Source organism: Paroedura picta, chromosome 7, assembly GCF_049243985.1.
Source record: "Paroedura picta isolate Pp20150507F chromosome 7, Ppicta_v3.0, whole genome shotgun sequence".
NCBI classification, from domain to species: Eukaryota; Metazoa; Chordata; class Lepidosauria; order Squamata; family Gekkonidae; genus Paroedura; species Paroedura picta.
In genome coordinates this window covers 121461017-121582912 of record NC_135375.1, presented here as the reverse complement: position 1 = coordinate 121582912, position 121896 = coordinate 121461017, and the positions used below count along the sequence as shown (strand labels likewise).

General features: G+C 48.0%; 1 protein-coding gene across 5 annotated transcripts; it reads left to right on the top strand.

Moving 5' to 3' along the window:
* The first annotated feature begins 995 nt into the window (after window positions 1–995).
* Window positions 996–57967, top strand: POSTN (periostin). Of its 5 annotated transcripts, XM_077346245.1 has the most exons (23): window positions 998–1238; window positions 4954–5052; window positions 12132–12196; window positions 12679–12836; window positions 14258–14422; window positions 15488–15634; window positions 17672–17813; window positions 21687–21899; window positions 22054–22188; window positions 24612–24760; window positions 28638–28774; window positions 31941–32071; window positions 34200–34330; window positions 35259–35361; window positions 36689–36756; window positions 38637–38682; window positions 41516–41611; window positions 42969–43058; window positions 43631–43711; window positions 45532–45612; window positions 50820–50906; window positions 53732–53773; window positions 55762–57967. In XM_077346245.1, exons 1-23 carry the CDS (start codon window positions 1117–1119, stop codon window positions 55830–55832), a joined length of 2559 nt encoding a protein of 852 aa, XP_077202360.1. In that variant the 5' UTR covers window positions 998–1116; the 3' UTR covers window positions 55833–57967. The 5 variants fall into 5 exon arrangements, with proteins under 5 accessions (XP_077202363.1, XP_077202362.1, XP_077202365.1 ...); XM_077346248.1 differs by lacking the exon at window positions 42969–43058 and having other exon boundaries at window positions 996–1238; XM_077346247.1 differs by lacking the exon at window positions 50820–50906 and having other exon boundaries at window positions 997–1238.
* The last annotated feature ends 63929 nt before the right edge of the window (window positions 57968–121896 follow it).

The window sequence follows — 121896 nt, the reverse complement described above, 5'->3', positions numbered from 1 at the left end:
TTTCCATTGTGGAGAGAGAGATGAGGCCTGTAGAGCAACAGGAGAAGTGGGCTCCAGTGATGTCTAGTGATGCCAGTGGCTAGCCAAACTTCTGGGGAAGGGCACGCAACTCGTGTGGAGCTCTTGTGTAACCCCAGGGTTCTGCGGAACCCCTGTTGGGAATCCCCAAGGGAATCAATGCATGTGATAGAATCATAGAACCATAGAGTTGGAAGGGGCCATACAGGCCATCTAGTCCAACCCCCTGCTCAACGCAGGATCAGTCCAAAGCATCCTAAAGCATGTACATAGTAGGTGGACTGCATCAACGGCTTCAAGGGCAGCCCAACACGGAACCCATTGCAGTAGTCCAGACTACAGGTTACCAAAGCAGGGATGAGTACTGCTCTATCAGGAGTATTGGTCACTGCTTACAAACCAAGGCCATGTGTATCTGGAGAGGCTCTGCAACAAAGAAGGCCTTCTTCCCACAAGCCACCAAGGTAGGAGTGATTCTTTTTGTTCACTGTAGCCAGCCACTGGCAGATGCTCCTCCAGGCCTAAACATTCGCTGCATCTTGTAGAACCACCACCTCTTGGAGGAAAAGGGCCACGACAGCCACTTTCCTGCATGCTGAGAATGTTATCACAGGAAGAAATGTACTGTTTTGTGTAACCCCTCCTCACATTTATTCCAGAAACAGCCTGACACCCCATTGTCACCTGTGCGAAGCAGGGCCGGATTTTCCTGTGAGGAGAACAACCAGAACCTTACTTCACAAACGGTGCCCCCATTCTGGCCGTGAGATAAAGAATCCCCTGCAACCCTCGCTGCCTCATCAAACCGGTCTTTGAAGAAAAACCAAAGTGAGGAGCTTCTGGACTGGAAGGGGAAACCGGGGGTGGGGGGAGGCGGGACAGAGCCCACCCCCACGGAGTGTCCTCATGTCTCACTTGCAGGCCAAGCTGATTAAAACCGGCTGAAGGAGGCTGTTTCTGGAGGGAGGCTCCCAGTCTCAGGTTGAGCTGTTCTCCCCTCCCACTGTGCTGTAGCATGTATATAAACTTTGAACTCTCAGGAGCCTCCAGCTAGTTCTCTTCTCAGCCGAGTGAGGAGCAGCAGAGAGGGAAGCGAGGATGGCACTCTGTTTGCTCACCGTCCTGGCCGTGGGGCTCCTGTCCGTCTCCCATCCTGCGGATTCTGCAGCACACTACGACAAGATCTTGTCCCACAGCCGGATCCGGGCACGCAATCAGGGGTGAGTCTGGGTTTTCTGTCCCCTCCTCTCCAAAATCCTGTACCATTCCTAAGTTCTGTTCCCCCCAGAGCGATTGTTTCGGGTTAAGGAGAATGTTCCAAGGAGAAGGACGGTAACGTCTCCAGCGCAAAAAAAGACCCTCTGTGAGTGAGATGAAGTTTTTCAGTTAGACAAAGGAGCTGATTTATGAGAAGCACCATAAAGCGCATGTAAGAAGCATGTGCACTTTTCAGACCCTTGAGGGCTTCAATTGGGGTTCATGTTGGTCATCTGTTTTCAGTGCCAGGACTAAGCCCTGGAACAAGTGATTCCAGAAGTTGCACTAAGTGCTCTGACAGACGCCAGGGCATTTCCCTCAACGGAGGAAGGAAGGTTCCCCACACATCTGGCACCAGCAAGATTAGCTGGATGCAGATGTGAGCCATACGAACGAAGCTCAGAGATTGTTCCGATTTGCAGTACCTTACTCCAGTGTTTCAACTGCCTTACTTTTTGTTTCAAATAAAACATCAACTCGCTTTGAAACTTGGAGCACTAAATCGGGAGGTTGGAGAAAGCTAACAGATTAATTTGTATTCAGACCAGACAGTTCAAGATGACATGTTTGAACGATCCGGGTTCAGTGTAAGTCTCTTATACACCAGTTTTTAAGAAATATTATAATTAAGAAAGGTCAAAGTACGGTTGAACGTTTTACATGCGTAAATCATGTCTTAAAAATTAAAAAATGCATTTTGTTGAGCAAAATGTGTAATAACTTTAACAGATATAACGTGGCTAGCTTTAAGAATTAGGAAAGAATGGGTCACTCATGTATAGCCATGACAGGTCCACAGAACTTCTTATGTTTTTTGGTTAGCGGATGTATTGCACGCCTCTTAATCTAGTCTCTTGTTTTATATTTTAACAGTTTTATTCGTTTTATAGCTTTTATGGCTCATTTTATCCGTGTAAAATAGTCAACGGCTTCTAAATGTTGGCTTTTTAAGTTTTATTGTTGATGCATTTTTAACCTTTTAATGTATTACCTTCCCTTTACAAACTGCTATTGTATAGTAGTGCTTCAAAAATTTTGGTCTAAATGACCGTAAATAAATAAAGAGCTGTGTAACAGATATAACATTATAATCTCCCCGCCTCTTTCTGAAATGATGTAACAGATTATTGCGTTTCCTGCGTTGAGCAGGGGGTTGGACTAGATGGCCTGTATGGCCCCTTCTAACTCCATGATTCTATGATTCTATGATTGTTTGAGTGCACAGAGAAACATCACCACAATATATAACATAAAGTTTGCCTGTGTGGACCCCTCGATCCCAAGGGGACATCTGCTGGAGAACTCCTTGTGGTCCGACGTCCAGATTTTGAACGGATGTCATCTCTGCGGAAACATCTTTCCCTCAAAATCAAAACGAAGATGGCTTTCTTCCAAATATACCTCCCTTCCTCTTTTCTTGTCATATACTTATTAGGATGTTTCTTCTTGCAGTCTTCCAGACAGTGGCCATCAAAATAGTGCCTTGAATTGCAGGAGATGAGAGTTTTTCTTTTGGAGGGAGAGGAAACATGTTTTTCACCCTGCCCCGATAGTGCACAGCTCGCAGCCCCAAAGCTCTGCTGATGAAACCCCACAGCCGTGAGGAAGGTGACTCCGGAGAGCCTGGTAGTTGGATGTTCTTCACACGGCTTCATCCCTGATTGAGAATCTCTTCCTGCCAAGAAGAGAACTTTCATGAGGCCTCATAAAACTTGGAGGGACTTCATGAGGAAGGAGCCACAGGCTCTTAATGGCACCTGGAAACCTGAACAGATCCAAGAGCTCTCCCATTGCCACGTGCTCCTGGACAGTTGGCAAGGAAGAGGAGCCAGCTTAGTGAAGTGGTTAGGAGTGCAGACTTCTAATCTGGCATGCCGGGTTCGATTCTGCACTCCCCCAAATGCAGCCAGCTGGGTGACCTTGGGCTCTCCACGGTGCTGATAAAGCTGTTCTGACTGAGCAGGAATATCAGGGCTCTCTCAGCCTCACCCACCCCACAGAGTGTCTGATGTGAGGAGAGGAAAGGGAAGGCAATTGGAAGCCGCTTTGAGACTTCTTTGGGTAGAGAAAAGTGGCAAATAAGAACTTCTTCTTCATTAATCTCAGGGCTCTCCCAGCCTCTCCTCCCTCACAGGGTATCTGCTGTTGGGAGAGGAAGGGAAGGCGACTGTAAGCCGCTTTAACTCTCCTCTGGTCGAGAAAACTGGCATCTAAGAACCAACTCTTCTTCTTCTTGCTGTTCTTCTTCTTCCTGCCCAAGAGAGCAGGACTATCTCAAGAGCAGAGCTTGGCTTGCAGTCACTGTCCAGAGCTTCTAGAGGCAGGGGATCCTAGGATGACAATGGCTGCATTTGAAATTCCAATAATATGAAAGAGAGAGGGACTTTAGATGGCCCTGCTGATAAAGCGGCCACCCACCACCCACCGCATCCCTCCTGGCGACACCCACATGTTGCTCGTGTGCGGGAGCCTCCTAGCAGTGAGTGGCAACTTCCCCAAAGCATCTGGTATCCTTTAGGACTTATGCACTATCCATGCGGTGTTGAGGTGAAGGGCAGTGGACTCTGATCTGGAGAACCAGGGTTGATTTCCCACTCCTCCACTTGCAGCCAGCAGGCTGAACTTGGGCCAGGCCCAGTTATCTGAAAGGTCTCTCAGCCCCACCCACCTCACAGGGTTTCTGTTGTGGGGAGAGGAAAGGGAAGGTGACTGGAAGCCACTTTGGGACTCCTTCGGGTAGTAAAAAAGCAGGATACCAAAACCCAGCTCTTCTTCTTGTTCTTCTACTTTTTCATGAAGGTTGTATAAATTGAGAAGCCACTTCTGTGACTAGGGGACAGAGCATTCTGGGCTGGAACTCCCAGGTATAGCTACACTCAAGTGTAAAAACTGTTTGCCTGTTTTATAGCAAGAACAAATTGAGCCATTACACGTTCTACTAGCAAGCAGTTCTGTGAATATTGGTGTGAGTGGAATGTACCCTCTAGTTGCCGCTGGCTAATGGAGGCCCTGTGGCAGGGGCTCATGGTTACTGTAGTCCATGGACATCTGGAGAGCCCATTTGGCCACCCCTGTTTAAGGGTTTCTAGGCAAGAGATGAACAGGGGCAGATTGCTGGGACCCGCCTCTGTGCAGCACCCCTGGGTTGCCTTGGAATTCTCCCATCCAGACCAGGGCTGATCCTGCTTAGCTTTTCAGATCTTGTAAATCAAGGCCAACCTTATGAGGAATTGTCAAATAACAGTCCAGTGACTGAAACTGCCATCAAGTCACAGCTAACTTATGGCGAGCCCATGGAGTTTTCAAGGCATCCTGACTCAGGCACTGACCAACCAGTTCCTCCGGACGGCCAACAGCAGGGCATGCAGGTCAAGGCCTTCCTAAGAACATCAGAAGGGCCCTGCTGGGTCAACCAGTGCCCGCCCCAGTCCAGCATCCCATCTCACAGAGTGGCCGACCAGTTCCTCTGGACAGCCATCAGTAATGGCCAACTAGTTCCTCTGAATGGCCAAGATCTGACAGCATTAGACTAGCAGGGCCCATGAACCTTTAATGTAATGAAATTACTCCCGTTGAAATGGCTCCCGTTGTAGCCTTGATTTGTTCCTTATGGATGCGTCTACCAAGCAGCCTTTTACAAATTAGAACCGCAAATGACTGTGTCTTCTTTGCCCCCAGCCCAAATGTCTGTGCTCTCCAGCAAGTTATGGGAACCAGCAAGAAATACTTCAGTACCTGCAGGAACTGGTACCAAGGAGCCATCTGCGGGAAGAAAGCGTAAGTCCTGACTCCGCCATCAACGCTGTGAGGTGGGGGGCCGAGGTTGGACGTGGGGGACGCAAGTGATGAGCTGCTGAGTGATGGGTTAGGGGGAGGCTGGGGCTGGCATCTTGGCTCCAGCACTGGACACAGGCTCTCTTCGACTTCTTCCATGTTTCACTTGCTCTGCGTGTCCTGTGGTTTGGAAGGAAAGGGCCAGATCAGGAAGCGTGCTTGCCCAGCCAGGATGGAGTGCCAGGAATTTGGGTGTGATTCTTGATGTCTCCCTCACAGTGGAGACTCAGGTCACTAGAGTAGCCTAGGTAACATTTTTCCACCTATGCCAGGCAAGGCTAGAATTCTGTAACTCACTCTTCATGGGTCTTTCTTGGTCTTGACAAGGAAACTGCAGCCGGTCAGAATGCGGCTGCATGAGTCCTCACGAGAACACCTTGGCCAGGGCCCATATCTAGCCAGTGCTGAGGTAGCTGCATTGGTTGCCAGTTGAGTACAAGATCATGTTCAAGGTGCTGTTATTAACCTTTAAGGTCATATGCAGTCTGGACCCAGTGAGACCGTCTCTCACCCCATCTCACCTGCAAGGCACTTTGCCCACAAGCCCACAAGAAATTCAGCAGGCCTCAACCAGGGCCAGGGCCTTTTTGGTCCTGCCCCTGCCTGGTGGAATGAGCTCCTGGAAGAAGAAAGGGCCCTGTGGGAACTGACTCAGTTCCGCAGGGCCTGGAAAACAGAGTTTTTCCATCAGGCTTTTGGTTTAGATCAGGCTGGCAGAAGATCTTGCTCCTCCTCTGGAATTTGGACTCTCACCTGTAACATAATTCCTGGGGAACTGGGGGATCTAGCAGAATGGGGGTCGGGGTAGGATGTGGGGTTTGGGATTTTGGGGGGGAGTGTATTTGTATTTACCATTGTATTTGTATGGTTTCCTTTTACCGTACATTTTTATTGTAAGCACCCCCAGGGGTAGTGGTATACAAATATAATAAATAAACAAATAAATAAACAAACAAACATTACCCCATGGGATCACACACAGGGCCAGTTTGGTGTAGCGGTTAGGAGTACAGACTTCCAATCTGGCATGCCGGGTTTGATTCTGCGCTCCCCCACATGCAGCCAGCTGGGTGACCTTGGGCTCCCCAGGGCACTGATAAAACTGTTCTGACCGAGCAGGAATAGCAGGGCTCTCTCAGCCTCACCCACCCCACAGGGTGTCAGTTGTGGGGAGAGGAAAGGGAAGGTGACTGTAAGCTGCTCTGAGACTCCTTCGGGTAGGGAAAAGCAGCATCTAAGAACCAACTCTTCTTCTTCTTCTGAGTTGGCACCAAAGACAAGTAGCAGCCATGCCAGTCTGCCGTAGAACAGCTAGACTTGAGCCCTGTATCTTGTGGATACTAAACTTTTGATTTATTCTCCTGAAAGACTCCCCTTTGATGTTAAGGGCCCTGGAAACCTATTTCCAAAGACCCTGGATAGGAGATAAGCTGGGGAAGTTGAGGTTTGGGGAAGAGAGGGACATCAGTGGGGTAAAATGCCATTGACTCCCTCCCCTTTAAAAAAACCCTGCCATTTTCTCCAAGGGGACAGATTTTCTTCACCTACCAGGGATAGTCAAATTGCGGCCCTCCAGATGTCCATAGACTACAGTTCCCATGAGCCCCTGCCAGCAAAATGGACATCTGGAGGGCCGCAGTTTGACTACGCTAACACACTGGAGGTTTCCTGCCAGGCTGCAGGCTGGCAGGTTGGCCCACCTCTTCCTGCACCCGGTGTGCCTCATCTGCCTCCGATTTGTGGTCCTGCAGGGGAGCTGGGGCAGTGAAATTCCCAGTGCATGAACGGTCCTAGAGATTAATTGTAATTTTGGGAGATCTCCAGGCCCTGCCTGGGGGCTGGCAACCCTAGCTCCTGAGCTAAGGCAAAATGAAATGAGCAAAACATGCTGTCTTCTTTCCTGAGAACTAAAGCTTATCCCTCTGCGAGGGGAGGTGGGCAGATGACAGAGACCCCATTACTGTCCCCCCCCCACCTCTGTACTCAAGGAATTCTCATTAAGTCACATTTTCCAGCCAGGCTTCCTCTTGGCCGCTTTCCCAGACCTTTTAGCATGTCCGGATCAGGCCTTCCTTCTCCCTAAAGCCTTTCCATGCTGAATCCAGTCTTGTTCCGTCTTCTGGTCCCACCCAGTGTTTCCCCTCAGCTTACCCAACCCCCGTCCCCCTCCATCCTCCCCGACAGAACATTGCCAGCCTCTCTCCAGAAAATTTCGGAGCTGATCCCTCAGGAGATCCCATGGTCCTGGGAAGCCATGGTCCCTGCATCCACTTGTTTCCATTCCTGATATCTGGCAGGCCATCTATTAAGAGTGGGCAGGAGCTGTAGGGCAGGGCAGGCAGAAGGCCCCAGGGTCAGTCCTCGGCGAGTGGGGTGTCCTGGTTAAGAGCAGCAGTCTCTAATTGGAAGGACCGGGTTTGATTCCTCACTCCTCCTCAACATGAAGCCAACTGGGTGACTTTTGGCCAGTCGCAGTTCTCTCAGAGCTCTTGGGTGACCTTGGGTCAGTTGCCGTTCTCTCAGAGCTCTCTCAACCCACCAACCTCATAAGGTGCCTGTGGTGGGGAAAGGAAGGGAAAGTGATTGTGAGCCGCTTTGAGGCACATGAGGCCTGTTGGGTGACCTTGGGCCAGTCACAGTTCTCTCAGCCTCATCTACCTCACAGGGCATCAGTGGGTGGGGAGAGGAAGGGGAAGTGATTGTGAGATGCTTTGAGGCACATGCAACCAGCTGGATGACCTTGGGCTCATCACAGTCCTGATAGTGCCGTTCTGACGAAGCAGCTCTCCTGTGTTTATGAGTGTCCTTTCATGGGCACAGTTTTGATGTGACAGATCCCATAAACAACATGTATATTGTGGATTATCTGCCTAACCTCCATGCCCTGTCCATGGGTGGGAGCCCATGAAGTGAAGAGGCAGCATAGAGCTGCCATCCTCCAGGTGGGGCCTGGAGATCTCCTGGAATTAACATCTGGTCTTCAAATAGGGCTGCCAGCTGTGGGTTGGGAAATTCCTGGAGATTTTGGGGGTGAAGCCTGGGGAGGACGGAGTTTAGGGAGGGAAGGGACTTCAGTGAGGTATAATGCCAGAGAGTCCACTTTTTCCGGGGGAACTGATTTCTATCCAGTTGTAATTCCAGGAGATGGCCAGCCACTGCCTGTACGTTGGCGCCCCTCCACAAGAGCCCCTCCCCTCCTCAAACCCTGCCTCTCCCAGACTCCAGCCCCTGGTCACCCGGAGTTGGCATCTTTATGTCACGAGCCTTGGTGTTCTTCCTCAGGGGCAATGTTTTTTGTGGGGGAACAGGCCGGGAATCGGGGGGGGGGGGGGGCTGCCTGCTGTGGATCAACAGGACGTCCTCTGGTGCCTCTCTCCAAGGGGAGAGATCTGAAGTGAGAGGCAGGACGCCTGGTACCCAGCTCTGACTCACCGCCGTCTTCCTTTCGTGTTGGAAAAAACTCCCCGTTTAATGTGAAACTGGGGCTTGTGTTTGTGTGTCAGAGAGAGAGAGAGAGAAAGCAGGCCGGATCCTGACAGAAAGATATCGAGGGAAGGGTTCTGACCCTCCTCAGAGGCAGCCCTTCGCCCCAGCATCCCCCGCACTTCACATATATGTGGTGCGTTGTTTCCCAGCCGCATTGAATTGCGAGGGGAACAGATGGCTCTGCAGATTCAAAGCCAAAGGCTGGCTAGACATGAGTCCCTGGAGTGTCCCAGAGGAAGCTGCTGTGCGTTTAAAGGAACACGATAAGCTAAAATACTCCAGAAGAACATTTTAGTTGCGTCTTTACCCACGGGCATTCCCCCCCCCCCCCCGGCTCATCTGCATTAAATTTGTGTCAACCTTTTCTTCTCCCTACTGGCTAGAATCCTGCCTTGTTGCCAGTTGTACAAGGTCTCTCAGCCCTCTCCCACCTTTGTCCGGAGACAAAAGTCCAGGGCGCACCCAAGTGGCAAATGCATATTAAGTTCTCTGCCATACCCTAAAGAGGGCATTTGATTCTGCCAGCGGTTCTGCGTTTAGCTGATGGGGCAGAAGCGAATGAGTTCCCCTCACTCTGTATCAGGGATTCCCAGCCAGGATTCTGGGGAAAGCTGGGGTTCTGTGAGAGCTCCCCAGAGTTTCCCAGACATTCGGATGGCCGCTGGCATCACGAGACGTCACTAGATCCCCCTTCCCCTGTTGCTCTGCAGGCCTCGTCCCTTCCTCCACAATGGGAGTGGTCAGTGATCAATTGGGCCCCGCTTCTTCCTTCCATGCCCACTTCTCTGAAGGGGTACGTCACCCCTTCCGGGGTTCCCCGAAGCCTGAAAAATATTTCCGCGCTCAAATGGTTGGAAAAGGCTGCTCTATATCCACATGGGCATCTTAGAAAAGAGAAACGTCCCAACAGGCCTGCCTTCAGGGCTACTCTGCCGGGCATTTATGACCCCACCGGAACCTGTCCTGCCCTTGTAAAGGACTGACACCAGCAAGCAGGTCTTTGTTCCGTGTCTCCACCAAGCACTTGCCCTGTTCTGTGCATCTGCAGATGTTTCCAGGATTATAACTGAGCTCCAGTCCATAGACCAGTTTTCCTGGAGGAAACATCAGGAGTGGAGGTAGTCTTTGTGTCATTATACTCCCCTGGAGCCCCTCCCTTCCCCAAACCCCACCCTCCCCAGGCTCCACCCTCAAATCACCAAGAATTTCCTAACTAGGGTTGCCAACCTCTTGGTGTTGGCTGGAGATCCCCTGGGATTAGAGCTGATCTCCAGGCAACAGAGACCAATTCCTCTGGAGGAAGCGGCTGCCTTAGAAGGTGGACTCCCCGGCTTTCTATAACAATGAGGCCCCACCCCTCTCCAGACCCCGCCCTCTTCAGGCTCCACCCCCAAAACCGCCAGGTATTTCAAAGCCAATAGCTGACGACCCAGTTCCTGGCCCCCATGGGGCCTTCGGCAGTTCTGCGGGGCTTGCAAGACGGAGGTGTCCCGCCAGACCTACGGTTGAGGCCAGAAGGAACCTCGGAAGCTGCCGGCCTCCGTCTGAATCTTCCAGGCTGAAACTTCACTTACAACTTCTCTATATGGCCCCCCTCCTCCCACGTCCCATATGAGAGATAACTACAAAACTCTGAAAAATGGGAGAGTCACATGATCTCGTAATATGGGGACGCACGTTGAGTGTACAGAATGTGTGTCAGAACTCACTGACATGGCCATTGCAAACTGTGACCATTGGCAACATGTCTGTGTGTGTGCGGGTGTGTGCATGCATGCTTGCCTGTGCAAATTTGGCTGCAACTCCACTGTGTTTTGCACAGGGCTACAGTTTGTGTGGGAGAGAGTCCTCTGGCAGAAGCTCTGGAAAGCTTTTTTAGTTTTTTACCATTAATTTGGGGGGGAAATTGAAGGTTTATTTTCACCAGTGCCCAAGCACAGCCACATAGTGATGCTAATTTCCTGCCTTTCCTTGCTAACTTGCATTTCTCTTTGTGACTTAATTGAATCCTGCACACTGGCCATGATCTTGGAAGTCTTAGAAAGCCTGTCCTGTGTGGATTGCACTCTGTCCCCCAAATGGATCGACACCAAGCATTTCTTCACTTTGGCAGTTTGCAGAAGGTCCATGAGGCTCAGCTGCTATTTTAATGTTAGGCTTCCAAAGACTGCCAAAGTGTCCCCCCCCCCCTCCCAAACTCTATTCACTAAAGTATTATGGGGGAGAAAGTTTTCAGAACTTTATGCTTCCCATACCAGAGTCTCTCTCTCTCTCTCTCTCTCTCTCTCTCTCTCTCTCCATCTCATGTCAATTTAATTCCAGACTGAATTAAATGTATTTATTTTGCTTGCATGCAGCACTGAAATCCCTTTTTGTTTTGTTTTTTGTTTGCACTGGGGGCAGCGTCCATTGCCTCCTTGTCAAAACCCCTTTCAAGTTAATACCAGCAGGGAACAAAACCTTGTGCAGCTCCTCTGAATTATTTATTATGTATTTATGTGCAGGTTTTTAGGCCACCCTTCTTCAAGGGCTCAGGGTGGCTTACAACATGTTAAAACAATAAAACGAGTTTTAAACCTTAACGTTAAAATCCAGTATACATTAAAATTCAAAAAGCTCCCCTCTTCTCTCCACTTGGAGTGGGGAGGAGTGAAGTGTTAGGATGGCTGCACAGGAAGGCCAGTTTGCTGGTGGCATTAACTCTACCCCCCCCCCCAATCCTTTTGATTTTGTAATTTACTGTCTGAGACTACTGATAATCTCGTATCACTAGACTCAGGACATTTGTAAAAAATAAAATTAAAATTAAAAACAGGGCGGACTGGAGCTTGCATACCGATGAAGGGGGAAGGATGGGGGACAGTGCAAATGCCCTCGGTGTGGGAGGGGAGTGACCTTTGGGGGGTGGCAAAAGGGTGGGAGAATTGATGTGCTTTTGAATTACCTTCAGCTTCCACGTGAAAGGTGGAAACCAGCACAAATGCACTCTCAGAAAGCCTGGGGAGACGGGGGTGGGGTGGGTGGAAATCAGTTCAGAAGGACAAAGAAAACACAATGGACATGCACAGTGAAAGTGAGGAAAACACCCATCCATCCATCCATCCATAATAGGCCATTGTCCCCTTTGGATGGCCGTATTAATCAAGAGAGATTTTTCTCAGATTGGTTCGTTACCTGCGATTTCAGTGACTGAAGCCACGGAGCTTTTGCTGTTTGCTTTTCATTGTGTATGTGAACTTACCATGTCCAGAATATCAGAGAGTATTGTTTCTAGAGAGCAAGGTTGATTGATGGGGTGGCCAACCTCCAGGTGGGGCCTGGAGATCTCCTGGAATCAAACTGATATCCAACCTAGGGAGATTGGTTCCTTTGGAGAACATGGCTGCCTTGGAAGGTGGACCATGTGGCATGAGACCCCACTGAGGCCCCCCCTTCTTCCCTCCCGGGGTGAGTAACGTGCTCAGCCCGGATTGTTAAGTGAGAGCAAGACGGCATTGAGCTAAGGAATAAAGCAAACTTGTTTCTCTGCTCTGCAGGACGGTCTTATATGAATGCTGCCCGGGCTACATGAAGATGGACGGGGAGCGCGGATGCCCTGCAGGTACCCTTTCCTTGCCAATGAGTGCCAGGGGGTGGCTTTGGGCAAAGGAGAGAGGAACCAGCTCTAGAGGGGGGAGAAGCACTTCTGAAGGAAGAGCCACACTCAGCTATGATTGACTTGTTTCCTCCTCCTTCAACTCCCTGTCAGCTGAAGCCAGGTTAGCCTCTCAAGTGTCAATAGCTCTCTCAGCCTCCCCTCCCTCACAGGGTGTCTATTGTGGGGAGAGGAAAGGGAAGGCGACTGGAAGCCGCCTTGAGACTCTTTCTGGTAGAGAAAAGTGACCCTAAGACCCCTCGTGTGGGCATGCAGCTGTGTACGACTTTTCCTTTGACACCTTTCTAGAGATTCACTTTTGCACAAAGTTTGGCACATTCTAAATTTGGGGCTGCAGCGCTTTGTTCAGGGAAGGCGGAGCCACTGGTGCGAACAAAACAGCAACAGGAGACTTCAGGGCAGCGCCGTCTGTTTCTTGTCCGTTGCAGTTGCGCCTATAGATCACGTGTACGGCACTTTGGGGATCGTGGGGGCCACCTCGACACAACAGTACTCTGACATGTCAAAGCTGCGAGAAGAGATCGAAGGGCCCGGATCTTATACGTTCTTTGCACCCAGTAACGAAGCCTGGGACCTCTTGGATCGGGTAAATATTTGACGTCTGAGTCCAGCGGCACCTTTAAGACTAAAAAGGTTTTATTCTTGGCGTAAGCCAGGGCTATCCCGACCAGGGGTCCGTGGAAGGGCTAATGGGAGTTGACGCAGAAGTAACTGAATGATAAGCACAGTTAAGACCGAATTAAAGCAGTTGGGAAGACCTTTGAATAGCTGCAAATTAACACACAGATGATAAAAGAGTTAACAAACAGACATGCGAATTGAGTCCAGCAGCACCTCTAAGACCAAGCAACTTGTATGTGCTGATGACATGGTTATATTAAGAAGGAAGGCTTCAGCGGCGGAAGACAGTGCTTAGAGCCACCCTCAAGTAGCAGTGGACTTTGGTAACTCGTGGGCAGGGCTTCGGCTGAAACCTTATATTCGGGTGGCCAAAATGTGGCTCTTCAGGTGCCAGCCCTCTCCCTCAAATTGTTTAGAGCCTGGGGCACCTTTGGAACTCTGACACAGCCTGAGGGGCACAGCCCCAAAATGGCTGCCCCAAAAGGGCTACCGCAGGAGGTGAAACCAGTCACGAGATGACTCCTTGTGCTGCGGTGGCAGCTGCTGCCCAAGGATTTTTTAAAAATCTGCACAGCTCATCAACTCTCCTGTGGCACTCAAAAGCCCTGCTGGGCAAAAATCCCATCTGGCTCTGCCCATTTTCCCAAAACTCTTGGCGGGCACCAAGTGTTCTTATTTATGAACCCCAGAAGAGCCCTGCTGGACCAATCCAGAGCTCCATCTAGTCCAGCCTCCCGTCTCACACAATAAGCAACCATGTACACCAGGGGGTCAACAACGGGGCACAGAGGCCGAGGCATTTCCCTGGTACTGCCTCCTGGCTCTGGGATTCAGAGGTTTACTTCCTCTGAGATATAATAGATATAAATATTCATAACTTTTTGTTCATTCATACCGCCCTGAGATATCACCGTCAGGGTTGGTATGTAAATTGCATGAATGAATGAACGAGCGAACAAACGAATGAATGAATGAATGTATGAATGAATGAATGAATGAATGCCTCTGAACATGGAGGTTCCCTTTAGTCAACATGGCTAGTAGCCACCAACAGGCCTGTCCTTCATGAATCTGTCTAATTCCCCTTCAAAGCTGTTTATTCCTGTGTCCATCACGACATCCTCTAGCAGTGTATTCCACTTAAAACTGAGTAAAAAAGTATTTCAGTAAATAAGTATTTAATCACTTAAAGTTTAGTTAACAAGAATTTCCTTTTGTCCATCTTGAATCTAATGTTCATTGGCTTGTGAATACACCAATTCCCTCTGAGAAGCATAAATGACTCATTCTGGCTCCTCGAACAGCCATAAATACCAGGATCTTTGTGCCAGAAAAAACTGACCAATAGAAAAGATGGAAGAAACTAACTGAATACTTTCTCCCCAGGAAATCCACAGTGGCCTGATAGAAAATGTAAACATTGAATTGTACAACGCCCTCCACAACCACATGGTGAACAAGCGTCTGCTGACGAAGGACCTCAGGAACGGCCTGACGGTGGTGTCCATGTATAACGACCAAAACCTGCACATTAATCACTATCCCAACGGTGTAAGTTTTTAAAAATGTATTTTCCCACCTATAACATGGGCTAGAACACTGGAGCATCCGTTATAAACTATTCGCATAATAAAGAAAGGATCCAGGGCTTCACACTGCCAGGCAGAATTTCGGTCTTATGAACTCTGGAATCCACAGTTGCTTATAAGGATCCGAGATGCGCAAAATCTTTATTGTCCTTCCGCCAAATGAACAACCCAGCCATGGCTGTCATGTCATCAGAAAAGGAAGTTTAAGCCTATTTAATGTGACTGACAATTTAAGAAGATCTGTGAGAAATGGGACCCAGTTGGAATGCTTATGAAAATCTGCACCAGGACAATTCGCATGGCTGACCTAGATATGTACTAATCTATCACATCCATCTGCGACTAACCGGCCCAAGCAAATGAAGTTGTTGAGAGTTTTATAATGGCTTTGAAGAAGTATTGTGGATTGGTTTGGCTAGGTGGGAGTTTCAGATCAATTTCAGCTCGATTTATTTCCACGGCTCCTTCAAAATCTTTGAGTACAGCGCTGGAAGAAGAGGTTGTGCATTGAGTCAGGAAGATGGCTATGCTATTATCGTTTGGAAAAAATTGTTATTTCTACCTCGATTTCGTTCTCTTGTGTATTTTAAACAATTCTCATATAAAAATGTATGAGTGTGTGTGTGCGAGAGAGAGAGAGGGACAGACAAACAAAGAGAGAGACAAACAGAGAGAGTATAAGTCAGTGGTAGTCAAACTGCGGCCCGCCAGATGTCCGTGGACTACAATTCCCATGAGCCCCTGCCAGAATTTGCTGGCAGGGGCTCATGGAGATTGTAGTCCATGGACATCTGGAGGGCCGCAGTTTGACTACCCCTGGTATAAGTGGTGCATTTTGGCATTTTCAATTCCATGAACGAGTAGATCTTATGCCAGACAGCTCATAAACAAGTTGTAAGAAGACGACAAATGGAGAAACGTGTGGAACATTCTAGATAATCGTCTGTGGCCAGCAGTAAAAGATACAGAGCTCAGTTTATCACAAGCATTGTGCTTAATATTTCCTGGCACATTTCTTTAAACACAGGTTGTTACTGTTAACTGCGCCAGAATCATCCATGGCAACCAGATCGCCACCAATGGGGTCGTTCACGTTATCGACCGTGTGCTGACCCCGGTTGGAAATACCATCCAAGATGTCATCGATGTAGAAGACGACCTCTCCTCTCTCAGAGTAAGGATGCTCTTTTATTTGGCGTTTCTGTTGGTTTTGTAAATACACATACGCTACGTCCTCATGTGTAAGAAGGGGTAATTACCGTGTGAACATTGCGACAAACTGAGAACAAATTGGCTACAAGATGGGATGGGAAGAGACAGCCATCCTGGTTTTCTGATGTCACTGCAGAGCCAGATTTGATCGGTGGCTTTCCGTGGCATCCCAGTGAAGCCAAACCTGAGCGAGGGCCGTGTGTCCTGCCCTTATGCTGCGTTTGATGGGTGAAGCGAAATCGGTGATGCTGAGCAGTCATGTATTGTGTGGTTTTGACTTCCAGCGAGACTGAATCAGGTTCCCACCCTTAGGAATCACCGATAGAAGACGGGCCTCATCATAGCCTATGCAAAGGGTAGTAAAATGGGGTGGGGGGCTCTTTCTGCACAGCTCTAGCGAATGTCACAACGCATACATTGATTCCAGTTGGTTTAGAGCAGGGTGGCCAAACTGCGACTCTCCAGATGTCCGTGGAGTCCTTGCCAGCAGCATGGATTTAGGCTCCGGCATGCTGCTGTCAGGGGCTGGTGGGAATTGTTGTCCATGGACATCTGGGCTGAATCTGCACCGAGCTTTTATTCCAATCCCAGGTTGATTAAATCACTGCCGTCTACACTGAATGTAATTTCCATTTTGATTATGGGTGATTTAAATTAAAAACCTGCTCTCCCCACTCACTTACCTGCTTGTGACCTCATGAGGATGGGTTTCTGTTCCAAGTCGCGGGAGGGGGGAGCACAAATTGGCAGTGAGCTGAGGAACAAGATCTGTCCTCCCACATCATGCATCCTCTCCCCTCTACTGTGTCACTGGATGATTCAACGGACATAGAAACAGTGCCCCGAGGGGTGTGGGAAGGCAAGGTGGGAATGAGGACAAAGCTACAGATCCTGCTTTGGGGTGGGCTGGATTGGGGCTCCTGGACCTGACTCCCTTTCCTGGCAGCCCTGCATCAGCTGCAAGGAATGTCAGTTTAAAAGCTTGCGGAAGATCAATGAAATGGCCATGGGGGTCAGCAGCCTTCCGGGGGGACGTTTGGAGATCTCCCAGAGTAACAACTGGTCTGCACACCACATACTTCGGTTACCCAGGAGAAAGTGTCAGCTCCGGAAGGGGGATTCTATGGCACTGGAGCCCACCGAGGTCCCTCCCCAGGCTCCACCTCCAAATCCTTGGGAACTTCCCAACCCGGAGGGGTGCCTGCCTTCTCCTCCCGGCCGTTCTCCCTAAAAGAATTGGCCTGGGCAGGAGTCATTTTCATCACTTTGGAGGTGCCTAAGTGCAGAACGAGCCAAGTGCTTATTTGGGCTGGGGAAGATGGTGAGGAGGAAAAGGTGAGAGCCAGCATGGCACCATGGGTAAGAGCGGCAGCCTCTCATCTGGAGAACGGGGTTTCATTTCCCATTCCTCCTCCATATGCAGCCAGCTGGAGGACCCTGGGTTAGTCAGAGTTCTCTTAGAGTGATTCTCACAGAGCAGATCTCTTCGAGCTCTCTCAGCCCCACCTCCCTCACAGGGTGTCTGTTATGGGGAGAGGGAGGGAAAGGTGTTTGGAAGCTGTTTTGGGGCTGCATCAGGTAGTGAAAAGCAGGGTATATATAAAAAAAACACCTCTTGTCTTCTTCAGTGGCTGATCAAAAGACTCTGGCTGGCCCTGAACATGCTACACTAAGGTGACCAGATTGCCCCACTTTTGGAGGGATGTCTGGGAGCACCTGGCAAATTGTACTTATGTTGAAATTTAAAAACATATATTACAATAGTTTTTTTGCGTTCTATGCGTTCTATGAAAATTTGTTGCTCCATATAGACCAAATTTTTAATCAAGAACCCCCCCCCCCCCGTCAATGGTGTCCCACTTTACCAATGTTAAAATCTGGTCACCTTATGCTACACCTGTCATGAGGCCCCAGGGGTGGGGGGGGGGCTTTTCTGTGCCTGAAAGGTTGTGTAAAGGTTTGTCTGACCCCTCCCCCTCCCCCTCCCCTTCTGTCTTAGGCCGCTGCCATTGCATCCGGCGTGATGGATACTCTTGGGAAGCCTGGACATTACACCCTCTTCGCCCCCACCAACGAAGCTTTTGCCAAACTTCCTCGTGGCGTGCTAGAAAGGATCATGAGCGACAAGGTGGCTTCTGAAGGTAATTCTGAGAGCTTCAGGTCAGAGAAAAAGCACGGCTGCTGGGACGCCTGCAGAACAGGGGCCTAACCGGGGAGCTTTCCTTCTTTGCAATGTCCACTGTGTGTCCAGTTCCCAAACAGCGTTTGGAGTTGTTTTGCATCTCAGCATGACTAGAGCCAGCATGGTGTTGGACTACTCTAGGATCTGGGCCCTACTCTACTGGAGAAGCTTGTGGAGTGACCTTGGACCAGCCACAGACTCTCAGCCTCGCCTACCTTGCAGGGAGGGTGTGAAGAGAATTGCCGAATAAGAGCTGGTTTTCATAACCCAGTTTTCACTACCCCAAGGTAGTGCCCAAAGCAGCTCGCATACACCTTTCCCTTCTTCTCCCTGCAACAGACACCCTGTGAGGGAGGTGGAGCTGAGAGAGCCCTGTGAGGTCCCACGCTACTGAAAACCAGCCATGTCCTCAGGACTGTCCTTGAACAGAGACAAAAGCCACAGTTTCCCCTCCTTTCTCCAAACAGGATTTAAGCACAGTCGTTGTTGTTGTTGTTGTTGTTGTTGTTGTTGTTGTTGTTGTTGTTGTTGTTGTTGTTGTTGTTGTTGTTATTTTGGTTGGTCAGTCGTGCTGCTTGCCACCCACAAGCAAATGGTGATCTGAAAAGGGGGTGGGCAGTTGAGCATCCCTGAGGGGAGAAAAGCCAAATCAGCTGTTTCAAAGTGTGATCATTCAGAATGCTGCACAGGTGCAATGACAGCCACCAGGGGCGGGGGGGGGGGTCACCAAAACAGGGCGGAACGTGCTTGCTGCTTAACGTTTCTAATTACTTCTTTCTCAGGAAATAAATGATTCTCCTCAGCGGCAGTTCTGTCTTCTGCTTGGTTGAGGGTGGGTGGAGTGGTAGCCCTCCCCTCCCCAAATGCTGAGCCGGAGACTTTATTTCAGAGATTCTGCCTCAAAATATTGACAAAGACCGTCCAGGATCTAGACCAGGGGTGGTCAAACTGCGGCCCTCCAGATGTCCATGGACTACAATTCCCAGGAACCCCTGCCAGCGAATGCTGGCAGGGGCTCCTGGGAATTGTAGTCCATGGACATCTGGAGGGCCGCAGTTTGACTACCCCTGATCTAGACCCAGAATCCCTCCGATCCTTTCCCTCTGTCAAATCCTGGCCTCTCCTGCTCCTCCTGGATTTCCTTATTATTGTTTGTTTGTGTGTTTATATACTGCCCTCCCCGAAGGCTCAGGGCAGTTGACAGGAACAGTACGAATAACTCGGTTTATAATAATACAATAAGAACAATAGCAACATTATGGAACAATAGAATACCGGGGAGAATAACAGGTTAATGTTTACTGATGGCTCAGTGGGATAGGCGACTCTGCAGCAATGGTTGCAGGAGGGAGGCTGGGGGGGGGGATGGGAAACGGTGGTTCTGGTCGACCTCAGCCGAATGCCTGGCGGAAGAGCTTCCGTCAGGGCCCTGATCTCCTCTGGGAGCTCCTTCCACCAGGTGGGAAGCCCTGGTTAAGGTCAAGCAGGCTTCCTTGGGGCCAGGGATCACATCCCGATCTTGAGGCTTTGCTCATGGCCCACAGGAGGTACTGATACAGACAGCCCGGCTTGGTTCAGTTGGTCATTTCCCAGTAGAGAAGGGTCAAGCTACACAATAGGCCCAAACTGTGCCGGGTCACTGGAATGCCAGCCCACAGGTGTACATTGGTTGGTTTATTTGCTTCATTTGGTTCCCAGTGGGGAAGAAAAGCGGCTTAGGTTGTCTACTTTTCCTCCGTTATCCTCACAACAACAACCTTGTAAGATATATTAGGTTGACTGTGACAAGAGGCTGATTCTGTGAAGGCTCAAGGGGGTGGCAGGTGACAGTAGATGAGCGATAGGGTTGTGAGTGTCCTGCATAGTGCAGGGGGTTGGACTAGATGACCCATGAGGTCCCTTCCAACTCTGTGATTCTATGATTCTGCGTTGACCTGGCAAGCTTCCATGGCAGAGTGGTAATTAGAACCCGGGTCTCCCCATCCTAGTCCGACACTCTAACCCAGCCTTTCTCAACGTTGTTACTGTTGAGAAACCCCTGAAACCTTCCTCTAGGCTTCAAGAGGTCCCAGAAATGGCGTGATCATGCAGAATATTGTTGGGAAGCACAGCTGGGGACACACCCACCTGGGAACTCCCCTTCCCACCACCCCCCAGGCCCATCACTGGCCATTTTGGGAGGGCGGAATGAGTCAAAATGACCATATACAGTCATATCACCTGATAAACTATTTAAAATCTATTAATTCCCACCCATTCAGGAAAATCTTCCAGGACCATCAAGAAACCCCAAGGTTTCGTAAAACCCTGGTTGAGAAAATCTGCTCTAACCACTCATAGCATAAGGAAGAAGAGCAGGGTTTTTGTATCCCAATTTTTAATACTCAAAGTGGCTTACAATCGCCTGCCCTTCCTCTCCTTATAACAGACACCCTGAGAGGTAGGTGAAGCTGAGAAAGATCTGAGAGAACTGTGTCAGGCCCAAGGTCACCCCGTTGGCTGCCTGGAGAGGAGTGGGGAATCAAACTGGGTTCTCCACATTAGAGGCTGCTGCTCCTGACCCAGACACCACACTGGCTTGACATACATCAGTGGAACTCACCAGCACTGCATGGGGGAGTCGTCAGATCCTTGTTGGGGAGCTTGGGACGGACGGGGACGTCAGTACAATGCCAGAGAGTCCTTCCTCCAAAGTATCCATTTTCCCCAGGGAAACTGATCTCTGCAGTCTGAAGAGGAGCCATATTTCTGGGGGAACTGGAAGTTGGCATCTCTATTCTGAGCTGACGTGATTACCACGAAGTTAGAAACACAGCAGCCTCTTGAAGACAAAGCTACTGACAAGAACCTCTTATGGGTCTCCCTCGTAGTGATTCACAAAAGGCAGTGTGGGGTGTCTTTTTCCCACACCAGGCCTGGGAGTAGGCTGTTCCACTGCTCTTGCTGAATATGTATAGTTTTTGCTGAGTTTTTCTACTATAGTTTTTGGTTTGATGGCAGATGGTTGAATGGTTGCTAAGGTTAGATATGAGCCACACTGAGGACACGTTAGGGTTGAAAGGCACCTCCTGCATGTAAGGAAACAGATCAAGTCCTGCAGGATCCTTGCCGGGCCAAGGCAACGATCCATAGGCGTCTATTCCTTGTGAGGCGGTTGCTCAACAGTAGGCATTGTAGTTGGATACAGATATAAAAATATAAATAAATAAATCTCAACATTTGGGTCTGTTTTTAAGCCACAAACATCTCAATGTTTGGTTCTCCTTTTGAAAACGTAGACATGTTCTATGCTCTCTGCATTAAAACTCCTATCCGGTTTATCTTTTTTACTTGAGGCCTTAGATTGCTCAGATCTGGCCAGAAGAAGAAAGAAAATTTAATTCGATACATCTACCCAAAAAAGTATACCCTTCTTGATATTTAATACATAACTAGTTGGCGAATGAGTTAGATTTTCAATTGTTCTGTCTGTCTGTCTGTCTGTCTGTCTGTCTGTCTGTCTGTCTATCCATCCATCCATCTTTCCATCCATCCATCCCCCCTCTCAGACTCGCCACCTAGGGGCAATTAACAGCAAAATTCAAAACCATATTCTATTATAAATTAGGCAATAAAATAATACATGATTTTGAAATTTAATATATTTTATGAATTGGTGAGCCTCAGGTTAGAGCAGGTTGGAAAATTACAGATGTATTTATTATTGTTATTGAGATGAGTTGCAGTTAATGGCATCACGTTTTCTAAATGTCTTATGTCGCCCGCAATGCCGTACACTTCTCTGATGGGCTTCAGTGTCCTCACGAGGCCCTTTGTTCTCATCCTCCTTCAGCTCTGATGAAGTTCCACGTCTTGAACACCCTTCAGTGCTCAGAAGCGATCATGGGCGGGTCCGTCTTGGAGACCCTGGAAGGGAACACGATTGAAGTCGGCTGCGACGGAGAAAGCCTGACTGTGAACGGCGTGAAGATGGTCAACCGAAAAGACATTGTGACCACAAACGGTGTCATTCATCTCATAGATCAAGTGCTGATTCCCGACTCGGGTGAGTGGACAGTGGGGCGGCTTTCAATTCTCAGAACGTTTCCTCTCAACCATCATCGGGGGTCTGGCCAGGTGTCCCTCCTGTGAAGAAAACAGTGAGTTTCGCTTTGGAGTTATCGCCTCACAAACAATTGTTTCGTTTTCTTCAATTTTAGCAAAGCAGGTTTTGGAGCTCGGTGGGCCTCAGCAGGCCACCTTCACCGATCTGGTGGGTCAGCTGGGCCTTGCTGCGGCTCTCAAGCCGGAAGAAGAATACACTCTGCTCGCTCCAGTGAATGGGGCCTTTTCCGGTAAGGAGCCTGTGCAGAATTTATGGCGCTGCAGTACGGCCTTGGGAAGGCTCACACGGAGGCTTAAAGGTGCCACAAGTTGCTAAACAGCCTCTATCGCAGTGTTCTCAACCTTCCTAATGCCGTGACCCTTTAATCCAGTTCCTCATGTTGTGGTGACCCCCAACCATAAAAGTATGCAAGTGTTCTTTCACAGAAATTAAACCGAGACTGACCAATGGTGTGAAGATCCATTGTTCAGGATCGTAGATAAATTATTTTTTTTCCGGAGTTTGTCAATTCAGTTCTGCCTCTTGTCCCACCATGCCGATCTCGCTCTTTTCTGCTGCCCCAGACAGACGAATGCTCTATCTTGATCTACCCCAGCCAAGCTGCTCGCCCTGCTGCGACCCCTGTGAACGGGTCATTGGACCCCCAAAGGGGTTCCGACCCCCAGGTTGAGAACCACTGCTCTGTAGCATGGATTACCTGGAGCCTTGGGTGTCTGCGGATGTAACTTGGCGCCACTGGGGCCCACCTCCCCTGTTGCTCGACAGAGCAGTCCTATAGCTCCCATTTTCCTTTTACTCTATTGGCCCTTCCTAACACTGGTTATATCTGGTGGGGGTTTATGGACGAAGTTACTTTCAGTGACATGCCCCTCCCAGGGGGTGTGGCCAGTGGGTGTGGCCAGTTGACCTCATTCCCAGTGTTCCTCAAAGCCTGAAAAATATTTCAGGGGTTCCTTCGTGGTCGAAAGGTTGAAGCATGCTACTCTATAGATCAGCCTTTCTCAACTTTGTTTATCACTGAGAAACCGTAAAACATTTTTCAGCTTTCAAGACACTCCAGCAGCACCACAATTGTGCAGAATATGCCTGGGAAACATAGCTGTGTCCATGCTCACCCAGGGCCCCTCCCCTTCCCATGCCCTCCAGGCCCATCATTGGTCATTTCGACAGGGTGGGGCAGATCAACATGACCTAATAGGGTCATTTCACCTGATAAATGTACACCAAGATGTATTTACAAATTAATGAACTCCCACCCACTCAGGAAACCCTTCCAGGGGCATCAAAAGACCCCAGAGTTTCACGAAACCTTGGTTGAGAAACCCTGCCATAGACAGACTGCCATAGACAGACTGGCCTTCTTTGGTAGAGAGGCTCAAACTCTGTATGTTTCTGTGTGCCAGTTATGGTCATCAGGCAGCCATCTTGGGACTCTTCTACCACTTAGGGTGGCCCATCGTACATTGGCCAGAGCCTGGGCCTCTTGCATTCAAGCTCTGGCTGGGTGGAATAGGCTCCCTGAAGAGGGGATTCCCTTCCTGGAGATCTTCCAGAAGGGCTGTGAGGCTTTCAGGAGGGTTTGGATTGGAAGGAATCTTTCAAGAGGGAGGAGGGATTGGAGGTTTGCTATTTTATCTTTAGTTTAAGCCAGGGATGTCTTAACTATTATTGTAAGGGCCAAGGAGGGATGCCAATGTTTCCATGAATAAACCAATGTACCAAGAGAAACCCAAAGAGCCAGTAAATGGATTGCATAGAAAAGGAACCTCGCCACAGCTGCCTCTTGGTCACACATCACTTCCAGTGTGACTCAGGGATGCTGGAGTCCAACTGCCTCCTCTCATTAATTCAGAATTAGGGCAGAAGCACAGAGATTGTTTTGGTCAGGCTGGCTCTCTCTCTCTCATTCCTTCCTCTCTCTCATTCCCACCTCTCTTGCCTGCAAGGAATTGCTGCCAATTTCCTCAAAACCCCAAAAATGGCCATTAGGATGAAGAACTGCCTGGTGGAACAATCTCCCAGGAGAGATCAGGGCCCTGTCAGATCTCTCCGAGTTCAACAGGGCCTGCAAGATGGAACTCTTCCACCAGGCCTATGGTTGAGGCCAGCCAGTTAACAACAACAATCCAATGGGATCTCAGGCCTCCCTCCTCTCCCTCCTGTCCTTCTGTTGCCCCTCTGATTCCTCCCTAATTCAACATCAGGTGGGCCAGAGGGGTTATAAATCAGTAATGGCTGGTCGAACAGTGATTAATAGCAGTTTTACAATGTTAATTTGTTTTGTATAGCCATTAACATTAATGATTTTATTGTGTTTTTAGATTGTATAAAGTGCCCCAAGACGATATTCCGAGATAGGCAGTGTATAAATCCTTAAATAAAAGAAAAAGAAAAGAAAAAGAAAGGACTGATCAGGCTGGGCATGTTGTAGGACAGGGGTAGTCAACTTGCGGCCCTCCAGATGTTCATGGACTACAATTCCCACAAGCCCCTGCCAGAAAATGCTGGCAGGGGCTCATGGGAATTGTAGTCCATGGATATCTGGAGGGCCGCAGTTTGACTACCCCTGACTAAGAATGTGAATGGGGGGACCCATATGCATGGCACAGAAAGGAACCTAAGGTAGACCTTCTGCTCTGCCTCTCTTCCTAGAGGACACCTTAACCATGGACCAGAGAATTCTCAAACTGATCCTTCAGAACCACATTTTGAAAGTGAAAATCGGACTGAACGAGCTCTACAATGGACAGTTCTTGGAGACCCTTGGAGGAAAGAAACTTCGAGTGTTTGTGTATCGCACAGTAAGTGAAGTTAATGAAAACGGGGGTTGCCCCCCCTCCAGGCTTTCTGAATATGTAAACAATACTAAGAACCCATTAAAATGGCTTCAGCAATCAACATACAGTACGATGCAGTTACAATGATCAGTGCAATTGTTCCAGTAATGCAAGTTGGAATACGTTGGCCATTTTCCTTGTTTATTTTTAAATGGCTGAATGTTTTTCAAACAGCTGAGTTTCCTACACCAGGAGTGCTTTTGGGCAGGATATCCAGAGAAGTCGCTGCATAAGTTTGACTTCTTGTGACGTTATCATCTGAACAGTAGTCGAGAATGTCTCTGGAGTACAACCACTAACCTCTTACTCTTTTCTTAAGGGTAAAACAATAAAGCAAATGAGGTACAAAACAACCCAAACAATCTACTGATTTTGACTTTGGCTGTATTGATTCAGGAGCACCGCAACATCTTGATAGTTTGATGGCCACAGAAGGATATTTTCCTAGAGCAGCTGAAGAAATAATAATATTTTACCGTATATACTCACATATAAGCCGAGTTTTCCATCACTGTTTTTTAGCACTTAAAAGACCTCCTCGGCTTATACGCAGGTTACTGATTAACAGCCTGTCCGCAGCCAGCCAATCGAAAGGGAAGGCAATTGCAAGCCGCTTTGAGACTCCTTTGGTTAGTGAAAAGTGGGGTACAAAACCCAACAGCTATTCATCCTCTTGACTTTTCTGTATTTGTTGGGAGGGAGGCTGGATGGGAGAGCCTGTGATGATGGAGCATGGATTAAGCATTTAGGCCACCCTGTAAATTTACCAGTAGCTGCTGCATTTTCTACCCTTGGCTTATATGCAAGTCAATAAGTTTGCCCAGATTTTGTGGTAAAATTAAGCGCCTCGGCTTATATTCAGGTCGGCTTATATGCGAGTATATACGGTAATTATTATTTTTATAGCCCGCCCTTCCCAGTTGGTTCAGGGCAGGTAACAATGGGTACCCCAGTGGAAGATGGGTTCTCCCGCATCTGAAAGTATGTTTTGGCCAGGGGGGGCAGGTATTTTAAAACAATATCTTCTGTTGTCAAGAAACCTTGAAATTTGGATTAGAGTATGAAGATACTCCAAGAGCCTCTTGTGGCGCAGAGTGGTAAGGCAGCAGACATGCAGTCTGAAAGCTCTGCCCATGAGGCTGGGAGTTCAATCCCAGCAGCCGGCTCAAGGTTGACTCAGCCTTCCATCCTTCCGAGGTCGGTAAAATGAGTACCCAGCTTGCTGTTGGGGGGTAAACGGTAATGACTGGGGAAGGCACTGTCAAACCACTCCGTATTGAGTCTGCCATGAAAACCCTGGAGGGCGTCACCCCAAGGGTCAGACATGACTCGGTGCTTGCACAGGGGATACCTTTCCCTTTACCTATGAAGATACTTCAGAATACAGATTGATGAAGGGTTTTTTTTGGGGGGGGGTTGTTAGTATGTTAGTGGTATTAAGTTCATCGTTCCAGTTAGCAATAAATTAAATCCATCTGCTTGCTGACTAAAGTTCTATCTTTTAAAATACATCGGATTTAACACTGCAAATTGGCCAGATCCTTCTGGACGGGAATGCACACTTTTCCAAAAGAAAGAGATATTCAGCTGCAGGAAGCAGTTTCATACTAGTTTAAAAACTGGTAATTATGCTATCTTTTAAGCAATTGAACAAAATTACTTTGGGATTAGCAGACGGCATATAGTCAATTATCTCTCTAGTTGTATTCATAATTTCCTCCCCCACATCCTCCCGCATAGCAAATCTACAGTACAAATGGATATTGCAAATACTGGGATGAGCACCCTGGATTCTGATTTTGATCATGATCACAATAGCTACTTCTGAACATAGCTAAAACTGAGGATAAAAAGATCCAGTTACAGAGAATGGATATAGTTTCTTCAGACCTGGAGAACCGTTCCTTGGTTTATAGAAAAATTAAAAAAGATTAAAAGGCCCAATGCCAACTGAGACCTTGAAAAAATCTTATGAGATCAACTGAGGTTGCATAGAGACTAAGGTACTAGAACCTTGACCTAGGCCAGGGGTGGCCAAACTTTGGCTCTCCAAATGTCCCTGGACATCTGGAGGGCCACAGTTTGGACTCTGTGGGCTACAATTACCATGAGACCCCGCTGGCAAACTATGGATGTCCAAAATGTGACTCTCCAGATGTCCAGGGACACCCCTGACCTAAGCAATCCTGGCAGCAGTGGCTGGAACAGCAACACAAAGTGAAGAGTGGGGAAGAGTAGACCAAAGGCAGTGGAGACAGAACCTGGGTGGGGAGTCGGTAAAATGAGGGAAATAAATGGCTGCAGAGAGATAGAGAGAGATTTGGGAAATGGCTGGAGCCCTAAAAAAGGGTGAGGGAAGGAAATGGAGGGTGGAAAGAAGGAGAAAAAAGCCTGAGGAGAAAGAGAGACAGGCAGGGGGAAGTAAATAGGTTGTAGTGAGGAGAAAAGACTGCAAAGAAAGAAAGAGTGTGAAAATGGAGGGTGGGCTGGTGGGGGGGGAGAGAATAAGAGAGGAACAGGGGGAAGACAGAGATGGCAATGGAGGGAGCTGAAAAGTGGCAGAAGCTGGGGGCCAATGTGAAGAGACAGGAAAACAATCCAGAGTGCCCAACAGGAAAAGCCATTCAACATGGTCAAAGGCCTTTTCACCATCTGAATTGCCCATTCATGATGTGGACATATAAACCTCTAGCAATCACCAGATTTCCCTGATCTTTTTTTTTTTTTTAAGTTTGATCCAGGCTGACATAATTAAAATTACTTTATCCAATCTAGTAACAATTAGTCCCAGTTTTAAAATCTTGATTAGGTAGGGAAATGGGTCTTAATGGCTCTGCCTTAGTTATATATTTAACTGGTTAAGAATTAAAAATTGTAGCTTCATACTAGCATATAAAGGATATGCTTTACGAACAAGGATATGCTTGGGAGAACCAAATTTTTCTTTAAACTATATTATTAATACTATATGAAAAGCAGTCATTTATGTAACTTCCCATACTAAATCTCAGATTGTTTCACTAGCTCTTTAGGAACAACTCCTTTCTAGTCACAACCTGTATATGTGAGATTATCCTTTGTTGTTTTGTTTTGTGTTATTAATTTATGTTTTGCATCAGCTGCTTTTGGGGGGTGTTTACATATTCAATTTTTGTTTTAAAAAATTCAAAAGCCATGTTCTGTACTCTCAAACAGATCCAATTGTTTCCTTTACATTTCTAGTATGGGTTCCTCTCACTTCCTTTTACTTTCATCTCCTTCATCTTATAGTTGGGGAAAATGTGCAGGGCTTGGTAATCAACATCTGTTTTTTCACCATAAAGAGTTGATGCAAATTGTTACCTAGGGATGGGCATGAACTGGAAAAATGTGGTTTGGGTCAGTTTATGGTTCATGGTTTGACCAAAAACAGGAGGTTCATTTGCGAACTGAACCAGTTAATGGCTCCATAGACCCCACTGAAAGGGACTGCAGTTCCTTTAAACAGGGTTTGCAGAAAGCCCCCAAAACAGCTGAGCATTGGGGAGCAGTCCACTCCCCTCTGCTCCCTGTTTCCTTTTCTTCTGCAGTCCCTTTAGATTTGTCGTGAACTTTGTTTTGCAAATCATGAACAGATCAAACTCCATGACGAATTTTACTTCACTGTTTGGTTCATGCCCATCCCTAGTTATACCCTTTAAAATCCATTGTAAAACGCTGGGCTTAAGAGCGTGTGCCTATGTTTACGGTCTCACTGCCAGTTAGTTACACTTGTTTCAGAAATATGATCAATTAAAACACGCTTGAACTGTTTCATCCCAGGACTGTATGTTATGTTTCATTTTAATTTTTTAATTACTAGGCCGTGTGCATTGAAAATTCATGCATGATCCGAGGAAGCAAAGAGGGAAGGAACGGATTCATTCATGTTTTCAGGGAGATTATCCAACCAGCAGATAAAACTCTTTATGAAGTGCTACGATCTGATAAACGATTCAGGTATGGCAGATGTTTGTAAATTGTGTCAAAACTGGTCTCATTCTGAAATCTGAAGGTCTGGAATGAATTTCGGCACTGTATCTTGCGGTGCAATTCATGTTAAAATAATAGACATTTCCTGACAACCCTTTTTAGGATGATCTTGTTAGCTGGGCTCGGAAACTATTTTTAATGGGAAACCAGTAATTTATGGTTGTGTCACAACCCATTGTGTCACAACCCATTTATGGTGACCCCATAGGGGTGGCCAAACTGTGGCTCTCAAGATATCCATGGACTACAATTCCCATGAGCCCCTGCCAGCATGTGCTTGGCCACCGCTGAGTTTTCAAGGCAAGAGATAAACAGGTGGTTTACCATTGCCTGGATCTGTGTAGCAGCCCTGGACACCCTCCGTGGTCTCCATCCAAGTGCTAATCAGGCCAACCCTACTTAGCAGCCAACAATGAGCTAATCTGGACACCCAGGTATGAAGTAAAATACCAGGCCCAAATACCAGAAAAATCTGGAAGGCCATCATAAGAACATTAGAAGAGCCCTGCTGGATCAGACGAATGGTCCATTTAATCCAGCATCCTGTCTCAAACAGTGGTCAATCAGTTCTACCGGGGGACGAAAAACAGGGCAAAGAAGTCAGGCCTTCCCCTGATGTTGCTTCCTAACGCTGGGATTCAGAGGTTTAGTGCCTCTGAACATGGAGATTCTCCTCAGTCATTGTGGTCATTAATCACCAAAGGACCTATCCTGCATGAATCGACCCCCCTTTGCATAGATGGAAGGACCAAGAGGTAATTATAAATAAAACGAAACATGTAATTATAAATAAATGAATTCAGAAAGCAAGAAGAGCCCTGCTGGATCAGTGAAACCCAGAGGCACAGTGCCCTGAAAGCAGATTGAAAGGATGTCCCTCAGCATGTGTGGAAGCGCCCTCAATGCACACTGCCTCAAGTCTCACAATTGGCCCCTACGTAGGCCTGGAAAATGCAGCTCACGTTCAGTCATAATTAGGCAAATGGGGTAATTTCTCCCTTTCCAGTTTCCAGCCACAAACATTAGCCAGTATTTCTTGGCTCTGTCTCCAAGTCCAATTAAGACAAAGTTCTTGGCTACAGTCTCGGAACGTCTTTCCAAGTCATTGACTTAAGTCCAGGAATGCCAGCCCTGGCGATCCGGACATTTGGGGAAGTCACGGTCCATGTTCTCTTTTGGCAGAATTCAATGCCACCCCTTCTGGCAGCAGCACAGACCCGGCCTGCCAGGGCATAGGAGCACCACACGGCCTCTGCTGGCAACAGAAAGGCAAGGAGTCAGGGAACAATACTAACCAAAGCCTTGGGCGTTTTGGTTCCCCACGGCGGCAAAAGCAGCAAGAGTGAGCACCGACAAAGTCACCCAAATCCATTTCCAGGGATGTGGCTCAGGGGTAGTCAACCTGTGGTCCTCCAGATGTTCATGGACTACAATTCCCATGAGCCCCTGGGAATTGTAGTCCATGAACATCTGGACGGCCACAGGTTGACTACCCCTGAAAGACCGATTGTTCATCTCCAGGCTTCCTATTGGCCATTCGATGTCTTCTTCAGAGCCAGCAGCTTGATGTGTTCAGAATAACAAGAATTAGGGGGTGGGGGGATGGTAGGGGCATATACGGACTCTTCTTTCTCTGGCACTGGGATAAAAAGATTGAAGGGCTCAATTCTTTTTTCTGTTGTTATGGACCAAGAAATCCACCCATGTTCTGAAGATGGTTAACAGCAACGGCTCTAAGTGTCAGTAGCTGTTTTGAGTGACCCTCTTGACAACTACCACTAAGATTAAAAAGCTGTAGGACAAACCTGGTTTATGAGGCATTTTTTTATTCATTTGATGCCCCCATCCCAGGGAACTCTGGGCCTGGGGACTCTAATTCTAAGACCGGAGCTCAACTGCTAACAATCCAAAATTAACAGCTGCTTCAAGGCCGCAGTGCGCAAGGCACGCGATGGTAGTTACTGACCTGAAAGTGAGACACGTGGGTAGGTCCGTCTTCCCTAACAGTGAGGTTGACTTCATGTTGGGGTCTTTTCTTTTAGAAACAACCTGTGTTAAAGAATGGGAGGAGTGAGGGATCAAGTATAACTAGCTCACGTTTGTCTGCATAGGAATGTTAGCTTGGTGTCGTGGTTAAGAGCGGCAGCTTCTAATCTGGCGAGCCGGGTTTGATTCCCTGTTCCCCCACATGCAGCCGGCTGGGTGACCTTGGGCCAGTCACAGCAGGGGATGTGGGGGGGGGGCACTTTCTGGGAGTAATGGAACATCCTGACATTTTTATTACTATTGTTATTCCTCACCCACCAGCTTGTTGTAGTGAGAGCCAGTGCTGGTTGAGAGCAATGACCTCTAATCTGTCAAATCAGGTTTGATTCCCCGCTCCCCCACACACAGCCAGCTGGGTGAACTAGTCACAGCCCTGATAGAGCTGTTCTGACTGAGCAGGCCTATCGGAGCTCTCCCAGCCCCACCTACCTCACAGGGTGCTTGTTGTGGGAAAAGGAAAGGGAAGGCGCTTTGAGGCTCCTTTGGGTAGAGAAAAGCGGCATATAAGAACCAACTCTTCTTCTTCTCCTACAGCAAAATGAAACAGAAGTCCATGGCCATCTTAAAGACTCATTTTAAATAAACGTTTTTAGTCTTTGGACTCGTGTTTTATTGAATCAAATTTTAGCCAGTTAATGGTGCCCTCTAATTATTAGTCATTAATATGGTAATTGGATATATGGAGGGTGCTTGTTGCTATGAAGTTTAATTGTCCTGATCCTATTTGCCTGACATTGACCTTAATTTGGGTACTCAAGACATTATCTTCCATGAGAAAAGAACAGCATTTTGGTCAATTAAAATACCTGTATGTGATCCCTACATAGCTCTGTATTTGCTGCTAAAAACTTCCTTCATTGGATTACTTTTTTGATGTATCGCTGTTTTGGCTCTGGATTGGCAAGACATTTCCTTATCAGACATAAAACTGAGGGGGGCAGCCTCTCCTGCTGTTATCAGCCTCATTATGTGAGGAAGGTGTTTGTAACGAGGGCCTGTCTTTGCTGTTAAGTGATGCCAGGAGAGTGGTGTGATATCTCAGTGCTGGGCGGCCTGTTTATCCTGCTGTGTTCTTCCCCTTTCCCAGCACGTTCTTGAGCCTAGTGGAAGCTGCAGATTTGGAAGAGCTTCTGTCGCAGGAAGGAGCCTGGACTCTGTTTGTCCCGACCAATGATGCCTTTAAAGGCTTGACTGAACAAGAGAAACGGACCCTGATGAGTAAGTCAAGGTCGCATGAAGGGGGAGAGAAAAGCAAAACGGGGACAAAAGGCTTTCTGTGCCAATCTCAGCTGGTGCTGGCAAAACTTGCAGCCTCTGTGGGGTGGGATCACTGGGCATGGTACTTCCCAGCCATCTTGGCATCTAGGTTTGCAGTCTTTAGGACCGCATGGAGAAGAACTTTCCTCTGAACTTCTCTTGCCTTGAAAATCCTATGGAGTCCTCTAACATGGCTGTGAGTGGATGATATTTCCCTCCACCGCCAAGGGAATATGGCAGAAGCTTTCATGGATGAGAGCCCAGAACAACAACAACAAAAATTGAGTCCAATGAGGGACCTTGAAGACTAACACAGATTTATTCAAGGCATGAGCTTTCAACTGCAGGCACTCTTCCTCAGACTAAATGGAACAAGGATCAGAAGTGTAGAGATGTAAGGCAAAAGTAAATTGTGGCAAATTAGTAAACTGTGTCATAATAGCCAAATTAAGCCATATGAATAATTCTTGAATCAGCGTAGAACAAAGTTCATCATAAATGGGGGGGGGGTCAACTAAGAGAATTGTTCTATATGGTCTAAAGCAGGGATAGTTCTATATGGTCTAAAGCAGGGATAGTCAAACTGCACCCCTCCAGATGTCCATGGACTACAATTCCCATGAGTCCCTGTCAGCATTCGCTGACAGGGGCCCATGGGAATTGTAGTCCATGGACATCTGGAGGGGTGCAGTTTGACTACCCCTGGTCTAAAAAAATAACGGGGAAACAAGATTCCTGAACACATAGAGAACGTTTTCTGCCATTCTTCATTCTCAGTTCAGGTAATCCCTTCACAGGTTAGAGTGAGTTGTGGCCCATGGAAGGTTTTGCCAGAACAAACTAGCTAATTTGCCTGCAGTGCCTTTTATTGTGAGAGTACTACAGGTTCTGGGGAGAAGACCACAATCATCTCACCATAGAGTTTCTTTTGATTCCTAGAGCTACTCCTGTTGCTTCTGGATAGCTCTAGGGATCACCAGGAACAATGTGGTCAGAATTCCTGTAAGTAGACAAAGGCTTATTTTTCTTTAAAATATTTCTCCCTGGGACAATTCCTCCCCCCCTCTATCCCTCTCTCCATTTTCTCCAGCCAATTAGCTCAGCATCAGAAAAGCCAAAATTACCTGGAGTATCTTTCACCATAAGTGGGCAAATGAGAACCTGAAGTTATACACAGACCAGATTCACATAGTACTCTGCTCTCAATAGATAAGAAGATGTCCCAGTACTTTCCCAAGGTTAAAAAGCTGTTCTTGACCTCCACCTCTCCGTCAGAACTTCTCAAGAAACCAGTGCTTGAATTTAGAAGTTTCTTAAGAAGAAGAGATGGTTCTTATATGCCGTTTTTCTCTACCGGAAGGAGTCTCAAAACGGCCTACAATCGCCTTCCCTTTCCTCTCCCCACAACAGACACCCTATGAGGTGGGTGAGGCTGAGAGAGCCCTGATATTCTTGCTTGGTCAGAACAGCTTTATCTGGGCTGTGGCAAGCCCAAGGTCACCCAGGTGGCTGCATGTGGGGGAGTGCTCCTAACCACTACACCAAGCTGGCTCTCTTATCTTAGGATAATAGCATTTTAGAAGATCAGTTTCAGAATACAGCCAGGAAGTCAGACTATTGAGCCAAAACTGCCTAGGAATCAGAAATATTGAGAAATCTAAAAATCATTATAAAATATATTAAATGCATGTTATATTGCACAGTGTTAAACAAGGTGAATTAAAACAATGAAAACCACAGTACCAAAAAATATGCCACAGGTACCAAAACAACCTGATGTCTTTTGATCCAATAGGTTCTTCTTCAGAGGTCAATGATCAACCCACACGTACATAAATAGAAAATCCATATACAAGAGCAAAACCCTTTTTTACAGCCCAGGATATTAAACGTAGATCTGTCCTATAATGAGGTGCTAATAAATATCCCAGGATCTATATTATGGATGTAAAAAATTCACGATTACCACGTTGAACGCCGTTCTGTAAACGGAAGAGAAAACAACTGTGTGTGTGTGGGGGGGTGCGTGTCAAAGGAGTGAGTTCTTTTCCCTGCTGTGACCGTGCTCGTGCTTTGTCCCCTCTTGTAGGTGACGCCAATGCGCTCAAGAATATCTTGCTGTACCATTTGACCCATGGCGTTTTCATTGGGAGCGGATTTGAACCTGGTGTGACCAACATTCTCAGGAGTATCCAGGGAGGAAAACTCTACTTGAAAGTGGTGAGAAGTGAGGCTGGTCCCCTGCGGTTTAATATCCTGTACAAACAAGGCCCGGTTGCCCTAGACCAGGGGTAGTCAAACTGCGTCCCTCCAGATGTCCATGGACTACAATTCCCATGAGCCCCTGCCAGCGAATGCTGGCAGGGGCTCATGGGGATTGTAGTCCATGGACATCTGGATGGCCGCAGTTTGACTACCCCTGGTCAAGATGGACCAGTCTATGCTGCTCTGATCAGTCGAGCAGGGTTGACCCCACTTAGCGATTGAATGAGAGACCTCCAAAGAATTCCAAGGTCGCTACACAGAGGAAGGCAATAGCTAACCATCTCCGAACGTCTCTTGCTTTGACCTGGATGGCCCACTCTACCAGAGAGCCAATATGGTGTCAAGGTCAAGAGCAGCAGCCTCTAATCTGGAGATTCCCCACTCCTCCTCCCCATGCAGCCAGCTGGGAGACCTTGGGCCAGTCATGGTTCTCTCAGAGTTCCCTCAGCCCCACCTGCCTCACAGGATGTCTGTTAGGAGGAGAGGAAGGATAGGCAATTGTAATTTGCTTTGAGACTCCTGGGTATAAAACAAACTCTTCTTCTTCTACCCCAGTCTCATCAGCTCTTGGAATTAAGCAGGGAAGATATGCTCCCACGCTGGTCCATTGGTGTGGTCAGTTTGTCACACCCCTCTCCTAGCCACCCCGGCTTTTGTGGGGGCTGTCTAGAGAGAGTATCATTATTTCCGCTGTATGGTTTTTGGATTTTTCTGCTATTTTACAGGGTTTTAATGGGGAGTTTAATTGGGGATCGTTTTATTGTTCTGAATGTCTGTTCATAACCTGTCACAAGCCAGCCAGTCTGGGAGTGGTGGGCAATAAATCTAACAACAACAACAATAATAATAGAAACAATTTTTCCCGTTATTATCAAATGCTTAGGTAAATGATACCCTTTTGGTGAATGAACTGAAGTCGAAAGAATCTGATCTCATGGCAACCAATGGAGTCATTCACATTATAGACAAGCTCCTCTACCCGGCAGGTCAGTAGCAATTTATTCGGACATATGAGCCAGTGCTACTTAGGATGCAAACCTGTGGTTAGTTAGAGCAGGGTTAGTCAACCTGTGGTCCTCCGGATGTTCATGGACTACAATTCCATGTAGTTGTACCATGGGTCAAATGGTACAATTCCAGAGGATCACAGGTTGACTACCCCTGAGTTAGAGTAATGGTGTGAGTAGTTCAGACTCACATATCCAAATCAGCCATGAAGCTCACTGGGCCAGTCATCCTCTCAGAGAGGTTCTTGTTGTGTGGATAAAATGGGAAAGAGAGAACGGTATACGTAGGGTCGCCTGGTCCAGGCAATGATCGCCTAGTTTCCGGAAGTGCCTCCCCCTCCCCCCCAAACTCACCCCTACTCAGAAGAAGATCACTTTTTAAAGCAACATGCTGTCATCACCCAGACGTACTGTTGTCATGCTGGGGTCATTGGAGGGGTATTGGCGCTCAGGATTTGGGTCATGCTGGGGTATTGGCGCTCAGGATTTGGGCAAAACTCTATGGTTTGAAGCAAATTCTGCCATAGAGTTTTTTCCCAAAAGGCAGAGTGCCATCCCTGATTTCTCCAACATACCGACATCACTTCCAGATGACATCAGAATGTTGGAAAATGTCACACCATGGTGTTTTCCACACAAGGACAGGCCTGTGTAGTTTCTTTGTTGTTGTTGCAGTTGCTAGCACAGCACACCTATGACAGGGATTATACTAAAATATGCATCAGGTTCTTTGCTCTCTCAGCTTTCATTTGAACAAGAAAGGTCTGTAGCCCTGGAAGGAAGGAAGGAAGGAAGGAAGGAAGGAAGGAAGGAAGGAAGGAAGGAAGGAAGGAAGGAAGGAAGGAAGGAAGGGAGGGAGGGAGGGAGGGAGGGAGGGAGGGAGGGAGGGAGGGAGGGAGGGAGGAAGGAAGGAAGGAAGGAAGGAAGGAAGGAAGGAAGGAAGGAAGGAAGGAAGGAAGGAAGGAAGGAAGGAAGGAAGGAAGCTGGGAATTCAGAGAACTAGATGCATATTTTGCTATAACCATAAGTGAATAATAACATCGGTAAAACCCTGATTAAGAAAATGAGAGACCTTGGAGAGCAGCTGTCAATCTGAGAAGACAATACTAACTTGGAGAGACCAATGGTTTGACTCAGTTTACGGCAGCTTCCTGTGCATTCAAGTATCTACAGGCCTCAACTCTAGCTGTTCTATTGCAGACCAGCACGGCTGCCCTCAGGGAAGCTTCAATAAATAGGCCTTACGAGTTGTCAGCATTTGTGTTAACGGGAACCCTCGTTCTCTTTGTTTTAACTTTTATTGCAGATTTGCCCGTTGGAAACGATGAACTCCTAACCATTTTGAAAAAACTGATAAAGTACATTCAGATCAAGGTATAATTACTTTGTGGCTGGATACTGTCTTCCATTTGCATTCATTTCCTAGAAGGCCAAAAAACAAAAAAAAAATGTTTGTCCTACATTTGGGATAATGAATGAAGGGGCCTAATTTGGAGCAGTGGAATGATTAACAACAATCTCAGTTCCATGGCGAGTTTCCATCCCACATCTAATTTAATCTGCCCTAATCAAGGTGGCCCCCAACGTTCCTTCTGATCTTCCTTGAGTGGAGTAATCCACACCCTGATAGGGATGCCAATTCCCAGGCGGGACCATGGGAACCCCTGGAATTATGGCTCATCTCTGCAAGGTCTCCTGACTTGAGCCACAAACGGGAACTCTCTTCACTAAACTCTCACCTTCCGATCTCACTGACCTGTTCCTAGAGGGTCATTTCCTGTTTCGTGAGTCCTTCCCTCTCCTCTCCTCCATGATAGAGCTATTTAGATTAGAACAGGAACTTCCCTTTACCTCTAAGTGTGTAGAATTAAGTTCTCTAATAAATAGTTACAATATTAGTTTAGTGCCACCTTTGTGAACGTTCTTCAATCTCTAGGTGACTGAGATCGGTTCACCTGGAGAAAACAGCTGTTTTGGAGGGTGGAGTCCATAGCATTGTATTTCACTGAGGCCCCTCCCTATCCCAAATCCCACCTACTCCTGGCTCCACCCCCAAAGTCTCCAGGTATTTGTCAAACCTACACCCTGAGTTGCCCCCCTATTCCCTGAGCAGAATATAACTGCTGTGATCTTCAAATTGACCACAGGCAGCAGAAGCCCCTAGACAGCTCCAGACGGCTGCTGACTGAGGCTTCCTGTGTCAATGAGCAGCCACTCACGTGCTCAGCTTAGAGGGAATACTGGTTGCCACCCTCTAGGTGGTACCTGGAGATCTCCTGGAATTACAGCTGATCTCCAAGCTACAGAGATCAGCTACCCCAGGGGGAAAAAATGCATTGGAGGGTAGACTCTGCAGCATGACATCCTGCTGAGGCCCTCCTAAAACTCCACCCCCCCAAAAAAAAAATTCCAGGTATCGCCTAACCAAGACTTGGCAGCCCAGTCTTAAGGACATAACATTTCGCCTATAGCATACTGTCACAATGGTATTCTTCCGCCGAATGGGGGACTGCCATGTGGATGGGTAAGCATCAGACTTTGCCAGTTCACCAGCAGAACCAGTAGATGAACTGGGAAATTATTAGTGACTGCTCTACTCGCCATCTTCCCTTCAACTTCTGTGTCAGCCTTGCTCAATCTTTTTACCATTGAGAAACCCCTGAAACCTTCTTCAGGCGTCGAGAAACCCCAGAAGTGGCACAATCATGCAGAAGATGGTTGGGAGCTGTGGACACGCCCATCCGGGGCCCCTCCCCTCCCCACCCCCTCCAGGCCCATCATTGGCCAGTTTTTTTTGGGGGGGGGAGTTGTTGACATGACCATATATGGTCCTATCACCCGATAAATGTTTAACAAATTTTAAAACTAAATAAAAAATCTAGTAACTTCCTCCCATTTGGGAAACTTTTCCAGGGCCGTCAAGAAACCCTGGCCGATGATGTTGCCTCTTAAGCTCCCTGTCCCACGTGTGTCACGGCCGTTGCGTTTCCATTTTTATCATAAAACGTGAACGTTTGTCTCCCGCTTTCATTGGGCAGATCCCTACTAATGATTATTGGCCCTCTTCCATGGTTTTGCCGTTGTTTGTATGTTTTTATTGTGAGTGTGTGTGTGTGTGTGGAATGAAATGTTCCTTTTAATGTTTCAGAAGTTTTAATGTTTCTACTTGGGTCACCTAGACCAGCGTGAAAACGTTTTTAATGAACAAAGTAAGTAAATGAACACCAGCCTTAACAGCTCTCCCTTTCCCCCAGTATATCAGAGGCTACCGATTCGAAGAAATCCCACGGACCTTCTACAGTAAGTATCGCTGCGTTGTTGTTTTTTTACTTAACGTGGCAAATCTATTGCTTTTGTTTTGGTATAGAACAGGGATGGCCAAACTGTGGCTCTCCAGATGTCCATGGACTACAATTCCCATGAGCCCCTGCCTGCTGGCAGGGGCTCATGGGAATTGTGGTCCATGGACATCTGGAGAGCTACAGTTTGGCCATCCCTGGTATAGAACTACAAAGGGACCTTGTGGTGATTATGTGGACTGTTAGGGAGCATTGAACAATGGCCAGAACAACCCTTCTCCCCATCTTCCCTTCCCCAAACTGTGCCCTACAAAACCTTTTCTTACCAATCCCATCCAGAGACAGCCGAGCACCCCTACATCTTTTCAAAGGCCCCTTCGGATGCATTACTTCTGCCTCCCTTCATCTGCTTTCTGTTCGTTTCCGCAAGCAGCATTATTATTAAGGTTGTGGACCGCAAAATATTTGAAAGCAGCTAAGAGAAAGAAGGTAAAAATAAATGTTTGATTGTGCTCGTGACTGATGGCAGAGTTGCCTGAATGTTCATGGAACGCCTCCAAAACAGCTGCAGGGTGCTAGAACAACAGATGTATTCCAGCGAGGGCTAAAATATAGACAAGAATCAGAGTGGCCACAAATGTTGCATCTGACCTGGGATTTAGTGAAAGCAAGAACACTGTAAACAGATCAACCTGAAGAAGCCAAGTGGACCTTCAAGAGGAATACCTTTGAATTTCAGACGCCTTCCAAACTGAAAGCCCATGAGGGTTGCCACCCTCCAGGCGGTGCCTGGGAATCCCCTGGAATTAACTCATCTCCAGGCAACAGAGATCGGTTCCCCTGGAGAAAATGGCTGCTTTGGAGGGTGGACTTCATAGCGTTATACTCCACTGAGGCTGTCTCCTCCAGAAACCTTGCCCTCCCCTAGCTCCACTCTTAAAATCTCTTGGAACATCCCATACCACAGTTGGCAACTCGCTGTCTTTCTAGGGGAAGCATAAGACAAGGTCTCCAGGCTCCCGCAGGGCCAGCTGCTAACTGCAGGGCCTCTCCTCCGCCTTCTGGAGAGCCAGTTTGGTGTAATGGTTAGGAGTGCGGACTTCTAATCTGGCATGCCGGGTTCGATTCTGCACTCCCCCACATGCAACCAGCTGGGTGACCTTGGGCTCACCACGGCACTGATAAAACTGTTCTGACCGGGCAGTGATATCAGGGCTCTCTCAGCCTCACCTACCCCATAGGGTGTCTGTTGTGGGGAGAGGAATGGGAAGGCGACTGTAAGCCGCTTTGAGCCTCCTTCAGGTAGGGAAAAGCGGCATATAAGAACCAACTCTTCTTCTTCTTCTTCTTCTTCTTCTTCTTCTTCCTGCCTCCTCCACATTTATTGAGGTGGGACGGTCCACCTGGATAGCTCAGGATACCTGTTGGCCTCAGGGCCAGATGTTGTGGGGAGCATGCCCAGAACTATCCAGCTGACCTGAGAAACAAGCAAAATGCCGCTCCCACCCGTTCTGGTGTCCCCGGATCCTTCCCAGGGAAATGTCGCTGTGGCATTTCTTGGCTCACTTGCCGGCTGCTATTCGTGTTTCCTGCAGAGTTCATTGAGGGGAGGGAAGAACTCAAAGAGGCCAAGAAACAAGCAGAAGGCCAACTCCTTCTGAGTTCAACATTTCAAGTCCCACCGAGTTCAGTGGAAGAACGGCTACATCTGCACTTGGCTCAGAACTCATTATGTTTAGGGATACTGCCCTTAGCTTCTCTCCTCGATTTCTTAATGTTTCTATCAGGACATTACAACTTGTTTTTTTTTTAATTGAGACAGGCTAATTCTATTTAAATCTGTTCCTCTAATTGTTTAATGCACAAATATTATGTTTAACACATAACAAGATCCTTTCAGTTCAAAAAGGTCAGGAAAGATGAATTACAGCTGCCTGCCCTTCTGTACAGTCTCTTTGTGATCAAAGCCAGGAAGCCACGATGTAATATGAAGATTCTCTTTCACAGTTCTTTTATCTATTATTTTAAAATGTCCAATCCAAATGGTAGAAGGGGAAATCCCACATCCCAGGGAGACAAGTCCCATCAATTTCCCTCAAAACCACTCTGGAGAGCTCTTTTATTTGGTCCCAGACCAGGGAAGTCTCCTTCTCCTCATAGGCAGTGGATCACGAGCTGCCATTTTGAATGGAGTCCACCATCATGTTTCATATCTGTTGGATCCACAACGGCAGCCCAGTGGTGGTAATGGGGTACATCCTACCTCTATTCTAACACTCCTCTGAGCAAAGCTTGTTCATCTATTTATTTGACTATTTACACCTCAGTTTTCCTTTCGCCTCAAGTTGGATTGCTTCCTCCCTTCTAAGGAACCTTCCTCCGATGTAAAAGTCTCTTCTGTTGGAGGAAGAGCTAGTTAAGTTGGAGGAGCAAGAGGGATGGGAGGGCAGGCAGAAGGACCGTGACAATCTGAACTGGCCCTTTCCGGTCTCATGAGCAGACCTCCCTTTGCAGGACTCTTCTGCAGTGTTACAGAACATCAGATGTATCCGACTCCATAGTGATCCTGATGTGTACCAATGCACACGTACAACCAATGACACTTCTTGCTATTTGTCTGGAACCCCAACTCAAAAGCTTCTGCACTGGTCCCTGCAGCCACCTCGTAGCATCAAGGACTCTGAACATTTTGTCCCAAGTCCCAGAAGCCTTAGGCATTGTTACATTCCAGTAGCATTTGACTTACAAACACACACACACACACACAGACACACACACTGATATATCTAAATATTTATAACATACTTTCTTCTTTCAAAATGATGCTTTTGCAGTGCCAACCATTACGAAAATCACCAAAGTGATTGAAGGAGAACCAGAATTCAAAGTGGTCAGGGAAGGCGAGACGGTAACGAAAGTGATTCATGGAGGTGAATATGCCACCCGCTGCTAACTAGAACGGCCCGGAGGAGGCAAGGCATGGCTCCAATTCCTTTGCAAGGCAGAGGAGAGTTCTCATAGCGGCTGGCTCTGCTCTGAGCATGTGTTGTTGGGAAGTGTTGCACCACAATATTTCTCTGTTAAACCCTCGGCTTCTTTTTGTCGTCGCTGTCGCCATCTTGTTCTTCTTGTCGCATGCTGCCTGCCTGCCTGCCTGCCTGCCTGCCTGCCTGCCTCTTGGTTCTGCTCGCACATGTGGAGGCATGAGATGAAGTGTGGAAAAGTCCTTTTGCCAACTCTTTCCATCCCTTCCCAAGCTCAAACAGGTCTATTGAGCTGCAGTTCGCAGCTGCTGGAGTTTGAGTCTCTGGCCTCCTGGACCAAAGCCGAAGCCCCCCTTTCTAGCAACTCAGTTGTGACAAGCTCTTTACTGTTTTTTTAAAGAAACAAATCTTATACATTTTATTCCCATTTTTAAAAGTCAGAATGGTCCCAGGTTAACATTGTAAATTCTTGGTCTTGGCAAAATTGGTACACTGAAATTAAACCATCCCTGTTCTCTCAGTCCCTGATGTGTACATGTTCCTGTTGGCAACAGAGGAGAGGACCCGCAGTAATGGGTTTGAACTACATATAGAACAATGCTAGCTAGATACCAGTGGGGAAATTTCACAGGCATTAGAGTAATCGGCTGCCTAAGGAGGTGGGGAGCTCCCCCTCACTGGCCGTCTTCAAGCAGCGGCTGGACAGATCCTTCTCCTGGATGCTGGAGGCTGATCCTGCCTTGAGCAGGGGGTGGGACTAGATGGCCTGCATGGCTCCTTCCCACTCTAGGATCCTATGAGTCTAGTTCAGCAGGGGAATGGTCTGCCTAAGGAGATGGGGAGCTCCCCATCCCTGGCTGTCTTCAAGCAGTGGCTGGACAGATCCTTCTCCTGGAGGCTGATCCTGCCTTGACTAGGGGTTGGACTAGATGGCCTGGATGTCCCCTTCCAACTCTAGGATTCTGTGAGTCTAGTTCAGCAGTGGAATGGGCTTCCTAAGGAGGTGGGGAGCTTCCCCTCCCTGGCTGCCTTCAAGCAGTGGCTGGACAGATCCTTCTCCTGGAGGCTGATCCTGCCTTGAGCAGGGGGTGGGACTAGATGGCCTGGATGGCCCCTTCCAACTCTAGGATTCTATGTTTCTATTAATGATCTGAACAAAAAATCCTTGACTCACCATTTCTAACACTGTCTTGGCCCATGTGCTAGAGATAAACTCCCTTGCCTGACTGACTTACAAGGGAGGGAGAGGTCAAAATTGTCCATTCTTTTGTCTCTAACTTTAAACAAAAACCCATCTTTATAGAGCCTATCATTAAAAAATATACGAAAATAATCGATGGCCGTCCTGTGGAAGTGACTGAAAAACAAGTGACCGAAGAAAGGATTATTCAAGGTAAACCACGTCAAGAATACCCAGAGTTTTCATCTTCCCTCCAATCCTGACCAACTTTCATGCTTAGTTGCTGGCCAGAGCATCCAAACCATTCCTGAGGCCTCAAGTGTCACATGGAAACAGCAGAGAGAGCCCAGTTCCTTCCTAGGTCATACTGCTCTTGAGTCTGGACATCTCATGTGCTTGTTTTGTGTGCTCATAGTTGACGTTCCCAACCCCACAACCAAATCCTGCTGAAACAATGGAAAAAGTAGGCTTTGGAGGAAAGTGGCCGTGTTTGGGTCAACTATAGCAAGTCATGTATTGTGTGACACATATCCCCTTGCTTTCACAAGCCTGTGTTGTCTGTTGGAATCTCTTCCCCATCCGCCATGCGCAACACTTTTCACGAGGTGTCATTTCAAGGCTTTCCTTGGGACCTCCTTCCCTGACGGTTTGGGAATCTCCAGATCCCATAATTCAAACAGCATCGTCCTATTACGTTTAACGCCCAAGCAAAAAGCACATACGGGAAATTCTCAGGGCTGACCCTAGGACTCGTTTGCAGCCTACTGACATTTTTTACGCTTTAGGTCCCGAAGTGAAATATACGCGAATCACGGCAACTGGAGGCGCAAATACGGAGGAAACCCTTAAGAAACTGCTGGAAGAAGGTTAGTACCACCTGGGGTGACGTATGAATTCCACGGCGGTGTAATCATGGATATGTCGTTGTTGTTTTAGCTACTAGCATTTTGTAAAACAATTACTGGCATGAGCAGCAAAATACAAAAACCAAAGTCTGGACAGAACCAGATCTTAGCCCTTGGCCCTGCTTATAATACGGGGAGAAGTTTAACGAGGTTTAGCTCGTTAAACAAGCTGTTCAGAATGCATAGACTTGTATGTTACAATGAACATCTGAAATGAACTTGTTTACTCCCTTCATTTGGGGGGTGAGTGTCGTCAGCAAACAAATACTGACAGTCCCAGATCCATGTTCTAGATATTTAAAAATACCAAGATGGAAATGTTGATTGTGGTGGTCATCTTTTACTTATATTTATTTATTATTAAAATTTCTGTACCACCCTCCTGGTATCTACCTGTTTACATCAAAAACCAATAATAATTTAAATGCCTAAAACAGTTAAAATTACATCCAACCCGCATCAGCTAGGAATCTGAGTTTCTTTATCCCCCTCCCGTCCAACGGGGTGGGTGGTTCTTAGGGAGAGCCCATTTAAGTGATGCCATTTTAGTGATATACATCCGGAAATGAGGAGGGGTATCAACAAGAAAAATGTAGGAGTGGCTTAGCTGCACCGTGCCCTGACTTCATGCAGGGCAGCTGATCAGAGACCAGTCTGAGCCAGCTGATGGAGAAGATGCCAGGAATCAAAAACCGTCTTCTCGAGTCATCCCCTCCCAACTAGCCTACAATGACCTGGGTCAAGGGGTGGGTTCATATTGGACAAGAATTCTCTGCTTCTGACTCACAACCAAAGCTCCTTTCAGAGAGGCAATGGGTAAACCTGCCGAAATCTCTCCTGCCCCCCTCAGATCCAACCACTGCCTTGAATAGTGTGCAAGACCCGGATAGATGTGTCTGTCAGGACTTCTTGGGAGTCCGAGCTTGTCTCCTCAAGAGCAGACTGCAAACCTTACAGTGGAGAAGAGAGGCAGATGATGGACTCTTTCAGCTTGTTCCTTTCCTGTTACCGTTCATTACTATTCTAGGGAACGCACAGGAATTTTGGTGCCTTATGGGGAACAGGAGCATTCTGTGGATGGACAGCCTCCCGAACCAGCATTTACGGGATGGGATGTGACTCAACCCATTAGACATTCTCAAAATATCTGGGGTTGTCAGTAATCGTATATGAACCTGACATTCATCAAGCATGGAACATGCCCAAAATGTAGAGCTAGTTGGCAATAAGAAAATGCTGGCAGAGCTACATGAATCTATCTGGCAATTACAGTATATGAAATGAAGCAGCTATGGCCGGTGAATGCTGATAATGACCATATTTGGTGACTGTCGCCGTTCTAGCTGTGGTTTCTTTTGGACAGTCACCAGATGCATGGCTGGCTGCATCCACCTTGTGGAAATTCATTGTAGCATGTGTCACATGGGATTAAGCATCCTACCATTTCCACACATGTCACGTTTTGATCTCAGGTTTCGTGGAAGGTCTATTTAGGATCCTTTAGGTCTATTTAGGATCCACAGCTAATCTGTGATCTGTCTCAGGCTCCATAATACTTTAATTCTTGTCTGAGTGAAACTGCTGGTGCATATTGTACATCAGGAACATAAGGAAACAATCGCTTTCTTTTAATGAAAACCATCAGATGTTTGGCACAAGGCTTATTCCTCTGATGGATGGGTTGTGTACTTACAAAGCATGCTTGTTAAATGAACTGTGACTGCCGTTTTTTCATTGTCTCGCGTCAATCAACTTCATGCCATAAACCTGTATCCTATCAGAGGTTACCAAGGTGACCAAAATGATGGAAGGTGATGGTCATTTACTGGACGATGAAGAGCTCAAAAGACTCCTCCAGGGAGGTTAGTGGGTGCTAGACAACTAACCTCATCGTAACAAGCTCTGAGGAATGACGCATGGAACGTTTTAAAGACTGATTTCCCATTGAGCAAAACACCCTCAAAGAAAAACCAAGCAGGAGGTTTGAAATGTTGACCTCTGAACGTTCTGCTGGACCTCCGTAGGTCCATTCTGGAGACGAAACACCATCTTTGTGTGCCTATCTCATCAGTCTTTAAAGGGTTTCTTTTTATTCGACTGAGCAATGAAGATTTATTTGCCTCACAAATATCATTTCTGGCCATCTTTAAACTTTAAGAGAGACTCGCAAGGCAGAAGGAGTTGGAGAGATCCAAATTTGCTGACCTCGGCATTCCTCGTACTAAAATGAATATTCATTGCTCACAAGTTAACCCCCCAAGGCATGTTCTGCTCCCTCCTTTGGACCTGAGTGCAAGGTCTGTATGTTCAGCTTCAATTCTTCTTCTCCTCTGCAAGGGTACAGCGCACTCCTCGCTATACTAAGCACACTGACGCAAACGTGTTTTAGTCAATACTGCCGATCGAGCGCTGAGACATAGTCCCCTGAAGTTAAAGGGTTACTGAAATACGTTCAGTGGAGTGGGCATGATGGGCTATGCGCTGAAAGCCCCCAAGACTGTGCTCAGTGCTGCTACCACAGGCACTGTGACTAGATGTGGGATGGCAGGAATCGACCACACAATGGAGCATGGAGGTTGACCGCAGAAGGGAGAGGAGCGTCGAAGTACGGGGAATGATTCATCTCTGTGGCACTTAGTACCTTTGGAGCACCACAGAGCTGGCCTTTTTGGCACGGCGAGAGGCCCATGTGGTTGGGAGATGGCAGGCAGGCCTGCCTCTCCACAAGTTTTCAATTAGGGCCAGGCTCAGAGAATGAAGCTCCTGAACTAGCCTTTCATTGGACGCTGCTGCAGCTGCGGCAGCTCATGGCGCTCCATACAGATCCCAGCCGTGCACACTTGCGCAGTGAGGAAATGTCACCCACATGTGCCAAACCATTTTCCCCGCCTGTAGCAATTGGTCGCAATGAACCACCATATGGTATATATGTACTGACAGGACTGGGGCTCTGCATCTTTTCATGCTAACTGTCGAGAAATAACCAGAAGAAGGGAAATGCAGCCAGAAAGCTGAGCAGCAGCGCAGTTCACCTCTCACTCCTCAGTCTGCAATGTTTTCTGCTGGCTGTGTAGATTTGAACAGCCCCTAAAGAGTGAAGGGGAGAAATTATTCATGCTTTTGGGAAATCTGAATATCTCCCCCCCCCTCACTCCCGGATGTGGCAGAGAGCCCTTGAACGGAGTCCGTGCCCCTTTGGTTGGGCCTGCCAGTGGTTGAGTCAGGTCTGGATACCAGTGAAGCCGTTAGGAGCCAGCAAGCCAGGCTTCATTTGGACCCAGTCCTGACACCCCTCAGGGCAAAATACAATTAGGGGTTGCCTTAACAATATCCCAGAACTCTGAACAAGATGATCGTGTACGTTTAGGGCAGGGGTAGTCAAACTGCGGCCCTCCAGATGTCCATGGACTACAATTCCCATGAGCCCCCTGCCAGCATTTGCTGGCAGGGGGCTCCTGGGAATTGTAGTCCATGGACATCTGGAGGGCCGCAGTTTGACTACCCCTGGTTTAGGGAGATGCTTCCACACAACAGAGCCCCCCCCCCCTCCCTTTGGCAACGCGTTCGTTTCCAGAAACATCATCCTTCTTCGTTGTTTCGGCTTCTCCTGGCCTTCGCATTATGTTCCACCACCGATCGCACTAATTTCAGTGGGAAACACGTTTCTGCTTGGGATTCCTCCCCCGTCTAATTAGCAGGAGAGTGTAGCCCTCCCACAAAGGGTGGGCGCTGCCAGGTTTGAGGAAGAAAGCAAAGAGCCAGCTTAACATTACGACTTGCAGAGCGGGCACAGAGAAGCCCTTGGCAAGCCAAGCATGACGGGATGGGCACAAATGATTTGCAAGAATAAACAGGGAGACCCCCACGTATTTACACGGACCTGCTCATTCATATGAAGGGCCAGGGCTCATTAGGACAGTCTCTGCTTGGCATGCAGAAGGTTCCCGGTTCAATCCCCGGCATCTCCGGCTAAAAGGACCAGGGAGGAGATGACGGGAGAATCTGGAGAGCACCTGTCAGTCAGAATAGACAACCCTGACCTTGATGGACCAAGCGTCTGATACTCTATAAGGCAATCATGTGTGTTCAAAGCATGTGGGGTGCAGGAGGGGGAAACTTTTAAATAACTTTTGACAGAGTTGGTGAGGGAGACAGACCTGCTGTTTCCAGCATCACCTCTCTTAAACTGTGGGTAAAGGTAAAGGTATCCCCTGTGTAAGCACTGAGTCATGCCTGACCCTTGGGGTGACGCCCTCCAGCATTTTCATGGCAGACTCAACACGGGGTGGTTTGCCAGTGCCTTCCCCAGTCATTACCGTTTACCCCCCAGCAAGCTGGGTACTCATTTTACCAACCTCGGGAGGATGGAAGGCTGAGTCAACCTTGAGCCAGCTGGTGGGATCAAACTCCCAGCCTCATGGGCAGAGCTTCAGACTGCATGTCTGCTGCCTTACCACTCTGTGCCACAAGAGGCTCTTAAACTGTACCGAACTTAAAAAAAAATTATCTTGAAAGACCCGGGAAGCTGACAGCAAATAATAACTCTGTTCTTTATGGCTGGCTTAGAATTTTCCTCACAACCCAGATCTCTGCCAGAAAGGTCATTTACTCTACTGCGGAGGTCTCATGGGTGACGAGGGCCAGATCAGACCTAAACATCACTTTGTCACGCTGGACCACATGTACGTTCACGTGTAAGGCCAGGAACCTGAGATGTTTTACCACTGATGGTGACCCATTCCCTTCTCAACAGACCTGGGGCCAAACCAGCCCATCTTGCTCCTTAGGTTGCCAAATCTAGGTTGGGCAAGCCCTGGAGATGTGGGAGTGGCCATGTATTTGACATATCTACTCTAGAGTGTATTACTCTGACAGTAATAAAATATGCCTCTGGAGTATATATTTGCTCTGTAGTGAAGTACCCAATTTGCTAGCCCAATGCCCCACTTCAATCACCGAAGTTCCAAGATCATAGAATCATAGAGTTGGAAGGGGCCATACAGGCCATCTAGTCCAACCCCCTGCTCTACGCAGGATCAGCCCTAACCTTTTGCCAGTCAGAACAGGTGTGCTAGTCCCACCGCCTGACTCATCAACATTAGGCAGTTTGAAAGTTCTTTTCTTTCTTTGCTGCCCTTCCGCCAGAATCCAGGGCAACGAAAGAGGCCACCTACGTGCGGCTGCCGGCTAGTATGCCGCCACCACCGCCCCTCCTCCCTGCGCTGTGGCGCTGACCTCCTAAGTGCTGCCTCAGGCTTTGGTGATTGCCAAGGCACATCCCTATTTCCAACATTAAAGCAGACATTAAAAAGCACCTTAAATACACATATATTTATAGAATTCAAAAGAACTGAATAAAACATCCTAGAAATAGATAGAACAGCCAGGTACGAAGGGTAATGAGGGAATACCAGACTAAAGTCTTCCCCCACGGAAGGAAGACAGCAATAGAGGGAGACGGATGAGTCCTACTGGGAGGGAGTTCCAGAACTTTGGGGCCATGACTGAGAAGGCCATTTCTCAGATGGCCACCCTGAAGAAGAAGAAGAAGAAGAAGAAGAAGAAGAAGAAGAAGAAGAAGAAGAAGAAGAGGAGGAGGAGGAGGAGGAGGAGGAGGAGGAGGAGGAGGAGCAGGAGGAGGAGGAGGAGGAGGAGTTGGTTTTGATGCCCCACTTTTCACTGCCCAGAGGAGTCTCAAAGCGGCCTATGTTCACCCTTGAGGCTACCCTAGGATGGTGGGGATACCCAAGGATGGAGTGCTTTGATGGGATATGGCAGAAGAATCGCAGTGCACGAAGCATGCCTTGGATTCTTTTTTCTCCTTCTGGCTGTTGTCCCTTCTAGAAGCATCGCCCTCGTCTCTCTGTGTCAGATCAGCTGACGGATGTGCCCCTTCCATCCTCTCCCTCTCCCTTGTCTCTTCCAGCCCCCTTTTGCCCTGGGCCATCGGACATCTCGGTTGTGCTCTCAGACCTGATGAGCAAACGCATGCTTCCAGTGCTGCAGCAAATGTTGGGGAGGGGGAGGGGAAGGGGAATGGCTCACAGAGATTTTGACTGTTTGTGCAGTAGGAGACGTACCTTGTTTTAGCCTCGCTTTAGATTTCCTTTGGATGCTGCGAGTAGAGACCTTTGGGCTTTCCTCCCCTCGTTTCCCAGGCTGAAATTCACAACATGCTTTCCACACTGAGTTCAACAGAGGCGGCCTCCCATCATGCTTTGCTCCTTTCCCCTTTTCAAAAAACTTGTTGGGGTTTTTTTTGCAAAATGGTGCCTTGCTTGCAACTTTGTTTTCATTGCTCCCATTAATGCTGCCATTCTGCATCCTCCCCACTTTTCCCCAAGAATCCCAAATGTAATTTTTTTTAAAACAACAACTATTGGTTGTAATGTTATAACATTATAACTTTGCTGTATAAGACTGCTTAAAAAAAACCCAGCATTATAATGCAATCAGCCCCTCCATTTTTTTTAAGGCAGATTTTTCAGAACAGAGGGAGGGGGAGGGAGGATGGCAATCAGGAAAGGGGAGTTCCCAAATGACTCAAAATGGTGGCTGTGGGGAAAAAACCAATTGCAGTCATTTCCACATTTGGAAGCCCCCAATTTGACCCTGTTAGTCCCCACTTTGAAATGAAAGTTGGTTTTCTGGGGATTCCTTTGCTGCAGTCAAGTGAAGGGGCAATTTCAGTCTGCTTCTGAAGAGGCAAATTTCAGTGTGGACATAGGCAGAAAACTTGACCCTTTAAAAATGCAAATCCGGGCAATATCTCTCGAGTGGGAAGAGTCTTTCAGCAGCATCCAAACTTTTCAGTCTCCTAATCCCAGGTGCCCAAAGCAGAGAGGAAACCATTCTTCCTTTGCAAGGCAAAAGCTCCTTGCCAGCTGTGAGGGATTTGGGAGGCTTAGTGCCCAGCTGAGTCTCTGGTAAACATGGCCCTTCAAGGAACACAGGCGGTGTCTGGGGGTTCCCCGAGCCAGCTGCCCCCAGCCCGGAGTGCCCTTTCTTCCTGTCAAAGGCCCTGTCTGCAACTTAACCAATGATTTTTTTTAATGCTTACTTACCATAGCCGGATCTGAGTACACCAAGGTTACTAAAGTAACTGAGGGAGAACCAAAGGTTATCGAGACAGAAATAAAGAAAATTCATCTGGAAGGTTAGTTGTAAAATGGGACTGCCCTTGCGTGCGATGGGTGAGGCAGCTGGGGATTTGATTACTTCCATGGAAGCCAGTTAAAGCTAAAGGAGAAAGGATACTTGCCTTTCCTTCTCTTTGCTGGTCTATAACAGGGGTGCCCAACAGGGTGCCCCTGGACTCCCTGGCAGCCACCAACATTTTCCCTGGTGCCTGGCAAGTATTTTGGAAGGAGGGTGAGGCCAGATGGGGCATTTACCATGTAAAGCTTTTGATTGACCATTGGAGTTTCAATCGGTTATCCAGGTGGTCGTTGTTGGGGGGGGGGTGTTAATGTTGCTTTGGCAGCAGCTACCGACCTAGCACAAGGAGTGTCACCGTATGTTGCCACAGACATTGTGCAAAAGCCCTTTTGTGTCTGCACACACACACTGTGTTGGAATTCGAAGGGTGCCCCCAGACCAAACCGGTTGGAGACCCCTGGTGTATCATTTTGATTTGGCTTGTTTCCCACTCCTCCTCAATTCCCATCTTGCTAGGAGAATTTCGACAGTAAACTTGAGAATTGGGGCATTTGTTGCATAGCTGCAGTTTTCAATTTCTGCTGGTTCGTGTCTTCTTTACCTCTACGTCAGAATATTGCCAAAAAAGCAATTGGATGTTTGTTTCCCTAAGGAAAATGTAATATTAATTGTATGGGCTGAACAGGACAGGTTAACAAGTTATAGGATAGTTTCAAGTGGGTCGCTGTGTTGGTCTGAAGTAGACAACAAAATTAGAGTCCAAAAACCAATTAATATTTATTCAAGGTGGGGGCTTTCGAGGGCATGCACAGAGTGCATGCACTCAAAAGCTCACAGCTTGAATAAATCTTTGTTGGTCTTAAAGGTGCAATTGGACTCTAATTTTTGTTAGGTTAACAACTTGTTCAAGATGTAGATCTTGCCCCATCAAAAAAGAATATTAAAGTACCTAAGGAATGTTTGGACCTGTTCACAAGGTCAGAGGCCCCATTGCTTCCCTTCTGCAAACCCAGATTTCCTGCATAAGGTTTGCATCTGGAAATCTTGGACCCCAATATCTAACAGTGTGTGTGGAATTTCACATCTTCTGGATGGGGAAACCGCTCAGAATTGCCAGCTAGTTATGGGATTTTTTGGACCACAGGTCCCCTCCATTAATCTTACATTTACCCCCCCCCCCCTCAACTTCAAACTTATTGGATCAGACAATTCTAGTCATCAACTGAGTTGATGCAATCATTTCAGGTATTTACTCTCCCATATGTAAGGCAAACAAACATTTTGGTAATCCAGTTTTCTTTCCCCAAACAAAGGGTAGCCTACTCAGATCTCCCTCCAGGGAAATCAGCGGGTCTTTGCATCATGTTTTTTTACATTGCTGTTGTGGCGAGGATCCAAAGAAACATTCAAGTAATTCCATTTGCTCAAGGCAATTTGGACTCTCTTTCTCAAAACAGCGTTCTGTCCTGTCTTAAGAGCAAGCTGCTTTGGAAACAGAGGGAGCTTTCCTGGTACCTTCCAACACCTTTCCTGACACCTCCCCCCAAGTGTTTTTAGAAAGTGGCCAGGGGCTAGGGATGCCAGTCCCCAGGTGGGACCTGGAGATCCCCTGGAATTATAGCTCATCTCCAGGGTAAAGAGGCCAGTTTGCCTGGAGAAAAGGGCTGTTTTGGGGGGTACACTCTAGAGCAGGGGTAGTCAAACTGCAGCCCTCCAGATGTCCATGGACTACAATTCCTAGAAGCCCCTGCCAGCATTCGCTGGCAGGGGCTTCTGGGAATTGTGGTCCATGGACATCTGGAGGGCCGCAGTTTGACTACCCCTGCTCTAGAGCATTATACTCCTGCCTCAAACCCCACCCACTCCAAGCTCCACCCCCAAAGCCTCCAGGTATTTCCCAAACCAGAGCTAGCCACCATGGGTGGAACTTTTGCCCAGGAAGACTTCTGATTGGTGGTGCAGATTTTTAGAAACATAGTTTTGACAGTCGCTGCCAACCCAGCACAAGCATCTTCACTGTGGGATGGAAGATCATCTATCCAGCTCTCCCTCCAGTGTGGAGAACCATTGAGGGCAGCCATTCTGTGGTTGCACCTACCGCACTGTGCCCAGTTTCTGGAAGTGTCAGCAGGCTCAAAAAGATTGGGGGACCCTGGTATGGGAAGAAGGCTTCTGAAAAGATATCTCTGGCTGATTCTGCATGGGCGGAAAAGGCCAGGAGGGTGTCCATATGGCAGCGGGGCTGATCCCTGCTTCCACATGACATTGCAGCCGGGGCGGACCTCTCCTGGCCTGACACGCATTAGTCCCCTATTATCCCACTTCAAGGAAATGCAGATATTTTCTGCACTCCCTTAGGTACTCTGGGGGCCAACAGGGCCTAGCCCCGCGGAGGCCCATGTGGACGCGGAAGAGGCCCATGTGGATGCTGGTGGAGAAACACCCTCCCTCTGCCGTCGGTGCTTACAGATTCAGCTTCTGTTTGTTTCCGTTGATCCTGCGTGGCCTTCACAGCATTTCACAGCACTGTTTGCAAAATAAGATAGCCATTGAATAAGTACAACATACTCTCTCTATTATAGTATTTACATATATATTATTTTAGAATTATCTACTTTTCAGAAATGCTTGGTTATATAAGAAACAGAGAAAGGCATAGAGTTGGGTTGGCAGAGGTCTCCAGCTGCATAAAGGGGCAAAATGGCGGGAAGAAATCTTTGGCCTGAACATCTGCCGTGCAAGAGAAGTTCTGGCTCCATTCCAGTTGCTCCTGATGAATGATGTCTGATTGCAACGTGTTGATTTGGGGTTTGTTTTCTTTAGAAACACCAGTAAGGAGAGTGCAGACTTCCAGAAGGACACAAGGTAAGGCAGACGCTGACATTTCCGCTTGTGGGAACAGGTTCTGATGAGGCTTCCCTGAGAATGGGCATCATGTTGTCGGCAGAGCTATGCGGCCTGAGGGTTCTCATAGAAATCGCTCAGCCCCACCTCCCTCACTGGGTGCCTGTTGTGGGCAAAGGAGGGGAAGGCGCTTGTAAGCTGCTCTGAGACTCCTTCGGGTAGTCGAGAAAGCCTGTTCTAAAGCAATACAGCGCTGGAACCTTTCTTCATGTCGTCTGCTATTGCTCTAAAGCAGGGGTAGTCAAACTGCGGCCTGCCAGATGTCCATGGACTACAATTCCCATGAGCCCCTGCCAGCATTTGCTCATGGGAAGTGTAGTCCATGGACATCTGGCGGGCCGCAGTTTGACTAGCCCTGCTCTAAAGGGCCTCCATTTGGTGTAGCTGTTAGAATGTCTGGCCAGGATCCAGGAGATCCAGGCTGGAATCCCTACTCTTTCATGGAAGCTTGCTTGGAGACTTTGCTTGGAGACTTTGGGACAGTCACAGACTCCGCTTCATCCTACCTTACCGAGTTTCTGTCACAGGAGAATGGTGTAAACGCCCTTGGGTCTCCACTGGGGAGAAGGGAGAGGCATAAAGGAAGTCAACCAACATAAAAATAAAATTCTAGAATGCTTCTAGCTCTAGTGCAGTGGTCCCCAACCCCCGGGCCGCAGCCCGGCGTCAGGCCGTGAAGGCCTTGGCACCGGGCCGCGGCTCCCTCTTCCTGCCCCCCCTCACTTCTTGCTTCGGAAGGGGGGGATGAGAAGCTTGCTGGGCCGCAAGCTAATCGACCGCTTCAACGGCTGATTTGCTGGCGGCCTGGAGGGGCGGGGAGAGGGAGCCGCGGCTGCGCAAACGCGCAAAACGTGCAAACTCAGGCCCAGATCACAAAGGTAGCACGGCTGGCATTCTACCATCTCCGCCAAGCCAAACTACTAGCGCCCTACCTGGACCCAGAACACCTAGCCACAGTGATCCATGCGACGGTCACCTCTAGACTGGACTTTTGTAACTCGCTCTACGCAGGCCTGCCCTCAGCCCTGACCCGGAAACTACAACTGGTTCAAAATGCAGCAGCCAGGATCCTCACAGCAACACCGTGGAGGTCTCATATCCGGCCTATTCTCCACCAGCTGCAATGGTTACCAGTTGAATTCCGGATCAGACTAAAGGTTCTGGTAATTACCTTCAAGGCCATACGCGGTCAGGGCCCAGTGTACCTGAGGGACCGCCTCCCCGCCTATGCCCCCAAAAGAGCTCTGCGCTCTACTGCCTCCAATCAGCTAAGGATCCTTGGCCCTAAAGAAGCCCGCCTGGTCTCAACCAGGGCCAGAGCATTCTCTGTCCTGGCCCCTACCTGGTGGAACGAGCTCCCAGAGGAGATCAGGGCCCTGACGGAGCTTAAACAGTTCCGCAGGGCCTGCAAAAAGGAGCTCCTCCACCAGGCATTTGGCCGAGACCAGACGTAATCTACAGCGACCAAGGGCCCCTGCTCCCCCCCACTCAGAATTCCATCAATAAGCCCTGGACCTGTTTGTATTACTATATTGTTTACTGTTATACTGTGTTGTTATTTGGTTACAATTATTAGTTATCAGTTATACATGTTCTACAGACTGTTTTATGTATTGTTCTCTGTTATAATGTAAACTGCCCTGAGCCTCCGGGGAGGGCGGTATAGAAGTATGATAAATAAATAAATAAATAAATAAATAAATAAATAAATAAATAAATAAAAGCACACACGCTGCGAGTCCGCGCATGCGCGTTTGTGCTGGGGCTGCCGCACGTGCGTGGGGCTCCGGACCGCCCTCTCCCCTTACTCAGAAGCAGCGGGCCGCGGCAGCCGGAAGGCTGCTCTAGTGGACTGAAGTGGCTCGAGTGTATTATGTTCATATCGTTTTAATAATTCCAATTCTTTCTTTTCCTCTCTTTTCTGCCTGGTTTTGGGGCGGTGGCACCAGGAACGCCAAGGAGAAGAACAAGACTCGTCCGTCCAGCTGTGAGAAAGCAGAGTCCCCCAAAAGAGAACTGAGGCCTCAAGGAAAGCAGCATCAAGGAAAAAAGGCAACAATCCAAAAAAAGTCCTGAGAGAAAACATGGTCATGCATAAACTGAACAACTGGCTCTCCTGCCGACAACTACCAATTGGGCACAGCTTCCATTAGCTTTCGAAAGGCCCTGGGAGAGCCCCTGGCACTAGGCCCACCGGCCTCCTCTGAGCAGGGGCGCATGCCGGACGTGGCGAATCTCTTTGAATCAGGTACCCTAAATTACATCCCACCCTGGGGAAAATAAACAGAACCATGACAAAACCCTAAGCAAGTGTAAGCTATTTTTAACCAAGCACGTTTCATCGGGCAAAAACTATACGTTTTTTCAGGAGGTGTTTTAAATGTCACAATGATGACGCCAACAGCCTTACACTTAAAAAAAAAACCAAACACATAATAAAACTTTATTCAGTGGCATTGCATCTTCATTTTCATAATTGCATTAATATATATATATATATAAGCTTCCTTCTCCACTGGGTCGCATTGTCGGCCTCCTCGTCTCCCCCCCCCCCCCCCAAAGGCCCAAGAATGCCGTTTTCTCAGACGAATTTGATCTCTGGTCCCTCATGAAAAGACATGGACAACTGAGTTCCCCTTCCAGGACTTTACATGCAAGAACAGGCAGGCTGCTGACAACATGTGCTTGGGCCCTGCTGTTGAGTAGAAAGGAAGAATGTCATTGCCTGGATTCAGACTCCTTCTGCGTTCAGCCGCTCCCAATCCGGGGGATCTCAGCCTCCAGATGGGTCCTGGGGATCCCCCAGAATGACAGCTCACCTCCAGGCAACAGAGATCAGTTCTCCTGGAGAAAATGGCTGCTTAGAAGGCGTTATACCCCATTGAAGTCCCTCCCCTCCCCAAGCCCCTCCCTCTTCAGGCTCCACCCCCAAAATCTCCGGGTTTTCCCCTACCCAGAGATGCCAACCCTGCGCCACTCCTACACTCCCTTTTTGAATGCAGCAGAAGCACAACCTGTGCATAGATGCCTGTTTCTACAAAACAGATTTGCTATCGCAGGATCAGATTAGTTTGAAGCAAAGCCAGGCTTCTTGCTATCCAGTTGATGTCAGTGCAATGCCGTTCGATCGTCGCTCTTTAGGAAACACACTTTTCCCTGGATTAATTCGAAAAACCTGAACTTCAGCTGGATGGGCCAGTTTTCCATCAGCGGATGTGAAGTACTTGAATTCCAAAAAGGTTAGACATGCAGTCCTGAAGCAAGTTACATACTTTTAAACCCCAGTCAAGTCCACGTGCACCTAGAGGCCAAAACTGTTTTGCGGGTATGTGCTGTTGAGTGTCAAAGCTCTCCATCGGGGTGGCCAAGCTGTGGCTCTTCAGATGCCCACGGACTACAATCCCCATGAGCCCCGGCATCTGGAGAGCCACAGTTTGGCCACCCCTGCACCACAAACTAATGTGCCACTAGTCTTGGATCTTGAAGTTCGACTGTAGACCAACACAGCTACCCTCTGAATCTGTCAACTGGCTTAACTGGGTGGGATTCTGCTTAAGACGGGAGCGCATTCAATTGGACTAGATTAATTTAAACCCAGGTGCTTTATCATTGGATTGCAAATTTGATGTGTTAGCTGAAGTTCTGTGCATGTTCAGATCATGAAAACTCGCCCGAGTCTTATCAGTGAGCCACTGGATTAAGCAACCAAGAGCAATCGAAAAGTTAAAAAATATATATCACTCAGTTATAGCACCTGTACACAGAATGGCATGAAGTTCATGAAGGATGCGTTGAGCAGGGGGTTGGACTAGATGGCCTGTATGGCCCCTTCCAACTCTATGATTCTATGATTCTATGATTCTATGATTTGCGGAACTGAATTCTAAAACAGAACAGATCAGAAAGCGACCGAGGCTCGGCTTGAATGCTTCTGTAAATGCTTTGCTAACGTCCAGCATGAGGGTGGATTCTTTTTAAATTATCATTTTTATCACTAGTTACTTTGCTTCTTTCGCCATATTTTTTTCCTGTTATTACGTGAAGGGAATAACAACATTTCCTCAAGGTGTCTTAAATCTATGGTGTTTTGTTTAAAAGAAACAGAGCGTGATATTTCTATTTTGAAACAAATATTCATAAAAAAATTGGCTACAACATGATGACTCTTATTTTGTAGTCAGTGTTTGATGTGGCGGGGGGGGGGGGGAATAAGTTGTTCAGAGCTTCCAGACCAGGGGTAGTCAACCTGTGGTCCTCCAGATGTCCATGGACTTCAAATCTCATGAGCCCCTGTCAGCAAACACTGGCAGGGGCTCATGGGACATAGTCCATGGACATCTGGAGGACCACAGGTTGACTACCCCTGTTCCAGACTGCTGGGCCAAGGACTATGGCTTGAAACAATTATATGTGCCTGTGGCGTTCCAGCTATGATCCCTGGTGCCTCCGGATGCCTCCAGCGCTTATCAGGGCTCAGTGAGAAGACCCGTAATGGCAGACAGCCTTCTCCAGCCACACACAGGAGAGCATCAAGGTGTCTTTCAGGATGCATTGTTGGCCCACACAGGCATAGAGAGTTCCAGGAAGCTTTACCCATGCCCAAAGTGAGCTGGACTTGTTGCTGTACCATGCTCCAGGGCGATCTACAACACAATTGGATTCTGTGGTAGATACACAAGGATTCCTTGGCAGAACAAAATTTAGGCTCAGTCTACAGCTGAGAAGAGCCCTGCTGGATCAGACCAATGGTCCAACAGGGCAAAAAGGCTGAGGCCTTCATAAGAACATCAGAAGAGTTCTGCTGGATCAGACCAATAGTCCATCTAGTCCAGCATCCTGTCTCCCACACTGGCCAACCAGTTCATCTGGAGGGCCAACAACAGGGCAGAGAAGCCAAGGCCTTCATAAGAACATCAGAAGAGCCCTGCTGGATCAGACCAGTGAAGGTTCATCTAGTCCAGCATCCTGACTCATATAGTGCTTATTTCTTTACAATAAATACATGTAATTTCCTATATTTGATAACACACATTATATATTGAGATACAGAACTGTTTTATCCAGAGATACAGAATTGCTAGGCCCTAAAATTTGGATTTTTAAAAACCTTTTGGTTCTTAATTCAGTACATGGGTTAAGTTTATTCTTCCCTCTTTCTTTGTTCATGATTAGACCCGAATGGTCCATCCTTTTGTCTCAACTGGCCCAACACAATGTGTGCAAGACCTTTTCCTGTTGTATCTATCACATGCAGAAATACAAACCAAGAAGCAAAACCCTCTCCTTAATGTCCACTGATTTGCAAAGACAGGAGGGGTGTGAGTCATTAGAGTGGGCAGATTGTCCCTTGGCACCTTGGTGAAAACTTAGCATCCATCAGAATAAAGTGATAAAGCTGCCATTTTGGTTGCATGAGACTTTTCGAGGGTATCTGGCAACCCTATCTCATACTGTCCCAGGCTATCTGTTAAGACCTGCTGTTTGTGCTTCCATAGAGAAGTGAATGGCAACCAGACACAGCCTTTTCAGTGGTGGCCCCTCACCTATGGAAATCCTATTCTTTTAAGGCTCGACTGGTGCTTGTGTTTTTATTTTGGGGGGCTACAGGGCCAAAACATTCTGTTCATCAAGGCTAGGGTCGGTAGCTCTGGGGTGGGAAAATACCTGGAGATTTAGGGTGGGGGTGGGGCTGGGAGTGTGCGGGATTGGGGGCAGGAAGGGATCTCTGTTGTATAATGCTACCCTCCCAAGCAGCCCCTTTCCTCAGGGGAACTGACCTCTTGAGTCTGGAGATGGCCGGTCATTCCAGAGGCCCCCTAGATCCTAATCAGGGGCTAGCATTGCTAATCCAACTCATTAAGGGGCTGATTTTTTTTATGAATACCATTTTTGGAGTGCCTTTAGCCTGAAATCCATTGATCTAATTTTGAACTGCTCAGGGCTTTCTCTTTTGGCTGCTGGGTTCGCTGCTGGATTGTCATGCACATTGTCTTCACTTTTGTTTCATTTTGTAAGCCAAACACAACAGCTTCTGAAAGTACTAGAAATTGTGACACAACAATAAGGACAGGTATGAACAGCCAGCCACGATACTGGTGCCCATCAGCCATATACTGAATCTCATCCCCCCATGAAATAGGCCTGAAACAGGCATGAATAAAAGGCAAAAGTGCTCCTTTTTGCCCTGAAAACTTTCTTCACTGGGGAGAAGCTTCTTAGGGAAGTCGCCATTCAAGCTCCATCGCAGCAGATCTCTGTGTCTTCCTGGTTCGGAGGCAGCCTGGATCACTTCAAACTGGGCGGGATTCAAACCCCAACATGAAAGGGCTGTGAAAACCCACATTTGTGTTCTTCTAAAAGGGACATCCACACTGGCTCCTTACCCCAACAATGTCAAAACAACTATGAAAGCCAGCTTTCCGTGTCAGGATTAATTGCCGCCAGTGTTACTTATTAATATACCATCTTTCACTGGATTTACATTTTAAATGGTGGCCATTGTATCATTCATTCATTCATTCATTCATTCATTCATTCATTCGATTTCTATGCCACCCTCCCATAAGGCTCAGGTAGATAACATGCTCTACAGCCACTTTTGAATGGGCTGTAATGTGTTGGATCTGTTATGGTGAGGATAAACTGGAGAAGAGGAGAATTTTGTAAGCCATCTTGGTTCCCACTAGGGAGAAAGAGGACTATAAATGAAGGAAATGAACAATAATAAATTGTAATTTGGAAACCATAAGGCTGCTTTTCATTTAAAGACATGAGGGGAGGGGAGACTATGGCCTTTTTGTGCACTGGTGTTTTCTTTTGCTTTTCCTGTGCATTTCAGTCAGGTGTATTCTTCTCTTCTGAATGCCAACTCACTTTCACTTTGCTGGTGCACTGGGCTTTCTTTTTCCTTCTGCATGGGTGTTGCTCCCTTCAGCATGTAGTTTGACTATTTCCACATGAGGAATCTGCGCCTGGATAGCCTTCGAATGTTGGTGGTTTATAGAGCCCCCTCCACATGATATTGCCTGCATCCCGAGGCTGTCAAGGAGCTGGGTCGAGTTTTGTCAATTTTTAACACAAAATGACTTTTTGGGCTTCTGTTACCACATCCAACCTTCCCACAACTCAGACAAGCAAAAACAGTCCCATTTGTGTTTTCTGGAGGTGGGAAATGAGCTGGGAAAGGGTGGGGGATCAAGCATCCTTCTCCCGATCATACAGCGGTCTGAGCATTTTGTTTTTAAGCCAACCATTTACACAAGTTGACTTTTCGGCTTTAAGGACCATTGTTCAGTGTCTTAGAAATCCAACCTGACAGAAATAAAGTCCAAAAGAACATGAATCCCCCCAAAAGGGGGAGGGTGCTGTATCATGATGGCATTTCTCCATAACAACCCGGCAGTGTTGATTTCTATTAAAAATTTATCTGTGCACTCGAAATCTCCCACCTTGAATCAATCTTTGCTGGTCTTAAAGGTGCTGCTGGACTCTGACTGTGTTGTGTGTTGTACCATCAAGTCAGGGAGCCTGTCGGTAGCAGCAGACGTGTGCCGGAGCCCAGTAGCACCTTAAAACGTCCAGCATCTGCGGCAGGGAGGAGCTTTCCTCAGTCTCGGCTCCCAGAGAACAGCAGCACCTTCCAGGCTGTGTGAGCCGTGATTCCCCAAAGCTCCCTCCTGGCCACAAACGTTGTCAGATTTCAGGTGCTCCTGGGCCCCTGCTCTTCCCTACTCATATGCTGCAATGCTCTTTGAAAGGCCTTCGTTTTGCTGGTGGCAGCCGTGTGGCTGCAAGTTGCATTTCGGTGTCTTTCTCTTGGGCTCTTGGGCTCTGATTTTGTTGTGCTCCTTCAGACCAACACGGCCACCCACTTGAATCTATCCTTATGCTAATGGGTTATCTCCCTGTTCCCACTTTGAAATGTAAACATTTGGCATAGAGTAGCTGCAGCCAGGTCACCTGGCCCAATAGCTAGACTGTTCAGCTTCAAGTTTCCCACTCTCTCGGATCAAATGGCTCTTTCATGAGAACAGGTCTTCCCATGCAGCTTGGGGGGGGGGGGCGCTGAGCCTATAACTCTCTTGGCCCCCCTTCGTAACGTGTCTTTGACAATCCCTAAGTCTGTGAATGACTTCTTCTGATGCTTGCTCTTGAATGTTCCTGCAATAAAAACTAACCTTAGTGATATTCCTGCTGCCTGGGAGTCTGCTCTGTTGGTTCTGGGGATGACCTTCTGGGCTGTTTGTGACAGCTGAGCTGTGCAGAAAGATCATTCTACACACAGGGCAATTGTGGCTAAAATGGGCCATGCTTCAACAATGAACATTTCTGTGAAAGTTTGCCTTCTGCATCTTCAGTACAAAAGATCTAATCCTGCAAATGGTTTTACACAAAACTCATAATAATACATGGTCTGTAGAAAGGAAGTATACCATTGGCTTTAAAAACATTTTACACATTCTAAAAGGGAAAATATCCTTACGCATTCTAAAAGGGAAAATATTTTTTCCTCAGCATTTTAGTGCCATGCCTGGGGAAATAATATACTCATAAAAACTGGGAAACAACTTTGGGAAAAGGTGGGGTGGATATGTACCCACCCCAACCCAGACCCTCAACATATCTATGTAAAACTTATTTTGGCAAAAACCACATTGATCTTCGGGTTTCACGTCTTTAGCCATTACAGTTTGAACAGTACTGTTTTCGTGGGGCACATTTATTTATTTATTCATCTTTAACGGTAGTAATAATTGAGTAAGGGCAATGTGGGAGGAGAAGGGGCGGGCCCTGTCCGGGATAAAAACTCGGAGGGCCCAAACAGGAGCCGCAAAGCTATGCCGCTCCCTCTCGAGCAAGTCCTCTTGGGGCAGTGTACAAGACTAACAATCAAAAACAATTCGTTTATAAATTAGCAGTAAAATAAAATCATTTAAATAAATGTTTAGCTTAGCATTAAATATTAATATTTCCAAAATGTCTGCTGCCATCTTCCAGATCAGGCTACATCAGCCCCTGAAGGGGTAAGGGGTAGGGGGAAGAGTGGGGGAAGCCCATGTTAGATATTGTTCATGCTAGCCTCAACTATAGTCTCAGTGGAAGAGTTCCATCTTGCAGGCCCTATGGAATTCTTTAAGTCCTTTGGAAGATCTTCCACCAAGCTGGGGCTGGGGACTCTCAGCTTATTGATGTTTACTCTCTGGGACACATATTCAGATATGCTGGGCCCAGATCATTAAAAGGGAAGCCTTGAAGGTGAAAACAAGAACCTTGAGCACAATCTGGAAATCCACTTGGAGCCAGTGCAGCTGCCGAAGAGCAGGGCTGAATCTGCATGGAGCTTTTATTCCAATCCCAGGTTGATTTAGTCCCTGCCATCTACATTGAATGCAATTTCTGTTTCGATTTTGGGAGATTTAAAATTTTCATCTACAACAAGTAGGATTGATCCGGAGTCACTCTACCTTTTCCCCGCAATATCCTGGAGTGGATATAATCCTCAGCATGAGTAAAGGTGCAGTTCTTTGCTTTTCCCGAACTGACTTGCTGCCTCTAGCTTCCGATGCTGTAGAAAAGCCTGATTGGCCAGGGCACCAGTTCAAAGGCTTCCTTGTTCCCAGGTTGCAAACCTTAAAGGGGAAACCCTAACTTCTCTCAGCAAAAGCTTCAGCAGCCCTAACTTCTCTCGGCAGAGATTTTCCTCTTGGATTTATTCCCTCTTCTCTGCTGTCTCCAATCCTCCCTCCCCCATTCAAGAAAAGAAAGAGACTCCTACCGCGCTTGGACCCCCCCCCCCTCTCTTCTGAGCTTCCCTTATCACATGCAGAACACTTTTCTGTTTCAAGGGGGGGATAGAGGAGTACACGAGTTCAAATTGATCTGAATTCAGAGGGATCCACAACAATAATAAACAAAGTGCAGAATCAGCCCTGGTCTTATATAGGCCCCCCATGGTGTTCAAGTGAGGATCTGAGCAGCTGTGTTCTGGACCAGCCGGAGCTTCCAGAACATGGATGGGGCAAGGCAGTGTAGAGTGATTTACAGAAATCAAGTCTGGTGATGACTGTTTCATGGATTGCTATAGCCAGGTGCTCCGGGGCCAGATAGGGTGTTAGTAGCTTTGCTTGGCAATGAGGGAAGAGCACCAGCTGAGCTACCCTTGTGACTTGAGTCTCCATAGATACAGAGGCAGCAAATGTCAACCCAGATTCCTGACCATCTGAACAGGTGTAAGCTGTACTCTGTCCAGCCTGGGAAGGTACTCTTTTTGGTCCAGTCCTTTCCTCCTCAAAAGCCGTATTGGAATGGGTCAAGTACCAAAGCTTCATTTCGCTACGCTGGAAGTTGGTCTTGGATCTACACGTCTGATGTTTCCTACTTATGAAGTATTTTCTTCCTTTTCACAAGATAAGACTGGCAAGCTTATTGGGCAACATTGGAAGGGTTACCAACCTCCAGATGGCCCCTGGAGATGATCCGCTATTATAATTGATTTCCAGCTGACCATGATCAATTCCCCTGGAGAAAATGGAGGCTTTGTAGGGAGATCTCTAGGGCAGTATACCCCCTGCCTTCCCTCCCCTTTACAAACCCCACTCTCTCCAGGTATTCCCCAGCCAGGAGCTGGCAACCCTATTATGGGATTTCCCCCCATCTGATGTTCATTTCATCTGAACTCAAGAGTTTTTCACGTTTCCTGGGCGGAAGAAAAGACCTTCTTTGCTGTATCTTTCAATTTTCTTTCTGATTAAAAACAACCACTTCCACAACTGAAAGTAAATATTAGTGTGTTGATCTTTGGGGACAGTTTCCCCCTCATATAGATAGTTTGAGCATGGAAGCTTTGTTGTTCATTGTTTCAAAATGGATGAACTGGAGCCAACAAATCACAAGCAAGGGCCAAATGCCCTGCCCCACAGCTGTCCCGGTCCTTTGATGAAAAAATGAATAACAATGCCATTTTCCCTCAACAAACAGCTTTCACTGTCTTCACTCCCCAACTCATAAGAACCTAAGAACAGAGCTGCTGGATTAGACCAGTAGTCCATCCAGTCCAGCATCCTGTCTCACACAGTGTTCCTCTGCAGCCAACCAGTTCCTCTGGAGGGCTAAGGACAGATGGGATGCCAGGCCCCCTCTGGGGAGGCAGCCTTACAGTGTCCTTTTCTTTGAGGCGGGGCTATTGGCTGTGCAGTATATTTTCTCTGTTCCCAGACCAGAAACTTCATTCCAGTCTACCATTCCAAATTACATCACATTCTCCTATTCATTCCATTCCAATCCAATCTACTATTCTAATTTACTGTTCCAAATAAAAAAAAAATAAAGAGGATATACAGCCCTTCTTGTAAGGACTGAAGTGAGTTAAGGCTGTGTAGCTAGGGGTGGACAAACTGTAGCTCTCCATATGACCATACACTAAAAAGGTAAATACAACTTGAATAAAACTTTGTTGGTCTTAAAGGTGCCATTGGACTTAAAATTTGTTCTGCAGTTAGGTAAGACATGAAGTACGGGCCTAATAAAACACCCTGGTCTCTTGTATGGCAGTTCTGGAATAGGCCATACATATGTTTTGTGTCAGAACTCTCTATATTGGCCCAACGGTTGGCCAAGAGAACCCCTTCCCTCACTTTGCACAACTCTATTGCTCGGCTCTCCTATGTCAGATGCGCCATTCTCATTCTTCTTTCCCCACTTCTATTTGGCTCTCGTTAAACATGCATTGCATTTGCCCTGACGTGGTGTGCATGTTCGTGCAAGGTGGGCCGTCCTTTGCACTGGCGATCGAACTTCGCGCATGGCCACCAACAGTGCAATGTTTTCAAACAGCCACTTGCATTCTTCCTTTACAAATTGCTCAGCCTGCCCTGTCCGTGACCTTGGCCCCGCTTGTAAAAACCATGTCCAGAACTACTGCAGAAGCATTGCCAGCAGTTTCCCTCTGAGCTCCTTCTAACATTAATAAGGCTGCAAAAATCACAGGAGTTCAGCAGGGGAGTGCAGAAGGCAGAGTGTTTCACAACCTCTCGCATGTGTCATCTTCGAACTTTTCTTTTTCATGACTGTTTAAAAGGCCCCGTAATGCTCCTCTGACCTCGACAAAAAGAAAGACAAGCTAGCAATTTGGAGGCTCCTTGCCCAGCCGCCCCAAAGCCAGGGCAGCCTCCCATGGCCCCTAATGAACTCCAGAGACAACCCAAAAGAGAGCTCGTCCAGTCAAGTGGCATTTAACAAAGTTACTATGAATGGTGAGACACAACTCGACAGTTTGCCAGGATGCTCAGAATGGGATTCATGAGTAATGATAAAAAGATGACCCAGTTGGGCTCGGCCAAAAGGACACAGCAGCCTAAGAAAGCCAATGAAACTTTATGTAATCAGACAATCATCTGCTTTCCAAGGCTTCAGCTTCAAAGCCATCCTGATTCATAGGCCCAGGCATCTACTTATCTCATGTGGATTCTGGTAAGGCTACAACCTGTATCAAATTGTGGGCTTCCTCGGTTGAGTCCATCCATCTCATATTGGGTCTTCCTCGTTTAGAATCATAGAATCATAGAATCATAGAGTTGGAAGGGGCCATACAGGCCATCTAGTCCAACCCCCTGCTCAACGCAGGATTAGCCCTAAGCATCCTAAAGCATCCAAGAAAAGTGTGTATCCAACCTTTGCTTGAAGATTTCCAGTGAGGGGGCGCTCACCACCTCCTTAGGCAGCCTATTCCACTGCTGAACTACTCTGACTGTGAAAAACTTTTTCCTGATATCTAGCCTATATCATTGTACTTGCAGTTTAAACCCATTACTGCGTGTCCTCTCCTCTGCAGCCAGCAGAAACAGCATCCTGCCCTCCTCCAAGTGACAACCTTTCAAATACTTAAAGAGGGCTATCATGTCCCCTCTCAACCTCCTTTTCTCCAGGCTGAACATTCCCAAGTCCCTCAACCTATCTTCATAGGGCTTGGTCCCTTGGCCCCAGATCATCTTCGTCGCTCTCCTCTGTACCCTTTCAATTTTATCGATGTCCTTCTTGAAGTGAGGCCTCCAGAACTGCACACAGTACTCCAGGTGTGGTCTGACCAGTGCCGTATACAATGGGACTATGACATCTTGTGATTTTGATGTGATGCCTCTGTTGATACAGCCCAAAATGGCATTTGCCTTTTTTACCGCTGCATCACACTGCCTGCTCATGTTTAGTTTACAATCCACAAGTACCCCAAGGTCTCGTTCACACACAGTGCTACCTAGAAGCGTATCCCCCATCCAGTAGGCATGCTTTTCATTTTTCTGACCCAGATGCAGAACTTTACACTTATCTTTATTAAATTGCATCTTGTTCTCATTTGCCCATTTTTCCATTGTGTTCAGATCTCGTTGAACTCTGTCTCTATCTTCCGGAGTATTTGCCAGTCCTCCCAATTTGGTGTCATCTGCAAACATGATGAGTAGTCCCTCCACCCCCTCATCTAGATCATTAATAAATATGTTAAAAAGTACCGGGCCGAGCACCGAGCCCTGAGGTACCCCGCTACTCACCTCTCTCCAGTCTGATGAAACACCATTGACAACAACTCTTTGAGTGCGGTTCTCTAACCAATTCCCTATCCACCTAACTATCTGAAAATCCAGATTGCAGTCCTTCAACTTATGCATCAGAACATCATGGGGAACCTTGTCAAAAGCTTTACTAAAATCCAAGTAAATGACATCAACCTAATTTCCCCGATCCAGCAAACCTGTTACTTGGTCAAAAAAGGAAACTAGGTTGGTGTGGCAGGACCTGTTGGAGACAAATCCATGCTGACTTCCTTGGATCACCAAATTGTCCTCCAGATGTTTGCAGATCGCTCCCTTTAATATCTGCTCCATTATCTTCCCCACAACAGAGGTCAGACTCACTGGTCTGTAGTTTCCCGGGTCATCCTTCCTCCCTTTTTTGAAGATCGGAATAACGTTTGCTCTTTTCCAGTGCTCCGGGACATCTCCAGTCCTTAAAGAGGTTCCGAAGATGATGGACAAGGGCTGTGCAAGTTCTCTGGAAAGTTCTTTGAGTACTCTCGGGTGCATTTCATCTGGACCAGGGGATTTGAACTCATCCAGTGCAGCTAAATGCCTCTCGACAACCTCTCTATCCATTTTAACCTGCCACCCAGACACTGTCCTTTGGCTACAGCCATCTCTAGACGTGCCTAAACACTTTGACCTGTGGGAAAAAACAGATGTAAAATAGGCACTAAGCCTTTCTGCTTTCTCTGCATCTTTCGTTAGAGTTTGTCCATCCGCACCCAACAGCGGGCCTATTGCCTCCTTTACTTTACGTTTGCTCCTCACGTAACTGAAAAATCTTTTCTTGTTACAGTGGGCTTCCCTGGCCAATCTTAGCTCACTCTCAGCTTTGGCCTTTCTGATGATTGATCTACAGTGCCTAGTAACCTGTAGGTACTCTTCTTTAGAGCTCTGTCCTTCCCTCCATTTCCTGAACATTTTCCTTTTCTTTCTTAGTTCCTCTTGAAGTTCTCTGTTCATCCAAATAGGCTTCTTAGAGCTCCTGCAGTGTTTTCGTATTTCTGGAATAGTCATTGATTGAGCATGCAATAGCTCTTGTTTGAGTAGCGCCCACCCTTCACATGCTCCCTTCCCTTCCAGCATTCTCGTCCATGGTATGACACTCATCATGTCTCTGAGTTTATTAAAGTTTGCCCTACGAAAATCCAACATCCGCGTCTGGCTACAAGCTTCCTTGGCTCCCCATCTCAAAAGGAATTCTATGAGGACATGGTCACTTCCCCCTAGGGTCCCCACCTCCTTCACCTCATCCACCAACTCTTGCCTGTTGGTCAGGATTAAGTCCAGTATGGCTGAACCTCTTGTGGGTTCATCTACCATTTGATAAATGAAATTGTCAGCCAGGCAGGTCAGAAAGTTGCATGACTGAGGACGCTTCGCAGAGTTTGTTTCCCAGCACACATCTGGGAAATTGAAGTCACCCATGATGACAAGGTCCTGCCGTTTGGATATTTTCTCAAGCTGCTCACAAAGTGCAGCATCCACATCCTCTCGTTGGTCAGGCGGTCGGTAGCAGACACCAACCACCACACTGTTTGTTTTCCCCTCGCTTATTTTCACCCAGATGCTTTCCACTGTAGATATGCTCTCCTTCACTAGAATTTCCTGACAGGTAAGCCCTTTCTTCACATACAGTGCCACTCCTCCACCTCTTCGATCTATTCTGTTTTTTCTGAACAGTTCATATCCATCCACCATTACATTCCAGTCATGAGAATCATTCCACCAAGTTTCTGTGATGCCTACTAGATCATACTTTTCCATCAGCATGAGAAGTTCCAGCTCTTCCTTTTTATTGCCCATGCTTCGGGCATTAGTATAAAGACATCTGAATCCTTTTACTTTTGGTTCCCTATGAGCTGGCCTTGCCAGTTGGGCTGCCTCCGATAGTTTTCCTTCCATACACTCCCTATGTTGATCGTCTCCTTCCCCTAGTGGCTTTAGTTTAAAGCTCTCCTGATGAATCTCCCCAGGTTCCTGCCAAACACATTCTTCCCCAGTTTCGATAAGTGCAGTCCATCAGGTGCTAGTAGGCCTTCCTCAAGAAAGCCTATCCCATGGTCCCAGAAACCAAATCTCTCCTGCCGGCACCAACTACGCAGCCAGTGATTCACCTCCATTATCTTCCTCTCCCGACGCATTCCTCTTCCCTTGACAGGCAAGATTGAAGAGAATACCACTTGTGCCCCCGTTTGCTTGAGCTTCCCCAGATCTTGATAGTCTTTTTTAATAGGAGCGATGGTATTCAGGGACATGTCATTCGTTCCCACATGGACCATCACAAATGGGTAGCGATCCGTAGATTTGAGGAGTTTGGGCAGCCTTTCTGAAACATCTTTAATTTTCGCCCCTGGCAAGCAACACACCTCTCGGGTTAGGGGGTCGGGCCCAGCCACATGGCGATCCATTCCTCTTAGCAGGGAGTCTCCAATTACCAGTACTCTCCTTTTTTTTTTTCTTCTCAACTCCATTTCCTTCTGTCCCCGTGGCCTCTTCCCTTTGTCTTTGAGTTTGTTTTGGGACCTCTTCCCTTGTTGACCCTTGCACCTCCTCTGCAAGGGCCTGAAATCTATTCTGGAGCTCCAAAGGCCCCGAGAACTGTCTCGCCCTTCGCCGTTCAGTCTTTTTCCAAACTGCCTGCAGAGGCTCCCTATTGTGGTCAATCTCCTTGTCCTCTTCAGGACTGGTTGTATTCTCTTTATTCCATGTTGCAGAGCTCTGGACTACGAACTCCTCCCCTTTCTTACTTTGGGTCAGAGTAATAATTCTGTTTTCTAGTGCCCTAATCTTTTCCTCCAAAAGTCTTACCAGCTTACACTTGGGGCAGCTGTAGTCGATCTTGTCTTCTGGGAGGAAGGCAATCATGTCACACTTACTGCAGATGATGGGATGAGTGTCCTGGAGGTCCATTGTAATGTCTAGGCAGTGGAAGTACTAGGGAAATATAATCTACTGATATAATCTACTGATTCTAATTGCTCGGCCAAGAGCCCTTTGTCTCGCGCCAAAGGCTCGCGCCTCTGGTGAGGAGTAGCCCTTTTTAATCCTCCCAACAATTACCCAGCAATCACCTCACCCAGGCAGAACAATAGCCTCACCTGGTCAGCAGCAACTCTCCCCAGTAGCTCTCTCCACGTGCTCTCAGTTGTCTGAGCTCTGCCTCTGGTGAGGAGTAGCCCTTTTAAAGCCTCCCAACAATTACCCAGCAATCACCTCACCCAGGCAGAACAATAGCTTCACCTGGTCAGCAGCAACTCTCCCCAGTAGCTCTCTCCAGTTGCTCTCAGTTGTCTGAGCTTCCTGCTACCTCCAGCTTTTCCTAGCATTATTGTCTTTCCTTACCAATCCGTCCTGTTTTCTTACAAGCTGGCCAACTGTCAGGATCAGGAGATCTCTGCCATGATTTATGTTTGACCTGAGTGACTCCATCTTGAATCAACGTGTGTTATTGTAAGTGTCTCTGTATAACCCTGAACTGTGCGCTGTGATTTAGGTTTGCAAATATTTTCGCTAGACTGTGTTATCTCTAGCAGGGGAACTGTCTAACACCCAAGGCCAAGACAACCCAGTTATCATCCCTGGATGTAAGCCCAGGCTGGCACCTGTGGGAGGGGGCTTTTGCTCTCTGGGAAAATGTACAGCTTTGGGCGGGAAAGAGAACCAGTAAAAGTGCTTGTTGTGTGTGTCTTGATCAGATTCGACTATGAGCATTGAGGTGTCTTGAACTGCTAGCAATAAAGCTTTCTATTAATCCAGGATTATCGTTGTTAGTCTGTCAGCCCTTGACACCAACTTACAATAGCCTCTGTTCAGTCATTCCAGCTTCTAGGGAAAGCCCGGGCTTCATAGAAGAAGAAGAAAGAGGAGGAGGAGGAAGAGGAGGAAGAGGAGGAGGTGGTGGAGGAGAAGGAGGAGTTGGTTCTTATATGCTGCTTTTCTCTACCAGAAGGAGTCTCAAATCAGCTTCCAATCGCCATCCCTTTCCCCACAACAGACACTTAGAAGTGTGGCCTAGAAGTCAAATATTTGTCTTTTTGGCAGTCCATGGGGCTCATCAAATTATCCTCCAGCATCATATTTCAAAGGAACCAACTTCCTTCCTTCTTTATAAAATCTAGGCTTGCCAGCTCTGTGTTGAGAAATACCTGGAGATTTAGGGGTGGGGCCTGGGGTGGGGCCTCGTCAGAAAACAATGTCAAAGAGTCCATCCTCCGAAGGAGTCATTTTCTCCAGGGGAACCAATCTGCATTGTTTGGAGACTGGTTGTAAAAAAGGAGATTAGTAGACCAAGCTGGAGCTTGGTGACCCTAATAAATTACGTGAAATTTTGCAAAACAAACTTCAATGAAAGCATTAATTAGACTTGAAAAGAAATAAATCATGTCAAAACAGTGAGGATTTTCCCCATCCCTCCACCCCACCTTGCCCTGGAAGGCCAACTACAAAATCATTTCCTTAGCACGCCTGTAAGTAACAAGAAAAGTATCCGTTTTACAAGTCAATCCAGTCTCATCAAATTAGAACCATCTGCCTGTCAGTGGGAGGAAGAGGAAGTGTCGGCTGGGATCTTATTCAGCAGTGTCTTTAGATGCTGAGAAAGCTTTTGAGAGGGTTGAATTGATTTTTACGGCCCTCTCTTAAAAATGTGAAATTTACTAGCATTTCTGGATTAAATTAAAATCTTGGTTAACTCACCCTTCACAGTGACCATAAATGAAAACGTCTACATTTCTACAGAAAGAAGGTCTTTAGAAGTCTGGTTTGCTTCACTAGCTCTATGCACTGAAGAAACCAGTGGAGTCAATCTTTAATCCTAGGCTTTTTCTCTGATAACCTGTCATTTCGTTTTCTTTTAAAAGGTGGTGAATTCTTCTAGAATCTTTGTAGACAATGAGAATAAAATTATAATATTCCATGGCCGCCCATTACTGTGATAAACGCAACATATCATTTCAAAATTATGCTACCATCATCCAAAACTACTGACCATGTCCAGAACTATGTCCCAACAGAACTGAGTTAAAAATAGTGGATGAGTTCGAAAAGGGTTCATCATAATTATTTCTACAATTCAATTACAGCTGTGAATAAAATAAAAGAGCTTTAAGGTTGCTAATCTTACTAACAGTGTTTCAACAAACAACAGAAGAGACAATACCAAGACTAGACATTTTTTTCTATTTTAGCTGAAATAATTTTTCCAAAAATAAAGTAAATCTTCTCCATTGTCATACCTATGCATCTAATCTGAGATGCACAGTGTTTACTTTACTGGAGCCTTGAAGATTTAAAAAGGTAACCTTGTTCTCAATTGGGGGGGAGGGGTAGAGAGGCATGCTTTGTGTGTTAACTGGTTGGGAATTCTTTTTTTTTTTTGCTCTGCCTGGACGGTTTAACACATATTTGTTGCTCCAGGCAGTTTGCTTAAAAGAAAAAAAAACCATCCCCAGGAGAAGGGAGAGGGAGGCAGGTGCATGGATGGGTGCTAGAGGTGTAAATAGCACTACTTCACCTCCACACCTTTCCTTAGCATGTGTTTGCTGGTTGCTCTCTTCCTGCATACGCTACATAGTTGGGGGAATCCACTTTTGTAGATTTCCCCAACTAGCGCTTTAAAATGGAGGATGTAGCTTCTGGTTTGCTGCTGGGATGCTGGATGCTGATGACGTTATGTAAAACACCAGAAATATGGCATCAGCAAAAGGTAAGTCTTTCACTATATTTTCCGGTTGTAGAATGGCCCTGGAATTTGTCGCCAGAGAATGGCCACAGGAATGAACAGCTTTAAAAGGGAATTAGAGTTGCAGAGCATAAACCTATCAATGGCTACTAGCCATGGTAACTGAGGGGAAGCTGCACATTCAGAGGCAGTCAACCTCTGAATTCCAGAGCCAGGAGAAAACATCAGAAGAAGGTTCTGGCCTTTATGCCGTGTTGTTGTCTCTCCAGAAGAATGGCTTATCCACTGAACGAGCAAGGTGTGTAGAATATTTTAAGTACAAGTAGCTGTTCATAGAATTTGTTATAACAGCCTTTGGTTTACTGATTGGCACTCAGGTTAAAAACCATATATACCAGATTCTTAGTTAAGAGATTGTTCTTCTCAATTAAACTTGCCAGTAGAAAACCATTTGAAATCCTGAATTCTGAATATTAAATTCTGAATTCTGAATCTTAAAGAATTAGTTGAAGTTTGAAGACTTCCTGGAAGTCTGTTTATTATATTGAAATATTTGATGTATCATATTGGAATCCCAGGACCCTATTGCTGGCTTTGTATCCAGTGAATGAAACAGGATACTGCACTAGACAGCATCTGATCCGGCAGAGCTGTTCTAATGTTCATATAGAATCATAGAGTTGGAATGGGCCATACAGGCCATCTAGTCCAACCCCATGCTCAATGCAGGATCAGCCCTAAGCATCCTAAAGCATCCAAGAAAAGTGTGTATCCAACCTTTGCTTGAAGACTGCCAGTGAGGGGAAGCTCACCACCTCCTTAGACAGCCTATTCCACTGCTGAACTACTCTGACTGTGAAAAAATTTTTCCTGATATCTAGCCTATATCATTGTACTTGTAGTTTAAACCCATTAGTGCGTGTCCTCTCCTCTGCAGCCAACAGAAACAGCATCCTGCCCTCCTCCAAGTGACAACCTTTCAAATACTTAAAGAGGGCTATCATGTCCCCTCTCAACCTCCTTTTCTCCAGGCTGAACATTCCCAAGTCGCTCAATCTATCTTCATAGGGCTTGGTCCCTTGGCCCCAGATCATCTTCGTCGCTCTCCTCTGTACCCTTTCAATTTTATCAACGTCCTTCTTGAAGTGAGGCCTCCAGAACTGCACACAGTACTCCAGGTGTGGTCTGACCAGTGCCGTATAGAATGGGACTATGACATCTTGTGATTTTGATGTGATGCCCCTGTTGATACAGCCCAAAATGGCATTCGCCTTTTTTACTGCTACATCACACTGCCTGCTCATGTTTAGTTTACAATCCACAAGTACCCCAAGGTCTCATTCACACACAGAAGCGTATCCCCATCCAGTAGGCATGATTTTCATTTTTCTGACCCAGATGCAGAACTTTACACTTATCTTTATTAAATTGCATCTTGTTCTCATTTGCCCATTTTTCCATTGTGTTCAGATCTCGTTGAACTCTGTCTCTATCTTCCGGAGTATTTGCCAGTCCTCCCAATTTGGTGTCATCTGCAAACTTGATGAGTAGTCCCTCCACCCCCTCATCTAGATCATTAATAAATATGTTAAAAAGTACCGGGCCGAGCCCCGAGCCCTGAGGTACCCCCCTACTCACCTCTCTCCAGTCTGATGAAACACCATTGACAATAACTCTTTGATTGCGGTTCTCTAACCCAGGGGTAGGCAAACGCTGGCAGGGGCTCATGGGAATTGTAGTCCATGGACATCTGGAGGACCACAGGTTGACTACCCCTGCTCTAACCAATTCCCTATCCACCTAACTATCTGAAAATCCAGATTGCAGTCCTTCAACTTATCCATCAGAACATTATGGGGAACCTTATGAAAAGCTTTACTAAAATCCAAGTAAACGACATCAACCGAATTTCCACGATCCAGCAAACCTGTCACTTGGTCAAAAAAGGAAACCAGGTTGGTCTGACAGGACCTGTTGGAGACAAATCCATGCTGACTTCCTTGGATCACCAAATTGTCCTCCAGATGTTTGCAGATCGCTTCCTTTAATATCTGCTCCATTATCTTCCCCACAACAGAGGTCAGACTCATTGGTCTGTAGTTTCCCGGGTCATCCTTCCTCCCTTTTTTGAAGATCGGAATAACGTTTGCTCTCTTCCAGTCCTCCAGGACATCTCCGGTCCTTAAAGAGGTCCTGAAGATGATGGACAAGGGCTGTGCAAGTTCTCTGGAAAGTTCTTTGAGCACTCTCGGGTGCATTTCATCCGGACCAGGGGATTTGAACTCATCCAGTGCAGCTAAATGCCTCTCGACAACCTCTCCATCCATGTTAACCTGCCACCCAGACACTATCCTTTGGCTACTGCAATCTCTAGATGTGCCTAAACCCTTGGACCCTTGGGGAAAAACAGATGTAAAATAGGCACTAAGCCTTTCTGCTTTCTCTGCATCTTCCGTTAGAGTTTGTCCATCCGCACCCAACAGTGGGCCTATTGCCTCCTTTACTTTACATTTGCTCCTCACATAACTGAAAAATCTTTTCTTGTTACAATGGGCTTCCCTGGCCAATCTTAGCTCACTCTCAGCTTTGGTCTTTAAAATGGAGGATGTAGCCTTTAAAATGGAGGATATCAGGGTAACACCTCGTCCTCTTCTGCCCTGTGGGAGGCCACTGGACTACATGGACCCTCATTGGTCTGATCCAGCAGGGCTGTGTATTGGGACCAGTGCTATTTACTTTGTTCATAAACTTTTTGGCATTGGAGAAGAGCTGTGTAGTGGTCAAATTTGCAGATGTCACAAAATTATTCAGAATGATGAAAAATAAGGCCAACTGAAGTTCCATGAGAATCTTTGAGTCTCCATTGGAAATAAAATTAATGAAACAAATAAATCAAGATCACCTCTGGTGGCCCTATCCAGTTTTAAAATATGCTGCAGTTTTTATTTCTTCCTCGGGCTTACAGCAGGCCTTTCTCCAAGGGACAGCTATCCCATTTCAACCTCAAAACAATTTTTGAGAAATGACTGAAATTGTGCCTGGCTTCTGAAGAAATGCCTTTTTTCCCCTTCGGAGGTTTGAACTGAGCAAAACCTTCACTTTGCATTTTTAAACATTTTTCTCTCTGGCCATAGGATAGGCAAGAGAGCTAAAGGCAGTTCATTTGCTTCCTGACTTACCTCAACCACCTTTTTAGAAATGCCAATAGGCCTAGCAAGAGAGAATGAGATGGTAAAACTCTCCTCAGGGAATAGAGATTTGGAGGTATTAAGTACTACAAGGACTTCTAGAAAAAACTTCAGGAAAAGATTCTTAGACCAAGCCTGACCTGGATGGTGGGTGGGAGGAAAATATATGATAAAAAATCCCAGGAGCAAGGAGGAAGGGCTATTGGTGTTGAATCCATTGAAGCAGACAGAACTCTTAACTGAGATCTGGAGGAGGTAGCTACTATTGCTATATACTGGCCTGTCCACCAGAAGGAGGTTTAAAGGTAAAGGAACTCCTGTAACTTTCTAAGTGAAGGAGCCAGCCTTATATTTAACATCTGATAGGACATGTACACAGGGAGGGATAGAGGAATTACATTTTACCCTTTTTGTGCAAATCCCTTGCTCGACCTGGTGCTGTGCTAAAAGTATGTTAGTAAACATTTTTAAAAAATAAATACTTGGTATGCTTTGATCCTGCAAGCGTTTCTCTGTAGCATCTAGATTAGCGATCCCCAACCTGTGGGCCAGGGGCCACATGTGGTCCTTCGACTAATTGGAGGTGGGCCCCGAAGGACGTCTTCTCCCCCCCCCCCGGCCCTTTACTTCACCCCCCCCCAGCCCTTTACAACACACTTCATTGTTGTGGCGTGTCTGTATCTTATTTTGAAGGGATGTTTAAACATTACCATAGCGATCAGAGAGCGTTAGGGCAGTGGTTGAGAGTAGAGGAGTAAACTACCCCCCCCCCACCGGGCCTCAGTCAAAGGCGTTCAGTGGTCCCCGGTGATAAAAAGGTTGGGGACCACTGATCTAGATTGCCAGTGTCTTGGATGATGGTGATGATAATATGTTATTTTTAAAAGAGCAACAGGAAGGGCAGTCCGTTGGCAAGTGGCTACTCCCTCAGTGGTGCAATGGGCAGTAAGCTGTTCCCGTGGTAACCAGATGCTCAGTAGTGAGAGACACAGAGGGAAGGCCTCAGAACTGGGAAAGGGAAACTGGGCAATGCCTACAAAGGTCAGGTGGTGATGGCAGTTGAACAGAGAGAGGGAGACAAATAGAGAGGCCTCTCCAGGTGTAGGGAAAGGCTTGGGCAGCTGGGTGGGACAGGGCCTGCAGATCAGAGAAGGACTGTTCCACTGCATGGCTCCCCAGCAGTCTTGGCTTGAGTGGCCAGTTGCACTTATATTTCCAGCATTCAAGTCAGTGTTCTAGCCATTACGTTGCTCTTGCTCTCTTTTCCTGCAATGATTCATTCTGAAAGAAGAATGACAAGAGACAGAATTATTGCACACATTTTGATTTTCTCTCTTTAGGGAAGCACATCTGTTCTTCAGGCCTGAGGGATGACCAGAAACTGTTGGTCTTCTTAGATGGTGAAGTCTGAATTAGCACTGATGAGAGACCCCTGGGCAGAGAGACGAGGATAGGAGACCCCAGGTGGAGGATAGGAGACCCCAGGTGTTAGCGAGGCCCTGAGGCACCCCGAGGCCTACAGAACTGGGCAGCCAGTGCTGGCAACCAGATACTTGAAGCTGGGCTGAAACCACATTCCTTTTCTCATGACGCTGAACAGAACAATCTGAATTAATCAGTTCATCGACACCACTAAATCTAATGCAACGGATTTCTAATCTAAAGGAGCTTGCTGGCTCCTTCCTTGTGTTTCCTTGTGCATCAAGATGAAATCCAGACGCTCTTGCCATCCTCCTCCTCTTTCCTGAGCCAGTGCTTTCTCAAATTTACCAATGTCTTCATTTTGTAACGAATAGCAGAAACTTCTGAATATGAATCTGAGATGACCTGACGCGCCATGTATCAAGAGTGATGGCCGGAAGATTAGTATCTGTGGGCCTTATTATAAAATAGATGACAAGTCCATGACCATAAACAGAGATTTCTTGCATTATCTCCATGGCTTTGAATTGAATGAGGAGACTGGACTGGGCTAATGGGATTCATGTTGGGACCGTTCTAACCATGAAAAGGTATTTATCTGTTTATTTAAATTTCTAGTTCTCTCCCCCCCCCCTTCCTTCCTCCTTTCCTTCCTTTAAATTGGTAACCTGCTCTCTCTTCCAAATGCAGACTCAGGGTGGTGGACAACATGTACATTGGAATACAATTTAGTCACGTTAAAACCATGCTAAAAATTCTAAAAATTCTAAAAAACAGAGTCCTAGAACCCTGGGTGGGGCGTGATGCAGGAGGAAAGCCAAAACAGATGTTAGCTGTTTTACTAACCTTAACTGTAGACCTGGTGGAAGAGCTCCATTTTACAGGCCCTACAGGGGAACTCGGTGAGCCCCAATGGGGCCCTGATGTCCTTGGGAGCTCATTCCACCAGGCAGGAGCTAGGGCCAAAAAGGCCTTTGCTGTCAGAATTCTAGACTTGAAGACAAGAAAACCTCTATTTTGGTTTATAAACCAAATAAACCTTTATTCTCAAGGAAAAGCATCCAATAAGCCAATAGGCAGAGCAGGAGATACACACAGGTATTCACATCTGTACACAGCCCGTGGCGCCGCAGGCGCCACGGACTGAATAAAAGAGTAAGGGGTAGTGGGGAGGAGTTAGGGAGGGACCGGTCCGGGATAAAAACTTGGATGGGCCAATCAGGAGCCGCAAAGCGGCTCCTGATTGGCCCCTCCAAGTGTCCATCCCGCCCGAAGCAGGCAATGAAGCAGCCTGCTTCACTGCCACAGGTGAGCGGTCGGCCGCGCCGCCTTCTCCCGGCCGCCGGAGCGGCCTCGCAGCGTCGTAGACACCGCGAGGCCGCTCCGCCGGCAGAGAGAAGGCCTGGGAGAGCCTCGGGGGCGGGTGGGCCTGGGCGGGTGGGCCTGGCCGCCTTCTCTTGGCTAGCGGAGCGGCCTCGCGGCGTCATAGACGCCGCGAGGACGCTCCGCCGGCCGGCAGGAGGCTTGGGAGAGCCTCGGGCCGGCGGGTGGGCTTGGCCGCCTCCTTCCGGCGGGCGAAGCGGCCTCGCGGCGTCATAGACGCCGCGAGGCTGCTCCGCCCGCCGGGAGGAGGCTTGGGAGAGCCTCGGGGAGCCGGGTGGCCCGGGTCTGTCCTCAGGCCGCCGGGCAGGGAGCCTCCAGCAGCCGCGGCTTGCCAAGACCCCGCCGGAATCGAAGATCGCCTCCAAAGGACTGCCGAGGAGCCGAGGATGCCCCGCCGCCGCCGCCCGCCTTCTCTAAGGTCAGCTTCCTTGCGCTGCCCTGTCCCTCCCTATCCCCCACATTCTAGTGCCCATTGTATTTTGTTTACAATGGGCTTTAATTCTAGTATATAATAAAACGCAGGAACATCCCCTTCCCTCTCTCCCTCCCACCCACAGAAGGTGAAGGCTCAGGTTTCAAAAGAAGACTAATCTTCTAATCAGGGTACCTGGCGCAGGAGGGCAAACTTAGTCAAAGGGAACAGAGTGCCTTAGCAAGCATTGTTGTGGAGACCATGAAGTAGGGAATGGGGCCTTGTGGTGCGAAGGGAACCAGCACTGGGAAACATCACAGGTCAGGCAAAGCAGGCAGCTCCAAACATCAATCACAGAAATCAATTGGAAACACATGGCAGAATACCCAGGCTGCTGACACTTGCTTTGGCCGAGGCTGCCTGGACTTCTTTGGGGCAGGGGAACCCCAGCCTGTTTCTATTAGCTGAATGCAGGGCTCTTCTGGGGACAAATTCAGAGAGGCAGTCCCTTGGGTACACAATGTCCATCGCCGTCTCAGACAGAGCTGGTGTCATTCTGACTGGAATGGCACAGTAAACCAGTGTTGAGTTTTATTCCTGGCTAGTAGTAAAGCCTGTTGCATACTGTAGCTCAGGGGCAGTCAAACTGCGGCCCTCCAGATGTCCATGGACTACAATTCCCATGAGCCTCTACCAGCGAATGCTGGCAGGGGCTTATGGGAATTGTAGTCCATTGACATCTGGAGACCCACAGTTTGACTATCCCTGCTGTAGCTCATGGGTTTAGTGTCTCACTTGGAAGGTGGCAACCCTAAGAAGAGGTCTCTCTGTGCACAGCAATCTTGACCCTAGGCAGGTTTATGCACACCTAAGTAGTGTGGAATTCCAGAAGATGAACCTACAGCAATCTGGCAACCTTACCTCCTCTCTGGAATGTCGTCTTGACCTGAAATAGGCCGGGGTTGCAATCTGGTTTGTTGGGTGGCTGCAGAGGCATTATACCCTTCTGAGGCCCTACTTCTGAACCTCCAGGAATATTTCCACCCCAGGGCAGCCAACCTCCCGGTGGGGCCTGGAACGCTCTTGGAATTACTACTCATCTCCAGACTATAAAGATCAGCTCTCTCCAGTCAGAAAGGGATGCTTTGGAGGGTGGATGGGGCTGTTGTACAAAAGAAAAAAATGAGGCCTCCCACACAGGTTGTTGTGGAGATGAAACACGTGAGGCCTACTGCACATGGTTGTTGTGCAGATGATATAGGAGGCAAAAGAACCCCCACAACAGTAGCCAGTTTTTTCTGCACAACAACCTTGCATGGTAGGCCTCAAATGTTCAGAGTTGGTGGAGACAAGCATGGCTTGGCTGTGTCTTCCCTCCAGCAGTGAGGCTGGTCAGAGCAGTATAGTAAGTGAGAAGGAACTTTCTGGTGTCCTCCCTGTCAGTCAGCCATTACGCAGAAGGAGAAAGGAATGCATGTGCATGCCCACAGACCCCCCCCCTGCATTGCTCTCCCCTGCAGAATGTAGGAAACTCACAACTAGCTGCCCACCCACAGTGATCCCAAGTCCATGCCCAGATGATGCCCTCCCCCCCCCCAAAAAAAAAAAACCCAGAATCCTTGGCCAGTCTGGCTTGGAAGAAATTTATTGCCTGGCATTTTCATCAGTTTTTTTTTTTAATGAGCCCCAAAAAGGATGGGCAGCCCTTGGGGAAGGGCAACATATAAATTCAAGAATTATTATTTTTTTAAATTAAGAAACACATCATCCGACATCAACTGGATGGAAGTGGATGCCTCCCCCAGCCCCAGCCGCCCACAGAGCTCCACCAAATGCTGCTCCCGTCAAATGGGGGGGGGCACGCGAAATGGGTCTGCAACAGGAAAGGCAAATCCGGGGAAACTGCTCATTTCATCTGGACCCGACCTGCTGCAAATTAAAAAAAACACCCCTAGGTTTGCCATTTTTCTGCCTTACCCAATTCGGAATAAACATCTTGCTGTGGGTTTGAATTATTCAGCAGAAAAGAGACATTCCTGGAAAGAAAACAAAGATCGAGTGGTGCTTGATCTCACGGCTGTCAAACAAAAAGATCTGGCCCCGAGACCCCCAGAACCGGCATTTGCCCTGAGTGTGTTAATTGAAACAATTAGTCATTTTGCAAAATGCATTTTCCATCTCCAGAACCGAGGGAAGAAGCAATCTTAAAAAAAAAAAAAATCTCGGGAGGGGGGGCGGGAATTTTCTTTGGAAAAGGGATCATAAGCAGGGGAATAAACAATAACAAATAGAAGCACAATTCCAGAGAAGTGAGGTGGTAGGAATGAAACAATATGCACACACCTCGTACAGAGCAGCTGTATTGTCCGTGCGATGCAAACCCCTCAGCATTTCCAGTTTCCAGGAATCCAGAGCGGCCCCTCGGAATAGTTGGCTGACTTGCTTGACTCCCTTGCATTGAACCCGAACACCCGTAAGCGAAGGCCCAAATCTGGACTCACATGCAGCATTATTCCTGACCCTGAGCCAAACCCACATGAAATACGGGATGGGGGTCTACATTGCCCAGGATGAAAAACAGACCGGGGGACTCAGATATTGGGATGCTGGGCTGATATAGCAGAGTGTTATCCAGTTGCAGAAGCATGATCCTGAATTAAGTAAATATAAAGGTAAAGGTGCCAGATCCTGAAGATGAAGCTCAAATCCTTTGGCCACCTCATGAGAAGGGAGGACTCCCTGGAGAAGAGCCTAATGCTGGGAGCGATCGAGGGCAAAAGAAGAAGGGGACGACAGAGAATGAGGCGGCTGGATGGAGTCACTGAAGCAGTTGGTGCAAACTTAAATGGACTCCGGGGAAGGGTAGAGGACAGGAAGGCCTGGAGGAGCATCGTCCATGAGGTCGCGATGGGTCGGACACGACTTTGCACCTAACAACAACAAAGGTAAAGGTAAAGGTATCCCCTATGCAAGCACCGGGTCATGTCTGCCCCTTGGGGTGACGCCTCTAGCTTTTTCATGGCAGACTCAATACAGGGTGGTTTGCCAGTGCCTTCCCCAGTCATTACCGGTTACCCCCCAGCAAGCTGGGTACTCATTTTACCGACCTCGGAAGAATGGGAGGCTGAGTCAACCTTGAGCCGGCTGCTGGGATCGAACTCCCAGCCTCATGGGCAGAGCTTCAGACAGCATGTCGGCTGCCTTACCATCCTTAAGGAAGGAAGGAAGGAAGGAAGGAAGGAAGGAAGGAAGGAAGGAAGGAAGGAAGGAAGGAAGGAAGGAACAAACAAACAAACAAACAAACAAACAAACAAACAAACAAACCTTCCAGGAGGTAATTGCAAAAATGGTACACTTACATTTATTCAGCAAAATCTAGTTCACGTTCTAGTCAAAGAAAAGAAAGAAGTCTAATCTAAAGAATACTTTCCCTATCACAAATTGTCAACCTGTCCGGCCTTATGTATGGGGGGATATGAGGGCATTGTGTCTTTGGACGAAATTTGCAGAAACATTGTAGGGATGGACATGAACTGGGAAAATGCAGTTCGTTTCATGACATGCCCAGTTTGCAAACCACAAACCATCAAAAACCTTTAGCAGCTAAACAAACCAGTTTGGTTTATGAGGTTTGTGACCTGATAGAGACAACAGACTTTGAGGGCATGTAGACCATCATCCAGGGAGGTCTCCTGTGAGCTTATTATTATTGTTGTTGTTGTTGTTGTTGTTGTTGTTGTTGTTGTTGTTATTGCTATTGCTATTGCTATTGTTAATTAATTTTTAGACTGCCCTTCTCCAAATAGGTCTCAGGGCGGTTTACAACATAAATAGTTAAAACACAATAAAATCCCCATAAAACCCCCTTTGGTGTCTCTTGCTTGCATAGGATCTGGTCTATACACCCCTGAACCTGAAACTGTTGAAATGGCCAGCTCTTGATCCATATCAGCCTGGCTTCTGTCCTGGCCATGGTGTGGAGATGGTGCTTGGTTGCCTTGGTGGATGATCTCCAGTGCCAGCTGGATGGGGGCGGTTCTGCCATCCTCATACTGGATCTGTCAGCTGCATTTGATGTAGTCAACCATGAGTTGTTGGCCCACTGCTTTGCTGGGGGCAGAATCAGAGGAACAGCCCTTCAATCGCTGTGTTCCTTCCTCTGGAACTGGACATAGAGAGTTGTGTTGGGAGATGAATTGTTGCAGCCCTATTGACTCCCTTGTGGGGTCCCACAGGGTGCAATTCTCTCCCCCACACTGCTTCTGCACCCTCTGGCACAACTGGTACAGAGTTATGGACTGGGTTGTCACCAATATGCAGATGACACCCAGCTCTATCTCCTCATGGACGGCCGCTTTTCCCCCTGATACATTTGCCAGATGTTTGAAAGCCATGGCCTGATGGTTAGAGAAGAGTCGCCTGAAACTCAAGCCCTCCAAGATGGAAGCTCTGTGGCTGGGCAGGAAGGGGGCAGGGCAAGAAGCATGTCTACCCACCTTAGCTAAGGTTCAACGTAACATCTCAGCCTCAGCGAGGAATTAGGGGGTGACTCCGGTTGCCTCCTTCTATGGAGGCCCAAGTCACTAGGATAGGTTGGGGCCAGGTCTGAAAAAGCCCTGGCCCTTGTTGAGGCCAGCTGCACTTCCTTGGAACCACCAACAGATTAGAATCTGCAAAGAGAAGGGCCCTGCAGGAGCATAAGAAAACAAGCAGTCCCAAGGCCATAGATGGCCTTAAAGGTCAAAACCAAAACCTTGAACCTGATCTGGGCCAATATTGACAACCAATACAGCACAGGCTGGATATGGGTCTTTTACGATGACCCAGTGAGGACCCTTGCAGCTGCATTTGTACCAACTGTAGCTTCCCAATCAATAACAAGGGCTCTTAAGCAGCCTATGAAAGTAACAACAGCAATATCCTATTTTTGCTATACTACTTGTGCTTGTTTCTTATCTGTTCCACATAATATTTCTGGTAAGGCCTTGGAGGAGGAGCGTATCTCATGGCTTAAGTGCCATTCAGTGCTTAACACCCACTCAGGGTGGCTGTCCCGCCCCCGAATACCTCCTCCTCCAACCGGCTTGCCTGTCTGTCCAGCAGCCGGCCAATCCATCCCCCACCCCTAACCACCCCCTCCTCCGTCCACTTCCCTCCGAGGCTCGGAGGCTGCACATCCCTGCTGGGTGAGAGCTGCCCCTGCTGGTGAGTTCCCTAACAGCTGCCTGCAGCCTTTCCAGGTCCTGGGGGGGTGGGGGGGTGGGGAGGCCATCCACAGAGTTCTTCCACCCACCCTCCAATCTAGCACCTGTTGTATTTCTGAATGCAATGAGCTTGGCCCCTAGTTGTGTTATAAATCATTGGCCTGGTTACACATAATACTCTTGTTTTCATTATGTGATATTGTGTGCCCCATTTAGCCTTGTTTCCTAGATTATGAATAGACGTCCCTTGGTCCTGAGGCTACCCCAGTGGAATTCTTGGTAATGAATGATTCGGTCATTAAGACATAAGAAATGTGGGTTTGTGGGGTGGACGTGGCAGCTGTATAGATTGTGGATAACTAGCTAGAATAGTAGCTAGTGAGGTGGGAGAGCTGTTGTGATGAAGAGAGCTGTAATGTTGAGAAAGGTAGTTCTGTGGTCCCAGAAGAGGAAGTTAAGTTGCTAGGCAGGCAGGTAAGGTCCAGGACCTACAAAGTAGCAGGCAGGAGCAGAATGTGCTAGGAAGGCAGAAAGTTGGGAGATCTCAGGGTATGTATGGGACAGCAGTGTCAGGAGGAAAGGATTGGATTTTCTAGGCATCAAAGAACATTTTAGGACTAGAAATAAAGCCCATTTAATCTCTAAATAAAATGGGCGCTAGGCCCCCGTTCCCGGGGAAGCCTTCGCACGGCGAAGGCTTTGCGGGGGGAGGGTGGTATGGCACGGCGAAGCGAGCCTGCTCCCGCGGCCGAGAAAAGGCTGGCGGCGGGCCCCCCCCCCTCCACGAAGGCGTTGAAAGCCTTCTGTTGGCCCCGGGAGCATAGTGAAATTTTAGAAACATGGTGGGCAGGGGACAATGAGTGGGAAATAGTTACCTGCGTCTATAATAAACTCTCTGGAAAAGACAGAGGTTGGAGGTATTGGGGTGCTGTAGCTCCATATGTCAATTAAATGTGTAATCATATCCAGTTTAACCCCCCCCCCCATAGAAACTTCGTGAAGGGAGATACCTGGGCCCATTCTGCACATGTTGGATAATGCACTTTCACTGTGCTTTTGCAGCTGGATTTTCCTGTGCGGAACAGGAAAATCCACTTCTAAAGTGCATTGAAAGGACATTATCAAACAAGTGCAGAATGGGCCCTGGTGAGAAAGGGGGCTTAAAACTGAAGTTTAAAAAAAAACAAATCATTAAAATGTGAAAGAAATAAAGCAGGCAACTAGAGTGGGAAATACTGTATTAATGGGTGACTTCAACTTCCCTCCTACTGAGATGTTTCATATTTTGCTATCAGGTTGCAGCGAAAACCAGTTTGGTGTGTTGTAGTTAAAGAGCACTGGCCTCTAATCTGGAGAACCAGGTTTGATTTCCCACTTCTCCTCCCTAGGTGACCTTGGGCCAGTCCCAGTTCTCTCAGAACTCTTTCAGACTCACCTACCTCACACGGTGTCTTCTTTGTGGACAGTACTCCCCTGAAAAGTGAAAAATGGGGTATGAAAAGACAGCTCTTCTTCTTCTGGCAACCCCATATGGTTTCCAAGGCAAGTGACACTGAATGGCTTGTTTGCCTGGCTCTGCAGAGCAACCCTGGACTTTGTTGGTGGTCTCCCATCAAAGAACTCACCGGATCCAACCCTGTTTAACTTCCAAGATCTAATGAGGTCAGGTTAGCCTGGAAGCCCATGAGCCACAGGGTTTTCATTGTTGTACTCTTTTTGGAGCCAGTGAGGGAGTTGATCCAGTTTTGCAATCACTTTGTTCAAGAGCGTTGGCATTCCCCTATCCTTTATATATTCATTCACTCTGGGACCCCCGCCATGCCCCCCTTGAGCTTGTTTTCATGAGCGGGGGGGGGAGGCAAGGGTCAGCCTTCAAGAGTTTGCCCAGACTCCTCCAGTCGTCTTTCACTACATCAAATAGTTTACATCTTCAGTCACACTGGAGAAGATCCAACCAACCTGAAGCCAATCTGGATGCTGATCGACTTTGGTGAAAGTTATGCGAACCGCTTTGAACTCAACGGAATGTGGAAGACTTTAATATTTGTGGATTGTGCCTCCACTTGACAACTCACAGGACACAAACTTTTCAGAAACCAAACTTTATGATTTGACACCCTCCCCCCCCCCCAAAAAAATCCAATTTCAAAGGCTTCCTTGGCTTTAATAGATCATTTTTGTTGGCTCCCTCTCACGTTGTTTGTGAATATGTTATGTAGAGGGTGTTTTATTATTATTTCACATCAAGCTCAGAATGATTTAATCAAAGAAAACCATCTCTTCTGGGTTCCATGACACATTCTTCCCTTCCAGGTCCTGCAGGCCAAGAAACAGGCTGCTTTGTTGATTAACACATAAATTTGAAAAAGTAACCTGTCTTCAGTAGAAGTCAGAGTAATCACTGAGCTACAGAGCAATCCAAACAACCCTTTACTGGGACTTAGGTGTCTCTGAGTAGACCTGCTTAGGATTTCACATTTAGATAAGACTGGGAAGTCACAATGTAGTAGCCTAAATGCCTGATTCTGTGGCGAGGTGTGGGGGGGGGAGGTCCCACTGTGCATTCCAGTCGAATTCCCCACCTGTCACACACACTGTTGGCACAACAAAGAAGTCTTTATTGCTTGGCTTTGAAATCAACCCCAGGCATATGTCAGGTCTTTGAGAGGACTGCCAGACCAGGCCACGTTTCCCTCCTTAAGCTCCAAGCCCAGCCCCCTCTCCCCCCACCCCTTTTTAGCTGTCTGTTCCCAGTCCTCCAGGGGCTCCCCCCCCCAACGCCTACCCCACTCGTTCCCTGTTATCCCCAAAGGCAGCACAAAAGGCAAGACACCGTCTCTCAATGTAGAGAAAAGAATCCAGAGGGCACTAAGAACCCAAGCCAAAGGCAAGAAATATCAAAATAACAACATAGGGAGCAGCTGATGAGCTCACAACCTCCTCCACCCCCTGCATTTCACTACACGATGCCCCACATCCTCCCTCCAGCCACAGCAGAGCAGATCGCCATACAACTCCCCACCACCCCCATGGCACGGGTCGGCCAGCCCAGGACACCCTTCTGCACACTGCAGTGCCTTTATTGCACCAAGGGCAATGCCCCCCCTCCTTTGAGAGTGATCTGCTATGATAAGATCTCTGTGCAAAGAGATCTTCTCTCTCTTCTCTTTGTGGGGAATTTTTTATCTGGTGGAGCAGTCCAGAATGTGAACCTGGAGCTGGGCACACCCTCTCATCCGTTCCCTCTCCTTCATGCAGAAAACATGTGAAGAAGTAGAGCCAGCTCTTATCACTCCTCCTCCAGGGACCACAGGCCCTGGACATCATAAAAGCCAATATGAATTAATTAATTAATGAGTGAGTGAGTGAGTGGCCATCTCACCAGATAAATATTAAACACATTTTTAAAATATATTTAAAAAACAATTAACTCCTACCAATTTGGGAAACCCTTCCAGGGCTGTTAAGAAACCCCAAGGTTTCATGAAACCCTAGCTGAGAAAGTCTGCTCTAGGGAAAACTGACTGGCCCCAACAATAGGGGCGTGAGCCCTTAAGCTAGGGTTTCCCCCTTTTTCAGGAACAGAAGGGAATGCTATCGCATGGAGGCAGAAGGCCAACTGGATCCTCCAAGGGGGCAGGGAGGTTTCCCAAAGTTGTTCACTGGCTGGGTCGCCAAATAGCTGAATTCCCTCGGTGCTTAGCAGCAGCATCCGAAAACTTAACACCATTGTGTGACGGTTGGACTAAGATCTTGAAGACCCAATCTCAAATCCTTGTGCTGCCTTGGAAGGCCTCTGGGTGATAGGGATGCCAGCCTCCAGGTGGGGCCTGGGGATCCCCTGGAACTGCAGCTCATCTCCAGACAACGGAAATCAGTTGCCTTGGAGAAAAGGCCATATTTGGAGGGTGGACTCTCAGAGCTCCCTCATCCCCGTCGATCTCCCAGGGTGTCTGTTGTAGGGCGAGGGAGGCAACACAATTGTAAGCCGCTTTGAGACCCCCTTGGGGAGGAAAAAGCAAAGTGCCAAAAAAACAGCTCTTCTTCTTCGACATATGACCCTTCCACACACGTTGATGAATGTACTTTCAGCATGGTTTTGCAGCTGGATTTTCCGGCAAAACCAGGAAATCAAATTCTGAAAAGCATAGAAAGTGCATTATGGAGAAGGGAGGGTTTGCACATAAAAAACTTTGGCCGGTTTGTTAGCAGGAATGGTTAGCAGGAAGCAAACAAGCCCTGCAGTGTTGCATTTTTTTTCTAGGAAGTCTCTTTGGCCGCCCGGCGAACCTCCAAGCATTGAGTGATGAAGCCCTGCCTCCTGCCTCCCACACTAACTTTGGGGACAAGGAGGACAGAAAGGCAACAATTGTGCAAGACACCAACGACAGCTGGGAAAGGACTCTCTCCAGTCCAGAGCTATTCTGCTACCCCCCCACCCCCCAATTGAAACAGAAAGGGTTCTGTAGTCGATTGGGGAAGCACCTTCAAGAGACATAAATTATCAACCAGCACTGCTGATAAGGGAGCTCTCTGCCTCTTTGATCGGTTTTTGATTGATGGAGGCTAATAATGACTTTGTGCACATATAAAACACACCCCATATAGTATTTTTTTTAAAGGACCCTACTTGACTCATCCAAGTGGGACGAGGAAAATAATGCTTAAAGGCCTGGAAAAACACTCAGCAGATATGATATCTTCCATTTCCCATAAAGTACAGGCTTCCTCTCTTTGGGGGATTGCCTTTTTAAGGCCACCGTCTTAACAGCAAGGCTTTAAAAGGCAATTCCACCCTCAGAGGGAGGAAGTTTGTATATTGGCTGAAATCAGAGCTCTGCTTTGCTCAGCCTAGAAGAAAAAGAGTTGGTTCTTATATGCCGCTTTTCTCTACCCGAAGGAGGCTTAAAGCATTTTACAGTCGCCTTCCCTTTCCTCTCCCCACAACAGACACCCTGTGAGGTGGGTGAGGCTGAGAGAGCCCTGATATCATTGCTCAGTCAAAACAGTTTTATCAAGTGCCGTGGTGAGCCTAAGGTCACCCAGCTGGCTGCATGTGGGGGAGTGCAGAATCGAACCTGGCTTGCCAGATTAGAAGTCCACACACCTAACCACCCAACTTGCTTTTTACCAAAGCCTGGGCCAAGGGAAGAGGCCATGGCTGCAGCCAAGAGACAGCAGGGGCTGCATCTGAGGGGCTTGGTTCACATCTCTCCCCCTTTCAACTCTGCTGTGTGGTCTTGGGCACGACTCTCTCCCTCAGTGACCCCATGGGAACAACTGGGGTCTCTCTCAGAAGGAAGTTTCAAGGTTCATCCAGAACTCGATGGGTGCAGCTAATGTATACTTGGTTCTAAGACATTTCACAGAACCTTCTTCATGGGAGAAAGAAGTTATACTCAGGGAGATAGTGGCTCCCCAGCCCACTCACCGCTCTGGAATATACATCTATGCTTTTCAGATCAAGAGGACTCCAGGCCAGCCTTTCTCAACTTTTTTACGGTCAATTAACCCCTGAAACATTCTTCAGGCTTTGAAAAACCCCAGAAGTGGCACAATCATACAGAATATGTTTGGGAAACATGCCCAATCAGGGCCTCTCCCCTTCCAACACCTTGCAGGCCCATCATTGGCTGTTGGGGGGGGGCAGGTCATATCACCCACTAAATCTGGCCTCAGAGCACCTGGCCACAAACATATAATGATGGGGCTTATGTGGGGAAAACACACCTGTAGAAACCAGAGAAACAATGTGGGTTTTTTTGCAGCATATTTCCAAGGTTTTCCGCAGGGTATAATATCCCCAGGTTTTCATGAAACCCTGGTTCAGAAAGCCTTCTCCAGGCATTTGCAACAGAGAACTAGTCTCATCCATTTGCACACTTCTGCTGGAAAATTGAGGATTCTTCCACAAACAAACTGGAAAGATGCTTTTCAAAACTGGCCATCTGAGCCAAAATGTATAAAAATGTAGTAACCACAACAGTAGGGCTTCCACAGAGGAACAATGCTGCAAAATCCAAAGAGTCTAACATTGTTAAGAGGATTTCTCTTAAATCATAGATACCTATTTTCTTCCTGAAATTGGAAGTCCATCACTTGTCCTCTTTTTCAAAGGAATTTAGAGTCTGTTTCTAAAGGTAAAGGTATCCCCTGTGCAAGCACCGAGTCATGTCTGACCCTTGGGGTGACGCCCTCCAGCGTTTTCATGGCAGACTCAATACGGGGTGGTTTGCCAGTGCCTTCCCCAGTCATTACCGTTTACCCCCCAGCAAGCTGGGTACTCATTTTACCGACCTCGGAAGGATGGAAGGCTGAGACAACCTTGAGCCGGCTGCTGGGATTGAACTCCCAGCCTCATGGGCAAAGCTTTCAGACAGCTGCCTTACCACTCTGCGCCACAAGAGGCTCTGTAGAGTCTGTTTCTAATCAATCTTTATTTGATCAAAGAGAAATTCAAAGAGAAGAAGAGAAGAAAGGAAGCTTCACCAACATTTCCAAATTCTACTTGGAGGATGTGCCCAGGCTGGCAATGTCTCTCCCAAGCCTTCCTACCCCTTTCTGGATACCATCGTTACTTGTTCCTACAAAATGGTTCCTGCTTCCTCACCCATCAACGTCCCAACATCTCATAATTCCATCTAACTCACTTCTGTCATGGCAACACCTAAATGGATTTGAAGGAGTAATTTGTGTCCATCCAAAAATGCTCAGGCTTGGATTTCTGCAGCTGAACTTCCAAGAGAAATGTAGTAAATAAAGGCTTTTGGGTGTCCACCAAAATATGTTTTACGCGTCTTCCATAGCTACACATGGCAAATTAATGGAGCACATCCGAGGGCAAGGTTATTCAAAAGGAGTTATCATCTTGCCCTAAATAGCAAGGTTTATGATTTTGGTCATATTAAAGAGCGCAATGAAGATGTTCTGTCCACCCATTTCACTTTGCAACCAATAAAGAGTAACCCAATTGCGACTGCACAGTTAAATTCAATGAATGGGGAGTGAAGAGTCATTTACTGCTTCTCCCTCCATCCCGGATACATTCCTTAGGAACTTTTGTGTTATTTAGGGTTTTGTTTCCATTTACTTCACCGAGAAATTAAAGTAATTTACTGGAAGGGGGAATCTTTCAAGCAAAATGACTGCCTTCTTCTCTCCCAAAGAGAACCTTTTAAACGGTGCTATAAATTAACCTACTAAAATCAATTTTTTGAAAGAAAAATCTCAGAACAAAGCATCCATGTATTAACAAATATCTCTCATATTTTTAAAAATTAAGCTACTATGACTGTAGTCTTAAGCAACTCTGCAGTGAATTCTCTTGAAATGTTTAAAAAGAGGGACAGCTCTGGACTGAGCAATTATATCACCATCTAGAACTGCATCCATTTGATAGATCCATTTCCGGAGCTCCTTTACTGAGCTTCCAGGCCTGATTAGATCGTCTGGGGTAGAGTAGTGTAAGATAATGCTATTTATATACTCTAGATGGATTCTATCAGTAATGGAAGTGAGCTCTAGGTTTTGACTGCTGATGACTTCAGAATTCTTTCGTGTACATTTCAGCCAGTTTTTCATGGTGATTAGTTTGACCCGTGCTTTTATGGATGGTAGTCCCAGTTCAGCCCTCACAAGAGCCACTGGAGATCCTTTAGGAAGAGCTAAAATCCTTCTCATAAAGAGGTTCTGAATTTTTTCTAGGTGGTTAATCACTTGCTCATTCCAGCCCCAAATCTCCGCACCATATAGTATGGAAGATATTACTTTGCTGCCAAATAGTTTAATAGCGGGGTCAACCAAGCAGCCTCCTTTTGAGAAAAAGAATTTGACAATAGCCCCCATACTTCTCAGGGTAGCCATTCTCAAACTGGACAAGTGTGCCTTCCATGTTAATGTTTCGCTAAACGTTACACCCAGGTATTTGTAGGAGCTGCACTGTTCTATCCGTGTACCCAGGATACTCCAGGAAAATTTTGGGGCCGTTTCCTGAAGACCATCACTTTGGTTTTAAGATAATTTATGGACAGGCCCTGATCTTTGCAGTATAAGCCTAGGTTGTCCAAAAGTCTTTTCAGCCCTATTCTAGTCAGTGATATCAGCACCATATCATCAGCATACAGGAGGATGGAAATCTTGGTCTGGCAGATACTGGGTGCCATAAAGTGGGAGCCCTCCATCTTTCCCACCACATCATTAATATATAGGCTGAACAGCAGAGGGGCCATCACACATCCCTGTTTTACTCCCTTATTAACAGGGATTTCCTCAGTTAGAGCACCTGAACTCCCTACCTTGATCTTGACCATGGTGTTTTGGTGGAGTTATTCTCATTAGATACACTAAACGTGGATCCAGCTGGAGATTCAGGAGTTTCTGCCAAAGTATGTTCCTGTCCAATGAATCCTGTCCAGAAAAGCATCCATGTGTTAACAAATATCTCTCATATTTTTAAAAATTAAGCAACTCTACTCAGAATCCTGGGGGCGGCAGGCAGTGTCAAGAAGCCACCGGTGGTTCATCATGCAAAAGGCATTCAGAGATGCTTGACCATTGCCTTCCGTCATGTCACACCCCTGGTATTCCCTGGAGATCTCCAATCCAAATCCTCGACAGCTTTTAGTGGCCAGAGGGCTACTGGGATCTGGTCCACAGAAGGACATTGACTGAATGGTGGTCTGCTGTCACCATTTCGTTCTATATTTTAAGAATAGAAGAAAAGTTTTTTTTTTATTCCCCCGCTTTTCCCTATCCAAAGGAATTTCAAAGCAGCTGAAAATTGGCTTCCCATTCCTCTCCCCACAAGAGGGACCCTGGGAGGGAGATGAGGCCGAGAGAGCCCTGATATTACTGAGGAAGAAAAAGAAGAGTTGGTTCTTAGCTGCCACTTTACTCTACCCGAAGGAGTCTCAAAGCGACTCACAGTCAACTTCCCTTTCCTCTCCCCACAACAGACACCCTGTGAGGTGGGTGAAGCTGAGAGAGCCATGATATTTCTGAAGAAGAAGAGTTGGTTCTTATATTCCACTTTTCTCTACCCGGTGGAGTCTCAAAGCGGCTTACAGTCACCTTCCCCTTTCCTCTCCCCACAACAGGCACCCTGTGAAGTAAGGGAGGCTGAGAAAGCCCTGATATCACTGTTCCGTCAGAACAGAAGAAGAAGAGTTGGTTCTTAGATGCTGCTTTTCTCTGCCTGAAGGAGTCTCAAAGCAGCTGCCAATTGCCAGCCCTTCCTCTCCCCACAAAAGGCACCCTGGGAGGTAGGAGAGGCTGAGAAAGCTCTGAGAGAACTCTAACTGGCCAAAGGACAGCCATCTGGCTGCTTATGGAGAAGTGAGGAATCAAACTCGGTTCTCCAGATTAGAGGCTGCTGCTCTTCACCATGTCACCAGGCTGGCTCATATCTTTCCTGACTCTATATAAGCAGTGAATGGGTCAGACAGTGTCAGGATCCCATTTACAGGGTACGTTCGTCTGGAGATATCAGCTGGGATGTCACCAGTGTGGGGATGACACTCCGTTCTACCCAGAAGTGATAAGGATAGCTCCAGCTGTCACCAGAAATTCTATGATAATCTTGCTAGAGCTATCTATTACTTCTGGGTAGATCTAGGAATCACAAGGGACTCTATGGTCAGACCATCCAGCAAATAGCTAAGGTCTTATTTTTCTTTTAAATTTTTCTCTGGGGAATCTGCCCCCCTCCCAAATTGCCCTTCAGTTTCCAGGAACTAAGATCAGCACATTAATTTGGAACATGCTCTCCGTCAAATGATCGTAAACAGGTGTGAGACACACTCTGTCTTTGCAACAAATAAGTGAATTCTGTCCCGGGTTGAGTCAGTTTGCTTTGTTGTGAGCCAAGGAGATTTTGGCCCTGATCCTGGGGGAGAGTTGACCTATGGAAAGCCAAGATCGGCCTCATGGTCTGGAGACGGACAAGGTCATCCCCAGAGCACCCACTCAGTTGCTGCAAACAAACAGAGAAAGTGGCGGAGCAACCTGCAGGATTTTGCTTCTAGTTCTGCATGTTTCCAAACATCTCCTAAAGCAGAAACAGCCAAAAGAATTAAGAACGACTTTGGTGTAACGATGGAAAATTCTACCAGGAAGTTGTACTTACTTAATATAATCCCCCTTCCCACCCCCCACCCCAAGTATTGCCTTGCACACAAGAAGCAAATTGCCGTTTTTTTGCAAGGCAGATGACAAGCAGAATTGAATTGTTTGCAGATTTCTATATTGTTTTAAATAACTTCCATGGCATCCTATGAGTGCTTGGGACATCCCCCTCCCCCTATTTGTTTTTCACAATTACGATTTTTTTGTTGGTCATGCAGAAGAAGTAAGCATTGAGCCAAGCGTCTCTCTGTACAAGCCAGCGTTCCAAAGCTCAGGTTACCCAGGACAGAGCGCTTCCTCCTGCTGAGTTGTTTTCTACATGTGAATCAGAGGGCCTCCGCCGGGATTCCCCTGTGATTCCGGGGCTGGCCGTACAAGTGGCTCGCAGAGACCAGGCAACAGGGAAGTCTCCGGGAGGTCTGGCCACAATGATCTCATGAGCCGCAGTCGCATGTAGTTTCCCTTGCGGTGGCAAACCATTCCCTTCTGGGGCTTTGGTGGCCTGTTATAATTTACACAACATTTTTTTTAATCCATACCCGGAGAGCAACACTAACTGGTTGAGGATCCGTCAGCAGCTGCTGGCCATGGTGACTAAAGAGAGCCTCCACAGCCAGAGGCATTCCGGCTCTGAATACCACTGCTAAGAGGCAGCATGTGAAAGGCCTCGGCCTCTATGCCACCTTGAGAGGCCCTGTAGGGCAAGGATGGCCAAACTGTGGCTCTCCAGATGTCCATGGACTGCAATTCCCATGAGCCCCGTGGACATCTGGAGAGCCACAGTTCGGTCACCCCTGCCCTAGAGGAACTGGTTGTCTACCAGGATGCCACATGGGTGGCTGGGGTGATTCAGCAGAGCTCCTCTTACATCTTTCAAACTGTATAATACAGTTTGGGTGTTCATAATCGAACAATCTGAGAAGAAACAAAGAGGACTTTTGTTTTCTATTTGCATCAACATGCCAAGATGGAAACACTCCATTTTATCAACATGGGGATGTGGGTCATCCAGGGCTAGCCCTTTCTTGTCAGATCTTAGAAGCTAAGCAAGGTCAGCCACGGTTAGTTTTTGGATGAGAGGTCTTCCAGGAAGTCAGGAGATGCTACTTAGAAGCAGGCAGTGGCCTTTGGACCTCTCTTGCCTAGAAAACCGCATGGGATCGCTATGAGGTGACTGAAAGTTTAAGCCCCCCCACCCCCCAAAAAAGTATAAATGCTGCTCTTTACCCAACCCTCCAAAATACATCCCTTTTATAGCCCACTTTTTGCTACCTGAAGAAGTCTCAAAGTGGCTCACCAATACTTTCTCTTGTCTCCAAAACAGAAGCCCTGTAAGGTATGTGAGGCTGAGAGAGCTCTAAGAGAACTGCTATGTGAGAACTGTGACTGGCCCAAGGTCACCCAGCTGGCTGCTTGTGGGGGAGTGGAGATTCAAACCCAGTTCTTCAGATTAGAGGCCGCTGATCTTAACCGCGACACCACGCTGGCGAGAGAAAGAGAGAGAGGAAGCAGACCTCCATCTGTGAAAATGAAATTATTCCTCCCAGCCTCATCAATATCTTATTTTCCTAGAACTGTCAGCAGTGTTGAAATCTGGATGTGAGCACAGCTTCCAAGCAGCTGGGGCTGCTAACAGTTGACCATGCTGCAATGATGGATCGCCTGACTTCAACCAGTAGCTCTTCCTCACAAGGAGACAACTTCCTGTTCAGATCAAGAGTTTGCGGTCTTCCCCCTCCCCCCCCCCTGCTACCGCCCTGCCCCAAATTAGGAGGATTCTAGTTCTGACAAGCAAAATTTTGAATGGAATAGAAAAGAATCCACAGTTATTTTCAAAATCCAAATATTTCTTTGTTTATTGGATGCAGAATTAAACAGAAGTGACCAAGAAGTCACCAAAATGAATTCCTAGGTACCATACCCTTCATCAGAGGTTACCTCCTCAAGAATGGTGATACTTAACAATATTTTGCTCACATACGTTCTTAGCCTACTCTACACGTATAACATTGGTATGTAGCTGTTCTTGCACAGGGGTTATTTCAAATGGGCAAGCAAAATCCTGACCAGCAGAATTCTGAGCCTATTCAGTGCATGGGGCTGCTTCTGTGTGGGTCCGTTCTGCTTACTGGCAGGGACAGCCAGCGGAATGCCCCTCAAAGACAGACCACACCACAGGAAGACGAGCCAGAGGACTGGATTTTACAAGAGCGGGGCTGTATCGTCATGCCACAATGGACACACTCATGAGGACTCAGCCTTTCAGTCCAGTGGCCGCCCAGCAGCCTCCCTGGTTTGTGTCAAAGCTTGGGTTTGGGGAGCTTGGAATGTGTGTGCCAATGCTCCCCTCCCCCTACGGTATAGTCCAGAGCTAGGGTGAATCTGCACTGGGCTTTTAATCTCTGGTGACCCTGAATTAAAGAAAGTCATCTACACGTTATTGATTTCCATTCTGATATTTAGCACTTTAAATTTTCCCTATGATTGATCTGCAATGATCTTACCTTTCTCCCGCGATATCCAGGAACAGATATAAGTAGTTACGTTTGAGGAACCCACTCTGAGAGCTCAGTATTAAGTGTAGATCTCTGCGTTTTGCCAGATTAACTTCTTCCCCGGCCCCTCCATCACTAATGTAGTGAAGCAGTCTGTCGCTGATCGGTCAGGGCGTCAGTTCAAAGAATACCTGTTTCCCAGTTGCAAGACTTCCCTTGCAAGACTTATTTTTGCCCTCATTTTGGGATCTGTTTTACAGTGACTGCGCTCCAGAAGTCCACCCTTCTCCGAGCAGAGATATGCCTCCTGGATTTACTTTCCACTCCTTGTTCTCTGTGAGGCTGCTGCTTCCCCGCACCTCCCTCCCCCCCCACACCTGCAGGAAAAGAAAGAAAGATAAAACAAACAGCCTGGTGCCCCACTTGCCCCTCCCCACAGCTTGCTCTGGCTGTATTGTCAGGCCGGAAATAAAGCACTCTCCAGCCTTGTGCTCCTTCAATTCCAGCTGGAGCTTCACCTATCCCCGCCAATCAAGTGGGAAGGAGACAGAAAATTGAGACAATGCAACTGCAGAAGATCAATGTGTTTAAAATCAGGAAAAAGTAAGGCTGTAGATACAAATCAACCAGAATTCAGCAAGATTTACACTGCAGAAAAAATGGCTACTTAAAAAGGTGGATTGGTTGGCATTATGCTCTCCCCAGGCCCCTCCTTTCCCCAAATCCTGCCATCTCATCCCCAAGTGTCACTCCTCTTGGGATTTCCCAGCCCAGAGAGGACAACCCCTACACCTAGGTCACAGTATTCAGAGCTGAGCCATATGAAAATCCCAGAAAGACGAAAACTCAAAACTCAATGACTATCCCAGAAAGATAAAAACACTGCAGGAGCTCTTGGATGAACAGAGAACTTCAAGAGGAACTAAGAAAGAAAAGGGAAATGTTCAGGAAATGGATGGAAGGACAGAGCTCTAAAGAAGAGTACCTACAGGTTACTAGGCACTGTAGATCAATCATCAGAAAGGCCAAATCTGAGAGTGAGCTAAGATTGGCCAGGGAAGCCCACTGTAACAAGAAAAGATTTTTCAGTTATGTGAGGAACAAACGTAAAGGAGGCAATAGGCCCACTGTTGGGTGCGGATGGACAAATTCTAACGGAGGATGCAGAGAAAGCAGAAAGGCTCAGCGCCTATTTTACATCTGTTTTTTCCCACAGGTCAAAGGGTTTAGGCACATCTAGAGAAAAGGTTTTGTCATTTGTTTACATAACCGTAACTGAGAATCTGCTCTTTCTTCTCTCAGATGTTGATCCATTTGCCTCATATAGACCATTTACGCACTGGGAATTTCACTGCCCCAACTGCCGTGCAGGAGCACAAACAGGGGACAGATGAAGATGCAGAGAAAGAAGAAAGGCTTAGCGCCCATTTTACATCTGTTTTTTTTCCCACAGGTCAAAGTGTTTAGGCACATCTAGCGATGGCTGTAGCCAAAGGACAGTGTCTGGGTGGCAGGTTAACATGGATAGAGAGGTTGTCGAGAGGCATTTAGCTGCACTGGATGAGTTCAAATCCCCTGGTCCGGATGAAATGCATCCGAGAGTGCTCAAAGAACATTCCAGAGAACTTGCACAGCCCTTGTCCATCATCTTCGGGACCTCTTTAAGGACTGGAGTTGTCCCGGGGGACTGGAAGAGAGCAAATGTTATTCCGATCTTCAAAAAAGGGAGGAAGGATTACCCGGGAAACTACAGTTTGACCTCTGTTGTGGGGAAGATAATGGAGCAGATATTAAAGGGAGCGATTTGCAAACATCTGGAGGACAATTTGGTGATCCAAGGAAGTCAGCATGGATTTGTCTCCAACAGGTCCTGCCAGACCAACCTGGTTTCCTTTTTTTGACCAAGTGACAGGTTTGCTGGATCGTGGAAATTCAGTTGATGTCGTTTACTTGGATTTTAGTAAAGCTTTTGATAAGGTTCCCCATGATGTTCTGATGGATAAATTGAAGGACTGCAATCTGGATTTTCAGATAGTTAGGTGGATAGGGAATTGGTTAGAGAACCGCACTCAAAGAATAGTTGTCAATGGTGTTTCATCAGATTGGAGGGAGGTGAGTAGCGGGGTACTTTTTAACAAATTTATTAATGATCTAGATGAGGGGGTGGAGGGACTACTCATCAAGTTTGCAGATGACACCAAATTGGGAGGACTGGCAAATACTCCGGAAGATAGAGACAGAGTTCAACGAGATCTGAACACAATGGGAAAATGGGAAAATGAGAACAAGATGCAATTTAATAAAGATAAGTGTAAAGTTCTGCATCTGGGTCAGAAAAATGAAAAGCATGCCTACTGGATGGGGGATACGCTTCTAGGTAACACTGTGTGTGAACGAGACCTTGGGGTACTTGTGGATTGTAAACTAAACATGAGCAGGCAGTGTGATGCAGCGGTAAAAAAGGCAAATGCCATTTTGGGCTGTATCAACAGGGGCATCACATCAAAATAACAAGATGTCATAGTTCCATTGTATACGGCAGTGGTCCCCAACCTGCGGGCCGCGGCCCGGTGCCGGGCCGCAAAGGCCATGGCGCCGGGCCGCGGCTCCCTCTCCCCGCCCCCCCCCCCCGCCGCAGTAAAAAACTTCCCAGGCCGCAAGCCTGCGGCCCGGGAAGCTTCTTACTACAGGAGGGCGGGGAGAGGGAATCAGGGCCGGGCCGCGCCCGCGCGGCCCGATCCGCGGGCGCGGCCCGGGTGCGGCCCGCGGGTGCGGCCCGCGGACGCGGCCTGATGCATGGCCGTGGCCCACACGGGTGCGGTCCCCGCGGGCGCGGCCCGATGCCCTGCCGGTCCCCAGCCTCATAAAGGTTGGGGACCACTGGTATACGGCACTGGTCAGACCACACCTGGAGTACTGTGAGCAGTTCTGGAGGCCTCACTTCAAGATGTAGATAAAATTGAAAGGGTACAGAGGAGAGCGACGAGGATGATCAAGCCCTATGAAGATAGATTGAGGGACTTGGGAATGTTCAGCCTGGAGAAAAGGAGGTTGAGAGGGGACATGATAGCCCTCTAAGTATTTGAAAGGTTGTCATCAAAAGTATTTGAAAGGAGGAAGCAGGATGCTGTTCCCATTGGCTGCAGAGGAAAGGACACGCAGTAATGGGTTTAAACTACAAGTACAACGATATAGGCTAGATATCAAGGGGGGGGGGAATTCACAGTCAGAGTAGTTCAGTAGTGTAATAGGCTGCCTAAGGAGGTGGTGAGCTCCCCCTCACTGGCAGTCTTCAAGCAAAGATTGGATACACACTTTTCTTGGATGCTTTAGGATGCTTTGGGCTGATCCTGCGTTGAGCAGGGGGTTGGACTAGATGCTCTGCATGGCCCCTTCCAACTCTACGATTCTATGATATCTCGGCATAATGGAAACAGAAGACTTTCCCCAAAGTCAGTTTCCAGAGCAAGGTCCAAAAGGTGCCACCTTCACCGCATGGCAAGGCGGGTCATCTCTTAGTGCTGTAAGGTCAAACAACAGCCCCTGCCAGCACACCACAGAGCAGAACCTGCCTGCCACCACCACATTTCCCAGGGGAGCTCCTTTCAGCCGGACACTGGGTGTCCTGCTGAAATGTGTCCCCTGTAGGGACTCCATACACGGCGAACCATGTAGCTCCACAGTACTGTGCTGGATGATCTTTACTTACAAGATGTCAGAGTTTCTTTCTTTCAGCCATCCCCACCCCTTTGCCCCCCCCCCCCAAGTATTCAAGCCATGCTGGGAAGGAAAACAAGCTTCAAGACTGCAAAGAAATCACAAGAGATTCAGGGAAAGCTACAGTTTTACAGTTTGGCAGAAGCCAGACAAGCCAGATGCTAAAAGCAGGCTGAAGACCATACATTAAAGCAGGGGTAGTCAAATTGCGGCCCTCCAGATGACCATGGACTACAACTTGTAGTCCATGGACGTCTGGAGGACCACAGTTTGACTACCCCTGCAAAAGCGATCAGGCTCAATTTTCCTCCCATGATTTGACTGTTTCCAAGATACTTTTGATAGATTTTTAAACAATTTGAACAGTTTAAAGCTGGAAAAAAAACTAGTAGTTTAAGAGTCTTAAAGGAATCCCAAAACTGATACTCTCTGTCTGCACCGAACAATGTCACAAATGGAGTCTGTAAAGCAGGTTCCAAGTGATCAGGCCTTTTATGCCCTTATATAGTCTCCATAATCTTTACACCTCTCCGCGGGAGCGGTATAAATAAAATGCTAAGGGCTGTTGGGGAGGGCTCGGTCCGGGATGGGAGGACCAATGATTGGCCCCTTGCCCCTAGACTGACAAGTGGAGGGCCCAATCGGCTGGTGCAAAGCACCAGCTGATTGGCCCTTCCGCTTGTCAGTCCGCCTCCCGACCCGCCCACCCCCCAGCTTGGCCTGCCTTTTGCTGCCATTTTGTGGCTGGCCACCGACAAGTTAGGTAGGCAGCCCTTGACCTACCCTGCCATGCGGACCTTAGAAGACGGGGGGGTTGGCCCACCCACCAGACCCTTCACTTCTGCCCCCCCATCCTCCTTCCCCCCCTGGCCCGCATCTCCCAAGCTCCGCCATCCCCACTCACCACCAATGCCACTTTCCCCCTCCCCCCTCTCGCCAAGCACGATCTCCCAAGCTCCCCCATCCCCACTCACCACCAAAGCGGGTTCCCCCTCCCCCATCTATCCAGTGCAATCATCCAAGCCCCCCCATTCCCACTCACCACCGACACCGCTTTCCCCCTCCCCCTTCTCCCCAGTGCGATCGCCCAAGCCCCCCCATTCCCACTCACCACCGATGCCGCTTTCCCCCTCCCCCTTCTCCCCAGCGCAATCACCCAAGCCCCCCCCCATTCCCACTCACCACCGACGCCGCTTTCCCCCTCCCCCTTCTCCCCAGCGCGATCGCCCAAGCCCCCCCATTCCCACTCACCACCGACGCCGCTTTCCCCCTCCCCCTTCTCCCCAGTGCAATCACCCAAGCCCCCCCATTCCCACTCACCACCGATGCCGCTTTCCCCCTCCCCTTTCTCCCCAGTGCAATCACCCAAGCCCCCCCATTCCCACTCACCACTGACACCGCTTTGGAAGGAGACCTGAAATAACAAAACTGATTCACTTGTTCTTACAAATGCTTCCCAATTCTCCAGCTATAGTTTGGAGATTCTGACCTAGAAACAACCAAGACTGTAGATTCAACATAGTTAACATTAAGGTCTTTGTTTCCACATTATTCAATGAAGGCCTTTATCAATCCGCGCACAAACTTAACGGCCTTTTGGCAGACAATGCTGGGAGTCTTTGCGGTGTCTGGTTAAGAGTGGTCTTAAGGACCTGGTTTGATTCCCCACTCCTTTTCCACATGTAGCCAGCTGGGTGACCTTGGGCCAGGTGCAGTTCTCTCAGAGCTCTTTAACAATCTTGTTACTTAGAACAAGTCCACCCTGGTACGGAATGCATTGTACTTTGGTACTGGCACAAAAGATAAACCTTTATTCAAAACCTTAATCTCTGTGGGTGTAAGACAGGCTACTTCGTTTAGAACTAAATCTATGTTTACCCCTATAATAGATTTTCCAACTATTACCACATTTGAAAAAGTTGCCTTAGGACAACTAAGCGCCGCGGACTTAATAATCGAGTAAGGGCTGTTGGGGAGGAGTTAGGGTGGGCTGTGTCCGGGATAAAAACTTGGAGGAGCGAATCAGGAGTCGCAAAGTGGCTCCAGATTTGCTCCTCTGAGTGGCAATCCAGGGCCAAGTGTTCAATTGGGAGGCGTGCTTTGCGCGCCTCCCTATTGGACACTTGGCCCATTCCCCGAATGCCACGCCACAGACTCCACTCCTCCCGAGCTGCCATCCTACCTGGATGGCCGCCAGGGAGGAAGCTCGGCCCACTTCCCTGGGCTCAGGGAAAAACGCTTCCCCACTGCCCAGCGAATGCCCTTCCCTGACTACGGCCCTCGCTCCTGCCTCACCACCTCAAACCGCGCTCTCGGCCGCTGTGCCGCACCCTCCAACATCGCTGCGCAGCCCAAGAGCCCACCGAGGAGCCGCACACCCCACTCCGACATCGGGAGCCCGCCACCGAGCCGCCGAACGACTGGCCAGCCCTCCAAAATGGCGCCGCATAACAACAATTTCCCCAACAGCCGCCGCCCGTTCTCCAATGTCGCCACCGACTTCGCCGTGCGGCCGGGGAGCCCTCTCACAACCCGACCACCCCGCTTCGACATCCCCGCCAACATCGCCTGGCTGCCGACGAGCCGCGGCAGGAGCAGCTGAAGACAAAGAACCTGCCGACGAGCCGCTGCCCGCCCTCCACCTTCCCCAGCAACATCAGGACGCCCCTGACGAGCCACCCCAGGAGCCCACGCCCTTCTTTCTTACCTCCTGTTGCTGCCCGCCGCCACGACTACGACGACGCCAAGCCGCCGCTCGCCCTCCAGAATGGCCACTCGCAATGGTAAGCTCCCTGCCCTCACGCTGCCCTTGCGTCTTCATCCCTCTCCCTCCGCCAAACCGTCCCACACTACGGACCGCTGCCGATGCGCCACCTCTACCACCCCTCTCTCTTTCTACCCACTGGGGGGGCCCGCCGCTGCTGCACAGTACAGGGCTGCTTCCACGGACCCCTGCCAGCGTCCCCCCACACACAACGTCGAGCGCCTGCTAGCGCCCATTGTATTATGACTTCAATGGGCTTTATTCCTATTATATATATAAATTGCTTGATAAGAGTATAAGGTAAGGTGTGATACTACAAACTGGTTATGGAGGTGTGTGGGAGTAATTCTTTACTGCATTGTTAAAATTTAAATTTAATTCTATTAATTTATACGTTTTGTATTTAGGAATCAACCACTGAAGAAAAATTGTGAAAACGGAGTATATCTAGAAACCGTTTTGGTTGGTCCTTAAAAAATTATTGATATATAAAATTTATTGTACCAATTGCCTTGGAAAGGTTCTGTTTTTCTCTGTTTATGTTTTGAAACTTTCTTCCTTTCTCGTATTGAAGTTTCTACAGCTGGCTACGAGATCTTGCAAGTTTGGAACAATTAATGCTCTATGATGTATTTTGATTTAGAAGGAGGAGGAGGAGGAGGAGGAGGAGGGCTTTGAGCTTTTCTCTGCCCGAAGGAGTCTCAAAGTGGCTTATATTCACCTTCCCTTTCCTCTCCCCACCACAGACACCCTGTGAGGTATAATGCTGAGCAAGGTATAACTCCCCAAAGCAGCCATTTTCTCCAGGGGAACTGATTTCTGTCATCTGCACATCATTTGTAATTCTGGCAGATCTCCGGGTCCCTCCTGGAAGTTGGCAACCCTTGCAAACAGTCAGCTCCAGCAACTGAAGACTCAAGATGGAAAGCAACAGATACCAGTTTGCCAGGTTGGTGCAGAGTCTGGAAAAGCAGATGGACATCCGCATGCCCCAAACCACTTTATTTTGTTAAAGCAAGGCAGATTCCCAGTTGAATATTTTACTGGGAATTCTCCTTTATTATCTGTTGTGTGGTACACTGAGTTGTGTTGCAGCTGTAAAAGCCAAAAAAAATGATACCAAATCAGGGCTCCAAAAATCTGTGCCGATCATCTGCTTCTTGTTTCCTGACGGGAGGCGAAAGGGAAAGATGGGCTTTGAGCAGAACCTCTCCATGTGATTGCTCATTTCGAGGAGTCGGGAGCTGTCATTGCCTCTAAAGCAGGGGTAGTCAAACTGCGGCCCTCCAGATGTCCGTGGACTACAATTCCCAGGAGCCCCCTGCCAGCATTCGCTGGCAGGGGCTCCTGGGAATTGTAGTCCACGGACATCTGGAGGGCCGCAGTTTGACTACCCCTGCTCTAAAGGATGGGCTGATTTGGAGCCTTGGCCAGAGTTATTCTAACTCTGGTGCCAGAATATCAGAGCTGCTCCTTCTGGGATATACGTATCTCAGAACACTGTGCTTTTCTGCACGCGATAAATGAAGTGAAATGCTTACTTAATGTAGGCATTATATTCCGGCAGCGCCACATGATGTCTCCCACATCCAGCGTCTGGCCAACCGGCAGCTCAGCACATCCTCCATTTTAAAGCATGAGTTGGGGAACCGCATAAAGTGGCTTCACCCATCTAAAAAGCTCTAGGGCCCTTAGAGCGACCCTCAGGCAACCAGCAGAAGGAAGGTTTGGAGGCTCAAATGTGCAGCTAGAGTCATCTGTATCATCCTGCTTTTGCACCTGCCTCCCTCTCCCAGGGACAGGAATTTCTTTTTAAAAATGGCTAACTTCCTGGAACAACAAATAGGTGGACACACATATAGGCGATGCCAGAAATCAAAGAAAATGTTTTTGTGTGTTGTTCCACAAAGCGTGCCTCTCAAAAGTTTACTTCCCCCCCACCACCCAATCAGGAATTATTCTTCCCCTCTCCCAAATCAAAGGACTCATGAATCATCCTGATCCGGCTGATTTGTCTTCGGCACCCATTAAAGTCAATGTGGCCATTGGCTATAATGGAAATGTTGGCTTTTCCACCTTTCCTAGGGCATGGGTGGGGGGTTAGGTTACAGCCTCCAAACTTTCAGGCTCTTCCCTGATTCCCTTCCAAATTCCATAATGTTTGGTCTAAGGGGTCCACTTCTAGGTGCTCCCGAAGAAGTTGCTCCCATCCCTCCCTTATATCCAATGGCAAGTCAGTCCCATAGGACATAATAGAGGAATGGGGGTACCCTCTTTGGTAGACCCTAGACATGGATACCTTGTACCAATCATTCTGAAATTTGTCACAGAGTCAGGGAAGAGGCTCCTGGAGCTACCCTGAAAATTTGGAGGATGTACCTCAAACCCCCAGCCCCTGGGAAAGGCAGAAAAGCCAAAATTCCCATTGTAGTCAAAGGAGGAAGGATATTGGTTGCCTGAATTGATTGACAAGCAGAAGCATGATGCTTATAAGGTGCATTGCTCTCTTCTGACATTTCCAGCAGCAGATGTGGAAGGTGAGGCGCATGAAAAGGTGGCAGAAAAAATCGAGACAGCAAAACAGTGAGGAAGGGCTGGGAAATTTAGCGCTTTGTCATTCAGCTGGCGTAACGTTATTTTTACTAATGTGCGGAAATGCCCACTGATTTTCAGGCTGTTTCCTCCCTATCGTAAGAAGCCTTCTGAAGCCAACATGGGATGCGAAGCTGGTGCCATTCCTGTCTTTTGGTAAAATGTTGGGTATTATCAGAGCAAGAGGAAGTGGTGCCTAATGGAGATATCTGTTTGCTATAGCAGAGTTTGCCCCATCGTAAAAGTGTGATATTGGTACAGTAAAATAAATCTCCCAAGAAGGATTGCAGAAGTCAGATTTACATTTATTCAAATAGATTTATGTGGTTTGCAGCAGTCTGGTGTTACCTTGAAGACCAGCAAAGTTTCATTCTGGGTAGAAGCTTTTAATATTTGGGGATTGGAAACTTTAATACCTATAACACATCAGAGAAGCAATGTATTTTGTTACAAAGAAAAGCACATAATTTTTTCTTTCTAAAAACCTTGAGTCCTCAGGGTCTTAACACCTCTTGGGATCTTTCATGTTTTTTGTAAACTATGTCTTTAATCAGAAGTTCCTTGTTAACTTTGTCTTTTATTAGAAGTTCTACTGCAATTAATGAGCTGTACCTTCAGATGGTTGTGACATTTGGGTAATGTGTATTTAAACATTCATAGCAAACTGAGGACCCACAAGACAGAGACACTGGCCACTTGGGATCCTCCGTTTTCCATTAGAAATACAAAAGATCATTTTTGTACAGGTGATTCTTGATTGATTGATTGATTGAGTCAGTGATTGATTGATTAGATTTATAGCCTGCCACTCTCAGAACAGCTCATGATGGGTTACATCAATTCATTAAAAATCCCCAATAAAATACCACATACATTCAGCATCCAATACAAATAACAGCTGATGTTAACCCTCCCCCACCCAGTCTACCAGACAGAAGCCATCATGGAGGTGGGAGCTTGCCTGATGGACTGGTGTTGCCTGAGGAGGGGCCTCCGATCTTACTGTCCTAGCCTCAACCAAAGACCTGGTGGAAGAGAAGGCCCTGGCCGGGGGCCAAGCCCAGACAAACTTATATCAGGCCAGGGACTAACAATAGATTAGCTCCTGCAGAGTGAAGTGCAGAGAGGCAAGTGGTCCTTCAGATAAATAAGGCCCAAGCCACGAATAGCCATGAAGGTCAAGAACCTTGAACCTGATCTGGGCCGCAACCAATAACCAAAGCAGCTGCCTCAGCACTAGCTGAATATGGGCCTTCCAAGGTGTATCAGGGAGGACGCTAGCAGCCACATTATGCAACAGCTGCCATTTCTGGGTCAAGGACAAGGGCAGGCCCACATAGAGCGAGTTACAGAAGTCCAATTTGGAGGGGACAATTGCATTAATCACTGAAGCCAAGCGGTCTGTAGACGTATAGGGTGCTAGTTGCCTTGCCTGGCAAGGATGGAAGAATGCCGAGCGAGCTACTCCCCTGATCTGGGCCTCCATTGACAGGTAGAAATCCATGGTCACCCCCAAATTCCTGGAAGAGCCTGAGATGTAAGTTGGACTCCAGCCCAGGTGGGGAGGTGTGTTTCCCAATCTGCCCAGCCACGGGACCTCTATCTTAGAGGGGTAGAGTCTCAGGCGGCTCTGCTCTAATCACCCAGCTATGGCTTCCAAACATCTGGCAAACTTTTTTTTTGGGGGGGGGGTCCAGGTGGCCATCCATCAGGAGATAGAGCTGGGTGTTGCCTGTATATTGGTGACATCCCAGCCCATAACTCCAGACCAGCTGGGCCAGAGGGTACATGAAGATGTTAAACAATGTAGGGGAGAATATCACCCCATGTGGCACCCTGCAAGGGAATTGATAGAGGTGCAACAACTCCTCCCCTACTGCAACCCTATGTGTCCGGTTCCAGAGGAAGGAGCACAGCAACTGAAGGGCTGTTTCCTAAATCCAGGCCCCAGCAAGATGGTGGGCCACTATTTCGTGGTCTACCACATCAAACGCAACTGACAGATCATGCATGATAAATATGGCCAACCCATCCTGATCCAGCTGGCCCTGGAGGTCATCTGTCAAGGTGACCAGTGCTGTCCCCATCCCGTGGCCAGGATAGAAGCCTGACTAGTATGGATCAAGCACTGAGCCTTCCTTCAAGTATGCCAGGAGCTGGTCCGCCGCAGCCCTTTTGACCAACTTGCCCAGAAACACGAGGCGTGGAACTGGGCGATATCTAGCTGGGTCCTGTGGGTCCAGAGATAGTTTTTTCATCAAGGGATGAAGCACAGCCCCCTTCAGCTTCTCTGGGAACTTCCCCGTAGACCAAGTGAGGTTGACAATATCTCCCAGAGGCTCTCCTATCCGTCGGTTACCCGGTTTGAGTAACCATGATGGACAGGGATCTAGAGGGGAAGGGGTTGCCCTTACTGATCCTAGCAATTTGTCCATTTCAGGTTCAGAGAGCCGCCCGAAGCCATCAAATGTATCTCTGTAAGGTGGCCAAAGAGCCTCCAGTTCTCTTTCTGTATCACGTGTGGCAAGAAGGTCCCGGCAGAGTAACAAGACATTATCTGAGAACATGCTCGCGAATGACTCACAGACAAGGTCCAATTGACTAATATTTTAGTAAATTGAGGGCAGTCAAGGATCAAAATACCCTAAACAACTTGGCTGGAGAGCTCACAAACATGATAGAGGCAGCATAAAACTTGCCTTTAGCCACCTTCACTACAATCTCAGATGCCTTCATAAGCGTGCAATAAGATGTTCTTGCTGGTTCTTTGTGAATCTTCCTCCACACTCACTCTAGCCCTCTCGCTTCCCTCTTCCGTAGCTCCCCATGGAGCTAGTTTGAGGCGAGGGCACAGAGGGTGCTGAGGAGCGATCTCGTCGATGGCAGCCAACAAACAGGACTGCCAGTCCTCCACTAACGCAGCCAGCAAGTTTCCAGGAGGCATCGGGTCCCACAGAGCATTCAAGAAACAAATTGGATCTATACATCTTTGCGGGTGAGCCGAAATTTGCCTACTGTCCACACGGGGTGTGTTTGTGTGGTATCTTGAGTTGAGCCTTCAGGGCATAGTGGTCTGACCATGGGATGGGATCAAGTGTCATCAGATCCACCTCTACCCCAGCACCGAAGATCCAACTGAGTATGTGGCCAGCCTGAGGAGTGGGTCTGGTAACAAGTGGGGAGAGTCCTTGGTTCCATTTGGTTTCGATAGTATTTGTAGATTGCTGACTTAAACATGGTTCTTTCTTTGTTTTCCAGGTTGCATACTAAAATGGAAAGACATATTATTATGAGATATAAATGTACTGATTAGAAAGAAGGTATGAACCAGAACATTTATATATATGAATTTGTAATTTTATTGATGGGAATGAATGGAATGTACAATCTCTGCATGTTTGTCTAATGTAATGTTGGGAGATACTGGGGAAAGTCGTTACCCTGAAAACGAGAGACAGCCCAGCCCCAGACCTCATTCTTGCTCTCACCACCTTCTAAAAAAGAAGGAATTATTGAACTTTTAGCCATCCACATCAGCTTTTTTCTTCTCCAGTGCATCTAGTGGCTGACGGGTGTTCTGTCCCCACCTGGAGGTTGGCAACCTTCCTCACACACCCTTCAAAACAGATGAGTGTTCATCACCTACTGAAAATCCGCCAATGAAGGACCTTGGAGAACCTCCTTGAGGGAAGACTTATTAATGACCGGAGTCATAGCAGAGCAGGCCCCCTTCCTAGCACCATAATTGTCACACCAATTTCTGCCCTGCATGGAGGAACACAGACTCCTGAGGACCCCTGGCCTGGGTCCACTTGGAGCGGTAAAGGGAAAGGACCAGCATTCGGAGAAAGCATTAAGGAATGCTGGCGGACAGCAGAGAATCAACCCTGTTTCTATGCATAAGAAGTTATGTCGCTGACAATGTATTTGGAAAGCAGGGGGAAAGGAAAAAGGGAAAGCCATGTTGTAGTTAATAGTTCACATGTGCACAGTTTCATTACATCTGAGGGGAGAAAACATATGGTGAATACTTTGTGGCGGGAAAAAAAGGACAAATTGCCAAATGCCATCACTCATGGCTCTCATGCACCAAACCAGACAGGCTTCCTACTCCTCCCACCCTGGACATTTTACAGCAGAATGATTAAAAATAGAGCCCAATAGCACCTTTAAGACCAACAAAGATTTATTCAAGGTGGGAGTTTTCGAGTGCAGGCACTCTATGTATGTATTCGAAAGCTCCCTCCTTGAATAAATCTTTTTTGGTCTTAAAGGTGCTCTTGGACTCTAATTTTGTTGTGCTACTTCAGACCAACACGGTGACCCACTTGAATCTATCCTTAAAGCAGAATGATTGACAAAGAAATACTAATCTCCTGGGTTTGTGCTGATGGTAGGTCAGGTTGCCAATCTCCAGCCGGGCCCTCAGGATCTGCTAGAATTACAAGTTTTTTATTACAAGTGATTTCCAGACAACTGAGAACAATTGCTCGGGAACAAAATGTCAGCTTTGGAGGGTAGATTTTATGGCAATACACTCCTGCTGAGGAAACAGCTTTCCCCCCAACTCCATCCTCTCTAGGCCCCACCCACTAATCTCTAGGAATTTCCCAACCAACTGGGGGTAGGTCGCCCCTCCAGTAGGATAAGGGGACAGGAATAAAAGGAGAGGGATATAGATGTCACTCGGAGGAGGGCAGGGAGCAGTTCCTGTTGGCAGCAGAGGATAAGACCTGTAGTAATAGCTTTAAACTATGTTTAGAATGGTACCAGCTAGATATCGGGGGGGGGGGGGGAAGGAATGCACAGTCCGAGTAGTTCAGTAGTGGAATGGGCTGCCTCAGTAGGTGGGGAGTTCCCCCTTCTTAGCAATCTTCAAGCAGCAGCTGGACAGATGCATATCCTGGATGCTTGAGGTTGATCCTGCACTGAGCCTTCATGGGACTAGATGGCCTTGGTGGCGCCTTCCCACTCTAGGATTCTGTAAGTCTAGTTCAGCAGTGGGATGGGCTGCCTAAGGAGGTGGGGAGCTCCCCTTCCTTGGCGGTCTTCAGGCAGCAGCTGGACAGATCCTTATCCTGGATGCTTTAGGCTGATCCTGCATTGAGCAGGGAGTTGGACTAGATATCCTCTATGCTCCCTTCGAACTCTATGATTCTGTGGTTTTATTATTACTGCTTCTCTCCCCTGCTACCTCCAGCTTCTACGCATGAACTCTGATTAAACAGCCTTTATCTGAGGTCCATCCCAGTCTTCTTCAGTACTATTTAAGCCAGCGCAGAGGAAAAAACACAGGTGAAAATTCTTTGTGCTTCAAGGATGCCCTGACCTGGATGGCCCGACCAGCCTGACTCCATCAGATCTCAGAGCTAGTATTTGGATGGGAGTCCACCGAAGAACCCCGAGGCTGTTAACCATCAAGTATTGGCTGAGTCTACATCATAATTCAGACCTGTCGAGTCTGTTTTCAAATGCTAGATCTTCAAAGACGCTGGTCCATATTGACACCAAAATAAGGACATTACTCCCTCTTGCGGCATCTGAGCCCTTCCAAGCTATAAAATGCAGGATCTTAGACATGGAGGCTCAAAACCTCAGTAGTGCAGCTAATGAAACGTGCTCCTCGCTGAATTTGGGGATTCTACCGAAAGCGGGCCAGATAGCCCATTATTTATGACATCTTCCAACCCCAAAAATTCGGAAAGCTTTCTCGCTGGCCAGGTGCAATGCCGAACCCTCAACCGAGACCTGCTGGGTGACTGTGGGCCATTCCAGTTCTCACAGACCTCTCAGCCCCAATTCTCTCATAGGGTGTCTGTTATGGGGAAAGGCAGAAAAGGCGATTTTAAACTGCTTGGAGACAACTGAGGCCTGCTGGGTGACTGTGGGCCATCCCAGTTCTCACAGACCTCTCAGCCCCACTTCTCTCATAGGGTGTCTGTTATGGGGAAAGGCAGAAAAGGCGATTTTAAACTGCTTGGAGACAACTGAGGCCTGCTGGGTGACTGTGGGCCATCCCAGTTCTCACAGACCTCTCAGCCCCACTTCTTTCATAGGGTGTCTGTTATGGGGAGAGGGAGAAAAGGCGATTTTAAACTGCTTGGAGACAACTGAGGCCTGCTGGGTGACTGTGGGCCATCCCAGTTCTCACAGATCGCTCAGCCCCACTTCTTTCATAGGGTGTCTGTTATGGGGAAAGGCAGAAAAGGCGATTTTAAACTGCTTGGAGACAACTGAGGCCTGCTGGGTGACTGTGGGCCATCCCAGTTCTCACAGACCTCTCAGCCCCACTCATCTCATAGGGTGTCTGTTATGGGGAAGGAGAAAAGGCGATTTTAAACTGCTTGGAGACAACTGAGGCCTGCTGGGTGACTGTGGGCCATCCCAGTTCTCACAGACCTCCCAGCCCCACTCATCTCATAGGGTGTCTGTTATGGGGAAAGGCAGAAAAGGCGATTTTAAACTGCTTGGAGACAACTGAGGCCTGCTGGGTGACTGTGGGCCATCCCAGTTCTCACAGACCTCTCAGCCCCACTTCTCTCATAGGGTGTCTGTTATGGGGAAAGGCAGAAAAGGCGATTTTAAACTGCTTGGAGACAACTGAGGCCTGCTGGGTGACTGTGGGCCATCCCAGTTCTCACAGACCTCTCAGCCCCACTTCTCTCATAGGGTGTCTGTTATGGGGAAAGGCAGAAAAGGCGATTTTAAACTGCTTGGAGACAACTGAGGCCTGCTGGGTGACTGTGGGCCATCCCAGTTCTCACAGACCTCTCAGCCCCACTCATCTCATAGGGTGTCTGTTATGGGGAAAGGCAGAAAAGGCGATTTTAAACTGCTTGGAGAGAACTGGGGCCTGCTGGGTGACTGTGGGCCACCCCAGTTCTCACAGACCTCCCAGCCCCACTCATCTCATAGGGTGTCTGTTATGGGGAAAGGCAGAAAAGGTGATTTTAAACTGCTTGGAGACAACTGAGGCCTGCTGGGTGACTGTGGGCCATCCCAGTTCTCACAGACCTCTCAGCCCCACTTCTCTCATAGGGTGTCTGTTATGGGGAAAGGCAGAAAAGGCGATTTTAAACTGCTTGGAGACAACTGAGGCCTGCTGGGTGACTGTGGGCCATCCCAGTTCTCACAGACCTCTCAGCCCCACTTCTCTCATAGGGTGTCTGTTATGGGGAAAGGCAGAAAAGGCGATTTTAAACTGCTTGGAGACAACTGAGGCCTGCTGGGTGACTGTGGGCCATCCCAGTTCTCACAGACCTCTCAGCCCCACTTCTCTCATAGGGTGTCTGTTATGGGGAAAGGCAGAAAAGGCGATTTTAAACTGCTTGGAGACAACTGAGGCCTGCTGGGTGACTGTGGGCCATCCCAGTTCTCACAGACCTCTCAGCCCCACTTCTCTCATAGGGTGTCTGTTATGGGGAAAGTCAGAAAAGGCGATTTTAAACTGCTTGGAGACAACTGAGGCCTGCTGGGTGACTGTGGGCCATCCCAGTTCTCACAGACCTCTCAGCCCCACTTTTCTCAAAGGGTGTCTGTTATGGGGAAAGGCAGAAAAGGCGATTTTAAACTGCTTGGAGACAACTGAGGCCTGCTGGGTGACTGTGGGCCATCCCAGTTCTCACAGACCTCTCAGCCCCACTTCTCTCATAGGGTGTCTGTTATGGGGAAAGGCAGAAAAGGCGATTTTAAACTGCTTGGAGACAACTGAGGCCTGCTGGGTGACTGTGGGCCATCCCAGTTCTCTCAGAGCTCTCAGCCCCACTTCTCTCATAGGGTGTCTGTTATGGGGAAGGGGAAAAGGCGATTTTAAACTGCTTGGAGACAACTGAGGCCTGCTGGGTGACTGTGGGCCATCCCATTTCTCTCAGAGCTCTCAGCCCCACTTCTCTCATAGGGTGTCTGTTATGGGGAAGGAGAAAAGGCGATTTTAAACTGCTTGGAGACAACTGAGGCCTGCTGGGTGACTGTGGGCCATCCCAGTTCTCACAGACCTCTCAGCCCCACTCATCTCATAGGGTGTCTGTTATGGGGAAAGGCAGAAAAGGCGATTTTAAACTGCTTGGAGACAACTGAGGCCTGCTGGGTGACTGTGGGCCATCCCAGTTCTCACAGACCTCCCAGCCCCACTCATCTCATAGGGTGTCTGTTATGGGGAAAGGCAGAAAAGGCGATTTTAAACTGCTTGGAGACAACTGAGGCCTGCTGGGTGACTGTGGGCCATCCCAGTTCTCACAGACCTCTCAGCCCCACTTCTCTCATAGGGTGTCTGTTATGGGGAAAGGCAGAAAAGGCGATTTTAAACTGCTTGGAGACAACTGAGGCCTGCTGGGTGACTGTGGGCCATCCCAGTTCTCACAGACCTCTCAGCCCCACTTCTCTCAAAGGGTGTCTGTTATGGGGAAAGGCAGAAAAGGCGATTTTAAACTGCTTGGAGACAACTGAGGCCTGCTGGGTGACTGTGGGCCATCCCAGTTCTCACAGACCTCTCAGCCCCACTTCTCTCATAGGGTGTCTGTTATGGGGAAAGGCAGAAAAGGCAATTTTAAACTGCTTGGAGACAACTGAGGCCTGCTGGGTGACTGTGGGCCATCCCAGTTCTCTCAGAGCTCTCAGCCCCACTTCTCTCATAGGGTGTCTGTTATGGGGAAGGAGAAAAGGCGATTTTAAACTGCTTGGAGACAACTGAGGCCTGCTGGGTGACTGTGGGCCATCCCAGTTCTCTCAGAGCTCTCAGCCCAACTTCTCTCATAGGGTGTCTGTTATGGGGAAAGGCAGAAAAGGCGATTTTAAACTGCTTGGAGACAACTGAGGCCTGCTGGGTGACTGTGGGCCATCCCAGTTCTCACAGACCTCTCAGCCCCACTTCTCTCAAAGGGTGTCTGTTATGGGGAAAGGCAGAAAAGGCGATTTTAAACTGCTTGGAGACAACTGAGGCCTGCTGGGTGACTGTGGGCCATCCCAGTTCTCACAGACCTCTCAGCCCCACTTTTCTCAAAGGGTGTCTGTTATGGGGAAAGGCAGAAAAGGCGATTTTAAACTGCTTGGAGACAACTGAGGCCTGCTGGGTGACTGTGGGCCATCCCAGTTCTCACAGACCTCTCAGCCCCACTTCTCTCATAGGGTGTCTGTTATGGGGAAAGGCAGAAAAGGCGATTTTAAACTGCTTGGAGACAACTGAGGCCTGCTGGGTGACTGTGGGCCATCCCAGTTCTCTCAGAGCTCTCAGCCCCACTTCTCTCATAGGGTGTCTGTTATGGGGAAGGGGAAAAGGCGATTTTAAACTGCTTGGAGACAACTGAGGCCTGCTGGGTGACTGTGGGCCATCCCAGTTCTCACAGACCTCTCAGCCCCACTTCTCTCATATGGTGTCTGTTATGGGGAAAGTCAGAAAAGGCGATTTTAAACTGCTTGGAGACAACTGAGGCCTGCTGGGTGACTGTGGGCCATCCCAGTTCTCACAGACCTCTCAGCCCCACTTCTCTCAAAGGGTGTCTGTTATGGGGAAAGGCAGAAAAGGCGATTTTAAACTGCTTGGAGACAACTGAGGCCTGCTGGGTGACTGTGGGCCATCCCAGTTCTCACAGACCTCTCAGCCCCACTTCTCTCATAGGGTGTCTGTTATGGGGAAAGGCAGAAAAGGCGATTTTAAACTGCTTGGAGACAACTGAGGCCTGCTGGGTGACTGTGGTCCATCCCAGTTCTCTCAGAGCTCTCAGCCCCACTTCTCTCATAGGGTGTCTGTTATGGGGAAGGAGAAAAGGCGATTTTAAACTGCTTGGAGACAACTGAGGCCTGCTGGGTGACTGTGGGCCATCCCAGTTCTCTCAGAGCTCTCAGCCCAACTTCTCTCATAGGGTGTCTGTTATGGGGAAAGGCAGAAAAGGCGATTTTAAACTGCTTGGAGACAACTGAGGCCTGCTGGGTGACTGTGGGCCATCCCAGTTCTCTCAGAGCTCTCAGCCCCACTTCTCTCATAGGGTGTCTGTTATGGGGAAGGAGAAAAGGCGATTTTAAACTGCTTGGAGACAACTGAGGCCTGCTGGGTGACTGTGGGCCATCCCAGTTCTCTCAGAGCTCTCAGCCCCACTTCTCTCATAGGGTGTCTGTTATGGGGAAGGAGAAAAGGCGATTTTAAACTGCTTGGAGACAACTGAGGCCTGCTGGGTGACTGTGGGCCATCCCAGTTCTCACAGACCTCTCAGCCCCACTTCTCTCATAGGGTGTCTGTTATGGGGAAAGGCAGAAAAGGCGATTTTAAACTGCTTGGAGACAACTGAGGCCTGCTGGGTGAATGTGGGCCATCCCAGTTCTCACAGACCTCTCAGCCCCACTTCTCTCATAGGGTGTCTGTTATGGGGAAAGGCCGAAAAGGCGATTTTAAACTGCTTAGACACAACTGAGGCCTGCTGGGTGAATGTGGGCCATCCCAGTTCTCACAGACCTCTCAGCCCCACTTCTCTCATAGGGTGTCTGTTATGGGGAAAGGCCGAAAAGGCGATTTTAAACTGCTTGGAGACAACTGAGGCCTGCTGGGTGACTGTGGGCCATCCCAGTTCTCACAGACCTCTCAGCCCCACTCATCTCATAGGGTGTCTGTTATGGGGAAAGGCAGAAAAGGCGATTTTAAACTGCTTGGAGACAACTGAGGCCTGCTGGGTGACTGTGGGCCATCCCAGTTCTCACAGACCTCCCAGCCCCACTCATCTCATAGGGTGTCTGTTATGGGGAAAGGCAGAAAAGGCGATTTTAAACTGCTTGGAGACAACTGAGGCCTGCTGGGTGAATGTGGGCCATCCCAGTTCTCACAGACCTCTCAGCCCCACTTCTCTCATAGGGTGTCTGTTATGGGGAAAGGCAGAAAAGGCGATTTTAAACTGCTTAGACACAACTGAGGCCTGCTGGGTGAATGTGGGCCATCCCAGTTCTCACAGACCTCTCAGCCCCACTTCTCTCATAGGGTGTCTGTTATGGGGAAAGGCCGAAAAGGCGATTTTAAACTGCTTGGAGACAACTGAGGCCTGCTGGGTGACTGTGGGCCATCCCAGTTCTCACAGACCTCCCAGCCCCACTTCTCTCATAGGGTGTCTGTTATGGGGAAAGGCAGAAAAGGCGATTTTAAACTGCTTGGAGAGAACTGGGGCCTGCTGGGTGACTGTGGGCCATCCCAGTTCTCACAGACCTCCCAGCCCCACTCATCTCATAGGGTGTCTGTTATGGGGAAAGGCAGAAAAGGCGATTTTAAACTGCTTGGAGAGAACTGGGGCCTGCTGGGTGACTGTGGGCCACCCCAGTTCTCACAGACCTCCCAGCCCCACTCATCTCATAGGGTGTCTGTTATGGGGAAAGGCAGAAAAGGCGATTTTAAACTGCTTGGAGACAACTGTGGCCTGCTGGGTGACTGTGGGCCATCCCAGTTCTCACAGACCTCTCAGCCCCACTCATCTCATAGGGTGTCTGTTATGGGGAAAGGCAGAAAAGGCGATTTTAAACTGCTTGGAGACAACTGAGGCCTGCTGGGTGACTGTGGGCCATCCCAGTTCTCACAGACCTCTCAGCCCCACTCATCTCATAGGGTGTCTGTTATGGGGAAAGGCAGAAAAGGCCATTTTAAACTGCTTGGAGACAACTGAGGCCTGCTGGGTGACTGTGGGCCATCCCAGTTCTAACAGACCTCCCAGCCCCACTCATCTCATAGGGTGTCTGTTATGGGGAAAGGCAGAAAAGGCGATTTTAAACTGCTTGGAGACAACTGAGGCCTGCTGGGTGACTGTGGGCCATCCCAGTTCTCACAGACCTCTCAGCCCCACTCATCTCATAGGGTGTCTGTTATGGGGAAAGGCAGAAAAGGCGATTTTAAACTGCTTGGAGACAACTGAGGCCTGCTGGGTGACTGTGGGCCATCCCAGTTCTAACAGACCTCCCAGCCCCACTCATCTCATAGGGTGTCTGTTATGGGGAAAGGCAGAAAAGGCGATTTTAAACTGCTTGGAGACAACTGAGGCCTGCTGGGTGACTGTGGGCCATCCCAGTTCTCACAGACCTCTCAGCCCCACTTCTCTCATAGGGTGTCTGTTATGGGGAAAGAGAAAAGGCAATTTTAAACTGCTTGGAGACAACTGAGGCCTGCTGGGTGACTGTGGGCCATCCCAGTTCTCACAGACCTCTCAGCCCCACTTCTCTCATAGGGTGTCTGTTATGGGGAAAGGCAGAAAAGGCGATTTTAAACTGCTTGGAGACAACTGAGGCCTGCTGGGTGACTGTGGGCCATCCCAGTTCTCACAGACCTCTCAGCCCCACTTCTCTCATAGGGTGTCTGTTATGGGGAAAGGCAGAAAAGGCGATTTTAAACTGCTTGGAGACAACTGAGGCCTGCTGGGTGACTGTGGGCCATCCCAGTTCTCACAGACCTCTCAGCCCCACTTCTCTCATAGGGTGTCTGTTATGGGGAAGGAGAAAAGGCGATTTTAAACTGCTTGGAGACAACTGAGGCCTGCTGGGTGACGTGGGCCATCCCAGTTCTCACAGACCGCTCAGCCCCACTTCTTTCATAGGGTGTCTGTTATGGGGAGAGGGAGAAAAGGCGATTTTAAACTGCTTGGAGACAACTGAGGCCTGCTGGGTGACTGTGGGCCATCCCAGTTCTCACAGACCTCTCAGCCCCATTTCTCTCATAGGGTGTCTGTTATGGGGAAAGGCAGAAAAGGCGATTTTAAACTGCTTGGAGACAAATGAGGCCTGCTGGGTGACTGTGGGCCATCCCAGTTCTAACAGACCTCCCAGCCCCACTCATCTCATAGGGTGTCTGTTATGGGGAAAGGCAGAAAAGGCGATTTTAAAATGCTTGGAGACAACTGAGGCCTGCTGGGTGAATGTGGGCCATCCCAGTTCTCACAGACCTCTCAGCCCCACTTCTCTCATAGGGTGTCTGTTATGGGGAAAGGCAGAAAAGGCGATTTTAAACTGCTTGGAGACAACTGAGGCCTGCTGGGTGACTGTGGGCCATCCCAGTTCTCACAGACCTCTCAGCCCCACTTCTCTCATAGGGTGTCTGTTATGGGGAAAGGCAGAAAAGGCGATTTTAAACTGCTTGGAGACAACTGAGGCCTGCTGGGTGAATGTGGGCCATCCCAGTTCTAACAGACCTCCCAGCCCCACTCATCTCATAGGGTGTCTGTTATGGGGAAGGAGAAAAGGCGATTTTAAACTGCTTGGAGACAACTGAGGCCTGCTGGGTGACTGTGGGCCATCCCAGTTCTCACAGACCGCTCAGCCCCACTTCTTTCATAGGGTGTCTGTTATGGGGAAAGGCAGAAAAGGCGATTTTAAACTGCTTGGAGACAACTGAGGCCTGCTGGGTGACTGTGGGCCATCCCAGTTCTCACAGACCGCTCAGCCCCACTTCTTTCATAGGGTGTCTGTTATGGGGAAGGAGAAAAGGCGATTTTAAACTGCTTGGAGACAACTGAGGCCTGCTGGGTGACTGTGGGCCATCCCAGTTCTCACAGACCGCTCAGCCCCACTTCTTTCATAGGGTGTCTGTTATGGGGAGAGGGAGAAAAGGCGATTTTAAACTGCTTGGAGACAACTGAGGCCTGCTGGGTGACTGTGGGCCATCCCAGTTCTCACAGACCTCTCAGCCCCATTTCTCTCATAGGGTGTCTGTTATGGGGAAAGGCAGAAAAGGCGATTTTAAACTGCTTGGAGACAACTGAGGCCTGCTGGGTGACTGTGGGCCATCCCAGTTCTAACAGACCTCCCAGCCCCACTCATCTCATAGGGTGTCTGTTATGGGGAAAGGCAGAAAAGGCGATTTTAAAATGCTTGGAGACAACTGAGGCCTGCTGGGTGACTGTGGGCCATCCCAGTTCTCACAGACCTCTCAGCCCCACTTCTCTCATAGGGTGTCTGTTATGGGGAAAGGCAGAAAAGGCGATTTTAAACTGCTTGGAGACAACTGAGGCCTGCTGGGTGACTGTGGGCCATCCCAGTTCTCACAGACCTCTCAGCCCCACTTCTCTCATAGGGTGTCTGTTATGGGGAAAGGCAGAAAAGGCGATTTTAAACTGCTTGGAGACAACTGAGGCCTGCTGGGTGACTGTGGGCCATCCCAGTTCTCACAGACCTCTCAGCCCCACTTCTCTCATAGGGTGTCTGTTATGGGGAAGGAGAAAAGGCGATTTTAAACTGCTTGGAGACAACTGAGGCCTGCTGGGTGACGTGGGCCATCCCAGTTCTCACAGACCGCTCAGCCCCACTTCTTTCATAGGGTGTCTGTTATGGGGAGAGGGAGAAAAGGCGATTTTAAACTGCTTGGAGACAACTGAGGCCTGCTGGGTGACTGTGGGCCATCCCAGTTCTCACAGACCTCTCAGCCCCATTTCTCTCATAGGGTGTCTGTTATGGGGAAAGGCAGAAAAGGCGATTTTAAACTGCTTGGAGACAAATGAGGCCTGCTGGGTGACTGTGGGCCATCCCAGTTCTAACAGACCTCCCAGCCCCACTCATCTCATAGGGTGTCTGTTATGGGGAAAGGCAGAAAAGGCGATTTTAAAATGCTTGGAGACAACTGAGGCCTGCTGGGTGAATGTGGGCCATCCCAGTTCTCACAGACCTCTCAGCCCCACTTCTCTCATAGGGTGTCTGTTATGGGGAAAGGCAGAAAAGGCGATTTTAAACTGCTTGGAGACAACTGAGGCCTGCTGGGTGACTGTGGGCCATCCCAGTTCTCACAGACCTCTCAGCCCCACTTCTCTCATAGGGTGTCTGTTATGGGGAAAGTCAGAAAAGGCGATTTTAAACTGCTTGGAGACAACTGAGGCCTGCTGGGTGAATGTGGGCCATCCCAGTTCTAACAGACCTCCCAGCCCCACTCATCTCATAGGGTGTCTGTTATGGGGAAAGGCAGAAAAGGCGATTTTAAAATGCTTGGAGACAACTGAGGCCTGCTGGGTGACTGTGGGCCATCCCAGTTCTCACAGACCTCTCAGCCCCACTTCTCTCATAGGGTGTCTGTTATGGGGAAGGAGAAAAGGCGATTTTAAACTGCTTGGAGACAACTGAGGCCTGCTGGGTGACTGTGGGCCATCCCAGTTCTCACAGACCGCTCAGCCCCACTTCTTTCATAGGGTGTCTGTTATGGGGAAAGGCAGAAAAGGCGATTTTAAACTGCTTGGAGACAACTGAGGCCTGCTGGGTGACTGTGGGCCATCCCAGTTCTCACAGACCGCTCAGCCCCACTTCTTTCATAGGGTGTCTGTTATGGGGAAGGAGAAAAGGCGATTTTAAACTGCTTGGAGACAACTGAGGCCTGCTGGGTGACTGTGGGCCATCCCAGTTCTCACAGACCGCTCAGCCCCACTTCTTTCATAGGGTGTCTGTTATGGGGAGAGGGAGAAAAGGCGATTTTAAACTGCTTGGAGACAACTGAGGCCTGCTGGGTGACTGTGGGCCATCCCAGTTCTCACAGACCTCTCAGCCCCATTTCTCTCATAGGGTGTCTGTTATGGGGAAAGGCAGAAAAGGCGATTTTAA

Bases quoted from the DNA above. Each gene is read 5' to 3' on its own strand.
- POSTN (XM_077346245.1), top strand. From the start codon at position 1,117: ATGGCACTCTGTTTGCTCACCGTCCTGGCCGTGGGGCTCCTGTCCGTC. The intron at 34,331-35,258 runs GTGAGAAGTGAG...TCAAATGCTTAG, and splicing joins GAAAACTCTACTTGAAAGTG to GTAAATGATACCCTTTTGGT. The intron at 45,613-50,819 runs GTTAGTGGGTGC...TACTTACCATAG, and splicing joins CAAAAGACTCCTCCAGGGAG to CCGGATCTGAGTACACCAAG.